The sequence below is a fragment of the Mesoplodon bidens genome, assembly GCF_964165515.1.
Source record: "Mesoplodon bidens genome assembly, chromosome: 15".
NCBI classification, from domain to species: Eukaryota; Metazoa; Chordata; class Mammalia; order Artiodactyla; family Ziphiidae; genus Mesoplodon; species Mesoplodon bidens.
The window spans coordinates 27,629,160-27,771,992 of record NC_138171.1 but is presented as its reverse complement, the minus strand read 5'-3'; the positions used below and the strand labels follow the sequence as shown (position 1 = coordinate 27,771,992).

Below are 142,833 nucleotides of genomic sequence, written 5' to 3'. Positions count from 1 at the left end.
GGTGGATACTTGATGTATGAGAAACAGTTGAAAGATAAATGACCAGTGGAATAACGGATGGATGGATGAGGGATAAGTAGATGCATAAAGAATGGGTGAATGAGGAACTAATGAATGCATGAAAGATGGTGGATGGCTATTAATGGCTGGTGAATGGTGGACAGATGAATGATGGGTGGATGATAGATAAATGGATAGATGGAATTATGATGGTTGGCTGGGTGGCTGGCTGAATGGATGTATGGGTGATAAACAGATTGATGAAGGGTGGATATAGAATGGATGATAGGTAAATGGATAGTGTGTTGGTGGTGAATGCATGATGATGGATAAGGAATAAATGGTGGGTGAAGGATGAATAGACGTTTGGCTAGATGGATGGTGGATGGGTGATAAATGAATCATTGGTGTTTGAATGGATGCATGAAAAATGGATAAATGATAGCTAGATAGACTGATGATGTGTGAACACTTCATGTATAGGCATGTATATTACCATGGATAATTTCTGAGGGCCTTTCTAACCCTGATATTTTGTGACTCCCTCTTTCCTGGGAGAGGAATGAAGCTGATGTTTGATAAGCTTCCATGAGCCAGGCCTCTTCATGGGCGCTTGACTTACATCATCTCTAGTAATCGTTGCAACAACACTGCAAGGCAGATATTGTTATGCTCACTTTACAAACGAGGAAAATAAGGTCCAGTGGGAGGAAGAGATCTTCTCAAGCCTGGCTCCACCTTGCTTCTGTGTCTCTTTTCTCCTTCTCCCTCTAGTAGTACCTCATCCCCTCTGCTAACAATTTTACACATCCCTGCACCATTCATGTTTTGCCTCCTCCAGGAGCCCCTCAACCCTGCCCCCAGGGAGCCTTCTATTCTACATTTGAGACCTCCTCGCCTGCCCTTTTCTACATTTCACTGGTTCCTACCACGATTCATAGTTTTCTTCAATACAACCATGTGTTGAGTGCCTACCATATGCTCGGCATTGAGCTTGGTGCTCTACATATGTTACCTCATTTTCTGTCCATGAGAGCCCTAAAGGTAGCCCTAAAGGTATTACCCTCAGTTTAAATGTGAGGAAGTCAAGACTCAGAGAAGTACAGTGACTGCCCAAGGTCACCAGCTAGTTAGTGATGAAGATGGGGGTGAAACTCTGGTCTGTTCAGTTCCAAAGCCTGCATCTTCAACCTTGATGCTATATTTCCTCTTGGCTACTGTGATGTTTGGTTATCCACATGTATTTGTTTAAGTGTGTATATACCTGTATGCCCACGTGTTTGTGTCCAATTCTTCCATGAATTGGAAGAGAGACACTTTCTCACACTTTTCCTGAACCCACTTCAGTATCAGATACAGAGTAGATCCACAGAACATTAATGAAGAAAGAGCCACCTTAGACATCCTGGAGTTCAATTTCTTTATGTTCCCAGTGAGAACACCCTGGTCAGAGAAATGATGCAACATGCTCAAGGCCACACAGCAGGCTGATGGCTGAGCTAGGACCTGAACCTGAGCCTTGGTGCTCAGCCAAAAATGTATTGGGAGGAGGAGAAGAAGAGGAAGAGGAAGAGGAAGAGGAAGAAGGAGAAGGAGAAGGAGAAGGAGGAGGAGGGGACTTCCCTGGTGGAACAATGGTTAAGAATCCGCCTGCCAGGCTTCCCTGGTGGCGCAGTGGTTGAGAGTCCGCCTGCCGATGCAGGGGACACGGGTTCGTGCCCCGGTCCGGGAGGATCCCACATGCTGCGGAGCGGCTGGGCCCGTGAGCCATGGCCGCTGAGCCTGCGCGTCTGGAGCCTGTGCTCCACAACTGGAGAGGCCACAGCAGTGAGAGGCCCGCGTAGAGCAAAAAAAAAAAAAAAAAAAAAAGAATCTGCCTGCCAATGCAGTGGGACACGGGTTCAATCCCTGGTCTGGGAAGATCCCACATGCCACAGAGCAACTAAGCCCGTGAGCCACAACTACTGAGCCCGTGCACCACAACTACTAAAACCCACGCACCTAGAGCCCGTGCTTTGCAACAAGAGAAGCCACCACAATGAGAAGCCCGCACACCACAAGGAAGAGTAGCCCCCGCTCACCGCAACTAGAGAAAGCCTGCGAGCAGCAGTGAAGACCCAACGCAGCCAAAAATAAATAAATTTTTTTTTTTTTAAAAAGAGGAGGAGCAGAAGAAAAAGAGGAAGAAGAAGGGAAAGGAGGAGGGAGGAGAAGTACAGCAGGTGTAACTCTCCGGCCACATCCAAAATAAATAGCCTCCATTCCACTGAGTGGTAGAAACTTAATCTTGGTCAATTCTGGGTGCCTTCTTTCACTTTCTCCTCTCAGGTCACCTACTCCCCCACCTCCCTGTGTGTGCAGAAAGGCTCCTGGTCCAGGGGCCTGCACACCTACTCAGACATCTAGGTTCATGGCTTCCTTAGGTTCAACCCAGGAGTGGGACCGTTAAGTCCTGTTCTCTGATCCCTTAAGATTACCCTGGATTTCTGTATTCTTTCTTCAGGGTCACACACCAGTATCTAATCACTCCCTAGCTTCCTATATCCGACCCTCTGTATTACTTGGGATGCTAGTTCAGTTAGTGTAACACAGCCCAAACTATGTCCTAAAAAAGACAGAAGTTGATTTCTCTCTCACTAACCAGTAGAGAGTAAGAAGTGCAGCTGATATGGAGTCCCATGGTGTCAGAGACTCTGGCTCCTTCCACTTTGTTGCCCTGACGTCCTTCACATGTGGCTTCCATCATGTGGTCTAAGACGGCCTCTCCAGATTCTACCACCATGTCAAACTCCAGCTGGCAGGAGAAGAAGAGGAGTGGTGAGAGAATGTCCCTTTTCTCTTTAAATACATGACCCAGAAGTTGCACACACCATTGGGTTCATACATCCCTTGTCAGAACCTGGTCATGCAGCCGCATCTAATCATGAAGGACACTGGGAAATGTCGTCTTCAGGTATGTGGCCATCTGCAGCTATAGAAGAAGGGGAAATCCGATAATTGCATGACGACTAAGTATCTCTGCTACACTACCTTTCTCCCCACCTCCCAGATAATCTTTATCTCATTTCCTAAAGAGGAAAACCAATTCTGACTCATCTATTCTTCTCTTGAGGGTATAAATTGCATACCCTCAAATTCCTCAGGGCTTTGACTAAATTCCTTCATTTTTCCAAACCAAAAGCTTAGGCTTTGAGACTCAGAAAAAAATATCTTCCATTTCTGCCTCATTATCCCCTCTCTAAGGTGATGGAGGCCACTAACAAACAGGGGAAAGGTAAGGTGTAAAATACAGGAGATGCCTTCAACATTACAAAATGTTTACAGCTACAGATACAACTCAGACATCTCCTTTTCCTGATAGGTCTTTCGGTGGCTTCTCCTGACCTTAGACTCTTAGTCTTGGCTTAAAGGATAACTCCTCAAAGAGGCGTTCTCTGCCCATCCTATTTCCTTCCTAACAGAGACCACGATATGTAAGTTATAAATATATACACTTTATTTGGTTTGTGAATGACACCATGCCTGTCTTTTCATCTGTGTATCTTCGGCGCCTGGCACAATGCCCAACTCACAGTAGATGCTCAGCAAATGTATTAGATTGAATGATTAATTTGCGTATCAGGGCCCTGTGAGGTGCAAAAAATGTTCAAATCGTTACCCAGGTGACTAAGAATGGAGTGGCTGTAACTGTATTTACACTTAGTGGCCCAGGAAGAACCATGTTTCTTTGACCCTGGAAGTCAAAGTATTAACATGGGTGGGGTTTTTCCCAGTGGCAGTGGGGGAGGCAGGCCGGAGGGCCGTGAGGGTGGCTACATCTTGAGAAATACCAGTCACAGACCTTCTCCTTGAACCCCAACCAATATCAAGATGTTCCCACCCATCCAGGACTTAAATCAACCCAGGAAAAAAGGGAGGAAGGGGAAATCTTGACTCACTCAATTTCATTCAAATCTGAAGTGACTATTTTTTTGTCTAGATTTGATTGAAGTTTGCATTTTTTGACATCAGGAAAAATAGGAGTTCAGGAGAAGCAAAATCCTTATAGAAAATGGAGTGTTAATGTTTTTTTCATGTCTGAGTACATGGCTGAGAGGTGTGTTTTGGCCACATTAGAATGATGCCATTCTGGAATCACTGATGGGTCAACTTATGAAAACTTGTAATCACAGAGTTAAAGTCACTCAATCTTAGAATCACATAAGGTTAGAATCATAACCTTATATTATGTATTCAGAAAGAAGGTTAGAGATTGTCTTAGTTTGGATTCCCCCGAAAGCAGAACCTGAGACAAGGATTTGGGTGCCAAGTAGCCCAGGAAGCAAGGGGTATCTGGGAGAGTGAAACAAGGAAGGGAGGAAAAGCAATAAAAAAAGGGAGTGGGACTTCCCTGTTGGTGCAGTGGATAAGACTCCACCTGCCAGTGCAGGGGACACGGGTTCGAGTCCTGGTCTGGGAAGATCCCACATGCCGCAGAGCAACTAAGCCCGTGCACCACAACTACTGAGCCCGCATGCCCCAACTACTGAAGCCCGTGCGCCTAGAGCCTGTGCTCCACAACAAAGAGAAGCCACTGCAGTGAGAAGCCCGCACACCGCAACGAAGAGTAGCCCCCGCTCGCCACAACTAGAGAAAGCCCACGCCCAGCAATGAAGACCCAATGCAGCCAAAAATAAATAAATAAATGTATTAAATTTTAAAAAAAAAAAAGGGGGAGTGACTGAGTCAGTTTCTAACATGGGTGACAGGTGCCCTATCTCACCGCTAACCTTCTGAGCAGCCAAGGGGAATCACCTCCAGTGGATAAGAGGCTGAGACAATTATCTACCAACTCCCATACCCCGCAGCCCTCACCCTGTGATGGAGGGTTGCCCCTGGGCGGGTCAATTCCTCCCAAGTCCTGGCCGAGAGTTCCCAAGGCTTCAGAGAAGCCAAATGACTGAGAGGTGCTTGAAATGGTATAACGTCAGTATGCTGGGAAGTGCTCACCACGGCTCCAGCTAAAATCAGTGGTGAGCTGAGGGGACGAGGTGTGGGACACAAAGAACAACTATACCCTTATTTCACCCCAACACAAGAATTCCCTTCTAAAGGTCTAGAGGGAGTCTGCAGGCTACACCAGCCTGGGGGATCCATTTTGTTTCTTTAGCACCTTGTTAAAATGAAATCAGAATCTAAAGCCCGTTAGGAGATGCCCGCAGTCTTAATTTTGCTATATGCCCCACCACTCCCCATTGCCCACGTGCCTTCAGATTTCTGTTAGCTGCCCAGCCCTCAGAGGCGTTTGACCCTGAGGCCCCTGCACAGGGCCTCTCATTAGCTACAGGGTCCTTAAGAAGATCTTTGTCTCGCATCTGTATCTCCAGTTCCATGACACACAGTCTGGCCCGTGATAGGGCCTAATAAATCTGCCAGGGAATGGAGCCTCCGCTTGCATTTTTCCCTGCCTGGAAGCTCACTCCTTTCAAGGCTGCCCGTTGTATTGTCTACTACCTGCCCCCACCCCCTCCTGCCCAGGCCCCAGGCATTCCCAGTGGGGACTGGGGGTGAAACTCCCTGCTTGGGGTGAGCAGCAGGTTAATTTCCTCCTGGAGCTTCCCTCGGCAAACAATGAGACAATGGCGAGCCGGAGGTGGCCTGCGTAAGACAGCCGTGGAGGGGAAGTTGTAATCTGTGCGTGAAGCCAGGAGCAGGCAAACGGCGAGAAAAGCAGCCTGGGCCAGACCGGGCCCTCCACCCAGCCGGCCCCTGGGACCAACCTGAAGGTCACCTGAGTCGCCCTTGAGGAAAACAGCCACGAACCACCATAGTGAGGAGAAAACACGGATGGGTGGGGCTCACCCCCACACCCCTTCCCTATCCAGATGGTCCTAGTTCCTCCCTGCATAACCCCATCTGCCCACGTTCTGAGCCCTGCTGGCCGGGAGACATCCCCAGACAGACACCATCTGATTCCGGCTTTGTTCTAGCGCTGTGACCTTGGGGTGTGTTACTTAACCTCTCTGTGCCGTTGGTTCCGTATCTGTAAAAAGGGAATAATACCACCTCCTTCCCCTGGTTGTCAAGAGGATTTCTCCATCACCCCACAGGCATTTATTGGGCATCTACTATGTGCAGGCACTGTGTTGGATGCTGGGGCTACAGTTCTGAATGAGACAGCGTCCCTGCCCTCATGGATTACAGCCTTAATATGGAGACAGTCAATAACCAAGTAACAATCCCACCATGAAATTACAACAGTGATGGGTGTTACCAGGAGAAGAGGCGGCACCGTTAGGACCATTGAACATGAGACCCAACCTAGTTTGCAGGTCAGGGTGGGCTTCCTCTAGGAAGAGGCAGTTAAACTCAGCTGAACAGGACGTGGAAGATTACTAGGCCAAGGGGGAAGGGTATAGGAATCAATGCAAAGGCCTGGATGCTGGAACAAAGTTGGCATCAATGAGGAAGAGCCAGGAGGCCTGGGCACCTGTGACAGGAGTTTGTTCTTCATCTGGAGAGCAAAAGGAGGTCACTGAAGATTTCAGTGGAGTGAAACGGTCCCACTGGCTTTCAGCTAATGCATGGCAGCACTTAGCACTGTGCCCAGGTAGGTGGGTTCCCTCCTCCTCGACAGGGGGTCCTGTCCAAGCACATCAGGCATGACAAACCACTGCTTTCCAACCCTCCCCATCACCACCAGGGCTGGGATTTGCTGTGCTCCCCTCACAGATGAGGAAACTGAGGCTGAGGACAGGGGAGAGAGGGAGGCTGACTGAGCACACCAGTGGGTCCAGCCCCCTCTAGGGAGGGGGAAGAGTTGGAAGAGCGTCCTGAGACTGCAGAGACACCCAGGAGGACCCCTAGCCTCCTCTGCCTACACATCTCAAGGCAGCTCCTTGACCCTCGCTCCCCTAAATCCAGCTCTGTACCCAGAAAGGGAGAGGGGCTGCAGACAACTCAGGGGTATCCTCATCCCAGGTCATGACCCCACACATCTCCAGAAGCTGAGCAGTCTCATTCAAAGCCACACCTACACTCATGTTCAAAGCCAGCCTTCAGCCCTGCCCAAGCCAGTGGCTTCAGACTCACAGAAAGAGCAGTTCCCACCATGGAAAGCTGTAGCTACGCCCTTCATGGTCCTTCTTAGCCATCTGAGTGCTATGAGCCCCCCTTTACTGAGGAGGAAACTGAGGCTGGAGGGGGACAGCTCCCTGCCCGTACTCGCAGAGCTGGGAAGAAGCCGTGCCTGGTCTCAAAGCCTCTCCTGCAGCCCCACCCCACGCCCCCCAACCCCTGTGGGTTAGTTTATAGACATGTCACTGCATGTGTCAGAGCCCTTGTTGGCTTCCCAGGGATGGAGCCAAAGCCCTTGCTGGGCTACAAGCCCCCAGCCTCTCTCTGTCCATCTCGTCACCCCGCACAGGCCTCCTCCTCCCTCCCTCACCTGCCCCCACCTCACAGCCTTCTGCACCCACTGCTCCCTCTGCAGCCCGGTCTCCTCCATTCATGCCTCGGCTCTCCTGTCCCCCAGCAGAGGCCCTCCCCCAACCCTTGCTCCCTGCTTTACTTTTCCCCACAGTACTCATCTCTTCCTGACTGTATGGGGGTTTTTATATGTCTGTTGATTGTCTGAGCCTCGGTCTCCTGTGTTCACTGCTGAGCCCCACATTGGTAAGTGCTCAGCAAGTATTTGTCACATGAATAAATGAAGGAGGACAGAGGGTCTCCAGTCCCACCCCTGCCCCAGTGTATCCCCCAAACCTGCATCCCTGACATCCCCCAAACACCTAGCTTGCTGGTGCTGGGCTTTTGGGTTTGGGAAGGGCTGGTGCACAGCCATCCCCTCACTGGACCATCCGCAGGCCTTGGCAGGTCCTGATCACAGGCCCCACACTAAGGAGTGAGGAGACCAAAGCTCAGCAGGAATGTGTGGCTTGTCCAAGGTCACAGAGCCCCAAAGGTCACAGAGCCAGGATTCCCGGGGGTGGGGGGCGGCGGGGGGGTGCATCTCACAGCAGCCCATCACTGCAGCAGGAGGCACCTCTTTTAGGAGGGCCCAATGAAATGGGAATCCTGAGGCTCCAGCTCACCCCCTTTCTCCAGAGAACCCAGTTATGTTTGGGGGCGGGTGTTGCTCTGCTGCCAGCAGCTTCCCTCCTCCCAGCCCTGGGACTCCAGCTCCGCATGTTCCAGGAAATCCAGGCCGCATTTCCCTCCAGGAGCCACCGCCCAAAGGGACCCTCTGGGGAGAGACAGAGCATTTTTGAGGAAAAGGGGGGTGAGGGTTGGGGGTGTGGGAGAAAGAGTCACCAAAAAAAAAAAAAAAAAAAAATAGTGGCTGGGCCAGGAATGTGCCTGGGTGAATTGGAGCCAAGCCTCCTCTCACATCCACAGCTGTGCCGGCCAGGGCGGGTGCAGGGCGCAGGCGGGGCCAGGTCACTCTCAGGACAGGACGCCAGCTGCCAACCTGCTCCTGGTGGATTCCCTGCCACCAGCCTGGTGGGAGAGGAGCTGGGCAAGCGCCTGGGCCCAGAGTCAGGACCCGGGGCTCTGCCACCCCAGTCCACTCACCAGCCTGGGCCTCGGTTTCCCCATCTGTGCAACAATGGGACTTGGAGAAATGCTGAGACGGTGACTTTTCAGTAAGACACTGGTTGAATAAAGTGAGGGCAGCCACAATTTTCAGCAGGGCTTCTGGACCTGGGGTTCAGAACTCAGGGGCTCTGTGAACTTGGATAGGAACAAAATAACAACTTTATATTCACTAACCTCTAACTGAAACGCAGCATTTCCTTCAAGTACAAATGTGGACCACGAGCCCTGGCAGGGTCAGCAGTGACCTTGTGACAGTAGAAGTTGGAGACACTTAAGTCTGACATCACAGCACTTGCAGACCCCTCCATGTATTGTTTAAGCTCACTGAGACCCCATACCTGCCCGCACACCTTTTATTTAATGTGTTAATAAAGAAGCTTGTCTATTACTGCAGCACAAACCCTTGTTGCTATTGCGGTAATGGCATCTCAGTATGATTGGCTTCCTTTGTATCCTATGCACTTTATGTTATGAGCTTAAAAAACCATGATTATGATAAGGGGTCCATCCTATCACCAGATGCCAAAGGGGTCCATGGTACAAAAAGTCCCTGCTTTATATGCAGCCATTTTTAGTTTTAAATGGGAAAGTACTCTGTATACTGACTTGGAACGATGTCAAAACACAGTGCTAAGTGCAATGCAAAAAGCAGGATACACCGGTGTCTGTGTAAGAACCAGGCTGAGTACCTACATTTGCTTGATGTGCAAGGAGCCCCGAACTGGGAACAGTGGTCATCTCCAGGGTCTCAGGGAGACCCATCACTCAACACCTTGAGTACTGATTTTTTTTTCCATATGCATAAATATCAGATTCTGGGAAGACGGCTGTGACTTTGGTGGAAACACAGTTTTTGAATCTTCCCAAATCCCCACATCAAAACAGGCAAAGCAACTAGTTGGCAAACCAAAACCCCATGGACAAGATTTACATCAAAACCAGGTGACAAGGCGTCCTCACGAATCCCCAAACACAAGTGGATGGAGACAAACCTGCACAGAATCAGGGTCTGCATAAGAGAACATTCACTCTGTATTTGTCTCGAGGGATACATGAATTAGTAATAAAGTCTCAGTCTCTGCCCTAAGGTCCAGGCTTAGTGGGAGACACAGATAATCACAGAAACACATATAAAATTGCAACTGTGACAAGAGTAATTCTAAGAGTTCCAGATCCTGAAAGTATATAACAGAACCCATGTCTGAAATATATCATGGTTGAAAAAAAAAGAACAAAGGAAGAAAGAAAGAAAGAAAGAGCCTGGTATACAGACAGACACACAGATAACCCTTCCTGTGCAGGCCCATCTCAGTGGCCACAGGACAGTGAAGGCAGCTGTCCACCCATGCGGGCTCCAGGGGAGCTGCCCAGCCCCCAGCTCAGGGCTCAACACCCACTGCCCAACATCTTCCTTTGCGATGAATCATGGTTTGTGGACTAAAAACAAGGTGATGCAGCCAGGAAGTCTGTAGAGTCATCAGCATGGAGGCAGCCCCTCAAAGCGGAAAAAACACTACCCTCAGAAGCTGGAGACATGGGTTCAAGTCCCAGCCCGGCCACAAGATTCAGTGTAAGCTCACACAGATCTCAGAGGTTCAGACAGAAGGCACCTGCCAGGTCTCACACGGCACACCTGCAGATGCCTCTAGACTCCCAGGAGGGCTCTTCAGCACCTCAGCTCCTCTGTTTGGGGGGAAATTGGAGGCCCTTGCCAGCCACTGAAAATGGAACAAGGTTAAAGGCATGTTATGCCCTCTCGCCTCAGGCTCTCCAGATACTCAGGTAGCACCAACCCCTGACCAGACAAGAACAGAGCCCTCGGGACCCAGCCACACTTCTGTTCACTCTCAAGAGCAACCCCAGCAGGTAGGGGTCCTTATCCCCATTTGACAGATGAGAAAACTGAGGCTCAGAGAGGGGAAGAAGGTGACCTGAGGTCACACAGCCCTACTGTGCTTTGACCCAGGTCACTTGATGGGGGCACATCACTCCCCCGGGGACAGCTCTGTCCTGGCAACCCCAACCTCACGTCCAGCCTGGAAGCCCGCTCAGGGGTGCGGCCGTCTCCCTGTGAACAAGACTATTTTTAGTGTCAGCAGCAGGGGCTAGGGGCCAAAGCCAGGAGTGACAATGGGGGGAAGGGGGTGGGGCTGCTGGCGGCCGCCCCCGCACCCAGCAGCCGCCCCATTTCCTCGAGGAACCAGGCTGCGCACAATACAAGGAAAGCCGAGTGGGGAGCGGCTGGGGGCTCCCGTGGGGGGGCTGACCTGGCCCATCAGGGCAGCTGGGGGCCTGGAGGAGGCCTCCAGACCAGGGGGAAATGGACCATTAGTCCAGCTGCCTGGCCTGGGCAGGGGTGACCTTTCATGCTCTACACACTCACACACACACAATTTATTCTCTCTCACACATACACACACTCACCTTAATCTCTCTCTCACAGTCAGATTCATTCCCTGTCTCCGCCTGTTTCTCTCACATGTACTCACCCATACACATACATACACACACACACACACACACACACACACACGGGTCTTTTGCTAACTCCTAAGCCAGGGCATGGTCTCACTTCCAGCCTCGGAGGCAGAGAACCGGGCCCTGGGGACTCAAAAGGTGAGATTCCCACAGTGGCCAACCAGGAGTTGATTGGGGGCCCAGGTGGGAAATGTCATCACGAGCATCCCAGAGACTCTGCCAGGTCATGGCTTCTTGGGGAGGCGTGTCCCTGCTGGGGAAGGCCCTAGCCTGGGGCTCCCAGTCAAGGGGGCACGGTGCAACAGGAGCAAGAAGGTGGCTCCCCACAGCCTGGCAGCGAGGGCTCCTTCCTTGGCCTCTACAAAGGGGGCTCCAGTGTTGCTGCATGGGGGCCCTGAACTGAATTTGATGTCTCAGGTTCTCACGGGTTCTCCCACGGCTTAGGGCAGGAGATTGTGTCTCCCATCCCCCACCCCTGCACTGCCATCCATCCCACCTCCACACCCTTGCTTATGCCATGCCCCCTGCCAGGGGTGCCCTCCTCTGTCTCCCCATTCTCCTACCACCAGTAAAGCTCTGAGAGCAAAGACAGTGACATTCTTATCTGCCATCACATCCCCAGAACCAAGCACAGTGCCTGGCACAAAGTAGGTGTGCAATAAATACCTGTGGAATAAAATCCTTGCCTCCTGCTGGAGGCCTCCCCTCCCCTCACCACGGACAAAGTTATCTCATTGGACCGTCTCCACTGCCCAGTGAGGCAGACACATTCATACCCACTTCAGGGAGGAGAAAACTGAGACCAGGAGGGGATGCAGCTTACTGAAGATCATACAACGGATAGTGACATAAGCAGGACTCACATCTAGACCTTGGAGTCCCCAGTTGTGTCCTCATAAGCCCACATCCGCCCCTGGCCATCAGCTCTCAGTGTGAAACTGATGTTGTCTACACAGCTGCATGGGGTTCCTGACATCAAAGTCCAGCTGACAGGGGCTTCCCTGGTGGTGCAGTGGTTGAGAGTCCGCTTGCCGATGCAGGGGACACGGGTTCGTGCCCCGGTCCAGGAAGATCCCACATGCCGCGCAGCGTCTAGGCCCGTGAGCCATGGTCGCTGAGTCTGTGCGTCCGGAGCCTGTACTCCGCAACGGGAGAGGCCACAACAGTGAGAGGCCCACGTACCGCAAAAAAAAAAAAAAAAAAAAAAGTCCAGCTGACAGATGAAAGTGACGGTGGGGTTGGGGAGATGGGATGGGATTCCAGAGGTATGTCAGAGGTGGGACCAACAGCACCAGTTGATGGACAAGAAGCAGGGGTGAGATGGGAGGAGGCAAGGAGGTCCCTCCTTGGTACTGGGCCTGAGCAGTGGCTTGAAGGGCGGCCCTTTACTGAGTCCAAGAGAATTGCAGGAGGAACAGGTGTGGGGCCATTGATGGGCAGCCAAGTATCAGTGTCTAGAGCTCAGGGGAGAGCCTGGATCTATATCTTAGATCTTTTTTTTTTTTTTTTTGGCCATGCTGTGCGGCTTGCAGGATCTTAGTCCCCTGACCAGGGACTGAACCTGTGTCCTCGGCAGTGAAAGCGTGTAGTCCTAACCACTGGACCGACAGGGAATTCCCTACATCTTAGATCTACATTTAAGAGTCATCGGGGCACGAGTGGACTAAAGTCACAGGGCAGGGTGACATCACCTGGGAGTGAGTCCACAGAGAAGATGGCAGAGGTTTACTAAGAGAGTAATCAACGATGGCAACAGTGAGGTTTGTTTGCCCCAAGACTGAGGGCTTCTCCAGCCCTCCCAGGACCTGCGCAGAGCTGGGCTCTCCTTCAGTGGGATGGAGTTTCACCCAAGGATCAGGAAGGGAAAGCAAAGGATTTCTGGACATGCACTGGGGGAAGACTCTGCACAGAATGAAAAATGACCCGCTGGAAATGTTTATGGAATATTTGGTGGAGTACTACTCAGCAATAAAAAGAAACAGACTGCTGATACATGCAACAACATGGAAGAATCTCAGAGACATAAAATGAGGAAAGAAGCCAGGCACAAAACAGTACATGCTGTCTGATTTCACTTCTGTGAAATTCTAGAAAAGGCAAAACCAAACAACAGTGACAAATCAGATTAGTGGCGGCCTGGGGCCAGGAGGTGGGAGTGACAGGTGAGGGGCACAGGGGAGTTTTAGGGTGATAGAGATGTTCTGCATCCTGATTCGGTGGTGGTTACACAGGGTGCACATTGTCAAAAGTCATGGAAAGATACATTTTAAATGGATAACACGGGTACCCTCGATTTTATATTAATTATATCCTGATACAGTTGATATAAAAAGTCTGCACCATTCTCTCAACCTTGAGAATTAATGATTGCTTACAAGATGGACTGCGTTCTTTCTGGTAATAGAGGGTGCCTCCTCCCAGATGGCTCACAAGGCCCAACACTGAGGTTCATTTAGGGATTTGCTCAACTTATTTCTAGGAATGCAGGGTGCTGAGATGGGAAGGTGGGCTGCTGTTTACTGAGCACATACTATGGGCAGCACTGAGCTCTAGTCCTTGGTAACTCACTTCCCCCAATACCCAATAAAGTAAGTGCTCTTATTGTCCCCACTTTACAGAAAAGGAAAAAAGTGGAGGGAGAGGGGTCTTGCTCAACATCACACAGCTGGTGGGCGGGGGAAGCAGGACTTGAACTCAGCCTGGCTCCAGAGCCGGCATTCCCTACCCTATGCCACGTGGGAGAGGGTGCTCAGGCCACTATTCAGTGGTTCCCTCTTTTCTGGCCTCAGATGTCCCCCGCCCCTTCCACAGAAGCCTAGGAGGGGCACAGGCGCACCCTCCTCAGAAGGCAGGTTGGTGCTGTCAACTAGGGGTGACTGAAGGGGACCGAAGGGGCTCGAGTCCATCCGAGGGAGCTTGTCGACGTGTCTCTCCCACACCTGCAGCCAGCTTGTTCCATTTCCTGGCTGGTGACCTGGGGCAAGTGCCTCTACCTGCCAGGCCTCTGTGTGTTCATGTGTAAAATGAGGATCAAAATATGATTTCTCCTTAATGGTCACAGAGTTTTCTTTTGGTGATGAAAATGCTTTGGAACCAGAGAGAGGTGGTTGTGCAACACTGTGAATGTACTAAATGCCACTGAATTGTACACTTTAAATGATTAATTTTATGTTATGTGAATTTCACCTCAATAAAAAAGAAAAAAGGGAAAAAAGAGATCATCTGTGCAGATATAAATGGACATACACAGTAAGAAAAAACCTACCTGTCAGGCTTCCCTGGTGGCGCAGTGGTTGAGAGTCCGCCTGCCGATGCAGGGGACCTGGGTTCGTGCCCCGGTCCGGGAAGATCCCACATGCCACGGAGTGGCTGGGCCCGTGAGCCATGGCCGCTGAGCCTGCGCGTCCGGAGCCTGTGCTCCGCAACGGGAGAGGCCACAGCAGTGAGAGGCCCGCATACCGCAAAAAAAACAAAACAAAACAAAACAAACCCTACCTGTCTAAAAGTTGTAGTGAGGATTAAAAGAGCAGTAAATACCAAGCACCTAGGATAATACCTGGCCCATATTACAGTGCGTCTTTAGTTCCACTGAAAGTTAGAGCCCCGATTGTTGCCAGGCTGCCATCCTTGCTGAACAGCCAGCTGCACCAGCCTCCTCCTGGGCTCCCTACTTCAGCCCTTGCTGCCCCACCTCCCCATCTTTTCTCCAGTGGCAGCCACAGGGATGGGGGAATCCTGTTAAAACGCAAGTCAGGTCATGCACTCCTCTGCTCAAAACTCTCCAAAATCTCCCCATGTCACATGAGAAATAGCTGAAGTACCTACAGGAGACTTCGAGGCCCTACATGACCTGCCCCTGATGCCACCCGTCTACCCTCATCTTCTGTCACCCCCTTATTCACCTGCCTCTAGCCACGCTGGCCTCCTTGTCTTTCACCATCCCCCGCCATGCCAGGCATGCTCCTGCCCCAGGGCTTTGCACTGGCTGCTCCCTCTGCCTGGACTGCTCTTCCCCCCGATTCACATAGCTGCAGCCTCACCTCCTTCAGGTCTTTGCTCCAATGCCACTTCCTCAGAGGCTCCCCCTGACGACCCTCATCAAACAGCTCTGCGCCCCTCACAGGCTCTACAGTCCGATGTGATTCTGTACCTGGATTTGTTTTCTGTGTTTAGTTCCATCTCCCCATGAGATTGGAGGTTCCTTGAAGAGAACCTCAGTGTCTCTTCAGAGGGACTTCGTTTCTTGCTAGGAGCCCAGCCTGGCACATGGTGAGCCCTCCATAGATATTTGTTGAATGAATGAATGAATGCCCTAGACAGTGCCCATCTGGTCACTCAGCTGAGCTCAGAGTGTGTGAGCCACCAAGGGCAGGGACCCTGAGTTCACCTCAGCAGCCCCAGCATAGCCTAGCACAAGAGTGAAGGGGCATCTGTTGAGAGAACGCCTCTGCCCAGTCCTGGGTCCTGCCGCTTGTGGGACTCCAGACTTGGAGTGACAGGGGTCCAGAACCCCGGGCCAAGGGCCTGGCCTATCCCCAGCCCACCCCCAGCTCTCTCCCCTGAGACTCCAGACTCTGCTTCCTCCCTTGCAGCTGTATCTTCCGCCTCCCAGCCTCTTCCTTTCCTCCTCATCTGGGCCCTAGCTACGTCTCCTCAGGCCTTCATCTTCCCCTCAGCTGCTCTGGAGGAACAGAGGCCCTCCCTCCATCCTTTCCTTCCCTGCCTCCCTGGCCTGGGCCCTAAAGCCTCCCCCTCAGGCTCAGCGCCCCACCCAGCCTCCCTCCTCACCTCCAGCCACCTCCAGGGGGGCATAGCAGGGAACAAGGCCAGGCAGGAGTGGCCAGAGGAGCCTCAGGTCCCTCCAAAGGCCTCTGAGCCTCCAACTTGTTGTGTGGTCTCTCCACTCAAAGGCCAGCTCAGGAACTAGGCTGTCTGTGCTCCAGTCCCCACTCTGTCACTTGTTAGCTGTGTAGTTTTAGGCAAGTCATTTAACCTCTCTGTGCCTCAGTTTCCTCAGCTGAAAAGTGGGGGTCAAGACACCACCTACTTCAAGTGTTTGGGAAGAGTAAAATAAAGCATGTCAAGCACTTGGAGTGCTCGACACAGAGAGTTTGTCTTAACACAAGGGTGCAACGCCACAGCGTGGAAGGGCTTTGTAAACTGCAAAGCCCTAAACGACCCTTGGCTGTGTATTTGTGCCATGTTTCTGACGAAACGGGCCCAAAATTCTGAGGAAGAACCTCCCAGTGGCCCCTAATCTATCTCAGATGTTCTCTACTGTCATTATCCTTATCAGTACATGATCAATAACCTCCTCAGGTTTCAGAAAGGCCACAGTCAAGGGTCTGTCTCCTTTATACAGGGTTAAGGTTCTAGGGAACATTCTAGAATACCACCCCTCCAGCTAAGCCCACTGTCCCCAGAGGCCTCACAATAATCCAAAACAGGGAAGAGTTATTATTATTCCATTTTACAGATCTGGAAGCTAGAGCCCAGAGAGCTTTGGGCTGCTTGACTCTAAAGCCCAGGCTCCAGTGCTGTCCCCAGCAGACTGACTGGAGTCCTGCCCAGTGGTCCACACCTGTGCCCACCTGAGCTCCTTGAGGACTCCTTTGAGCTCCCCCAACACTCCTGCTCAGCAACTCCTCCCTCCAGTTTTCCCCAGGCACTGGCCTGTCCTTCCAGGATCTTTCTGAGGCCAGTCAGCCTGGGAACGGCCAACACCAGATCAACTGCTCTTTCCCTCCTGATTCCAGAACAAGAGAAGTTGGTGTCACTGAGAGCCTGGGGGCCCTGGGCCTAGATTTGTTTGCAAACATTACCAACAGCCACCACATGGAAGGGGTTCTTCTTCCCATCTTGCACTGTGGCTCAGAGAAGTTAGGTGAGCAACTTGCCTGAGGTCACATGTCTAGAGAGGGCATGAGCCAGAGTTGAAACTCAGGTCTGTCTGACTCCAAAAGGCTTGATGTTGGCCTTCAAAGGGTTCAGTGACATTGGGTGACTTCTTTCCCAACCCTAGTCCTCAGTTTCCTCATCTCTTAAATGGAGATAGTAACATGTCATTTGCTGAGTTGTGAGAATTAAATTTGAAGAGTTTATAAAGTGCCCAGAACAGCACTGGGCACATGAGTGTGGCATCGCTGAAGGACCGGGCACTCTGAGGTCAGGCTGACCTAAGGTCAAGTCCCAGCTTCACCACTTTTGCTCGTGGAGACAAATACTCTACCTCTCTGAGCCTCACTAGACCCATCTGGAAAACAGGGATGATCAGTGTCTCTCATAAAGATGGTGCCGGTCCCAAAAGCTTAATTTTTTAAAAGTTAAAACATAGCTCTCATAGAAATAAAAAGTAAGCATGTGCCAAAATTATATGTAATTCATTAGCATTCAACTTAGCAGCAGGACAGAGAAGCTGGTTCAAAGAGGATAAGAGAGTCTGAAATGTTTATAATCAATGAAAGACAAAATGCTGAAATATGACTGCAGAGTGAAACTGGCAAAAGAACTGTAACCTTCCGGGTGATCTTTTCTACTGGACAAAAATCATTTGCAAGATAAATCTACAAGTGATTACATAACTTTCCTGCGTTTGGGCCCTAACAAGTAAGTAAATGACAAGTCAAATAAAGATCTATTTCCCTAGAGAGTTGGATAACCCTTGGGTGGGCCTGTTGGACAATGCTCCAGCATATTTCTGAAAGGACATGCAGTTCTCTTTTTGCATCATTGCCAAGTTTGGGATACTTTTTTTTAACCTGAGGGTGCAATGCAGTAATAGAGGTAGAAAGGATTTATAAATGTATTATTTGTTCAGTGTCTCTGCCCACCAAACCCAGAACTCTGAGGGAGTCCCTCCCAGCAGCCCCTATGCTAACCAAATGAGGTAGATAGTGAGCTAGGAACACTCACAAGGCTGTAAACTATTTACAAACATCGTCTTACTCATCTTTATTTCCTTCCAGAACACTCTGAATGTCAGGGTTGGGACTAGGGTGAGGCGATGCTGAACATCACACAATGCATAAGTATCCTTTACATGGAGTCCCCACTCCCCCACTGGCTCTCTGGTTGAGTCTGGAAAAGTCTTTGGTTTTATTTATTCAACAACTATTTCCTGGGGGCCTACTGTCCTGGGTACTTGGGATGAAGCAGAAAGCAAGACAGATCCAGCCCCTGCCTTCAAGGGACTAGAATCTAGACAGGAGAAAATTAACCAAGATAGAGGCTAAACCAGGGGTCCCCAACCCCCGGGCTGCAGACCATTACTGGTCTGCGGCCTGTTAGGAACGGGGCTGCACAGCAGGAGGTCAGCGAAGCTTCATCTGCTGCTCCCCATCACTCCCCATTGCTCGCATTACCGCCTGAACCATCCCTCCCCACCCCATCCATGGAAAAATTGCCTTCCACAAAACCGGTCCCTGGTGCCAAAAAGGTTGGGGACCACTGGGCTAAACAATTACAAACCACCACAAGCACTCAAAAGGAAAAGAACAGGGATGAACAGGAGCAGGGCCAACAGCTTCCTTGCCAGCAGAAGAAAAGCTCTCTGAATGGTGACATTCAAGCTGAGGCATGAGGAATGAAAGGATGCCAACCAAAGAACAGGCTGTGGGAAAGGCATCCCAGGTGGGAGGTACAGCACGTGCAAAGGCTCTGATGCAGGAACTAGCTTCAGGGAACTGAGCGAAACAGTGTGGTCACTGTTTAAGAAGCAGCAGGAGATGACAGACCAATGTTGTGCTTTGTATTTGCAGTGCTGACCTTTGAAACAGAATTTCTACTTTCTGTTACCACCTCGAAAGGGGACAGCTCTCCATTGCTCTCCTGGTTGTCTGAAAGCTCCTATTCTGTCTGTACCAAGTGATGGCTTCTTTCTCTTGTCCAAGTGCACGTTACTGTAATGTGGCCCTGAAAGCAGTTTTATAATAGGAAGAATAAACAGCTTGTGGAAAGAAAGAAAGAAAGGAAGGAAGGAAGGAAGAGAGGGAGGGAGGGAGGGAGGAAGAAAGAAAGAAAGAAAGAAAGAAAGGAAGGAAGGAAGGAAGGAAGGAAGGAAGAGAGGGAGGGAGGGAGGAAGGAAGAAAGAAAGAAAGAGAGGAAGGAAGGAAGGAAGGAAGGGAGAGAGAGAGAGGCAGGAGATGAGGTGAGGAAAGAAACCAGGACCTGAATCATGATGGGGGTGGAGAGGGACCTGGTCAGAGAACTAGATTTAATTCTAAATATGATGAGAAGGCAATGAAGTGTTTTGGTCAGACACCTCTGATACTCCACCTCTTTTTTTTTTTTTTTTTTTGGCCGTGCCCCATGGCTTGTAGGATCTAGTTCCCCAATCAGGGATTGAACCTGCGCCCTCGCGGTTAAAGCACGGAGTCCTAACAACTGGACCGCCAGGGAACTCCCACCCCATCTCAAATGAAGGAAGCAGTCCTAGTTACCACCTCAGGCCTCCAACCAGGGGCTTTGACAGTGAGGTCCCTGAACCAGCAGCATCAGCACCACTTGGAACTTGTTAGAAACACAGACTCTTGGGACCCACCCCAAACCTACAGATCAAACACTCTGAGAGTGGGACCCAGCAATCTGGGTTTCAACAAGCCCTTCAGGTGATTCTGATGATGTACAAGTTTGGGAAGCACCGCTCTGGAATCAATAACCTACCATTTAGAAACATGACCCAGAGTCGCCACCCGGTGTTATTTTATGGGAACTACAACCTGGCTGCCACTTCCAGCATCAGTGCACGGGAGGAGGGACACTTTCCACCAAAGGGACACAGACAGGGTCATGGACAGGAGGGTGGCTTTAGTGTGTTCCTGCCCACTTTTCTCATATGCAAGGACACACAACGTAGGAGGGCTTCCTCAGTGAATAACTTCAAGTTTTCTCCCTGCTACACTTGGGATAAAACCCAGATTCCTTGCAGTCTGCTCTCTCCCTATCTTCCTGTCCTCATTTCCTCTCCCCTCACTCATGCATCCCTGCCAGCTTGCTTTCTTGCTGCTTCTCCAACACACCAAGCATATTCTCACCTCAGGGCTTTGGTATTTGCTGTTCCCTCTGCCTGGAAAGCTCTCCCCTCAGACTTGCAAGGCTCACTCCTTCACTTCAGTCAGATCTGTTCAAATGCCACCTCCTTCAGGAAGCCTTCTGTGACTATACTCACCAAGGAGCTCTGGCCCTTCTCTCTTTCTGTCTATGACCCTGTCTGCTTTTTCTTCCTCCTGGACATTATCTTATACATTTATTTGCTTTTTGTCTATCCTCCTTATGAGACCATGAGTTCCAATAAGGAAGGGATGTTTGTTCTGTTCACTGTTATAGCCCCAATACAAACAGTAGGTGCTCTGTAGATATTTACTGAACAAATGAATATACTCTGTGAGGCAGGTGTTATCACCCTCTTTCCGACCAATGGGGAGACTGAGGCTCAGTAAAGTGATATGACTCATTCAAGCTCACACAATGAGTTAAGGGGTTGGGATCCACATTCGAAGTAGGAGTTCTGGAAGCTGAGGTGTGATCTGTGTTCATGGTGACACCTTGGCGTTCCTGAGGCTAGGGAGACTTTTCAATCTGGCCACCATGCCTCCATCACCCAAAGTCGGCAAGCAGGGGGTTGTGAGTTCTAAAGAATGTTCTTCAAGGTCAAGGGACAGAGGGCAAGGGTCCAGTGCCGAAATCCCAAGTAGGGCAGCACTTCCAGGAGCACTGGGCAGCCCCCAGTGATTGGGGGGTGCCCCAAGCATAGAGCAGGAGGGGAGCAGGAGTGCAGGCATCCTACAACAGATTCCAAGTTGTATGTGGTATTCAAACGTCCCTTTGTTAATTAGCATAGGTGAAAACCTTGTTTTTAATGATCTGAGCCTGGGACCAAATTCTATTTCACAGCAAACACAATGCGCAGGGGCTTGTGTGTGTGTATTGTTTTTTTGTTTTGGGGGGGTGTGGTTTTGGCTGCAATGCGCAGCTTGTGGGACCTTAGTTCCCCAACCAGGGACTGAACCTGGGCCCTCAGCAGAGAGAGCGTGCGGAGTCCTAACCACTGGACTGCCAGGGAATTTGGGGGGGCTTGTTTTGTTTTGTTAATTTTTAATGGGCTTTGTCTTAGTTTTAGGTTTACAGAAAATTTGTGCAGAAATTATACTAAGTACCTTTATACTTCCTCCCCGCAACACACCCAGTTTCTTCTATTAACACCTTGCATTAGTGTGATACATTTGTTACAACTGATGAGCTGATGCTGATACATCATTTTTAACCAAAGTCCATAGTTTACATTAAGATTCACTCTTTGTGTTGCAAGGTTCTGTGGATTTTGACAAATGCACAGTGTCTTGTATCCACCATGACAGTATCACACAGAAGGGTTTCATTGCCCTAAAAATACCCTGTGCGCCGTCTATTCATCCTCCTCCCCCAAATCCTTGGCAACCACTGATCTTTTTATTGTCTATAATTTTGCCTTTTCCAGCATAGTATTTGCTTGGTTTTGATATACAGTGAATCTGCCAGGAAAGCAACCACCACATTAGTTGGGAGCAGACCAGGCTGTGCTTGGTTCAAAACTTTACCTAGAACCACTCACATTCTGGACCACCATGGCCATGCATGTGGTGTTTGAGTTGTCAGAACTCCTGATTCAGCCCCCAGTTTCACAGTGATTCTACCCACATCCATGCCTTCCCGACTACCGTCGTCCCTTGGTATCCGAGGGGGATTGGTTCCAGGACTTCCTGCAGATACCAAAATCCGCGGATGCTCAAGTCCCTTATATAAAACAATGTAGTATTTGCATATAACATACACACATCCTCCCATATACTTTAAATCATCTCTAGATTACTTGTAATACCTAATACAATGTAAATGCCACGTAAGTAGTTGCCAGTATGTGGCAAATTCATGTTTTGCTTTTTAGGACTTTCTGAAAAAAAAAATATTTTTTTCTAATATTTTCAGTCCGAGGTTGGTTGAATCCTCGGATATGGAGGACTGACTGTACTTTGTGACAATACTGTGCCCAAATATTTATGTGTTGATTTATTCTAAATTACTTTCATTTTACTTTCTTTTATATTACAATTAAGGTATTATTTATGTTTAAAAATATGTGTCAATAGGTTATGTTATTTGTGAATTTCATTTTGGAAAAGAAGCGTTATAATTATGGTTAAAAGGAACACTGGGTCCCGATTTCAACCCACTGTTATACTGCATGACAATCATGGCAGCAGCAAGCACTGAGGAGTGCCCACCCCTCATAAGGTACTGTGCTAGGAAAGCGACTTGCACGTATGAATCATTACATCTGCAGTTCCCTTACCAGGTGCTACACAGTGTGTAGTTTTACCCCATTTTACAGAGGGAGAAACTGAGGTTCAAGCAGAATACGGTCCCTGAGTGGGACTGGAAATTGAATCCAAACCCATGCTTCTAACCCCCCAGCATCCAGCAGTGGATTCCCTTGGCCTCCTGGAAAGACCAAGTTGTGCGAGCTAATCATCCTCAGGCCTTAAGGCCCCAGGAGAGGGTGGAGGCACATGGGGCAGCAGAGAGGTCAAGAGAACAGGTTATGACCTGGGTTGTCACTTACTCATGTATGACCCTGGACAGTCGCTCCCCCTCTCTGAGGATTAGTGGTCTCACCTGTAAAATGGGGGTAATGTCACCAAAGTGTGGTAGGTACTGTCCCTTTCCACGTTACCAATGTTGAAACTATGGCTCATAGAGGGGAAGTGACCTACCCAGTGTGAAATGAGGGATGATGGGGTTGTCCTCTAAGGACACACTCCATTGCCCCATAAGGTCCCCATGGCTCCTTCAAAGCCCAATTCAAGACTCACAGGTCACCAGGCAAAGGTCAGGGTCACCTGCCCTAGGCACCCATTCCCCAACCCAACCACCCACATGTGATTCCCACAAGGTAGAAGTATCTGAAAGCCCCCAGTGGGCTGGGAGATCTGGGGGGCTGTCTGTGGAAGCACCGGACCTCAGTTTCCCTGTGCTGGACTCCAGCTCCAAAGCACAGCCCGAATCAATCCATTCCTCTCCATCTCCCCTACTGCTTCTACTCAAGTCTATGACACCATCACTTCTCACACAGCCCACCCCCTGCTCCCCTCCTCCTTGCTCCCCACCTAGGAGCCAAGGAAATCTTTTATGAGTGAAAAATCATATAAAGTCACCCCCTTGCTTAAACCTTCCATGGCTCCCTATTGCTCTTAAGCCAAATGCCTCTGCCCACCTCCCTCATCTCATTTCTCCCAATGTCCCCTCCACTCTCCCACCCGCCTCATGTATGTTCAGGTCCCACTGGTCTCCTCCACATGCCTTTAGGGCAACAGCATGCTCCTCTCTTAGGACCTGTGGCCAAGCTGTTCCTCCTCCTTGGTCAGCCCAGTCACGGCCCCCTCCTTGCCTTTACTGGGCAAACTCTTCCTCCCTCCCTACCCTAAGACAGCTTTTCCTGCTATGCATGCTCTTACACCACTCACTCATAGCCTAGCAATAAGCCCAGTTGGTGATGGTAGATTTATCTGGTTATCTTCTCCCCGCTTGACTTAGGTCCACCAGGCCAAGGACACTGACTTGTTTCCTTTGTGTACTGAGAACCTAGAAGTGTCTGCCCAGAGTTGGCACTCAGGAAAACCTGCTGAATGGTAGAGTGCAGGCATGAGTGGCCACCCAAAGGATAGGGTTGCCCATCTCCTCCGCCATGTGGACTAAGACACCCAGGACAACTTGAAGAAGAATGTGGGGGAGGAGAGAGAAGCTGGGGATGGAAGGCAGAGGAAATCCCAGGTGCAGCTCAGTCTGCTGTTCAGCATGAGCCTACATGTGCCAGATGCCATGCTGTGTGCTGGGGACAGTATGTACTCTGGGTTAGTGAGAGAACAAGCTCTGAGCCGCACTGCCTGGGCTCAGAGCCCAACTCACTGCTCACTAGCTGTGCAAGTTTGGGCAAGTCACTAAACCTCTCTGAACCTTGGTGTCCCCAACTACCAAAGAGGAGAAATTACTTGATTACAGAAAACCCATGCCTTAGGGCATTAGAACTTAATATGCCCTTGACACTCCAGTGGACCCAGCAGTCCTATTTGATTACTATTGCTGAATCACAACCACTCCAATCTTTAGTGGCTTAAAACAACCATTTTTTCCTCACTATCGTGTGAATCAGGAGTTTGAAAGGATCAGGGGACAGCTCTTGCTTGGTTGCCGTCAGATTTTGGCAGGGGCCATGCTTATCTGAAGGCTCAATGGCTGGCTGTTGGCTGGAAGCACCAACAGGTGGCTTTTCTACCATGGTGGCCCAGGGAAGGCAACGTGTCACATTCGTTACCTGCACCCCTTCCTTTATCTCAATTTCTAGCAGCCAGCTCAATGACAGTTGCCTCCTATCTTTCTAGCTCACTCTATCCAGTTCCCCAATGCCAACGACCCTTCAGCCCTACTGGGAGCTCTGATCCGTTGAGCCTATCACCTTTTCCCTTGTGTCCTCATTTGTCTTCTTGCTGAGTAAAGCCACAGGGCAGCATTATTCCCATGCACTGCACACCCGAGATGGCCCTGCCCCTCTCTGGCTAAACACCCACCAGTTGACACCCTCTGTCCCTTTGTGCTTGTTCTCCAGCAGTAGAATGTGGCTAGGGATCAACACACCACCACGTGGGCTGGTCTGACTTTACATGATGGCTAGTCTCAATGAGGTCTTTAGCTCTGCCTGACAATTACGCTAGAGTTCCCTTGTCCATTAGTTCTCCTCAGGCACTTCCTTCCTCTTTCCTCCTCAAACCTCTATCACCTTCTCCTCCGTTCTCACTCTTAGCTGAGGACCCTGCTTCCTATTCCACAGGGAAAATTGTAGCAATTAGAAAATACTTCCACAAACTTCCACTACACAGCTACCTGCCTACCCTCATTGGGACCCACTTATAAATACTCTGCCTTCTCTTCTGTGACCAGGGACCAACTACCTGTGCTCCAAGCCACGGTCAACCCTCCACCGTGTACAGATCCCACCATCTTTCTCCCTTCTAGCCACTCTCTTCTCCCTCTTGCATCATCATCGTTTCCAATCTACTGAATCATTCTCATCAACATAAAAACATGCTAGTATTTCTGCATTTGAGTAACTTCTCTTGACCCCAGTTTGCTCTCCACCTACCACCCCATCCTCAGTCCCACAGCAAAACTCCTCAAAAATTGTCCATACCACTGCCTCCATGTCTCTCCGTTACAGAAAAGGTACAAAAATAGTACAAAAAATAACCAAATACCAGTCACCCAGATTTTACCACCTTTGCTGTATCATTCTCTCTCTCTCTTCCTCCTTTTCCTGAACTCTTATACAGTAAGTTGCAGACATGATTCCCTTTACCCCTAAAAACAAGTGTGTATTTCCTAAAAGCAAGGACATTCTCTTACAATAATCAAGATCAGAAATTTTTAAATTGATACAATTATCTGATTTACAGACCTTATTCAAATTTCACCAGTTGTCCCACTAATATCTTCTACAGTAAGTGAAAATTTTTTCCTGGTCCAGGATCTCACATCACATTCTAGTTCCTGTGTCTCTTTAGTCTCCTTAACCTAGAACTGCTCCGTAGTCTGTCTTTCTTTCATGAGCTCAGCATTTCTGAAGAGTACAAGCCAGTCATTCCGCAGAAACATCCCTCAATTTGGGTTTGTCTAATGTTTCCTCATGAATCAGTTATGCATTTTTGGCAGAAATACCACTGAAAGGATGCTGTGATCCCCTCAGTGCATCACAGGAGGCGGGACATGAGGTCAATGTGCCCCATTACTGGTGATGCTCACTTCATCACTTGGTTGATGTGGTGTCTGCTGGGTTTCTCCACTGTAAAGTTACTATTTTACTCTTTGTAATTAATAAGTATCTTGTGAGGAGATACTCTAAGACTACGCAGATATCCTGTTTCTTGTGAAACTTTAATCCACTATTGCAGCATCCATTAATGATTCTCTCCTAAAACAATGATTACTAGGGTGGTTGCCAAATGGTAAATTTCTAATTCCTCTTTTTCTGTATTTATTAGTTGTCCTTTTACTGTTAAGAGCTTTCCTTTCCCCTTATGTGTGTATGTATGTATTTATATCTTGATCTTTATAGACTCTCTCTTAATCCCACTCCAACAGGCTTTTGCTCCCACCATTCTACCTAAACTCTTTCCTGTCAAAGTAACAATGCCCTCCACTTGGCTGAATCAGTTCTTGGTCCTCACCTTCCCTGACCTCTCAGCAGCACTTGACATAGATCAGCAATTCTCCCCCCTTGAAATGTTTTCCTTACTTGGTTCCCAGGACACTTCCTTGTCTCTTAAGGTTGGGGGCCCGGGGTCTCAGTCCTTTGTCCTGCCCTCTTCTTTGTCTATGCTCACTCTGTTGGAGATCTCACCCAGACTCATGGCTTTAGAAACCATTTCCACAATGATGACTCCTGTATTAATCTACTCTGCCATAACAAGATACCACAGACTGGGTGGCTTAAAAACAGAAATGTATTTTTTATTTCTCACAGTTCTGGAGGTTGAAAGTCCAAGATAAAGGTGCCAGCAGGGTTGGTTTCTGTTGCGAATTCTCTTCCTGGTTTGCCACCCTCTTCATGTGTCCTCACATGACCTTTCTTCTGTACAAACACACACACACACACATACACACAGGGAAAAAGAAAGAGATGGGGGGCACTCAGATGTCTCTTCCTCTTCTTATAAGGATTATCGGATTAAGGCCCCACCCTTGTGACCTTCATTTAATCTTAATTACCTCCTTATAGGCCCTATCTCCAAACACAGTCATATTGGGGGGTTAGAGTTTCAACATATAAATTTTGGGGAGACATAATTCAGTCCATAACAACTCCCAAAATTACAACTCCAGCTTGGGCTCAGATTCATACATGCAACTTCTAACTAGGCATCTCCACTTGGAAGTCTGATCGGTGCCTCAAATTTAACAAGTTCCAAATGGAACCGTTAATTCTCCCCTCCTTTCCCCTGAAACAAAGTTCTCCTCCTATAGCCTTCCTCATCTCAGTGAATGGCAACTTCCTTCTTTCATTCTTCTGGGCAACAACCTTGGAGTCATCCTCAATTCCTTTCTTTCTCAAACACTCCATACTCAATCTGTCCCTTTGGCTTTACTTTCAAAATAACCCCAAAGTCTAACCTTGGTTCAAACCATCACCGTCTTTTGTCTGGATTGTGGCGGTAGCCTCTTACCTGGTCTCCCTGCTTCAGCCCTCATTTATATTCCATTTATTCTACACCCAGCAGTTACAGAGATCCTGTAAAAATGCAAAGCAGGTCCTGTCCTCTTTCTGGTCAAAATCCTCCAATACGGCCCACCTCACTCATAGCAGAAGCCAAAGTCCTTACAATGACCCACAAACTGTACATGAACTAGTCCCAGGGGAATCTCCCTGATGTCATATTCAGCTCAGCTACCCTATCTACTGGCTGTTCCTTAAACCCACCAGGCATGAGTCCACTTTATGGTCTTTGCCCACCCTCTACTTGGAACAATCTTCTCCCATATACCCTCATGACTCCCTGCCTCACCTCTTCCAGGTGTTTCTTCAAGAATCACCTTCCCAGCAAGGCTTTCATTGACCACCTATTTGAATTTACACCACAGCACCCCTTCTCCCTTCCCTGTTTCATTTTCCTCCATAGCGCTCATCACCATCTGACAGAGTATATACATCTCTCCACATGTCAGATGTGACACCATCTGACACATCTCTCCACAAAACATGAGATCCGTGAGAACAGGGACTGTTTTGTTCACAGTTGCACCCCCAATAATAATCACTCACATTGATGGTACCCTTGCTATATGTCAGCATATTTTTAAGGGCTTTACCGTATCACTTATTTAATCCTAACAAGGACCCTATGAGATGGGTATATCATAATAATAATGTTACGTAACAAACCACCCCAAATGTCTGTGCCTTACAGCAGCAAATATTGATTTCTCCTTCTCCCTCTCCCATTTGGGGTTTGGCTGATCTTGCCTGGGTTCTGCTGGGTTTGGCTACTCTACGTGTCTTCTCATTCTTCTGGACCAGCCTGTTTGAGGTTGGGGATTTGGATGGAAGCTATTGTTTCCCTAAATTGACACAGAACACTCTCTTCCTACCTCTTTAGCTTCCTGACATTCAAAAGAGATAGAGTTCATGAAAAAAAATACAATTTAAAATTTAATACAGGGAATTCCCTGGCAGTCCAGTGGTTTGGACTCTGCGCTCTCACTGCCAGGGGCCCAGGTTCAATCCCTGGTTGGGGAACTAAGATCCTGCAAGCCATGCGGTGCAGCTGGCCAAAATAATAATAATAATAATAATACAAACTAAACACTAAACTACAAAACTATTTTTATCCCAGACTTTGCTATGGCAACTTTGATGTGAACTCTGTTTCAAAAGATGGAATGCACTAATGACAGCCCCACCCTTAAGGCAGAGGTGGAAATTCCAAGGGGGCAATTGAAAACATGAGAGATCTCTTAAGGCCTCGGCTGAACTTGCACATTGTCACTTTCATCCACATTCCACTGGCCAAAGCAAATCACATGGCCGTATCTAATACCAACGGACTAGGGAGTATAAATCAGTCCTGACTGCAGGAGAGACTGAGTCATTGAATAGTAATCTAATTTGCTGCAAGATAGGTCATGCTGCACCCCAATGTTCACAGTGGCACTATTTACAATAGCCAAGAAATGGAAGCAGCCTAACACTTAGGCTGCTTCCATTTCTTGGCTATTGTAAATAGTGTGTGAGTGTGTGTGTGTGTGTGTGTACACAAAATGGAATATTACTCCGCCATAAAAGAAGAATAAAATATTGCCATTTGAAGCAACATGAATGGACCTAGAGATTATCATACTAACTGAAGTAAGTTAGAGGAAGATAAATATTATATGATACCACCTATATGTGGAAACTAAAAAATAAAACAAATGAACTTATTTACAAAACAGAAACAGATCCACAGACATAGAAAATAAACTTATGGTTATCAAAGGAGAAGTGGAGAGGGATAAATTAGGAATATGGGATTAACAGATGCACACTACCATATATAAAATAGATAAACAACAGGGATTTACTGCATAGCACAGGGAACTATATTCAGTATCATATCCTCTCCCCTTTCTTTCTTCCTTCTCTTTCTTCTTCTCTCTCTCCCCCTGTTTTTCTTAGCAGGTAAGGAAACTAAGGCTCAGAGAGGTCAAATACAATAACTTCTCCAAGATTATACTGCTAGTAAATGACAGAGCTGGAATCCAACCAAGTTGGAGTCAACTTTACACATGCCATATACACAAGGCCAAGAGGTTTGGACTTTCTCTGAAGGTGACGTAATGCCACTGAAAACTCTTGAGCAAGAAAGATACATGGTGGTTAATAAACTTTCCTCCAGTAGCAGTGTGCAGAGCACATGGGAGGGGGAGAAAGGAGGGGGCCCCTACGGTAGTCACAAAACTTCAGGCCAGAATTGAAAAGGGGATGGGCTGGGGTAGTGTCAAAAAGAAAAAAACAACAACAACAAAAAAACGGTAAATGTAAAACCCAAATAGACAGAAGTGAGAGACAAGTTGAAGAACATTTTTAAAATGCTTTTTCCTTTGTTCAGTGTTGAAATAAAAATTCATGTGTGTTGCAAAAAGAAAAAATCAAACAAAAAATTCACACAGGGCAGGCACAAGTGTTTGAAGTTCTCTCCTCTTCCTGTTTCCTGAGATAAGCTCCATTAAGAGTTTGTGGGGCCTTCACTGGTGGTCCAGTAGCTAAGACTCCATACTCCCGGGTTCGATCCCTGGTCAGGGAACTAGATTCCCACATGCCACAACTAAGAGTTCACGTGTCACAACTAAAGATCCCACGCGCCACAACTAAGACTTGGTGCGGCCAAATAAATAAATATTAAAAAAAAAAAGTTTGTGGTAAATCCTTTCTGAACTTTGTCTAAAACTATATAATACATACACATATACCCTTTTTTTTTTTTTTTTTTTTTGCGGTACGCGGGCCTCTCACTGTTGTGGCCTCTCCCGCTGCGGAGCACAGGCTCCAGTCGCGCAGGCCCAGCGGCCATGGTTCATGGGCACAGCCGCTCCGCGGCACATGGGATCTTCCCGGACTGGGGTATGAACCCGTGTCCCCTGCATCGGCAGGCGGACTCTCAACCACTGCGCCACCAGGGAAGCCCCATATACCCATTTTTAAGTGTGTTTTTAAAATGTGTTCTCACCAAACTCTTGTTTTGTCTCTTGCTTTTCCTCACATAATAGTATGGCAAGGCCAGCTTTCCATGTCCAGAAATTAAATGATCCTCATCACTTTTAACAGCTTTGCCACTTACTAGCTGTGTGACCTTGCACACATGGTTTAACCTGAGCCTTGGTGTGCTTAATCTGTAGATGGGGATAAACATGTAACTGTCACATAGGGCTATTGTGAGGATTAAATGAGTTAACCCACGTAAAGCACCTTGTATAGTGTCTGACACATACTAAGTGCTCTCCCTGAGCACCATGTTTAGCTGTACCATAACTTACTTAACCAGTTCTGTACCCATCGTCACTTAGTGTGCTATGTTGTTTACAAAGATGGCCACAATGATCCCCCCACCCCCACACATGACTCTTTGCAATATGACTTTGATGTTTTTTCCATCAAGAGATGGAGTCTATTTCTAGTCTCCTTGAATCTGAGCTGGCCATGTGACAGGATTTGATCAATAAAATGCAGTAAAAGTGATGCTACAGCTCTTCCGAGCCTAGGCCTCAAGAGGCCTTGCTGCTTTCGTTCTTTTCCTTTCAGACGCCATCATGAAGAAGCCTGAGCTAGCTTGCTGAAGAAGCCACATGGAGAAGAACCTAGGCACTCAAGCCAGTAGGCCCAGCCACCTGCCAGACCTGTGAACAAGGCCATATAGGACCAGTGAGCTTGCCGACTTGCTAACTGACTGCAAATACAGAAGCAAGCCTGGCCAAGACCACGTACGGCAGAAAAGAGCTGTCTCAGCTGAGACGTGTCCAAGTTGCCAATCCATGCAAACATAACCAAAAATTTATTGTTTTAAACCACTCTGTTTTGGGGTGATTTGTTGAGCAACAATAGAAAGCTGATATGCTGAGGCTCTTCTTACGCAGTGCCTATGGCCCTGGTTGGAATGTAAGCTCCATCTCTTGTATGTGACCTTGGGCATGTCCTGTAATCTGACTGAACCTCAGTTTCCTGGTCTGTACAGTGGGATACTTTTAGTCCCTACCTCATCAGGCTGATGTGAGGATTAAGTGAGATGATGAACATTCAATGTGTGGCACAGGACAAGTACTGTGAACATCTTAACTCTGGTTGTGGCTGTTGTTATTGTTGTTTGAAGGAAGTCTAGCCTGAGACTTGTGCCATGGGGGTCAGGAAGTGAGTATTAAAGATAACTGAGCTGGTCTTTGGAGGCTCCATAACTAGTGAACACTGGAGACTGATAGCTTTTTGGAACTAGAGACCTATACCAGGCTAGCCTGAGATGGCAGGGGCTGGGTCTCCACTGTGTCCTACAAAGTGCAAAGGGTTGTATGTCTGTGCCTGGGTGAGCCCTCTGAATGATGTCAGGGATGGAGGATGGAATTGGGTAGAAGAATGAAGAACTGAGGCTGTAGGAGGGGCCGAGATCATAGGAAAGGTGTGAGGGCTAAGTCTTGGGACTTACCCCCACTCTTTTCAAATGAAATTCCAGACTCCTAATCATGGCCTGAATGCCTTGGCCACCTCTCCCACCATATTTCCTACCCTTCTTCCCTTCACTCACAGTGCTTCAGCCCCCCTGGGCTCCTTCCTCAAACTTATCAAGCTCTTTCCTGCCTCAGGACCTTTGTTCTTACTTTTTTTTCTCAGAGGGAACTTCTGAACCACTCAAGCTAAAGTTCTCCCCTCTTTCATTCTTTTTCACAGCTACTTATATTTTTCCTTCACAGTACTTATTCATTTTTTTATCTGTGCATTATTTGTTTATCACTTTAGAAGGTGAATTTCATGAGAAACTGGTATCTGTCTTGCTCATGCCACATCCCCAGCGTCTAGCACACTGTCTGGCTCATGGCAAGTGATCAACAGCTGTGAATTGAATAAGTGTGAATAAAGATAGGGGAAAAGGAGCCACAAGAGCTGAAAAGACATTATCCAAAAGCTAAGTGAAGGCCTCATTTCCTGGAAGACGGCCTCACAGAAACCTTGGAATCATCTTGTCTAACCTTCTCAGTCCACAAGTGGGGAAACCAAGACCCATAATGGAGAAAGAACCAGGCTGTCGGCACCCAGAGAGCCATTTCTGTGGACTCCCAGCCCATTGGGGTCAAATGCCACAGACCTGTCTGACAGATGAGGCTCAGAAAAGGTCATGGCCACCTCCCTGAGCCCATCACTATATGTCTGCAGCTGCCACCACCCCATCCCACAGGGGAGGAGATTGTCTCTTTGGGAGCAGAGGTGCCAGTCAGCTGATGAACTGTGCAAGGAGGGCTGGGGAGGGTGGGGAGGCCCATCCTGGGTAGCAGCTATTCTGAGGCAGCTCAGGGATAAAAGCAGGTACCAAAATAATCCAACCTTCTAACACTTGTTCCAGACCTCACACCTCTGCCCTACCAGAGGTGAGGCTAACACTTGAATTCCTCTCAGTAACACACACACAAGCTTTTAGCAGGGCCTGCAGGGAACAGGGTGATCATCAGACTCAGCCCTGTCCACCGGGGGCTCACAGTCTGATGGAACAGGCAGGCTAGGGACCAGTCAGGTTGCTGAGTGATGGTGCCTAGGTCTGAGGGAACTAAAGGTAGGGAAGATCCCGAGAGGAAAGGATTAACCCGATGGACATACAGAAGTTAGCCAGTCCAGGAGGTGACAGGAACAGAAGTAACTGCCAGTGCAAAGAGAGGGAGGCTGACAAGTTCCAAGAATAGTCTGCAGTTTTAGTGGGTGGGAGCATCATGAAATTGAAATGAGAGGGGCAGAAGAGGCGGCTTGGGGGCGAAGGGAGTGTCCGAATTATGCAGGAACTTGGATATCAAGAGAAGAGCTCGGGCTATCTTTGGTGCACAAAGGCAAGACTTGGGAGGTTTTAACCAAGAGGACGTCATGATCAGTTTTGCAAGATAGAAACTGCCCTATACCTGCCCTGGAGCCGTTGCCCAGGCAAGCGGGGTGGAGGGAGGCAGATCGAAGGGAGAAAACAGTTTATTCTGGATGGGCAGCTCTGCAAAGGGCCCCTGTAAGAGGCATGAATTGGGTCTCAGTCTCTAGAGGGCTAGTACCGTCACTTCTTCGACTGCTGCGCCACACCACTCCCGGGGTCCAACTTTCGTTCACTTGTTCCGGAACTCGAAGTTTGAGCAGAAAAAAACGTGCTGCTGCAACCCCAACCCTAGACGAGGGGCCTGAGCAGCAGACTTCAACTCCCAAAACGCTTCGCTCTCCAGCTCTGAACGTCGCGCATGCTTCTTTCCAAGAAAGGCGGGCCGGCTTGCCGACTGGTAGAACTCGCCAGCCGGGTGAAGTGCGGGAAACCTAGGGACCGCCATCTTACCTTGGGTCAAACCAATTATACACTTAGTGGGAGGTTCGTGTTCTCTCTCTCGTCAGTTCGTACAGGTACTGAAATAAAATGCGCTTAGTTACTGCAAGTCTCCTTATTATGCTTTACGTTGAGAACTTGTTCCATTTTGCGCCCCAGTCCGGAACTGAACTCCGAGGAATACAATGACACATCCCAGCATGGCACCGCACGCTGCGAGATTCCGCTGGGGGAGGAGTCGGAAGCGGTCCCGCCCCGCCTCCCGGTCGGAGGGGGGTTCCGCTTCCGGCAACGGCGGCTGCAGCCTCGCTCTGGTCCCTGCGGCTGGCGGCCGAGCCGTGTGTCTCCTGCTCCGCCGCCGCCATATTGTCTGTGTGAAGAGAGGGGAGAGCGGCCGCCGCCGCTGCAGCTTCCACCACAGGTACCGTGGGAGCCGCCAGGCGAGGTCGTTGGGGGGTGCGGGTGGGCCCAGGATGGGGCAGTGGGGCGCGGCCGCCTCTAACGCTTCCAGCAGACTCCCGAGCGGCCCTTCGCCTTCCCCTGCCCCCCCCAACACACACTAGCCGAGGCTCCTGCAGCCCATCGGGGAGGCCCTGGGCCACCCCCCAGGGCGAGGAGTGAGGCTTGGGGGAAGAGGCTGATAGGAGGGTGGGAACTGGCTCTCCAGAGTCCAGCTTGTTGCGGGGGAGAGGGCTGGGCTGGGGCGGGGACTAGGGGGCAAGTTGGAGGAGGGGGTCGCCAGAGGGGGAAGCGAGCTGGAGGGGTGGGGCCGCCCGGGGGGATGCTGGGGGAGGGTGCCTAGGGGAGTGGTGCCCGCAGTGTAGGCTGGGGTGGACCCTCCCGCGGAGCAGAGCAGCTGTAGTGGGGGCCTTCTAAGGTCCCTCTAGGCGAAATTGGGCTTCCCACCTGCACACTGGGGTGCAAGGTGAAGGGGACCCGGGGCGAGGTCGCTGAGGATAAAGGGGAAGGGACCATGAAGTGGGGCAGAACGGGTGGAGTTGGAGTTAAGGGTTAGTTGGGAGCCTGGATGGAAGAGGAGAGGTATGTAGAATGAAAGGTTGGCTAAGAGTGTGCATGTTAGTTTGTGACCTTTGAAGAGTAGGACTTTTGTTTTTGTTTTTCGGTTTTTGTTTATATTTTTGCAGCGTTGGAACATTTCTAGCCTTGGCAGGTGATGGGTGGAGCTTATGTAGTTTGTTTTTGGGAAGGAAGGGTCAGGAGAAGTTGCTTCTCGGCTGTTGCTATTGTGGGAAGGAAAGAGTTCTGGAAAGGAGGTAGCAAATTAATTGAGGAAGACCTGGTTACCTTTCAGCTGCTAAATTCTATTGAGAAGTGGGTGTGAGGAGAGGAAATGAAAAGAAAGCTAGAAAGGGAAGATTTTTCTAAGAGTTGGAAGACCCCATTCCATCTAAGGAGTGGCAGTAAATATCTGGATTATCAAATATAAGTGCCACTGTTATTTAGCTGTGTGACCTAACTTCTGTAAACCTCAGTTTTCCTATCTGTAAAATGGGGGTGATAATATTTCCTAGATGGTAAGTTTACGGTGAGGAGTAAATAAGATAATTTGTGTCAAGTGCTTACCACAGTGCCTGGTAGGTAGTAAGTGCTCCATAGACCTTACCTGTCACTTTTATTAAAGGGACTAGGTGGTATATATGGGGTTCCTTCAATCTAAGTAAAGTTTATGGTCAATAATCTGACAATAGGCAAGGCTTCAGAAAATTATATTTGTAGTTGTTGAGGTGTTTTTCTTTTGTTGTAAGTCAGTTGGCTTAACTGGCTTGGTGGACCTTGAGCTGAAAGACCAGGACCAATACTAGTTCTGCCTCGTGTCGTTTTTAAAAGTTCATCAGCAGCTTTACCTGGGCAGTTGTATCCTTCTGTGACTTTGAAATACTTGCCTTTCATTTGCTATTGGGGGAGGGTGTATGACTTGAAGAAAGAATGAAAATATTTGAAGTTTGCTTAGATTGGTTTATCAGCTGATTGCAAAATTAGGTCACCCTAATTTTGACCAAGTTTGGGTAACTTTTGTTTGAAGACCAAGTTTTGGGTAACTTTTGTTGAAATGCAAAAACCAAACATGCCTAGTTATATCCTGTTATATGGAATACAGTAGAGAGGAGGCGCACACATTTAAGGGGGAGCAATAGGTTAGTTTCTACCTAATGGGTTAATTGCCTAGCTGTTTGGGGATGAAACAAGTTGCTTCTTTTTTACAGTGTATTTTTGGTTCTTTTGCTTAGCCACAGTCTTCCAGGGTGAGAGTCCTTGATTTTACCATTGTCTCTGTCTCTGAACATATAGCTTTACTTCACATACTCTTTTGGAGAAAGGAGAAGTTTTCTTTGGTAACTAAGTTTAAAACTTTACATAGGATTTGGGTTTGTAGTAGGCACAGTGACCACCCCCCCCCCCAAGATGTCTAAACTCTAATTCCCAGAATCTGTAAATATGTTACTTGGTAAAAGGGACTTTGCAGATGTAGTTAAATATCTTAAAATAGGAAGATCATCCTGGATTTAGTGGGTAGGCCCAATCTAATCATGTGAGCCCTTAAAAGCAGAGAACTTTCTCCAGCTGGGAGTCGAGAGAGATGGGGCAGAAGGGGAAATCAGAATCGAATCATGAGAGGGACTCCATTTGCTGTTGCTAGAGGGGGCCACGTGGAAAGCATGAGAAGGAATGCGGGGAGCCTCTAGTAGCAAAGACCCGGCTGACAGCCAGCAAGGAAATGGAGACCTCAGTCCTACAACCACGAGGAACTGAATTTGGCCAACAACCTGAATGAGCTTGAAAGTGGATTCTTCCCCAGTTTCCAGCAAGGATAACACCTTGATTTTGGCCTTGTGAGACCCTAAGCAGAAGACCTAGCCAAGCCCACCCAACTCCTGACCTACAGAAACTGTGAGACAATAAATTTCTATTGTTTTAAAGCCACTATGTTTGTGGTTTTGTTACGGCAGCAGTAGAACACTAGTGTAGATTTTGGTACCAAGAGTGGGGTGCTATTACCTAAAAATGTGAAAGCGGCAGTAGAAGAGGCCAGCAAATTTTTGAGGAGCATAATAGAAAAGACCTAGAACAGATCATTAGTAGAAGTAGTGAGGGCTGAGGTGGAAGTGAGGTGTGCATTGGAAACCGGAGGAAAGAGGATCTTTGTTACATAGTGGCAAATAAGCTTAGAATTGTGTCCTGTGGTCAGGTGGAAAAGAAAACTTACAAGTGATGAACTTGTATATTTAGCTGAGATTTCCAAGCGAAGTATTGAAGGTACAGCCTGGTTTATTTGTGGGGTATGAGTCTCAGTGAGCTCATGTGAAGCCCACTAGGTTCTTGAGCGTTTTATACTAGCAAAAACAGTGCCAGCTTGGATTGGAAAACACGAAGTAGTAAATTAAAGAGAGCTCTCAACCCCCCCCCAACCCCCACCCCCAGTTTTACTGGTAGGAAGCAGGCTGGTAAAAAAAAACTACTTAAATGTGAATGTGCTCCTTTTCATTAAAAAAGAAGAATGACTCAGAGGGTGGAACCAAGAGCCCAAAGAGGTGGAGTCTGAAGGCCGCAGAAGAGTTTTCCCTGGCTTTGAAATGGAATGGAGTTTGCCCACATTTTGAAACTGCTTTGGACCGATGGATCTGCTTTTTCTTTTATTTTACGTACTTTCTTTTATATTTTCCCTGTTTGAACTAGAATGTCTATAAGTTGCCTTATGCTGGTCTCACCATTGTATGTTGGGAACAGATAACTTTTTTTTTTTTCCTAGGAATTGTGCTCCAGAGGTTGCACTTAATGTATTACAACCAGAGCTTCATCCACATTTGATTTAGATGGTGAGATTTGGGAGTTTTGAATTGATGAGCTTTAGATGAGATTTTTGGACTTTGAGTTGATGCTTTAACGGAATGAGACCTTAGGATAGAATGGATATATTTGCATTTGGGAGAGATATGAGTCTTTGGAGCCCATAGGGTGGACTGTGTTAGGTAGAATGACCCCCCAAAGATGTGCCCTAACCTCTGGAATCTGAATTTGTTACTGTTTTGTGGCAAAAGGGACTTTGCAGATGTAACTGTGGTTTAAGGATCCTAAGATAGGATCCTTATCTTATCCTTATCCTGGATTTTCTGGGTAGGTGCAGTCTATGCACATGAAAGCAGAGAACTTTATCCAGCTGGAGTTAGATTTGAAGCAGGAGAGGGACTCACCCTGCCATTACTGGAGGGGACCACGTGGAAAGCACAAGAAGGAATGCTGGCAGCCCCAGCTGACAGCCAGCAAGGAAATGGGGACCTCAGCCCTACATCCGCAAGGAACCACATTCAGCCAACAATCCGAATGAGCTTGAAAGCAGATTCCCCACCCCAGAACTTCCACCAAGGAACACAGCCCTATGGACACCTTGATTTTTGGCCTTGCAGGACCATAAGTAGAGGATCCAGCCAAGCCTACCTCACTTCTAGCCTTTAGAAACTGTAAGATAATAAATTGTGTTGTTTTATGTTTGCGGTAGTTTGTTACAGCAACAATAGAAAACCAATTAGAAAATTTAAAAATTCTAAGAAAAAGAAAACTAATTCGAGGGGTTTTGCTGATTTTATTTAAGAATCTTTGGGGGATTATTTTCTAGAGAACAAAGGCAGCAAAGATTATTCTGTAGTGATTTGGTTCTGGAAGACTTCACAGAATAATGGTGTTGAGAGGAACCTAGGCCTCTTCCCTAGATGTTTAAGCATCCTGTTACTGTCATTAGATGCAATTTGAAGGGGCTAAATGACCAGCTCAGTAAAACGTAGATTCTAGAGCTCTAGGCCATTCTGGTAGAATTTCTATAAATTGATAATTCTTCCATGCCTCTGATAAACGTCTTGGATAATTCCTTCATTCATCTTTATCGGCTGAATAAGGCATTGAGTTTATTTGACAACCCTTTGTAGACTTAATTCCTATTTTTTAGAAGAGATGGAAATGAGTGATTATTTTTTATGAATGGATAACCACTACTATATATAGTAGTCTGTCTGGTCTTTCATACCTCCCACCCCAACCCAAAGTTGTCGTAAGGTCTTTTCTCCCTGTCATTGTCATTTGAGGTTAGTAAGATTTGGGTGTATAACTAAATCACTTTGCTGTACACCTGAAACTATTACAATATTGTAAATCAACTATACTTCAATTTCTAAAAAAGCCAATACAGTTAAAAAAAAAGAATAAAGTTTGGTGATCATAATTGCAGAATAGAGTTCTAGCTTTTAAGAAAGGCTTTTTTGTTGTTTATCTGTATGCTATTGATTAGATTCATAAAACGTGGACTCTCAACTTTAGTGAAGGGAACTTCAGAGGATGGAGGAAATAAGGCAGTTTCTCTTTGAGTTAGTTACCTGAATAGAAGGATGATTACAGAATTAGAGCATTTCAGGGTACGAAGGACTTTTGTGATTATCTGTTTGACTTTTAGGTTTAGAGTAAAAGAAATTGGGCCACATGAAGGTTAAGTGACTAAACCAAGTATCTCAGCCCTACAGCTGGCCTAGAATCCTGGTCCAGGCAATGGGGATTCATGGCTTTTAAACTATATTCCCTGTGTACCCCTGCCTTGTCCTTTTTTTAGATTTTACCTTAGGTTATCTCTCTGTGCCTCAGTTTCCTCATGAGGGTCATTGTGAAGATTAGTTGAGATAATGCACGTAACACATTTAGCATAGTACCTAACACAGTTAAATGCCCAAAAGATGTTCACTGTTATAACATTTATGATAATTGTTTTGACAACTGTATGGCAGCTTTTACGTAAATATTACAGTACAATTTGTACAAGTTCAGAAACTGAGAATGATATGATTTGGCATTGGATTAGGTAAGGAATTAGCATTTTAAGGTAATGCTTGTGATACTTGGTTTAAAATGAGAAACCGGATTTGATCGTCGGTCTATCACAATTCATTGGGTGACTTGGGCCAAGTTTGTTTCACAAGGGTGTTAGTGTGTTCATACACGTAAATTTCTTTGAACTCTTAAGATGGATAGTTTCAAAGGTAGTACTATATCATTTAGTTGTTTCTTATGAGAGAGAAATCTAGGCCAGCTAGCTTTTCAAATGAAGAAATTCCTCTAGGATTATTAAGAAAAGGAACTGCTGTCATTTGTCACTGTAACAAATATTTACATAGGGTTATAGACAACTGGTAGTTTTTCTTAAATATTTGGTATGATCCAGGGTAGATTGCAGCTGACCAATTTGTTGAGCAAACTTTTTTTCCTTTACATTATAGAAATCAGACTGAGTTTTTTTAAAAGTTTAAGGTGAAAGAATTAACAGTATCATACTAGGAGTGAGATTTCACTGGTTTCTACAAATTCTGTGTCTTTCAGCCTTAGACATAAGTGTACTTAGCAATGGTTACTGTCGTGGGCAAGCTTTTTTTACATTAATGGTGATAGTGTTTTCTTGCATAGGGTTTTCTTGCGTAGGTTTCTTGGTTTTAGGGTTAAATACCAGGGTACACTTAGAATAATGTTTTATAATTTTATGTGTCACATCTTAAACGCCTTTATATTGGCCACTTTTTTCTTTTCATACTTTCTGGTCTTGTGGATTTTCTGACAGGTTTTTATTAGCTGAAACATTTTAATCTGCTTGGAAAAGTGAACACTTGAAATTTTTCTGAAGTTATGACTAATGCACTAATGGGCATTTCTCAATTTAGCTAGCTCATTAATATTATATAATTTTTAAGAAAGCAACCTTGTTAAAAATGAATGTGTAAATTATTTTCCTAAAAATTTAATCATGTCATATCAGAAAGTACAAACTAGCCATTTGGCTTTATTGAATTTATAACCAGTTTTAAACAATGTTACTCTTTCAACAAGCCCTGAGTTCTTGCTACATTTCAGGTAGGTGCTGTGCTGAAGCTAAATTATCCCTGACATCAAATTTAGCCCTGAGGCTAAATTATCCCTGACATTGTAAATTTGTCCAGTGACATTTTGTAATAATGCATCATTCCATAACTTAGTAGCTTTCTGGAGTGTTTTCTTATGAAAACTCCTTTGGCTTTGTATCTTAGGTGTAGTTTCTGAAACAGCTGCAGAAATTTGGTGGGCAGTGGATTGAGAATTCCTCATTCTGAATGGAATTCTTTAACAGATTACTGGGAGGACTGGGGGAAGGAGGCAGCAGGATAGTTGGAAAGAGCTCCAGCTTTGGAGTGAGACAGACCAAGTTTGGGTTAAGTAACCAAGGTTACTTAACTTACCCTTAAGCCTGGATTTTGTCATCTCTGCAGTTAGGATAACAACTACCTTGGGCACAACTTTTTTTTTTTTTTTTTTTGGTGAGGTACGCGGGTCTCTCACTGTTGTGGCCTCACCCGTAGGCTCCGGACGTGCAGGCTCAGTGGCCATGGCTCACGGGCCCAGCCGCTCCGTGGCATGTGGGATCTTCCCAGACCAGGGCACGAACCCGTGTCCCCTGCATCAGCAGGCGGACTGTCAACCACTGCGCCACCAGGGAAGCCCAGCACAACTTATTTATTAGCCTTCTGTTTCTTCATCTGTAAAATGGGGGTCAGTACTTACCTCAGAATATTCTTGTGAGGATTAATAGCTAAAGTGCCAGCTAATGTTATCTCAGGGTAACTCTGAGTATTAAAGGAGATAATTTATAAAATGCCAGGTGCCTTTCCTTTCCCTGTCAGTGAAGACAGTGTGTTCATTGCCAGTGCTGCTGTACTTCTGTTTCTGGTGTGGCCTGCTGGGTGGGTGAGGTACTGAATTGCTGCTGTTTAGGGGTGGGTCAGTATGTAACTCATGCCCAGTGTAGATTGCCTCAGTTACTCACCTTCAGTGTGCATTGCCAAAGTGGTTATCTGGTCTTGGTGAATCTAGGGTTCTCTTGCTTCTAGATAGAGAAGTGAATCTTCCCATCGCAGACTTGGGGAAAGTTCAAGCTTTGCTCACCTGTAGACTTGTGAACCTGGGATCAGAGGCCTTATTCCCAGTGGTTCTTTGATCACAGTTTGGGAATTAGCTTTTGTGTGTTTGGAGGAGAACTTTTTCCTGCATTAACATGTTCTCTGTGTCTTGCTCTCTCAGGTAATCCACTAACGTGCTTTCTTTGCTCTGTATTCTTAAATCATACATACACTCCTTAGGCAGAGCAGGAACCTGTCTTTATCAGTACTTTACAGTACTCTGTATTTATGACTCTATAGAATGAATACAAATAGCCATCTGCCTTGGGAGTTGTTCTTCCATCTTTTCAAACGTGATTTTGTATACCACTGTGACCTGGTGGCCAGCCCATTCAGATAGGAGAATAATGAAGACTCCAGATTGTTGAAACTCATATCCCTCACCCCTCACCTTGCCTCCAGATTTAAAGCAATCCATTTCATTGTCATATTACAAAGGTAAGCCGTTGTTGAATCAGTGTGCAGAATTGGGGAATTAGTGTTGAATTAGTGAAAATAACCTATTTAGGCTTTGAAACCTAACATTTGACTTGGGTTCAAATCTGGCCTCTGCCACTTAGTATCCTTGTGACTTTTGGCAGGTTATTTAACCTCTTAATCTATGTTTATTTCTAAAAAGAGAATCTACATCTCATACCACATCTAGTTTATAAGAGGCATTCAAATGATAGTTATTACATACATAGATGGACTCTACTTTAGATTACTCTAGGTCGCAAATGAATCTTTTTTTTTTCCAGAGGGTTGTGGCCAGTGGAATAAAGCTTCAGATTGTGACTTTATTTCGCTCGTGTTGCCTGGTAAAAAGATACACAGATGATAGCTTCTTTGCCCATCGTTTATTATATTTTGTATTATTGGAGGCTACTGTACTTCAAACTTATGTCAAGTGTTTGAGATATAACTGTTAATTCAAATCAAACCAAACTGCTTGGGTTTTTTTGTTTTTTGTTTTATTGAAGTGTAGTTGATTTACAGTGTTTCAGGTGTACAGTAAAGTGATTCAGAGATATATATATAATATATATTATTTATATATATATAATTTTTTTTCATATTCTTTACCATGCTTAGGTTTTCTTATAATTCTTCCCTTCACTGGAAGACCTCCCACTGTTGCTATGTTATTTATGTAACACTGACACTTTGATTCCTTTTCTGGCTTAAAGGTGGAGAAATGAAATTCACACAGAAGGCCCAAATGCTAATTTTTTTTGTGATTCCATACTTGCTGGTTTGTTTTATGGAAATGCCTGAGTGTATTGCCTTTAAAGCAAGAATCCTGTGAGTTTTGCAGATGGGAATAAAAATAAGGACCAGTGATATATTAAGATTATAATGTCTTGAAATCCTGCAGGGTTATGCAAGCAGTAACTTGATAACTTCATGAAGTTATCGGGTGTTATTGTGAATATTTATATTCTGAATTCAGACCCTTAACAGGGCCCGAAAAAACTGATACTCTTGGCTTTGAACAGGTAGTTTTCTTGCTTATTCAGTGTGCACTTGGAGTCTTGGGATTTGAGGGTTGGAGTGGGTATGGGGAACTGTCAAGGAGCTATTTGTTAACCTTTTTGGCCTGTTTATTTTTCCCCGATTAAAAAAAAAACATTATATGGCGTTAGTTTGATAAAGTAGAGAAAAAAAAGATAGCTTCATTTAATCTTACATTCATTTTCCCGACTAATCTATTTCCTTTTGATTTATTTCAAGCTATAGGGTTAGGAGGTTTAGGTTGTTTTTGTTTTCTTGTGCCAATGACCTCCAAATAGATGATCTCCCAGAAGGAATGGTAGTATATTAGTGAACTGTACTTGAAAACTGCAAAAGGTGATTGCTTATCTCTTGAAATAAAGGGGAGCTATGAAGTAAAGGGGAGCTATGAAATAATAGTAATAGTTTTCTCAGCCTACTTGCATGGATTTTGACTATTGAGCTTACGATCTCTTTAGGTTAATTAAATCAGAATTTTTCAGCCAATGGACTATATCAGGGAGAGTTACAGAAGTGCTGAGATTCTGGTCCCCTCAGCCTTCTGGCCATTTGTGCAGGGTACAGGGCCTCCAAGCCAGTGATCTTAGGTCCAAAGGTCTTGATCCTTTATCCAAGTCTGCCATATAAATATTTTCTCTTTGTGTTTTGACTTTTTAAAAGCTGTAAGCCCTAATTCAGAAAGTTCAGTAATTGAGTATCTTAACAGTTTTAAGACTCTAGGGGATTCCAGTCTTAAAGTAGTCTTGGCTTTAAGTTTAGAAAAAACCATTTTAAAATCTCTGACCCTGAAGCAATTCTCTTTCCATGTATATTTCAGGGGATATACTTTATTTATTTATTTATTAAGTTTATTTGTTTTATTTATTTATTTTTGGCCGTGTTGGGTCTTCACTGCTGTGCGCAGGCTTTCCCTAGTTGCGGTGCACGAGGGCTACTGTTCGTTGCGGTGCAGTCTTCTCACTGTGGTGGCTTCCCTTGTTGTGGAGCACAGGCTCTAGGCACACAGGCTTCAGTAGTTGCAGCATGTGGGCTTCAGTAGCTGTGGCTCGCAGGCTCTAGAACGCAGGCTCAGTAGTTGTGGCGCAAGGGCTTGGTTGCTCCGCGGCATGTGGGATCTTCCTGGACCAGGGCTCGAACCCTTGTCCCCTGCATTGGCAGGTGGACTCTTAACCACTGCGCCACCAGAGAAGCCTCAGGGGATATACTTCAAAGTGTAAGATTAAACAATTAAAGTTAGGACACTTGTAAAGAAATTCAATTTCTTATTTTTTTAAGCAGTAATGGAAGGCAAAACTGAAGTTCCCTTGTGTAAAACTGGTGTCCTCCCCTGACTCTGAATGCCACTGTATCTTTTCTGAAGCTGACATTTTGTTAATCATTCATCAAGCATGGGTCTCATGCTGGAACATAAATAAATTGAAGCCTAGAATACATTGTCTTCCCCTCTTCCTTCAGGAAAAAATGGGATATGCGTAACTTGAGAAATTTAATTGTTTAGTATTTATGTAAATTATCAAGTTAACCTTTTTTTTTTTTTTTTTTTTTTTTGCTGCTCGCCTTGAGTGATCTTAGTTCCCTGACCAGGGATCGAACCCGTGCCCCCTGCAGTGGAAGCACGGAGTCCTAACCACTGGACTGCCAGGGAATTCCCATCAAGTTAACCTTTTAAAATTGACATTTTGCAATGTGAAAAATGTACCTTTCCTTTTGTCTAATTCAGCGATTCTTAGTTTTCCTGGGGTTTACAGATTTCTCTGAGCCTGTAATGAAAGCTCCTGATCTTTTCTTCAAAAAAATGTACCTGTACAGTGCTACTTTGTATATGCTTTAGGGAGTTAATGGACCTCTGATCTCATTGATAAACTCCATTTTGAAATAATTTGTATGGTCCAAATAGCAGTTTCCCCTTTTTATTATTTTTAATACAGTAACACTTGCATGACTTATTTGTCACAGTATTCTTTTTTTTAATTGAAGTGTAGTTGATTTACAACGCTGTGCCAATCTTTGCTGTACAGCAAAGTGACTCAGTTATACACATACGTACATTCTTTTTTAAATATTCTTTTCCATTATGGTTTATCCCAGGAGATTGGATATAGTTGTCTGTGCTATACAGTAGGACCTTGTTGTTTATCCATTCTGAATGAATAGGTTGTGTCTACCAACCCCAAATTCCCAGTCCATTCCTCTCCCCCTCCCCCCCGGCAACCACAAATCTGATCTCTATGTCTGTGAGTCTGTTTCTGTTTTGTAGGTAGGTTCATTTGCACCATATTTTAGATGCCACATATAAGTGATATCATATGGTATTTGTCTTTCCTCTTTCTGACTTACTGCACTTACTATGATAACTGCACTCTAGTTGCATCCGTGTTGCTGCAAATGGCATTATTTTGTCATTTTTTATGGCTGAGTAGTATTTCATTGTATATATGTACTACATCTTCTTTATCCATTCATCTGTCAATGGACATTTAGGTTGTTTCCGTGTTTTGGCTATTGTGAATCGTGCTGCTGTGAACATAGGGGTGCATGTATCTTTTTGAATTATACTTTTGTCCCGGTATATGCCCAAGAGTGGGACTGCTAGATCATTCTATTTTTAGTTTTCTGAGGAACCTCCATACTGTTCTCCATAGTGGGTGTACCACCTTACATTCCTCCCAACAGTGTAGGAGGGTTCCCTTTTCTCCACACCCTCTCTAGCATTTATTTGTAGACTTTTTAACGATGGCCATTCTGATTGATGTGAGATGGTAACCTCATTGTAGTTTTGATTTGCATTTCTCTAATAATCAGTGATGTTGAGCATCTTTTCATGTGCCTCCTGGCCATCTGTATGTCGTCTTTGGAAAAATGTCTGTTAAGGTCTTCTGTCCATTTTTTGGTTGTTTTCTGTTATTGAGTTGTATGAGCTGTTTGTATATTGTAGAAATTAAGCCCTTGTCGGTTGCATCATTTGCACATATTTTCTCCTAGACTGTAAGGTGTCTTTTCATTGTTTTTTGTTTTTTTGTTTGTTTGTTTATGGTTTCCTTTGCTGTGTAAAAGCTTGTAAGTTTGATTAGATCCCATTTGTTTATTTTTGTTTTTATTTCTATTGCCTTAGGAGACTGACCTAAGAAAACATTGGTACGACTTATGTCAGAGGGTTTTGCCTATGCTCTCTTCTAGGAGTTTTATGGTGTCATGTCTTAGTCTTTATGCCATTTTGAGTTTATTTTTGTGTATGATGTGTTCTAACTTCAGTGGTTTACATTGCAGCTGTCCAACTTTCCCAGCACCACTTGCTGAAGAGACTGTCTTTTTTCCATTTTATATTCTTGCCTCCTTTGTCAAAGATTAATTGACTGTAGGTGTGTGGATTTATTTCTGGGCTCTCTGTTCTCTTCCACTGATCTGTGTGTCTGTTTTTATACCGATAGGACACTGTTTTGATTACTGTAGCTTTGTAGTATTGTCTGAGGTCTGGGAGAGTCATACCTCCTGCTTTGTTTTTGTTCCTCAGGTGTCACAGTATTCTTTCAACAAATATTTCTGAAAGGTATTCTATGTCAGCTTCTGTGGTAGATTCCTCAGGATACAAAGGCACTCTTCACTACTTTTGGAGCTTTGTTTAGCTAGGGCAACAGATGTGTAAACAGTACAGTGACACTGCTAGATGGAAAAGGTAAGCAAAGTGTGCTGTTGGAGTACAGAGGAGGGGTCTTGATCATTAGAAATTTTCTGTAAATCTGTGGTTAGGTCTGTATTTCTTAATTGGCAAAAAGCATACTGCAAAGTACTCCAAGGTGTTTTTTGTTAAGTTCTAACCGGACTAGTAATGGAAACTAAATCAAGGAGCAAATGGTGTTAAGTTGAGAGCTTAAACCGGCTTGCTGTTGCATCTGATAATGCTGAATGTCTTCTTTGCCCATATTTTTCCCCAGTTACCTTTTTAAAATATATCATTTTTAATTTACTTATATATTTATAAATTTATATATTTAGTATAGAGCAGGGATTGCTAACTGAAATACTTGCAGGAGTCGAGCCAGTAAGATAAATGTATAGAGTTGTCCAGGTTTACCTGTGGCATCTTCCAGTGGGTTGGTTTTAGAGCCCTTTGTTGGATAATCACCGTTAGCAGATCCAAGTGATTTTGTCAGTGCAGGAATGCAGAATCACTGTTACCAGAAAGACAGATCTTTTCTCCTTCCTTCTTAAGAGAAACTGAAGGTTGATTTGTTTTTTACTGTTGGCAACCAAGTCACACTTAGAAATATTTATTATGAAAATCTTTAACAAATAATTGAACTTAATATCTGATTCACTTTTTTTTTTTTTTTTTTTTTTGCGGTACGCAGGCCTCTCACTGTTGTGGCCTCTCCCGTTGCGGAGCACAGGCTCCGGACGCGCAGGCTCAGCGGCCATGGCTCACAGGCCTAGCCGCTCCGCGGCATGTGGGATCTTCCCGCACTGGGGCACGAACCCGTGTCCCCTGCATCGGCAGGCCAACTCTCAACCACTGCGCCACCAGGGAAGCCCCTGATTCACTTTTTAAAAACACTGTGGAAAACTTGCACAAGAATGTTCATAGCAGCATTACTCATAATGGCCATAAAGTGGAAACAAATGTCCATCAACTGATGAATGGATGAACAGAATGTGGTATGTCCTTACAGTGGATTCAGCCATAAAAAGGAATGAACTACTGTAAAGCTACGTCATGGATGAACCTTGAAAACATGCTAAATGAAAGAAGCCAGATACACAAGGATACATATTATGTGATTCTGTTTTTATGAAGTGTCCAGGATAGACAAATCTATAGAGACAGAAAGCAGATTAGTGATTCTTAAGAGGTGAGGGGGTATTAGGAGTGACTGCTATGGGAAATTCATTTTCTCTGGAGGTGAAGGTAATGTTCTGGAATCATATGGTAGTGATGGTTGCATGCTACAAACATACTAAAAACCACTGAATTGTACACTTTAAAATGATGGATGTGATGTTGTGTGGATTTTATCTGTTTTAAAAATTGGAAGAAAAAATACTGTGTGAGCCAAATAGGACATATATGTTTGCTATAAAGCAGAACGAATAGGCCGTGAATCTAGACAGAATATTTTAAAATCACCACCTCATTGTGACACTGTAAAAATTGCTCAGATTCACCTTCTGTAAAATGGGAAAGGTATTACCTAGGTCTTAGACTTGTTAGGTTTAAAAGTGATAAATATAAATCCCAAGGAGTAGTATAGGCATAGGCGTTCACATTTCTTTAGAATTGGAAGCTGGAAAATGTTTGCTGCCCTCTGTTCCAGCCTATTATCTGCTGTTGGCAAGTCTAGGACAACCCACCCTATTAATTATTGCTTATTGATCACCTGCAGGGAGTATCTCCTGGGTAACCTATCTCCATGATAGTGAAGGAGGGAGAGGGAGAGGATATTACGCCTTATATTCTGCAGTTTCCTCACTGTAATCAGATAGGTTAAATGACAGATCCAAGGTCATATTTGGTCCTGGTGGCTCCAGTGTTCCTGTTCTTTTAAATCCAAGGTTCGCATTTTTCAGTAATAGAGTACTGAACTGTTCCTGTAGCTCTATCCAGGATTGTACGGCACTGTGCTCATCACCTGGGTAAACTGCATGGCCTCATCAAACTTGTGGTTCCAAAGAAACATCTCTCACACGTACTGACTGGCTTCACATCTCATTGGGAAGTGATAGTATGGCTGCTGTGTGGTAACGTTTACATGCAGGACCAAAGAGCGTCTTTAAAATTGGCCGCGCATCAAATACCCATTATACTTGGACAGCCAAACTGCTTTTCTCAGTTCTGAACAGGAGCAGGTCCGTGTGCAAGGAAATTTGAGTTTTGCCAAAATACTGTCTATTACTGTCTTAATATCAGTTCATCAGACATTTATGGAACCTACCAACATGCTTAGGCACTGTGATAAACACAGGGTATATACCAAGAGAAATAAACCATGGTTCAGGTCCTTGAACTGATAGTTTAATGAGTGGGAAGTATGTAAACGAAGCACATGTGACAATGTCATAAGTACATAGGGGTGCTTTGGCACCACAGAGGAAGTATTTTGGTTCATTTTGGAGAGTTGTGGAAGGCTTCACTGTGGACGTAAAAGTTGCTGATTCTTGAAGGGTGAGTAGGATTTCCCCTAGCAAGCGGTATTGTGGAGGGCATGAAGTATAACGGCACAGAAAAGGCGGGGGGAGCATGTTCAGTACTCATTTGCTTAACATTTTGAAAAGTTTTAAACTTTTTACAAAGTGTTATGGAAATACTAAGCTGTGCAGTAGGAAGACATTAGGATAGAAAGGAGGTTGAAAACTGATAGCCAGTTACAATACTGATTGAAATGGAAATGGCTGGATATTCAGGATTTTCATTTCTTCTTGTATCAGTTTTCCTAAGTCTTTTTCCCCTAAGTATTTCAGATATGTTCTCCATGTTATCCTGTGTTTTAGGATACAGCATATGATAGGATTTCTCCCTTTTTTTAATTTAATTTAATTTTTTATTTAATTAATTAATTTTTTTTTTTTCTTTTTGCGGTATGCGGGCCTCTCACTGTTGTGGCCTCTCCCGGCCCAGCGGCCATGGCTCACGGGCCCAGCCGCTCCGCGGCATATGGGATCCTCCCAGACCGGGGCACGAACCCGTATCCCCTGCATCGGCAGGCGGACTCTCAACCACTGCGCCACCAGGGAGGCCCTAATTTTATTTTTCAAATCAGTATACAGTAAAATTGATTCCTTTTTGTGTGTACAGTTCTGTAAATTTTGACACACAGAGAGTCAAGTAACCACCATCACAACAAGGGGACAGGACAATTATATCACCTCCCTCATATTACCCAGCCTCCCACCCCTGTTCTCTGGCAACCACTGTTGTGCTCTCAGTTACTATAGTTTTATCTTTTCAGGAATGTTATATAAATGGAATCAAGCAATATATAATATTTTGAAACTGGATTCTTTCACTCAGTATTTCTTTTGAGATTCATCAAAGCTGTGTGTATCAGTAGTTAGTTCCTTTTTATTGTTGAGTAGAATTCCATTGTATGGATGGACCACAGTTTGCTTATCCATTTAAGATTCTTTGGTGATTATGAACAGAGCTGCTGTAAATCTACATGTATAGGCTTTTATGAACATAGTGAGTGGGGCTTCTGGGTTACGTGAAAATTTTTAACTTCCTAAGAAATTGCCAAACTGTTTCCAGAAGGGCTTTGTTATACTATTTTGCATTCCTACTAGCAATGTAAGATCTCTCTAGCACCTAGTATTGTCCACATTTAACTTTTAATTTGAAGTAATTTCAGATTTACAGAAGAGTTGCAAAGATAGAATCCTCATATACCCTTCAGCCAGCTTCCCCTAATGTTAACGTATCACATAACCATGACACTTTATTAAAACTAAGAAATTAACACTGATACAGTACTATTAACTAAACTGTGGACTTTATTTGGATTTTACCAGTTATGTCGTTTTTCTGTTCCAGGATCCAGTCCAAGATACCAAATTACATTTAGTTGTTTTGTCTCCTCTAGTCTGTGACAGTTTCTCAGTCTTTCCTTGATTTTCAAAGCTTTGACAGTTTTGGAGAAGACTGGTGAGATTTGTAGAATGTCCTTCAATTTAGGTTCTAATCTTTTTCTAATCTCTAATCATGATTAGATTATGGTTATGGCTTTTTGAGAATGCCACAGAGGTGATGTGCTCTTCTCATTACATATTTAGGGTATATGATATTAACATAACTGATCTTTAGTGATGTTTAGATAGTGTCTGCCAGGTTTCTGCACTGTAGAGTTGCTATTTCTCCCTTTCCATACTTATTCATTAGAAGGGCTTTCCTAAGTCCAACGCACCTTCAAGAGAAGGAACATTAAGCTACACCTCCTCGAGGGAGGCATATCAAATAATTTGTGGACATATGTTAAAACCATCATAGTAGTTAGTGAGTATCCTGGAGGAGATACTTAGAGGCTATGCAAATATCCTATTCTCTTAAAAATTTTACTAACCAATTTTAGCATCAGTCAGTGGATCTTGCCTGTGGCGATTACTGTGCTGATCTAATGGTAATTTTCTATTTCTTTTTTGCTTTCTACATGTGTAAGTTGAATTCTTGTATAAGGAAGATTTTTTAAATTTATTAAATCATTTATTTATATAGTGTGGACTCGAGGATGTTTATTTTATTCTTTGGGGTTACTATCTAATACTGTCATTATATTTTATTCAAATGGTTCAAGCTTTTGCACTTGGAACTCTTTCAGGTTGGCTCCCATGTCCCTTTGACTACAAGATTTGCCAGGCTATCCTATGTTTTCCCTGCCTCGATCCTAGAATCAGCCGTTTCTCTAAAGAGCCCGCCTTCCTTTTATTGGAGAAAGGTATTGAGAAACCAAGGTTTGGACACTATTCTTTTTTTTTTTTTTTTTTGCGGTATGTGGGCCTCTCACCACTGTGGCCCCTCCCATTGTGGAGCACAGGCTCCGGACGTGCAGGCTCAGCGGCCATGGCTCACGGGCCCAGCCACTCCGCGGCATGTGGGATCTTCCCGGACCGGGGCACGAACCTGCGTCCCCTGCATCAGCAGGCGGACTCTCAACCACTGTGCCACCAGGGAAGCCCTGGACACTATTCTTGTTGCTACTCATTGACACTACTTCTAGGTGCTCTTAGTGGACAGAACTAGGAATTTGCATCCAGAAATGTCCGCTGTTCGTGGTGCACAGTTCTATGGGTTCTAACAATACTTAGAGTAATAAATCCACCTCTGCAGTATTAAACAGAACAGTTGCATTTCCATGTGTCAGTCACTCATGTTCTGTCTTCATAGTTTTGCCTTTTTCAGTATGTCATATAAATGGAAACATACAATACCTAGCTTTTTGGTTCTGGCTCCTTAACAAAATATATTTAAGATTCATCCATGTTGTTGTACAAATCAATAGTTTGTTTCCCATTGTATGATTATACCACCATTTATTTATCCATTCACTTGTTGGACATCTTGGTTGTTTCCATTTTTTTGCAATTATGAATAAAGCTGCTGTCAACACTTGCATACAGGTTTTTGTGTGAACATAGATTTTCAGTTCACTTGAGTAAATACCTAGGAGTGGGAATGCTGAGTTATATGGTGTTTAACTTTATAATCAGTGGCCAAATTTTTCCAAGATTGCTATACCGTGTTGCGTTTTCATCAAGAATGAATTAGTTTTTGTTGCTCCTAATTAGTTTCTGTTACATCCTCAGCAGCTTTTGGTGTCGTCAAATTTTTATTTTTAAGGTATTTTAATAACTCTGTAGTGGATCTCATTTTAATTTGATCTTCTGTGAAGTGTCTGTTCACATCTTTTGCTTGTTTTTTTTTTTTTTGGGGGGGTTTTTGGGTTTTTTTGCGGTACGCGGGCCTTTCACTGTTGTGGCCTCTCCCGTTGCGGAGCACAGGCTCAGCAGCCATGGCTCATGGGCCCAGCCACTCTGCGGCATGTGAGATCTTCCCGGACCGGGGCACGAACCTGTGTCCCCTGCATCGGCAGGCGGACTCTCAACCACTGCACCACCAGGGAAGCCCCCTTTTGCTTGTTTTTTAATTGGAGTGTTTTCTTATTGTTGAGTTCTTTGTATTTCATACATGCAAGTCCTTTATCAGGTATGTGATTTGCAAATATATTCTATCTGTGGCATTTTTTTTTTTTTTTTTTAATTTTATTTATTTATTTATTTATGGCTGTGTTGGCTCTTCGTTTCTGTACGAGGGCTTTCTCTAGTTGTGGCAAGTGGGGGCCACTCCTCATCGCGGTGCGCAGGCCTCTCACTATCGCGGCCTCTCTTGTTGCAGAGCGCAGGCTCAGTAATTGTGGCTCACGGGGCTAGTTGCTCCGCGGCATGTGGGATCTTCCCAGACCAGGGCTCGAACCCATGTTCCCTGCATTAGCAGGCAGATTCTCAACCACTGCGCCACCAGGGAAGCCCTGTGGCATTTTTTTCATTCTGTTCACAGGGTCTTTTACAGAGCAGAAATGTTTTAGTGTTGATGAGGTCCAGTTTTTCAGGTTTTACTTTTATGGATTGTGCTTTTGGTGTCATGTAAAGAACTCTGCCTAATCTCAAATCACAAGATTTTCTTATAAAGGTTTGATCATTTTACATTTAGATCCACAATCCATTATGAGTTGTTTTTTTTTATAAGGTGTGAGGTTTAGATTGAAGGTTGTGATTTTGTATATGGGTCACCAAGTTTCCCAAGACTATTTACAGAAAAGATTATCCTTTCTTCATTGAACTGCTTTTCCACCTTTGTCAAAAATCATTTGGCCATATTTGTGTGGGTCTATTTCTATACCTCATTCTGTTCTATTGATTTATGTTTTATCCCTTTGCTAATGACACAGGTTTAAAAACTGTAAGCTTTGCAATAAATAACTTAAAATTAGATCGTATGATTCCTTTAGCTTTATTTTTCTTTTTCAAGACTGGTTTGGTTATTCTGGTTCACTTGGATTTCTTTTTTAATCCAGTCTGACAGTCTTTTGTCTTTTACCAGAATGATTTATTTCATTTATATTTAATATAATTAGTCATATTTGTGTAACTTTTTTCTCTGTTTCTTATGTTCTGGGGTTTTTTCTTCTTTTTTCTTACCTTTTTTTGGATTCTTCTTATTCAATTCCCCCCCCCACCGCCAATCTTTCTAGTTTGGAAATACATGGTATTTTTGTTCTATCAGTAAGATACCATCGTAAATATTGTAACTTGGAGCCATAACTTACCGAAGATTTTTTTTGAACTTTTCCATAAATTTTGCTCTTCATTTTCTCTTTCAATTCAAACCTTCCAAATGGGATTATTGTTCCTTATTTTCTTTCTTTAGAGATATTTACTGGATGTAGATTTTTTTTTTTCCCCAGTACGCGGGCCTCTCACTGTTGTGGCCTCTCCCATTGTGGAGCACAGGCTCCGGACGCGCAGGCTCAGCAGCCATGGCTCACGGGCCCAGCCGCTGCGTGGCATGTGGGATCTTCCCGGACCGGGGCACGAACCCGCATACCCTGCATCGGCAGGCGGACTCTCAACCACTGTGCCACCAAGGAAGCCCATGGATCTAGAATTTTAATGTGGCAGCGGGTTTTTTTCCCCTCAGCACACTATAGGTATTAAACTGTCTTGGCTTCATTGTTGCTTTTGGAGAAAACTGTTTTAATGTTGCTTCTTTGAATGCAGTCTGTCTTCTCTGCTTGCTTTTCAAATTTCTCTTTATCTTCGGTTTTTCTTCTGTTTTATTGCATGATTAGTTGTGATTTCTTTTTATTGATCTTGTATGGTATTTGTTGGCTACTGGAATGTGATTGTGTCTAATTGCTTCTGGGACTTTCTCAACTGTTAACCTCTTCAGCTATTGCCTCTGCCCTGTCCCATTTTCTCCTTTTCTTCTAGTTCCAATTAAAAGTATATCAAACTACTTCACAGTGTTATTCTTCTCTTATTTTTTCATAGTTTTGACCTTTCTGCTACACTGGGGATAATTTCTAGCCTGTTTTCTAGTTCCTTAGTTTTCTCTTCATCCTTTTGAATCTACCTTTTTTTTTTTTTTTTTTTTGGCCCCGCCACGCAGCTTGTGGGATCTTAGTTCCCTGACCAGGGATTGAACCAGCGCCCTCCATATCAAGAGTGTGGAGTCCTAACCACTGGACCACCAGAGAGTTCCCTGAATCTACTGTTAAATCAGCCCATTTCAGTCACTTCTTATTTCTGAAAGTTCTGTTTTGTTCTTCCATGTTTTGAAATCTGCTGTTACTTTTTAAGTATCCTGTTCCCTGCAGATATTCTGAAACTTATTGCTGTAAGCATAGTCCACATAGTTGTTAAGTCTCTGTGGGTTTTTTCTGTTGTCTGTTCTTTTCTGCCAGTCTAACTATTGGAGTCTTCAACACCTAGTTATCTTTGATTACAAGTTGGATATTGTATATGAAAAATTATTTGTAGGATTCATTTGAAGCCCACAGCAAGCTTGTTCATGTCAGGGGTATCTGTGGACATTACTGGTCCAGGGACCACCTTAAAACAAGCTTTAGATCAGACATTCCCTCCAAAGGGCTATAGTTCTTCCCTGGATCTTCTACTCGCTGTTCACTCCCACCCTAAGATTGTAACTCTCAAGTCTCAGCTTATTATGTTGAGGGCCTCGTCTTTATCCTCCCTCCCTCCCTTCTTTCCTACCTTCAGTTTATTTATTTATCTATTTATTTATTATGAGGAGGGACTCCTCACCTTGTGAGAGCCCTGGGCTTTGGTTTCTGTCAGAGCAAAATTCTAATTCTCAGGGATCAACAAAGACGCTTTGGGCTTCCTTGCTTGCTTACTGCTCTGGGTTCTCATTTTCTCTTCACTTTTGGCTATATGCTTGTCGGTGTTATTTAAGAGAGAGAGAGAGAGAGAGAGAGTGTGTGTGTGTGTGTGTCTGTGTGTGTGTGTGTGTGTGTGTCTGTGTGTGTGTGTTTTAATCCATTCTCTTTGGTTCTCAGTAGGAGAGTTGACCTGAATAACCTAGCCCGCCATTACTGAAGACAGGAAAGCTACCTGCAAAAATCTTCACTTTGAAAACTGAGAAGCGGTCACACTTTCAGGGATTGTCTACAAGCTCTAGCTACTTGTCCTTTCTAGGCATTTTGCTTTGTGACCTCTGCAATAGAACTGATTTGTTAGAGGAGTGGAGAAAGGAAGAGAATGAGATCTAAAGTGCAGTGGTTGTGAATTAATCATTGTTTCGGGGGAGAGGGCCACATATAGTAACAGTTGAGCAGAGTGCACTAGTGTTTTCCACCGTAGGTGTTAAAAGGTTGTTGATCTGATGTGCTTCTTATAGAGGATAACAGGGTGTGCCAGCTTTTGGTCATTTTGGGATACAAAGTTATAGGTCTTTAAAATTCCTAACTTAAAGAAAGAATTGTGCTTTACAATTTGTTGTATTGGTGTTTCTCATCTGAATAATTCCTGTGCATCCTTCAAAACTGAGCTTAGGGCTTCCCTGGTGGCGCAGTGGTTGAGAGTCCGCCTGCCGATGCAGGGGACACGGGTTCGTGCCCCGGTCTGGGAAGATCCCACATGCCGCAGAGCGGCTAGGCCCGTGAGCCATGGCTGCTGGGCCTGCGCATCCGGAGCCTGTGCTCTGCAAGGGGAGAGGCCACAACAGTGAGAGGCCCGCCTACCGCAAAAAAAAAAAAAAAAAAACTGAGCTTAGATGTTATTTCTTCCCTGACTGCCTTTCCCCAAACATTGAGGTACTCCATAAATATGTATTGAATGGATGATAATGGGTTGGTGGGTGACTTCAGTTCCCTTCAATTCCTGCAGAGCACCCTGACTTGATTCTTTCAAGCACTGATCAGAGATTTTAATGGTCTGTTTTCTTTGTTGGAGGGCAGAATTACTTTCTCTTTATTCTCCAGGGCCTAGAGAAAGGATCCCTTCCTGGCAATCAAGCATGTTTCCTGGTACATAATAAGTATTAGATAAATGCTTAATGAATGAACATTCTGCTCTTGATTTTGAAAGGAGGAGATAATTGGAAATTAAGGGCAACTATGGACATTTGAAACAAGTAATTCAGATAGTATTAACTACTTATGCTTTTTTTGTGTTCATTTGACCTTCTAAACAGTGCCACTTTGAAAGGGGAAAGGACAAGTTTGTATGACTAAATGTTTGTCTTTGCTTCTACAACAAGGCAAAAACATATACGTAGTTTGTTCCACAAATCCTCTTACCAGTTTTTGCTGCCTGATTGCTAAGAAGAATTCATTCTCTGCTGCAGTGCTTCAAAGGTGTTTTTTCCTCATACAACTGCTTTTCCTCTAAACAAGTGGTCCTAAATCACGCAGTCAGTGCAATATAAGCACATTCCGCATTCTTTACTATAGAACTCTTTGTCCTGCCTGGACGAGTATGAGCTCTTGTTCATTAACTATGGTTGATCTAGGGATGGGCAGGGGAACTTTTTTTTTTTTCTTAAGATGGAGACCCTAATAAATATTAGAGTTAAAAGACATAATAAAACTGTGTCACAGTTTGAAAAATTTTTAAATTTAGAGTTCCAGAATAACCTTTTCTAGTTCTAATACTAGAAAATTGATCTATAAAACTACATTAGTACAAATGACTGATTAGACTTGTGCATTTTCTGATATTGGTCCATTCACTAAGCCTCTGATTTTCTTTTTTAGTTGCCAGATTGAAAAACAGAAATCACATGGAGTAGAAGAGATTGGAGGGAGAGACTGACTGAAGAGGGCAAAAGGAGTTTTTATTGAAATTAATTAGTTCTGTTACATTTATGTCAATAAACTTACTAGTTTCACAGTACATATTTTAGCCTGATGATTTAGTGAAGTTTTCTTTTCCTTGCATTTTATTAAAATATAGGTCAAGCAGAGCCATGTATTAATAATTGGCTTTGGTTACAGGTGTGGTCTGACTTTAGTAGGGAAAATTGTGTTGACAAGATAATTTGTCATAGTTGATTAATTGGCTTTTATTAGGCTAAGCATTGAGCAAACAAAACTTAGCCATGTCTTCAGAGTCAGTCTGAGGGCTTTTAAAATAGAATTAGTGATCTGAAATTTGAAATTATTATCCATGAAAGTTACATCTCCTTTTATGCAATACATGAGGACAGTAAGAACTAAGTAAGGTCATTTAAAATGGAAATTAGGGCTTCCCTGGTGGCGCAGTGGTTGAGAGTCCACCTGCCGATGCACGGGTTCGTGACCCGGTCCGGGAAGATCCCACATGCCACGCAGCAGCTGGGCCCGTGAGCCATGGCCGCTGAGGCTGCACGTCCGGAGCCTGTACTCCGCAATGGGAGAGGCCACAACAGTGAGAGGCCCGCGTAATGCAAAAATAAATAAATAAATAAAAATAAAATGGAAATTAAAAGGAAAGGTAATACTTTTTCTGTAAGTTATATTTTTTTAAGGTATACTTCTATTGTGAATGGTAGGTAGGAGAATTGACCTTCAGGATACTCAGGACTCAAGCACTTTTCCCAACTTTCAGCTAAGCCATTGTAAAAATTGCTGAACTAGAGTTTCTTCAGTATTCTCTTAATTCTAATTGTTGTGGGAGAAAAGTACAAATCTTAACTGTGGCCCTGTTATTTAATAGAAGAAGCTATAATGGTAGGGCGGGGAGTGAAGAGAAAATTACTCAAGAACTCTTGAGTTAGTCTTTTAATTTTCCTAGCTATGTACCAGATGACCTGAAGTGTTTAGGGGTACTCTACCTTTTGGAGGCAACTTCATTTTTATTTCATTTTTTTGAAAATAAACCAACATTGATTTGATTGACGAATAATATTTACTGGACCTCATACAAAATGCAGAGACTTGAGCTGGGTACTGTAAAATCAAAAGATGAATTAGATAATGGATCTTGACTTCAAGGAGCTAAGGGTCTAATAAGGAAATTAAGGTATGATGTAGAAAGTGATAAGTTCAGTTCGATAGGAATGAAAAGACATGAACCTTGGGGGCCAGCCATTTTGGCTTTGAATCCCAGCTCCATCTCTACTGGATATTCTTGCCAAAGCTACTGAATTTACTTAGGCTGTTTTCTTATCTGTAGATTAGGAAAAGAAATGCCTGCCACATACAATTCTGGGGGAGAGGTGTGGGGGACAGGTATTTAAAGCTGAAAAACTCTTTTAGCTCCAGACTTATAATACCCGATTGCCTTTTCAGTACCCTTTTTAATATGTCGAAGAGCCATTTTAACCTCATGTTCAAAACCTGACTTGTGAGCTCTTCCAGAATGTTTTCTGTCTCCATGAATGGCATCAACAGTCTCTCTAGCCAGAAATCTAAAAGTCACTTCCACTCCTTACCCCATTATCCAGTCCACCCAGAGCTATTGATTTTACACCATAAATTTTGTTCGTCATATTAGTTCACTTATCTCCTTTGCTACCACCATAGGTCAGGCCTTCATCATCTGTCTTACACAGGCTACTGTTGATAGCTTTCTGTTTCCCTGAAACTATTCTCTCTTGCCTGTCTCACACCCAGCCAGAGTAAACTTGTTCAAAATGTACATATGGGTCACTTTTCTGCTTAAAATTCTTCAATGAATTTTCATTATCCTTAATCTGCAGATAAAATCTTAAAGGCACATTCGTCTCACTGTTCTGCCTTGCTCATTATTGTATTCCCAAAGCCTAGCATAATACTTTTTCATAGTAGATGCTCATATATTTAAGGGATGAACAAAGGAAGGAATGTCTGAAAGAACCAAATCTGTAGTTGAGAGATTTAGGCTGTCCCTGTATTTCCTTCCTTTTAGGCTGCATGTGGATATACATACACATTTACAGCAGTACAAGTGAAATAGTATTTCTGAATAGAATAATGTTTATCTTCTTTTTTCTGTCTTTTCACATCCCCTCTTTACCCCATTCCATCACCCTCCCTCATCCCTCCCTGCACCATTTTATTTATCTGAAGTTGCTAAGCTATAGTTTAAGAAAACACACCCCACCGTCCCCCACCCCTATTTTCTTCTCCCCGCATAATTAATGAAGGCCAACTATTTGGAATTCATGTGAATGACTCTCTTACTCTAAGCAGATTATTTGGTATGCATGACAGTAAAGTGAAGCACCTCTTTGGGTTACTGCAAAGTAGCTCGTTGTCCTCCCAGTGGAGAATCAAATTCACCAGTTCATAAATTAGGTCCCAGTTGATGAGGCACAAAGCTGCAAGGGCCAGTCAAACAAGTACTTGAGAATCTCAGGAGTTTCATTAGTGAATAGCCTTGCTCTGCGCTTCTCAGAGAATGCCAAGGCCTTATGAGAGCAGAAGACTGGGTGGTAAGAGTGTGATTGATACATGGGCTAATAAATGGGAGTTGGGGAATATTTTCCATGTGAGTCAGATGATTCCCGCGGAGAAATGAGGTCTCATTTTGTAATGGCATGTCCACCCATGAGTTGGCCCTCAGAGGCTGGGAGTTAACCACAGCTCCTATAATTTCTGTACTTTGCAGAAAACTAGGAGTGAAGACCACAGGCTTTTAAGGTTAGGCTTCTGCTTATTAGTTTTCACTAAGGAGCAATGGCATAGTAATCATTCAATAATAATTTACATGTGTTCAGTGTTTTTGAGCCCTTTCTGGAAGATCATCTCACTTGAGCTTCCCTTCAGTCTGCAAGTGCAGTTAGGCAGGTTTTATAAGTGATGAATCAAAGCTGGAAGAACCCCAGTAGAGGTCCTGTAGCCAAACAGGGATTTGAACCCAGGACTCCACTGCTTGCTTCACCACATTGCATATTGCATCTAATCCCATTTATTAAATTTGTGCTGATTTTACAAACTTCTTAAGTTCATTGGGGAAGAGCTTTGAGATCCAGGGTGTCTTACAGAATATCAACAGAAAGAATAAAATACCTATAAAGGAATATAGAGACTGAAGAGAAAGATACTGTTTCGGAGAAGAAGGTAAGAATTTAAGAGTTTAGTAGTGTTAAAATTCATAAATTCCTGGGACTATTTCTGCTGGTTTAATGCTGTTGTCTATACCGTTTTGGCTATTTGCGCACTTACACACACCTTTACCCATCTCCCTAGTGTCTTTTGCTGTTGTTAGTGCAGTGATAATCATCACCAAAAAAGCCAGCAGTCCTAAAGCACAAATGACCTTGTTTCTTTGGGAAGAAGAAAAATTACAATAAAAGTGTCTGCTTTCTGGTTTTTTGCTTGTTTGGGTGTGTGTGTGTGTTTATACTTAATCGATATTAGGTAAAGATACATTAGGTTATTATCACCCAGGTGGTTTTATAAAACCAAAGAAATAAATATTTGGAAATAATTTTAAAGACGGCTTTGGTCCACGTTTTAGTAAGTATCTGAATGATTTTATTGTGTTCTGGCCATTTAAGTTGTATACATATGGGACCCCAGAGTTGAACAGAGGCAAGTTATAGGGGCTTTTATGAATTGGAGAATTCGTAGGTAGACATATGGATCTTTTGATCTCATATATTGCTGGGGGGGCGGAGTATCATTGTTTGTCACACTTTTGGAGGATAGCATTAACCCCCATCCTAGTCTTTCTTGCTTTTCCTCTAAAAGCTTTAAGCCGCTGAAATTGTGGGCATAAGGAGACATCTCTTCCGGCTTACTTTTTGGTGTAGTAGCTAAGCTCCAGCTTAAATACAACATTGGAAAGAACACGTAGATTGTTGTGAGTCTCATAGAGGTCTCAAATAGGCACAGTTCTAAACACTTCATACTTATTAGCTCATTGAATCCTCACCACAAACCTGAGAGGTGAATACAGTTACCTCTGTTTTGTAGTCTGGTTAAGTGTCGTCAGCTCCTTCTAGCTGTGTGTCCTTTGGCAAGTTACTTAACCTTTCTTTGCTTCATTTTCCTCATCTTTAAAATGGGGGTAATGGTAACTGTCCTTACCAGTTCCTTGTGTGGTAAGGGTTATGAAATAATTCACATAAAGCACGTAGTGAATGCTTGTAGGTGTTAGCTGTTGTTATCTAACTAGTTTATGATTACATGGCAAAAAAGATTATCGTCACAAGAATCAGAAGTTTGGTTTCCAGTCCTTAACTCTCCTGTTAAGTAGCTATGTGATTATAGGTAAATTTTCCTCTTTCTGGGCCTCAGTTTTCTTATACCCATTTTTAAAAAACTTTTTACTTGGAAGTAACTTCAAGTTTATAAGAGACAGAAATAAAAATAGTACAGATATGACACCAAAAGCACAGACAACAAGACAAAATAGACAAATTAGAGTTCATCAAAATTTAAAAGTTTAGTGCATCAGCGGACACCACCAACAGAATAAAAAGGCAGCCCACAGAATGGGAGAAAGTATTTGCAAATAACATATCTGATAAGGGATTAGTATCCAGAATATATAAGGAACTTCTACAACTCAACAAGCAAAAGAAAAAAAAAATTAAAAATAAAGGACTTGAATAGTCATCTCTCCAAAGAAGATAAATAAATGGCCAGTAAACACCTGAAAAAGTGCTTAGCATCACTAATCATTAGAGAAGTACCAGTCAAAACCACAGTGAGATACCACTTTATATCCACTAAGATGGCTGCTATTAAAAAAAATTACATAAATGCTGGAGAGGATGTGGAGAAATTGGAACCTTTGTGTATTGCTGATGGGAATATAAAATGATGCAGCCACTGTGGAAAAGAGTGTGCTGGTTCCTCAAAAAATTAAAGATAGAATTACTATATGATCCACAGTTCCACCCAAAAGAATTGAAAGGAGGAACTCCAGAAGATATTTGTACAGCAGTGTTCATAGCAGCGTTACTCACAATAGCCTAAAGGTGGAAACAACCCAGGTGTCTCTTGATGAATGAATGGATAGACAAAATGTGGTATATACATGCAATGGAGATACTCAGCCTTAAAGAGGAAGGAAATTCTGGCATATACCACAACATGGATGAACCTTGAAGACATGCTAAATGAAATGAGCCAAGTGTAAAAGGGCAAATATTCTACAATTACACTTACATGAGGTACCTAGAGTAGTCAAACTCAGAGACGAAAAATAGAATGGTGGTTGTATAAGGAGCTGGGGGAGGAGGGAGTTGGTGTTTAATGGGTACAGAGTTTCAGTTTGGGATGGTGAAAATTTTCTGGAGATGGAGGATGTGGTGATGGTTGTACTAGAATGTGAATGTACTTAATGCCTCTGAACTGTATGCTTAAACATTGTTAATTTTGGTAAATTTTATGTTATGTATATTTTACCACAATTTTAAAACATACATGTTTCAACACAACTAAAATAGCACAAAGAAACATCTGTATCCCCATTTACCCAGATTTACTTACTGTTACATTTTACCCCACTGGCTTTATTTATCATGTGTGAGTGCATTCTTGTATCACCTAATCTAAATCCAGTTTTGTCACGTGATCTGACAGTGTTTGTAATAGCGCTGTTTCCCCTCCAGTACAGGATACAGTCTAGAGTAGGACACTGTATGTAGTTGTCATGTCCCTTTAGCCTTCCTTTATCTTTTATAATATTGACAGGTTTAAAGAGCACAGTGTATTACCCCCTACCCCTGAGTTTTTTAATAGAAGCTTCCTCATTTTCTGTTTGTCTTTGCCTTGTAATTAGATTGAGGTTACACAGTCTTGGCCAGAAAATGCATGGGTGATGTGTCTTCCTCAGGTTATAACATCTGGAGACTCAATATATTTTTGTTTAAATATGATTGGCTTTATTCTGTGATTTATGCATCATCGGACAGCGTCCCATCAAACAAACAGAAGAAAGGTGTTCCCTCAATACATTAGTAACTAAATGCAGAGTAAAGGGAGTCTACAAACGCTATAGGAATCTCAGAGAATGGAGATAACGAGATTGCAGTGGTCGGGGAAGACATGAAGGAGACTTAGTTTACTGATTTGGTAGAAAGCACATTTCTAAAATTTTACCAGCTTTTCCTTGGTATCAAATTCTGCTTTAGTTCAGCCAATATATATTACTGTCTTCCACCAGTTTTTTTATTTACTTATTTTCTAATTAATTAATTAATTAATTTTATTTATTTATTTTTGGCTGCATTGGGTCTTCATTGCTGCGCTCGGGCTTTCTGTAGTTGCGGCGAGCGGGGGCTACTCTTTGCGGTCCACAGGCTTCTCATTGCGGTGGCTTCTCTTGTTGCAGAGCACGGGCTCTAGGCGTGCGGGCTGCAGTAGTTGTGGCTCGCGGGCTCTAGAGCGCAGGCTCAGTAGTTGTGGCGCACGGGCTTAGTTGCTCCGAGGCATGTGGGATCTTCCCGGACCAGGGCTCGAACCCGTGTCCCCTGCATTGGAAGGCGGATTCTTAACAACTGTGCCACCAGGGAAGCCCTCCACCTGTTTTTATTAAGCTTGCTCCTATATTAAATAAATCAGGAGGAAATTACTGGTTTCTTTCTTTTTCTTTTTAATGAAATCAAGTGTATCTTTCAAATGGTGATCACTGGCCTACGTATTATTATGTAAAGTTACCCAAATAAAACGACGTTGAACTTTGATGTATGAGAACAAGTCTTTATTCTCTTCCTGGTTTCATCAAATATTAGAGTCAGGCTAAGGTTTGTACTCTTGACTTTGCCATCATTCTAGAGTGTTTTAGCACCCTTACTTGAGCTGTAGAAAGCTGTTGAAAGGAAAGTGCTGTTCTTGCTAATACTTTTTTTTTTTTTTTTTTTTTTTTTGGCTGCATTGGGTCTTCGTTACTGTACGCAGGCTTTTTCTACTTATGGCGAGCCAGGGCTACTCTTCATTGCGGTGCACGGGCTTCTTATTGCCGTGGCTTCTCTTGTTGTGGAACGTGAGCTCTAGGTGCGCGGGCTTCGAAAGTTGTGGCTCGCAGGCTCTAGAGTGCAGGCTCAGTAGTTGTGGTGCACGGGCTTAGTTGCTCCGAGGCATGTGGGATCTTCCCGGACCAGGCCTCAAACCCGTGTCCCCTGCATTGGCAGGCATATTCTTAACCACTGTGCCACTAGGGAATCCCTTGCTAATACTTTTTGTAGAATGTATAAATAGTAGTAGTGCTGATGGGCTTATCCACAATGCCATTCTTCCCTTTTAGGCTATCTTTTAAAGAGCATCCAAACTTTAGATGAAGAGGTAACAGGCTACTTTGTAGAATAGGATTAGGGCCAGTGTAGGTTTAAGTATGTTTCTTGGGATTTTGGTGTTTTGTTTTAATTTTTCCCCATGTTTCAGGAAACACTGTGATTGGCACAGTTAGGATATATTCATCGGTTAACATGTAGGAGAGCCAAAGGTGTGTTTGAGGCCATTACTCAGGATGATTTTTTTTCTTCCTATATGCTTTTTAAAAATGGTTCCTTGGCCTTTGTGTGTTTTGTTTCTGCAGTTTGAAGAAAACAGTTCTGAAACGAGGTCTTATCCCCAGCTGCCTCTCAACACAGTGATTGCCATCTCTCCAAACGTCAAGTCCAGCTTTGTCCGCCAACCTGTCTGACATGTCGGGACCCGTGCCAAGCAGGGCCAGAGTTTACACAGATGTTAATACGCACAGACCCCGAGAATACTGGGATTACGAGTCACATGTGGTGGAATGGGGGTAATAATTTCCGTTTACTTCACTGTACTCACCCAAAGGGCTGACTCTTGTTTATTTGTTGCGTAATTTACAACAGGAAGCTTCCCTGACTACAGTTACAAACCTCAAGATCGAACGCAATTTTTGTTTTCTTCTACAGTAAAGAAACAGGGTATTGGCTTTGGTCAGTTAACAGTTCTGATGGGTTTACCATTTAAAAAACATTTCGGTCTCTTATTCTTTTCTCCGATGTATATATTCTGTATGGTAACAAAGAGTTATCTATTAGCTTGCTCAGCTAAGGGCTTTGCAGTTTGGTGAGAATTAATACTTGAGAGACTTTGAAAACACCAGGCTCTTACATAAAGTATTTTTGAGGTCAGAGAATGTTGTCCCATGATGATACTGAAGGATAAAACAGTTCTCCAGAAAGGTGTCCTCTTTCTGATGAGAAGCAAAATTAAACCCTTAAAACATTTGCCCTTATCATGAGGCTAGCCATGTGTAACGTGGAATTCAGCCCAAATTCCATCCTGAACAGTTGCAGTCTGCCTGAACAGCTGTGTTTGCCCTCCTAATTTTCTGTGCAGTCTCATTTGGATGTTTGCATTTCTTGTCCCAACATAGTATGTATTTAATTGATCAGGTCGTACCTTTTGTGATAAAATTATTTTGATATTCAAATGCAAAAGATAGCAATTTGAAAGCTTGGTAAAGCTGCAGCTCCCATACACTACATTTTATATCTGTCCACTTGTGATTTTCATAGCATGTAAATGGTCTTCAAAATTTGTCATAGGGTGTGTTTTAATGCTGATTGGGCCATGATTCTTAACGGTAAGTACATTATCTCTGCACAAGGAGGTACAGTGTGCTTCAAAGATACCATCAAGAACCATGGTACAGTGCCAATAAGTGTTATCATTATTGATAATCTAACAATTTTCCTCTTACATCACATGTTTCGGACTCTAGGAATACCTGAATTTTACTGCAGACATTTCAACTCTCTTCAACTTAAGTGCTTTGAGCTTAGTTCTACTTAAATGGCACTAAACAACCCTTTTGAGTTTTTGGCGTGGTGCTGTTTGCTTGCTTGTATTTGTTTTCTGTGCCCTCCCACAGGAAAAGAACTCGATCAGAGCTAAGAGCTTCCTTCCCTAGACCTGCCGTGATTATTACATTGTCCATTGTCCTTAGTACCTTTTACCTTCTCTGTTCATTCACTTTTCTTTTTTTTTTTTTTTTTTTTTGCTTGAGAAAAATGAATGACTGATTTTTTACATTTTTTACACTGAATTTTCAGTGTCTCCAGCAGGAGTAAATAGCATTTAGGCCTTATTGAAAAGACTCTCATTCTTTAGAGCAAATTCCTCTAAGTTGTAAGCAGAGGCAGGGAGAAAAACGTTAGCATTTCCCTTATTCTTTTTCACCTCTGATGTTGCTTAGTAGTCTTGGAATATGGGTAAAAGTAGGAGAAGGGACACCTAACTGTGGTTCATGATCTGTGGCGTGGTTTGCAAACTTCATTACGTGGACTGCCCTCAGAGCTTTGGAGGGCAAGTTGGAGGTCAGACCTATATGTTTGAAAGCCACTTATCTGCAAAGAGACCCATTAAAAATCGGCTGCTCCCGAAGTGTGGCTGAAATGAAATATTCTTGTATTGACTTCCTGTAAGATGCCAACACTGAGCCAGGCACTGAGGGACAGGAATATATAAAAATTATTTTCCAAGGGAAAGCTGTCTGTTGTTGGAGACAAACATACATAACAAACCCCAATACAAGCTATCTACGTGTGGTATGTCAGTAGAGATGTGAACAACTTGGGATTTGAAAGAATAACTGAAAGTCTTAAATTTTTTAATTCTAGGATTTGGAACACACATTTTAAATTGGCCAAATTTTAAAAAAATACAAAGAAACCAATTTGGGAATTATTTGAAATACATTTTATTTCTTTTACTCTACTGGCTATAGTTTTGTAAGTTGAATTAGTGCTTGATAATTTGAACTTTTTAAATCATTGTGACTGACTCTTTTTGTTCCCAGAAATCAAGATGACTACCAGTTGGTTAGAAAGTTAGGCCGAGGTAAATACAGTGAAGTATTTGAAGCCATCAACATCACAAATAATGAAAAAGTTGTTGTTAAAATTCTCAAGGTAAGTACAAGAAGAGAGATTATAACTTCACAGGTTTTTGGAGTTTAGAAATTTTTTTTAAAGTAGCACTTGAAAGGGTTTTCGGAGTGCTTTAACACCTTGATTTTATTGCTCCTTTGAAGTCGATAGAAGAGATTCTCTTCATTTGACAGATCAGGAAACTGAAGCAAGAGAAATGTTTGACTCAAATCGTACAGCTAGATTGTGGCAGAGGGAGGGAGTAAAGATGCAGTCTTCTCTGTCCTAGATCTTGCCTAACACTGATTTCCTATTTCTTACATTTTTAGTTCTATTCCATGCTTCTGTTTTCAATGAGTTTTTAGCTCTACTGTGTAAAGATGAGGAGCCACAAATGCAGACTTTTAGAGGACAGGTGGATGACATTAATTAATGCAGCTAATCTGATTTAAGTGCCCATGATTAGAAGATGTGAGTGATGGGTACTATGGCATGTGCTCCAGCTCCAGCTGATGATTGCCCAGCAGCAATGCAAGTCTAATGTTGTTTGGTACTGTTTTGCAAAAAGAAGCTAGACATTTATATTTGTATACTAATTCCCCTGGTTTTTAAATGTTGGCTCGAGTTTTTTAAAACACCATGCAGGCCAGATTTGGCCAATGAGCTATCTGTATGCAAATTGTGATTTAGTTATAACTGTACTGTACACTGCCATATATCAGGAACTTAGCATACAGTTCCTTGCCACAGGAACTTTTCCATATTTGACACGAGAAGCAGAGGGACCCAGACTTTCTCAATTTATAGCACCCATATTGCCTCAGTGACTCTCACAGTACCCCTAAGCCAAAAGAAATACAGTTTTGTTTATTAAGTAGTTAAGTCCAAATAACTAAAAAAGGTATTTATGTTTCAACTGGTAGCCATTTAAAAAATTATACACATAAGTTGAAAGAGAAAAGTAATTTTATTTTATTCTTATATAACCATAATTAATTACTATTGGGATATGTATACCTGTTAGTCACTGCACAACTTCTCAAATGTTGGAATCAGATTGGACACCAGCAGCCTCATTTCCTGTTCCACATTGATTTTTGCACAATACTTGCTTTTTGTCACAGCAACTGCTGAAAACCCAGTTTCACAAAAATATGCCATTAAAAAGAGAATGTACTGCAATCTAATATTGAAACTGAACTACCTCAGGCTGGTGGTGTACTCAGTAACTGACAGACAGCAAGTATTAATTGGCGTTTTCCCTCAAAAATTAAAAATCCCACAGAACACATGTGAATTTGCTGGGGTTGTTTTGGCATACCTTTCGGGAACCAAAGTTTAAGTATTTATATGTTGTGTAGAAAGAGAACTAGGCTGGAAATCGGGACATTTGGATTCTAATCCAAACTCTAAAAGTAATTAGCCATGGTAGTCCTTTTAATTATTTAAGACATATTGGTTCATCTGTGAAAATGAGAGTTACCAGGATCAAATACAAAATTGTATATAGATATATACTTTGGAAACGGAAGTTCTGTGTAATTGTAAAATGATATTCCTATGGAAAGGTATATGATAGACTGAGGTGATATATTATTTAGAGTCATCTGAAGGCATAAATAGTGAGTCTTACAGTTCAGAAGAGAATAGTGATGGTTAGGCAAAGCTCCCTGGAACTGTTTTCAGGCCCTGAGTGGGAGAAGGATTTGGATTGGTGTGCATGGGAGCATGGAAGGGAAGCATAATCTAGAATGCACAACATTAAGAAAAGAGGAAGAAATAAGTGAGAGAAATGTTACATGTGGAAGCTGTCATGTGATCATACATGGAAAGTAAACTTGGAAAGAGAGATTAAATTAGTGATGGCCTGGGAAAAGATAACATCTCCATTTCCTTCCAGCCTTGAAAAATATGATTTTTATCTCATCTAGGTTGTTGGGAGCCATTGATGGTCTTGAATGATGGGTGGTTTGGAAAGATTTTTTTTTCTAGCTCAGTCTTTTCCTAACTGTACTGTATATGTTACTGTAACTGTGTAGCTACGTGGTATAATTATAGATTAAGTTCACTCATAACTATATTTAAATTTTTAAATTTTCCCCCATTTATTAGACAAAATGTGCATTGATCACATTAAATTAGGATTTAAGTGACCTGCCTGCTCTGTCTAGCTTTTGTAAGTTTATAGATTTTAAGGGTTCTGTAGAATAAAGGTTTTGTAAACCAGTAGCTTTCTGCCATCAACCAGCAGTTGGGATATAGTGATTTAGTAGAAAACAGGAGAGAGATTGATGGATTAGTTCCTGGAGAGTAGAAACATCTCCTAGATACTCCAGCAGATCAGAAAGAACTGGTAGTCGAAGCAAATAGAAAACTTGTGATCAGCTTGTTTCCTAGCCAGTGTAGTGAGTTCTGATAGAAGCAAGGCTGAGGCCATGGATTGAATTAAATGTGGAATTCGCTATTAGTAAAACAGCTTCCATTTATTTATTTACTTTTAATATGTTTTTTTATTTTTGGGGGGGCCACGCCTCATGGCTTGCGGGATCTTAATTCCCTGACCAGGGATCGAACCCGGGCCCTCGGCAGTGAAAGCTCGGAGTCCTAACCACTGGACCGCCAGGGAATTCCCAGTTTCCATTTATTGATTGTCTACTTTGCATTGGGCCCTTTTGTAGCTGTAGTATTTACATCACAATTCTGCAAGGCAAGTGTGAAGTTCAGAAACACTTAAGTGCTTTTCCCAAAGCTACACAGCTACAAAGCCAGGTTTTGAGCACAGTCTGTTTCCATAATGTGCTTGCTTCCTGCTGTACCATGTGCTTAGGACTCAAGAAAAGGTTAAAAGAGTCTATACAGTATTGTTTGATAGTTCCTAGATCTGGAATATCAACCCGAGGAGTGTCTAAAAATAGATCTCCAGCTCTGTTCTCAAGATTCTGATTCAGCAGATCTATACAGTTTGTATATTTAAAAACCCAGGTTGATAATCAAAGTTTAGTAACCAGTAGTCTTGTTAATGAAGAGATGATATATACTTAACAACAGTTTCTAAGAAGCGTATGCAGTGCGTCAGTAGTCTGAGGTGACCAACACCAATAGGAAAGATTGCCTGGTCCAGTGTGGCAGACACAGGTCACACGTGGTTATTGAGCATTTGAAATATGGCTGGTCCAAACTGAGATATTCTGTACGCATAAAATACAGCAGATTTCAAAGGCCTAGTACAAAAAAAAAGAATATGAAATTGCTCATTAGTAATTTTTTATATTGATTTACATGTTGAAATGATAACATTTTGGTTATATTTTTGTTAACTAAAATGTATTATTAAAATTAATTTTGTCTGTTTCTTTATATTTTTTAAATGAGGGTACTAGAACATTTAAAATACACCTGTGGGGAATTCCCTGGCAGTCCAATGGTTAGGACTCGGCACTTTCACTGCCACAGCCTAGGTTCAGTCCCTGGTGTGGGAACTAAGATCCCACGAGCCGTGAGGCGCGGCCAAAAAAATAAAACAATAAAAAATAAAACACACATGTGGCTTGCATTATATTTCTTTTGGACCAGCACTGTTTTAGACTGTTTAGAAAGAAGGTTTTGTAGAGGAGGTGCATTTAGACCAAAGCCCTTCTCAAAAAAAACAAGAAAGAGATTTCTGTACCAGAGCAGATGGGGAAATGATGGGTGAAGATAAAGGAATGTGGAGGATATATTGGTTATAAGGCTAGATAGATATTATGTGTTATGTCTCAGCCATATTCTGAGGTCTTTTCAGGTACCTCATTTGATTCTTGCAATAATATTATGAGATAAGTACTCTTGTTGATTGTTTTACCCATAATGAAAGGTTTAGAGAGGTTATGTAACTTGCCCATAGACACACAGCTAGCAGGCAGTGAAAGAAGGATTCACATTAAGCACACATTTAACCCAAAAGGTTATACTGCACAAAGATGGTGTGGCCATCTTTGCTGTTGGTCCTGATCTCCTTCATTTCTGTAGGGTGTTTATAAGACTTAGAAAAAGGAATGGAAAGAGCCCCATGTTTCATGCTAATTAATAAAAAGATTTTTCTAGATATATCTTAGTATTACCATTTACATTCCTAGTTTGTATAGTTTTTAAAAGTTAACACATTAGGACTGATGATCGGAATTAAATGGTAATTCTGCAGAATTTTGGTCTTTGGAGTGGAAATCTTTTTTTCTTTTAATTCAGTATTTGCTAAGTACCTGCAAAGTACCTGGTACAGGGCTAGGAGAAGGGGGATTCAGAGATAAATCTGACACATTTCCTTCCTTCAAGGAGCTCATAAGTAAGCCATTCATGTATTACATTACCTGTTGAAATATCCTGAAATAATTTTTTTTAATGATGTACTTTTACCCTTTCAGCCAGTAAAGAAGAAGAAAATCAAGCGTGAAATAAAGATTTTGGAGAATTTACGAGGTGGTCCCAACATCATCACACTGGCAGACATTGTAAAAGACCCTGTGGTGAGTATAATAGGTGCTAGTAAGGCCCACCAGGGCTGAGGTGGTGTTTGACCCTGAGCACAACTGGCCTCTGTTTGTTCCTCCCTCTACCATTAAGTCCTGCTTTAAAAGTGCTTAATCAGTTATACCACTTAACTAGCTTGGGTCTTTCTTTCAAAGAGATCTCCACCCACAGACTATTTCTTATTCTTCTAGGCTAAGAGACTGATAGCACTGGAAACTGAAATGTGTTAATCCATTTTGCAAACTCAGGTCCGATGCCGATGGGCGATGGGCGCATTGTTGGGCTGCCTAGAGCCTGGTGAGACTTCAGCTCCATGTGTTCTGTTTGAAATCCATCCCCAATATGACCTAAGTGTGGTGATGATCAGAGTGGGGAGGGCTTATAGCAATAGAGGGTTTCCTACTACTGAGGCAAGGACTGCCAAATTAACCACGTAGTGTCCGCAAACATTGTGCCCACTAAAGCTTCCAGGGCTGTTACTAATGTGTGTTTTCTTTTTCTTTCCCCTAGTCACGAACTCCCGCCTTGGTTTTTGAACATGTAAACAACACAGACTTCAAGGTATAATATATAACCAACCATTTCAAGCTGTTGGGTTTTTAGACCACATAGAAAGTCTTTCAGGGATGTTACTGTTAGAAGAGCTTCCTTCTAACTTACTTAAAAAGAGCTTTTCATCCTTACAGTGCTAATTTTTTTTCCTTTCCTTCCTCCCTTCCTCCCTCCCTCCCTTCCTCCCTTCCTTTCGGCTGCATCGGGTCTTAGTTGTGGCATGCGGGATCTTCGTTGAGGCACACGGGCTTCTCTAGTTGGTGGCGTGTGTGTTTTCTCTCTAGTTGTGGCGCACGGGTTCCAGGGCACGTGGGCTCTCTCGTTGAGGCACCCGAGCTCAGTAGTTGTGGCATGTGGGCTTAGTTGCCCTGAGGCATGTGGGATCTTAGTTCCCCGACCAGGAATCGACCCCACGTCCCCTGCATTGGAAGGCGATTCTTTACCACTGGACTGCCAGGGAAGTCCTCTTACAGTGCTAAATTTAAATATAGACATACTCTTGTATAAACAATGCTCACGTTCCATATCTTGGTATTTTGCCTTTTTATTTGTTTAGTGCTCTTTCTAATGACCAGTACTTTTGTTTCTCACCATTTGACAGTTTACCATTCGTTTGACAGTTTCCAGTGATGTCATACTTAATGAAAGCAACAGCTCATGTTTAGTCAGGATCTGGCCTTAGGACATTTCTCTTTAAAATGACAAAGTTCAAGAAGAAATGTATTGTGTATATATAAAAGCAAGGACTGCTTGCTTATACCTTAGGATTCCTCAGAAGCTTTGGATTCTAGATCTTAAAAAGAGATGGGTGGGGAAGGGTAGTGTAAATTCTGGTAAAGCGCAAACCTCTGCAACAGATATCTCTGACTTCTGGAAATTCTGGAGAATTTCAGCAATTCTCAACTCCAGCACAACAGAAGAATGTAGGCACTCTCTTGGGTTTTAACTTGTAAAGGTATTTGACTTGCCTTTGCACCAGGCCAGTATCATTAGGTATATGGGTCTTCCCTGGTGGTGCAGTGGTTAAGAATCCGCCTGCCAATGCAGGGGACACGGGTTTGAGCCCTGGTCCAGGAAGATCCCACATGCCACAGAGCAATTAAGCCCGTACGCCACAACTACCGAGCTTGTGCTCTAGAGCCGGCAAGCCACAACTACTGAGCCCGTGTGCCACAACTACTGAAGCCCGTGTGCTTAGAGCCTGTGCTCTGCAACGAGAGAAGCCACTGCGGTGAGAAGCCCGCGCACTGCAGCAAAGAGTAGCCCCCGCTTGCTGCAGCTAGAGGAAGCCCGCACACAGCAACGAAGACCCAATGCAGCCAAAAATAAATAAATACATAAATTTTTAAAAAAGAAATGTTAGGTATCAATAAATGAGTGAATTCTTTTGCTGAGTGGAGGAAAAAAGGAAGAAGAATTGTTTTAGAATCAGAATGATAACTTCAAGGAAAATGTTGTCAGAGGACACCACTGACCATTTAATGATATGTACATTTTTTTTTTTTAAGTCTGAAACTCTTTAGAAACTGGGAAAGATACATGACATGTTCAGAGTTTACTTTCATGACATATTCAGAGTTTACTTTCATGACATGTTCAGAGTTTACTTTCATGACATGTTCAGAGTTTACTTTCATGACATGTTCAGAGTTTACTTTCATGACATGTTCAGAGTTTACTTTCATGACATGTTCAGAGTTTACTTTCAAATTGGGACAGTTCTGTTAAATTGGCTCAGCAGATTTGACAGCAATCCATCTGCATACCAACTGGTGATCTGCAGTGCCTGTAACTAGGCCAAAGGTGAATTAATTCCCTACTGAGGAGGCTATGTGTTTGCCCACATGTGTTTTATGAGAAGATCTGGAGGTAAATGAAAAACATCAGTGCGTGTTGCATATGTAAGTTGGTATGTTCCCAAAAGTAGATTATAGCTTCAGCAATATGAACTTAAGTAATTCTTCACTTTTATATATAGAGTTAAAGACCCAAAGTATCTCTTTCGTGTTATGTTGGAGAAGTAGAGACTGGTGAACAGACAGATTTTAGAACAGTGGTAAATGAGCCCAGTCTTGATCTGAATGACTACAAATGAGGATGAGAAATTTCCTTCCTTTCAGTACTGTTTCATGGCTCAAATGTTGCATTTGTCTTTAACAGCAATTGTACCAGACGTTAACAGACTATGATATTCGATTTTACATGTATGAGATTCTGAAGGTAAGAGAACCTTGAATACTAAATATCTTTAGATCTCCCCTTTGTTAAATAATCCAAATGACTGTAGAAAAGCCAGTGGGTTAACTTTGTAAAATATGGGGTTTGGGGGTCTGTTTATATAAATTTTAAATAAATTAGTAGCATCAGAATTCTTATGCTGATATAAAGGTTATGGAATAAGGGTCTAGTAAGAATATAATTTACAATGCTTTGGAAGGGGTATTTAGAAGAGAGGTGGGACTCCTTAACAAATATTTGTAATCTCTATCTTGCTCTTATGAAAGTTACAGTTAAATTGTCAAAACTTGTAAAAAAAAAAAAAAAAACTCCTGGTGTACTTTATTTTACTTAAAATTGAACAAGTAAAACAGTAAACTTTAACTCAGCCCTCAAAGGGCCATTGTCCTAAAGATTATGTAAATCTGTGCTTAGAGATTGGTGATTTAGAATGAACTTTGATTCCTGAAGTGGGATCGCCAAATATATTGCTTCCAGTAGTCAGAAGATCAGCTTTATAGATAAGAAGATTGCTAAGAGTTGCCTAGTGTCTTACTAAATGAGGATTGACATAAAGCCTGCATTTGAACCTGAGAAGTATCCTGAAGAGACTAGGCCCGCAGAAATATTTGATCTTTCCATTGGCTCGTGCATTCTTGTGGCAAGCAGGACTTCCGAAAGTTAAGGATATGCTTGCCTAACCCTGGGAACCATAGGAACCCAAGTTGCCCTTCAGAAAGGACAAGAACTTGGCTAATGACATCAGCTGACTTGAAGGCCTGGATTAGCAAGCCCCAGAGGTTATGCCACTCACTAGTTTGAGATTGGACATGGTTTTCAAATTGGGTTTGATGTCATAAATCAGGAGTTGGCAAACTCCTTTACAAGGACAAATGGTAAAATTTTTGGCTTTGTGGGCCATAGGGTCTTTTCTCGCACTACTCACCTCTGATGTTGTAGCATGAAAGCAGCCACAGGCAACATGCAAACAAATAGATGTGGCTGTGTTCCAATTAAGCATTCACAAAAACAAGCAGCAGGCCATATTTGGCCCATGGGCCGTGGTTTGCCGACTTCTACTGCATAGTCTTAGCTGCTAAAGAATTACTGTTCTTTGAATACGAGGTTTGTAGTACAGATCAGTTTCCTTCTTTTGAGGGACTCGTGTTTGTAAAAATAATCCAGGCTTTGGGTAAGGGGGAGAAAATGGAAGTCATGTAATTGGTGTACACTTTGAGTCTTTTTAACAAAAAGGATGTTGAAACAACTGTGCAAGAACAGGATTTGAAGTTTAGAGGCCATGCATGGGTTTGCACAAGTCTCTAAAAAATACCTGCGGAAGTGATTGTCCTTACTTTGACTCTCGGGAGTGTTGTGAGGCTAGAAGGAAAACTGTGGAGGAAAACGTAAGGGACTTTAACTAAAAAATCACTCTTATACAAGCTAACGCTTTCCTTTCTTACCTGTTCCTCCCACAGGCCCTGGATTATTGTCACAGCATGGGGATTATGCACAGAGATGTAAAGCCGCATAATGTCATGATTGATCATGAGCACAGAAAGGTAAAGTGATAGATGGACAAGTCTTATTTATCAACATGATAGAGTTAACAGCCCATCTTTAACATTTTATTCCTAGCATCTGTCATAGTCCGTGGTACTGTTAGGCACTTAATAAATATCTGATGAATGAATGAATGAACAAATCAGTGTGGAATCTACAATATGACATTAATGAACTTATCTATGAAACAGACTCACAGACACAGTGAACAAACTGGATGCCAAGGGGGAGCGGGGGTGGGGGAAGAATGGACTGGGAGTTTCTAGAAGAGATAAATAACAGGGTCCTACTGTATAGCACAGGGAACTATATTCAATATCCTGTGATAAACCCTAATGGAAAAGAATGTATATATGTGTATGACTGAATCACTTTTCTTTACAGCAGAAATTAACATGACATTGTCAATCAACTAGAATAAAATAAATTTTTTTTAAAAATCACGATTAAAACATCATTCATTCATATTCCTATCAAAAAGAAAACAGATTAGTGTAGTGGGTAAAACATTAGTTTTGGCAGGGAACCTGGTTTCTAGTCTTATTTATTGAAAAACTACTCTCTTGGGTAATGCCTTTCTCCTCATCTGCCTCTTTTTTTTTTTTTTTTTTAACCTATACAGTGGGTATACAAGTAATATTTGTCTTGCATGCCACTAGGTTATTGTGAGAATTAAGTGTGTACAGTTGTGAAATGGATGAAATATTCAGAAAATGCTGCTGCTTATTAGCAAGTATCATGAGGCCCCTGAGCTCTACAAGTACTTTTAATGAAAGCTGCAGTGTTACATTTCTGTTTTTTAAGGTGACCCAAGCCCACCTTTTATGCAGTGATGGCTCTCTGTTGTAGGCTTTGGGGATATAGATGATTTGTTCATTCAGTTAGTATTCTTTTAAGCACATACTGTGTAATAGGTATTGTTCTGGAGGCTGGGGATATATGTGTGAGACAAAAATAGATAAAAAATTCTTGTCCATAGGAGTTCACATCTGGGGGAGACTGGTAGGATAGAAAGTTAAAAGTGATGTGGAAGGGGCTTCCCTGGTGGCGCAGTGGTTGAGAGTCCGCCTGCCGATGCAGGGGACACGGGTTCGTGCCCCGGTCTGGGAAGATCCCACATGCCGCGGAGTGGCTGGGCCTGTGAGCCATGGCCGCTGAGCCTGCGCGTCCAGAGCCTGTGCTCCGCAACGGGAGAGGCCACAACAGTGAGTGGCCCGCATACCGCAAAAAAAAACAAAAGTGATATGGAAGAAAAAATAAAACAGGAATAGGCAGTGGCAGAGGGTGTTGCAGTTTTAAACAAGGTGGTAAGGAGAAGGTTTCATTAGGAAGGTGACGTTTTGGAGAACACTTGAAGGGAATCAACCATGCAGTCTTGGGAAGAGGATATAGCAGATGCAAACCCCTGAGACAAGAATATGCTTGGCGTGTTGGAACAGCACAAGGATAGAGCTGGGATAGAATGAACACGGGGAAGAGGGGAAGGAAAGGAGATCAGAGAGATAAATAGAACCAGATCATACAAAACCTGGAAGATCACTGTCAGGCCTTTTCTCCGAAGACACGGGTTTTGCAGGATTTGAGCAGAGGGTTGGTAAGTTCTCACTTGCGTATTTAAAAGTTCACTACGCATCTATTAGAACAGCTAAAGTAAAAAATAGTGAGAGTTCCAAATACAGACAAGAATGCAGGGTAACTCAATCTCTCATACATTGCTGATGGGAATGTCAAGTGGCATACTCATTTTGGAAAATGTCAAACTATTGTTTTGTAGTTTGTCAGTTTCTTTAAAAGCTATAAACAATCCAGCAGTGATATTTATCCCAGAGAAACAAAGACTTAGGTCCACACAAAAACCTTCAGTGCATAAATGATTCATCAAACTCTGGTGTATCTATACCATGTAGTATTGTTACTGATTAGTAAGAACTATTGATAATGCAACAGCTTGGATGGGTCTCATGCTGAGTGAAAAAAAGCAGTCTCAAAAAGTTAAACTGATGGTTCCATTTCTATAATACTCTCAAAATGATAGAGTTAGAAAACAGGTTACCAGGGGTTAGAAAGTGAGAGGAAGGTATAGCACAAAGGACATCTGTGGTGATGTCCTTTATCTTGTGGTGTAAACTATATGAAGCTGCACATGTGATAAAATTGTGTAGTACTATACACACACTTATGCATGTAAAACTGCTGAAAAAGAAAGGTCTCTGAATTGTCAGTTTCCTGGTTTTGATACTGTACTGTAGTTACGTAAGATATTACCATCAAGGGAACTGGTGAAGGGTACACAGAACATCTCCAAATTCCTATGAATTTATAATAATTTTTAAATAAAAATACTTTTTAAAAGGATCATTCTGGTTCCTGTGTGGAGAATTGAGGGTAAAAGTGAAAGGTAGACCAGTTAAGAAAAGCAGCTATTGCAGTAAATCAGAGATTGGTGATGGCATGGACCGGAGCAAGGGCAGTGGATGTGATGATATGGTCAGAATATGGTAGAGCCAACAGGATTTGTTGACAGATTAGACTTGGGGTGGAAGGGAGACAAGAGTCCAGGGTGAAAAGTTTTTGACCTGGGGCTTCTGTGGTGGCGCAGTGGTTGAGAGTCCGCCTGCTGATGCAGGGGACATGGGTTCGTGCCCCGGTCCGGGAGGATCCCACATGCTGCGGAGTGGCTGGGCCCGTGAGCCACGGCCGCTGAGCCTGCATGTCCGGAGCCTGTGCTCCGCAATGGGAGAGGCCACAACAGTGAGAGGCCCGTGTACCGCAAAAAAAAAAAAAAAAAAAAGTTTTTGACCTGAATGACAGGATAAATGGAAGGTAACAGAGGAGGAGGAATCTGTGGGAGAAACAGGTTTTGCAGGGAATTATCAGAGGTTTAGTTTTGAGATGTCTGTTAGGTGATCACAGAGAGATGGCTGGTGATATGTGTGGGCTAGAGAGTATAAGTGGGAGAAGCAGAGATACTGTGTGTGAAGCCACAGACCAGAAATAGTCATCTGGGAATACTTATTGATAAGACAGGAAGCTCAGGGACAGCTCTAGAGCACTGATATTAAGAGGTTGAAGAGAAAGATGATAAAGTGATATTTTCTTTCATACCTTTTGTTATATTTCCCTTTGTTTACTAAAAGAAGACAATGAACCTCATTAACAGTGAACTTTTGGAGACAGTGCTGGAGCGGTCAGGCATTACTCAGACCCTACTGCTCACACTTCAAATCCTGGTCATGGTTTGCACACAAAGGGCAAATAGGTTGCCTTTTTTTTTTTTTTTTTTTTTAATTGGCGTATAGTTGCTAAGGTTGCCTCTTGTCCTTGCTACTACTGTTTCCACTTTCAGGATACATTTTGGTAAGAGCTGTTTTGTGTGGCTTTTCTCTTACTGCATTCACTCAGTAAATATTTTTAGGTTTTCTCCTGTGTACTGGGCATTACATTGAATTCTAAAAATTAGCAAAGGTGAATAAAACAGTCCCTACCCTCAAGGATCTTACTGTCCATATTTTTTTAAACGTTTTCTTCTTTACTCAGTTTTTTTTTAATAAATTAATTTTATTTATTTATTTTTGTCTGCGTTGGGTCTTTGTCGTTACGCGCAGGCTTCCTCTAGTTGTGGCAAGCAGGGGTTACTCTTCATTGTGGTGTGCAGGCTTCACATTGCGGTGACCTCTCTTGTTGCAGAGCACGGGCTCTAGGCACACGGGCTTCAGTAGTTGTGGCATGCAGGCTCAGTAGTTGTGGCTTGAGGGCTCTAGAGTGCAGGCTCAGTAGTTGTGGCACACGGGCTTAGTTGCTCCGCGGCATGTGGGATCTTCCCAGACCAGGGATCGAACCCATGTCCCCTGCATTGGCGGCAGATTCTTAACCACTGCGCCACCAGGGAAGTCCCCAGTCCATCTTTTTTTAAAAGGTAGCAAACAAATATTCAGTAAAGAGCTGTAGGTTCTATTAAAGAAATTTATCTGAGGTTGGTTGGGTGGGGGGGCATATCAAAGACAATAGTTGCTTCTATTTGCATAATTAGAAGAGACTTCATTAAAGGAGCTAACTTAAATAACTCAAAAGATGAGGTGTTCAGCACAGTAGGAGTCTATATTGAATAGTGGAGACATTCTAGTTAGATGAGCAGTTTAAGAAATTTGCAAGCAACCGCATAGCACAGGGAGATCAGCTCAGTGCTTTGTGACCACCTAGAGGGGTGGGATAGGGAGGGTGGGAGGGAGGGAGACTCAAGAGGGAAGAGATATGGGGACATATGTATATGTATAACTGATTCACTTTGTTATAAAGCAGAAACTAACACACCATTGTAAAGCAATTATACTCCAATAAAGATGTTTAAAAAAAAATCACTAAAAAAAATTTGCAGAAGCACAGAATGAGATTGTATTTTTCAGGAACTGTAAGTCTCACTAGAGCAAAGGAATTAGATCCTGGAGAGAACCCTGTATGTCAAGCTAAGAAGTTTTATTTTCATCCTAAATGCAATAGGTGGTCACTGAAGGGGTTTCAATAGAGAGTGACATGGCTGTTATTTTTAAAAAGATTAGTCTAGGGAATTCCCTGGGGGTCCAGTGGTTAGGACTCTGTGCTCTTGCTGCCGAGGGCCCGGGTTTAATCCCTGGTCAGGGAACTAAAATCCCACAAGCTGCACAGTGCAGCCAAAAAAAAAAAAGAGTACTCTAATGGCAGTGTGAGGGGTAACTTAAAAGATAAAGTCACTCATTATTTATTATCTTTTTCTTTCAGCTACGGCTAATAGACTGGGGTTTGGCTGAGTTTTACCATCCTGGCCAAGAATATAACGTCCGAGTTGCTTCCCGATATTTCAAAGGTCCTGAGCTACTTGTAGACTATCAGGTGAGAAGAGGAGGGCAGATAAAATTTTGGTCCTTGTGTTTATTTTGCACATAATTTGCAAAAAATGTCATTTTGCACTTTTGAGTAGGCCATTTATGCACATCCATGGCTATCCCTTTTATATGAATGTAAAATATGAATCACTTCAGTTCATCTGCCACAACTTACGTTTGTATTGTCATAATGTCAGTAGAATGTGAATAGATCTGCATTTGATCCTAACTGAAGAGAAAGACACACAGCTAGTTTGAGAATTGTAAGCTAGATTTAACCAGCCTTAAAAGTAAACTGAGGGCCTCCCTGGTGGCGCAGTGGTTGAGAGTCCGCCTGCCGATGCAGGGGATACGGGTTCGTGCCCCGGTCCGGGAGGATCCCATATGCCGCGGAGCGGCTGGGCCCGTGAGCCATGGCCGCTGAGCCTGCGCATCCGGAGCCTGTGCTCCGCAACGGGAGAGGCCACAACAGTGAGAGGCCCGCATACCGCAAAAAAAAAAAAAAAAAAAAAAAGTAAACTGAAAAAAGTGTTCTCTTCTTAAATTATACCTAGATATAAAGACCTTCCCTCTACCAAAAAAGAAAAGAAAGCACTCTTCTCACGGAAACAAAATCCTTGGGAATACCTTTCCTGTCCCAGTCCTCCCAGGTGTTATTATCAGATACCTTAAAAAGTTCAGACTCTGTCCTAGAAATTCCTTTTCTGGGGTCTTGAGGATATAACCCTGAGTTCAAAAAACATTTTATACATAAAAATATTCTTTACAACGTTATTTATAATGGTGAAAAACAGGACACTATCCTGTTGTAGGGGAAGTTAAAGATTAAATTCTGAAGCATTCATGCAATAAAAAAAAGATACACGTTAGAAGGTTTCCATAGGCTGACAATTGGGTTGTTCTTACATAAGTTAAGAAAGTCATTCAAAATAGTATGTACAGATTTAAAATGAGAGGGTGGGGGAGCATGGGTGGGAATGCACAGAAGAAAAACATGTTTTTGGTATTTGGACTTTAAGTCAGTGGAGTGGTTTGTTTTTAATAAAAAGCTTTTCTAAAAAAATTTGAAGTGACAGGATTCATTCTTGTCATTTCATGTGTGATGACGACATTTTCTTTAATGCAGATGTATGATTATAGTTTGGATATGTGGAGCTTGGGTTGTATGCTGGCAAGTATGATCTTCCGGAAGGAGCCATTTTTCCATGGACATGACAATTATGATCAGGTGATATATGTTGTTCCTATTAGGACATTTACTGGTCTTACCTAGTGACGGCCAGATCTGCTTACCCGCTAGAAACTGCAGTGGATCTTGCTAAAATACAGATGCCTGGTCCCCCCCACACACCTGAGAGCTATTAAATTAATAAGTTAGAATCTGAGAGTGGGACCCTAGAATAATTTTCAATTAATGGCTTGTCAGCCAACCTGACATTGATCCTCAGATTGGTGTCTTGGGAACTATTGGTTTAGCTTATTGAAATTAGAGTTTTTCCTTTGCATTGCTTGTTTAATTGTGAGATATACTTGTATATACATGTTTTAGGAAATATTTTACAATTCAAAGAATAATAGTTTAAAATATAGGATATTACCTTAGAATCTCCTAATGTGAGCTTTCATTAGGGTTAGGAATGTTTTCTCCAGCATGTTGGTTTATATGTGGTATTTCTGTGATCCTTTTGTCTCGTCATACGGATTGAGTTGATGTATGTCAGTAGAAATATAGATGGTATTTTTTATACTAGCTGCACTTCCCCTTGTAGATCAAGGGGCCATTTCATTCAAGGGAACCTGGAATGATTCTAGGGCCTTGTGGAAGGTACTGTTGCCTTGTTTGAGCACAATGACTTTTTTAATTAAACTTTATTTTGAGGTAATGTAAATTCGTGTGAAGTTGTAAGAATTAATACAGAGAAATATGGTGTGCCTTTTATCCAGTTTCCCCCTAATATAACTTTTTGCAAAACTATGTACAGTATCACAACCAGGATGTTGATATCAATATAACCAAGGTACAGAACATCTCTGTCACCTCAAGGATCCTTCATTTGCCCTTTTGTAGTCGCACCAACTTCCCCTCCCCCTCTTTCATGCTTCTCTGTTGTAATCTCCATTTCTACAATTTTATCATTTCGAGAATGTTATATACATATGATGACCATTTTTCACATGAGTCGAAGAATACCATGTGAATTCAGTTAAAATCAGCAACTCTTTATCAGGTGCCATGTAGAATTGAGGAATATAGACAAAAAGAAAAAATAACCCCTCATCTCAAAAGTTCTTCATAGTCTATCTAGCAAGGGAACCAAACATATAAGAAAGTAAGTTACAGTAGTAAATGTCAGAGTAGAAGTGTAGACAAGATACAAAAGACAGCTGTAATGGGAATGAGTGGTCTGAGTATATGGGGTTGGGGGGGAGCTTCCCAAAGGAAGTGACATCTTCAGCTGGGTTTGTAAGGGGGAAAAAATAAGACTTCACCAGAAGGAAGGAAGCAGGTTATAAAGTGGTTTGCTTTTTCTGTTTGATACATTCACATCAGTAATAATTTAGGGAACGTTACGTGGAAATCCATTCATGTTGTGCAAAAAAATTTGAAGTAAATTGGGTGTAACATTCATACCTGTAGCCATGATGATCCCGTTCTGTTAATTCAGTCATGGTTAATTGTTGATTTAATCATGTAATATGCTTTTGGTGTGGGTTTTGTCTTCTTCAATCCTAGTTGGTGAGGATAGCCAAGGTTCTGGGGACAGAAGATTTATATGACTATATTGACAAATACAACATTGAATTAGATCCACGTTTTAACGATATCTTGGGCAGGTAAGTCACAAAATAAAATCTTTGCATCTGTGCCTTAAGCAGTTTGGGTGTAAACTGGTACTTTGGATCCCCAGAATAGTTATGTTCTCTTTGCCAACACTGCTGAGGTATCTCTGGTCCACTGCTACAGAATGCTGCATAGGCAGGCCTGTGATAAAGCATTGGATTGAATGGCCATTTCCCCAGATTCACTTACAGGATTCTGAGTGTGGAGGTTGTAGTCAGAAGATTCCTGACTATGTAGAGTCTAGTAGAAGGGTTACAGTTGAGTCAGAAATCAAAACCTCCTGATTCAGCTTGCTTCTCTAAATGACGGAATTGTCTGTAAGAGAAAGAAATAGTCATAGAATAAGTACATGCTTCAAGACTGATGTGCAGACAACAGACTCTAAAAATAGTGACTAGACACAATACTAGCTCATTCACCACTTAACAGGAAGAGGTGAACTTTCTTGATACAAAGGCTTTTGCTGGCCAAGTGGCAGAGATGCCAGGAAAGGGGGTGTGGGGGATGGGGAGGGAGGCCTGGTTAGCCCAGCCACCTGGCCCTCCTTGCTGTGCAGGAGCATTCAGTCCTGTAAAGTAACCTGAATTATGTTTCATAAAATTGTGGGGACCCAGATTTCTCTTTTCTGCAACACTGCTATTTCCAGTCTCTCCAATTAGTTTTGTTGTCTCTGCAGTGGCAGAGCGGTATAAGACTAGTCTCTGGAGTTTTTATTTCTCTTGTGATTGGCTGGAATCCTAGCCACTAAGGAAAATGTAGGAGTGAAATGTTGGGCGCTTCTCTGCCCCTTGGTCCATTTCTCATTCCCCCTTTTGGCTTTGCAGACATTCCCGTAAGCGATGGGAACGCTTTGTCCACAGTGAAAACCAGCACCTTGTCAGCCCTGAGGCCTTGGATTTCCTGGACAAGCTGCTGCGGTACGACCACCAGTCACGGCTCACCGCAAGAGAGGCCATGGAGCACCCCTATTTCTGTGAGTCCAGCTGTTCAGTCCACAGAGCCTGTGCAGGCCTGCCCAGTAGATTGTACCAGGCAGGGGAGAATATATGCTGTGAAGGAAGCTCTGGGCCCAGAGCCCTACAGAACAGAATTGGAATTCCAGCCTCCTGTACTTAGCTTGCTGCAAAGTTACTTCACCCACAATGAGCCTTGGTTTCTTCAGTGGGGACCATGATTGTTGAGAGGATTCTTATCTAACAGAGTACCTGACTCATGATCACTGCTAAATAAATTGCTTTTCTTACTGTGTGGGTGACACTTCTCAGTGGCTAGTCTGGAGTGGTTGGATTAGAACATACAGCCCTATATCTGTCCTGTCTCTTGTTAATCATTTGTTGGAGAGAGCCAGAAAGGCTTGAAAACCTTATTGTATGAACACCTTGACCTAGGTTGTGAGTATAGCTAACTACTGTCATGAGTGAAAATGCCACTTAGCTGCACCCATCCTCACTGTGTTGGGTTGTTCCTTGGGGAGTGGTGGGATGGTATTTTAGTGAATCAATTACACTCTTGCTCAGTCTCCTGTACCTGAAGCAGACTGAAAGGCTGATGGAGATGTAGAGTGAAGTCTGTGGTCATAGCACTAATTTGCACAAGCCTGTAGTTTTGGCCTATTTGGCACCAAGCTGTGAACTGCAGTAAAACCAATTCACTCTGATAATATATTTCTGTCTGGGTAACGGTAGATTGTATTATGTCATTAAACTCTAACAGGATTGGTTTTGTTTTAAATTAGCTCTACTATGGATAATTACCTCCTTTTCCTACTATTTAGTTTAGTAGTTAGTTGGCCTTTACCACAGTTTGACAGGAAAGATAGTTCTATTTTGTATTACTTGTTCAATTCATAGTGGGCAGTTGACGCCTTAATTCTATTACTAAGGGAATAATATGGAATACAAATAAAATGTAAAGAATGAGGATGACTGCTTTAAGGCCCCAGCCCATTAGTTTAATCCTTCAAGCATAACAGAATCTAACCTTTTTGTCTCTTTTCTAGACACTGTTGTGAAGGACCAGGCTCGAATGGGCTCATCTAGCATGCCAGGGGGCAGTACGCCTGTCAGCAGCGCCAATATGATGTCAGGTCAGTTCATTGGTAAATTTATTTTTTAAAAAAAAGATAGAAGTCAGTTACCATTCTTAATTTTGCTCCCTCTTTGTGACCTGATTTCAGTGGCCCTCCCTCTTCTCTATAATGATTACCTTATTGACATACTGACCTGTATGGCTCTCCCCACCAGGTTTCAGGATGCTTTTGAAACCTGGTATACCTTAATGGCCCTGCCTTGAGTAAGAGTATCAACAGTCTCTTCTAGGCCAGAATCACAAAAATTATTTGGGACTTGAAAGTCTCAACAAGCCATGAAGAGTAAAGAGATCCTTTCATCTCACAGGTTAGACTGACAGTAGGTGATGCTGTCCTCAGAAACAAGATGAAGAAAATGAGGGAGAGTAGAGATGGGGTTTGTACATGGGTATATATGCATATAAGAATGGTTCTCGGGCTTCCCTGGTGGCGCAGTGGCTAAGAATCTGCTTGCCAATGCAGAGGACACGGGTTCAAGCCCTGGTCCAGGAAGATCCCACATGCTGCAGAGCAACTAAGCCCGTGTGCCACAACTACTGAGCCTGCACTCTAGAGCCCGCAAGCCACAACTGCTGAAGCCTGTGCGCCTAGAGCCCGTGCTCCGCAACAAGAGAAGCCATTGCAATGAGAAGCCTGCGCACCGCAACGAACAGTAGCCTCTGCTTGCTGCAACTAGAGAAAAGCCCGCGCGCAGCAACAAAGACCCAACACAGCCAAAAATAAAATAAATAAAATAAATTAATTTTAAAAAGAATGGTTCTCTGAGTTTTTCCAGAGCAACTACAGTGTGCCTAGTAAATTATAATGGTTTATATGAAATTATCTTTAATGTTGTTGAGTCATTATGATTTAGAGCGAGTTTTTACCCAGAAGAAACCACAGTTACCCAAAAGAAACCATAGGCCTGTCCCCTAAGAATTATATATGTGGGCAGCATCCACATGGATATACTCGTGATTGTGAGGGCACTTAACTCAGACACCCTCAAAGAATTGCTGTTGTCTGAATTCTTTTTTTAAAGAACTAGCTGCCATCTAGAGTTTATCTTCTGGGTGCAAAATTATATATGTCCAAGGTTACTCATTCTAGCCTTATCTGTAATCAAAGAACATTAAAAACAGCTCCGTGGGGCTTCCCTGGTGGCGCAGTGGTTGAGAGTCCGCCTGCCGATGCAGGGGACACGGGTTCGTGCCCCTATCCCGGAAGATCCCACATGCCGCGCAGCGGCTGGGCCCGCGAGCCATGGCCGCGGAGCCTGTGTGTCCGGAGCCTGTGCTCCGCAACGGGAGAGGCCACAGCAGTGAGAGGCCCGCGTACAGCAAAAAAAATAAAATAAAATAAAGTTTATAAAAAAAAAAAAAAAAAAAAAAACAGCTCCGTGTAGAGTAGGGAATTGATAAAATGAATTACAGGGCATCCATTCAGTGGAATGCTATATGGCTAGAGAAAAGAATGAGTGTTTCGTGTTCTTGTCTAGTTTCAACTCCAAAGTAGTAATGTGAAATGAAGAAAGCAAGATGCAGGACCATGTCCAAGACCAGGAATGGGCAAGAATATATAATCACATTCTTATATGTGATTCTTATATGCATATTTTTATAAAATTATATTTAAGTATATACATAAAATATTTCTGGAAGGATACACCCCAAAAGTGGTGCCATAAGTTGGCCAAGTGACAGGACAAGGGAGAATTCTCACTGTATACTCTTCTCAGCTATTTTTGAGTCATATAACTATATTAGCTATTCAGAAAATATATAACATTTTGAAAATGTAAAGAACCAGCTGATTGAGGGCAGTCTAACAGGTAATCTGATCATGAGTGGCAGAAACTAAATGGAAGTAAATCCTAAAACACTATTTTAGTTTACAGATGAAAAATGATCCTTTCTGCACTGAAAATGCTGGCTAACAAGGGAAGGTGGTCATGAGCATGAGCTTTGACTCCAGCCTTCTACTGTTCAGTTCATAGTGACTAGCCACATGTGGCTATTTATATTAACTGAAATCAAATAAAATTTTCAAATCAGTTGCTTAGCTACACTAGCCACATTGCAAGTGCTCAGTAGTCACATATGGCTAGTGGCCATCACGTTAGTACAGATTACAGAGCATAAAGTTTGGTTGGACATGCTGCCCTAGACAGGCTTGGGTTGGAATCCAAGCATAGATGCCACTTACTAGCCATGCACCTTGGACAAACTGCTTAAACTCTCCAAACTTAGATTTATTTACCTGTCTACTAAATTTATTGGAGCTTGTCATTTTAATTTGTGAAGATTTAATTTGAAATTAGATTTACTTTGTAAAAATCTAAGGAGAGGCCTTTAATAAAATGAGAATTTGTGTCACTTTTGCGATAGGTGCTCTGAAAAACTGGTGACTAAGATTTCCATGGTTAGTGTCTCTAGCTCACTGTCAGCTGTTGTCTTTCAGGGATTTCTTCAGTGCCAACCCCTTCACCCCTTGGACCTCTGGCAGGCTCACCAGTGATTGCTGCTGCCAACCCCCTCGGGATGCCTGTTCCAGCTGCCGCTGGCGCTCAGCAGTAATGGCCCCTTCTGTCTCCTGATGCCTGAGCAGAGGTTGGGGAGTCCACTTACTCCCTTGATGCAGCTTACGCCTGGCGGGGAGGGGTGAAATAACTTCAGAAGCACCGTGTCTGAACCGTTGCTTGTGGATTTATAGTAGTTCAGTCATAAAAAAAAAAAAAAAATTACAATAGGCTGATACTCTTTTTTTTCTTTTTTTTTCTTTCTTTTTTTTTTAACTCGAACTTTTCATAACTCAGGGGATTCCCTGAAAAATTATCTGCAGGTGGAATATTTCACGGACAAATTTTTTTCTCCCCTTCCAAATTCAGTTCCTCATCACTAAAGAACAAAGAAAAACCAGCCTCAATTCTGGCTGCTGCGTTTGGGTGGAGATTTCTTCCCGTGCCCACCATTGCTCCCCTACCATCCCATACTTTGAGGGGTTTGTATTTCACGCTCTCCTCCGGAGATTACAAAAATGTAGTCTCTTGAAGGGAGGTGGGAAGGAAGGAGGAAGGAAGGACCCAACCTATAAGAGCAGTGTACTGCTAGTCACTTATATCACTTTACTCCAAAAGTGCTTCAGTGGGGTTATACTGGTGAATCTAGTGGAAATGTGTCTTAGTTACACTGAGATGCTGAAAATCTACCCAAAGTGCAGACAGGTCCTGAAAACGTCTGTTCAGTATGAATCATGTCTTGACCTAACCTAAATCCAACTCACTTATAATTTAGTTTCAGTTCAGTTTCACACTTCAATACCGTCCCTCCCAGGCTCCTTCCCTTGGTCCTCTTCCCCTTTCATCTCCCAACATGCTGGTAGGAGGGGGAAGGCAACATCTTTTTCAGGTTTCTTTGACTTGGCCCTTTTGAATTCAGTTAGTTACTGGGTATAATTATTTTTTACAAAAGAAAAAAACATTGTCTATGTTGGTTTCATGCTAGTAACTCTTGAAGAGCTAATGAGAGATGTGGCCACTGCATTTTATTTTAAGCTTTCTACCTTCTTTTCCTCCTACCTTCCCCTTCCCTCACATGCCATCCATTGAGCAGACCTGCCCCTCAGTCTTGTAAATGGACCTGAGAGGTAGGAGCAGGGCCACTATCTCCAGTGAAACTGAAATGGTAGACCTGGAATTGTGGGAAAACTAAACTCTCTTGTTACAGCCCTGCCACCCCTTGCTGTGTGTATATATATAATACTTTGTCCTTCATATGTGAAAGATCCAGTGTTGGAATTCTTTGGTGTAAATAAACGTTTGGTTTTATTTATCAAGGTTAGATTTAAGTTCCCTGTGTAAAGGTCTCGCTGGGTGGGTGGCTCACGTTCACATCTGAGGGGCCTGCAGCCCTGTACCGTGGAGGCTTCCCAAGGCCCCCATTTTTATACAACCCTCGTTCAACCCATGGTACCGGGCAGGCAGAGAGGCCTTAAAAAAGCTCCACAAGCCAAAGCGTCTCTGGGGATTAAGGATCCTTTGCCATAAATTCATTTTGTGTCTCAGCAGTGCAGGGATTGGGGATGGGAAAAGTCGCCAGTTTTTGTGTGTTTGTGTGTGTAAAGTGGATTTTCCACTGTAATCCAGCCACCTAAGTTTATCAGGTGCTTCACTGAGGAAGCCTAGTTTTTTAAGCACAATAGCAAAACCATCAGCTCTGTATTTTCTCCTGTTGCTTCATTACCATAGCTGCTTGTGGGGACTAGGAAAAATTCTTCCAACATACTGTAAGGCCTGAAGTCTTAGTTCCCCATTCTCCTACCTTTATAGATTCACAAGTCTTTCTCACCTGGGCGTCATAGATAAACATAATTGTTTGAGGAGTTGAATTTAATGAACTTATCTAACTTTGTAACCCATCTTAGCTCTAGTAACTTTATCAAAGGTGGTGGCTTTAGTGAATATAATGGTAAACTTTAGAGGAAGCTAAAGCCTCCTTTTATAATGCTTCTCAACCATAGGGAAAACATTCTGACTATGTGGCAGGGTGATCTCCTTCGTGGCCACTTACAGTGGATATTTATTGTTCTCGACCCTTTTATGCCCTAGAATGCTGTGGGGGTTACCATGTTGAATTTGTGCAGAACCTCAAAGCACCAGATGTGCCAGAGATGCAGTTTGAGATTATGTTTGCACTGGATTGTGATTTGAACAGGACACTTATGACTGATGAATTATTTCTTTTGAGGTGGGGAGGAGGGCTGTAAATCAAGACTTCACATCCCACCCTTGTAGCTCAGAGAACCTAGGTGTAGCTGAGGCTGATGTGGGGAGCTGCAAACAGCTGGACCTCCTGACATGCATCAGACCTTGCAAGAAACGTAAGGTGAATGCAGAGGACTCTGAGATGCCACCCAAGAGCCTTTTAAAAGAAATAGAAGTATTTAAAATGCTACTTAAGGAGTCACTGCAGAAGCATGAAAAAAAAAAAAAAGACCCAATTGGGTGGGTGGGTGGGGGGCAAGGGTTTACAGAGTAACAACTTCTGTGTTGTTGTAAATTACCTCATCTGTATACCTTGTATTGGGACACTTCATTTCTCAGCACTACCTGTGTCTGCACTGATTAGATGGCAGGAAATGGAAAGCCAATCTAAGACAGTTGTGTTGGCAATTACTCTGAAAGGTTCTTTAAGTATTTTTTTAACTTTGTTTGAAGTGCTCCCTCCCCCCTTTTAAGTTTGAAGTCATAAGTTCCCCCTCCCCACCTTGATGATTTATTGGTTGTAATTGTATTGCATTTGGTATAACTAAAACATAACTGTGCTGGGAAGAAGTTGTGCCATGAAGGTCTTTAATTTTTTTTAAATAAAAACATTTAAACAAATGAAAAGTCCCTGCAGCCTGAGCAATATGCTTCTCCAACCGACACCGTGTGTATGATAGATGGCTTAGTTCTCAAGTGCTTTGAATTTAATACTGGGCTGATGGAGTTGTGAAGTGGGATGAATTAAGGTTGGTTGAGGACCACTGAAGTGTAGGACATTGAGATACAGTGAAGAGAGCATGATGTTGTTGCTAAACAGGACTTGGTTTCATCCTGCCCTCGTCACATACTTGGCTACTTGGCAAGTTACTTCTGAATCTGTTTCATCATCTATAAAATGGAGCCACTGCTTCTTTGGGATTAAATGAGAGTAAATGTCAAGTGTCTGGCACCTGTTATGCCCTTGTTCAACCTAATACCCCTGGCCCCTGGTATGGGGGATTAGTCCTTGGCCCTGACTTTGCAAGTAATTCACAGTATGATCTCTCCTCTGGCTCTCTTGGGACCAGTGTGTGTTCAGTCAGGGGAGTCTGGATGAGATGTCTTCTGAGTTCCTTTTCAGCTCCGACACTGATTTTAGAAAGTTTGAGTTGGTGCGTAAATACAGAGGTCCATGGAGACAGTTGGTTTGTTAGCAGAAAAGACCAGTGCTCAGTGAATGGCAGTAAGCCCTGTGGAAGGTCAGCCTTGGAGAGACCTCCAGGGCAGGAGGCAACGTGCAGTCTTGGTGCCTGGAATGAAAGTATGCTGGTGAGCAAATGGGAACATATTTGGCAGCTTTAATAGAAACTACCAAAAGGACTGGTAGACAGAGTTTACTTGTTTATTAATGTCAAATGAGTAAATTCTACAACAGTATATACTTGAATTTTCATTTATTCTTTCTCATTTAACAACAGTTGAAAAGTTGAAAGCAGGAAATGCTGTTATCCCGAATTCTTAGTTTCCTTTAAATGTTCAGTGCATCCACATGTTAATAATATTGGGAGTTGAGAAGTGTGGTTTAGATAAAAGGAACCATTGTGTAATATCTTATACCTGAAATGCCTAACTTACATGAACATTAATTTCTCACATTTACTCTTATTTTATTCATGAGACAGATAGGAAGATTAACTTGTTAGAGTGGGCCTATTAGAGACAGAGGAATATATTTTGTAAAATTAGATCTTCAGGGTATGGCTAATTACTGTAGTCCTAAAGCAGTAGAGAAAATTGTGGGTTGGTTGACAGATTTTGAATTTTTTATTTCCTCTCAATCTTTAAATTTCATCTTGTTTCACCTGTTGTCAAGTGTGGTTACAATTAGAACTGACCTTTGAGTATCTCTTGAAAAAATCTAGTTCTGTCACCACTCCCACCAGCAGATTTCTCCTGAGATTAGAATTGGGTTTGAGTAGTTGTTTAATCTTAACAGTCCTTGCCCGTACTTCCCTGCTGGTAATTTCCTCCTCCCTTGTGCTGATTGATGCTCCATCCTATGTAAAAGTCACCTCTCTCTGCTTCCCCCACTGCCGTCACTACCCCTGCGCCCTTTTTCCTTATAACACCTGACCTTATGTTACTTTTGTCTCTCTCCCCACCTGCATGTAAAGTCCCTGATGACCTTGTATGTCTTACTAATCTGTGCATCCTCATAAAAACCTTTTTTTTTTTAAGTGTGTTAATATCCTTTAGAATTGAAGAGGGTCAAATGGAGTAGCACAAGGAAAATGCTTAGCACCATACCAGGCTCATAACAGATGCTCAATAAATAGTAATTCCATCCTCCACTCCCAGTTCCACCTTCCCCCTCCTCCACACACAATAAGTTAATGGGAGTATTGTTGAATAAAGAACATCTCAAGATGAGAAGAGCCTTGTTCATAGATGTGCAGCTATAATTATAAGCCACAGGCCAGACTGGATTAACATGACAAAATGTTTATTAATGTTTACTTATTTATTTAAATTATTTAATAATTTAATGAGCCCTTGGTGAAATCTTGAGTGGCTGAAGGCTGAGCAATGGTCCTGACCAATTCAGTAGAATTAGGTGCTACAGTATCCCTGCTTTCCACCATTGGTATATAACAATGTGAAATTCAGGCTGTTCTCCAAGTAGAACAGATACATAGAGGGTGTCACAAGTCAGTCTGGTTCTGGAGTCAATGTGGACAAGTGCTTTCTAGATTTCATAACTCTACTATGGTTCTGTGCTAAATTTAACCACTTCAGAGAAGCAACCTAGTAGAACTATAAATGCCCTGGTTCTGAAAAGAGTTATGTCTGGCTGTGTAGTTTTGGCTCAGTAATTTAACCTCTCTGAATCTTCACAACTGACTTAAATTATTATTGTAAAACATTTTAGATGTACCAAGTTGTAAAGAGGCTGTAACACAGCCATGAACCCACTGCCCAAGTTAAGTCTATATTACCAGTACAGATGAAGCCCCTTTTGCCCCTCTTCTCTTCCTCCCTGCCCCAGAGGTTCTAATATCTTCTTCATATGTAAAATTGGGGTGTTAGTATACTATTTTACAAGGTGGTTATAAGATTAGATGATAAATGTTTGGAAAGTGCCTGGCACACAGTAGAGTTGGGCTAAATATTCACTTCCACTCTGAATTGTATAGTTGTGCAGGTTACGTGCAGAAAAAGGTGCCATGTCTATAGGAATGCCATAGACTTGTGCATTTATTTCTACAGTTTTACAGTAGATGGCAGTAAAATATCTGGTTCTAGAAGAAAAAATCCATGCATTAGATATGACAGGTTTTCAACAGATGCAAGTTGTTTCTAATTTCCATGAAGGCCAGCATTGCCCTGTTCTCACCCCCTCTCACTCTTCTCCTCTAAGATTCTATCACTCTTATCTCCTCTGAATTTTTAATTTCTCTACTGAAAGCCAAGTATTTTTGCACTATAGCAAATTACAGTCTGGATTTGCCTCCCTGTGGTCATAATGACCAGAGATTCTTAGTGGTCTCAGTGTAAGAAGCTCTTCCCCAGGCACCTCCAGATGGGAGTTTATAGGATGGACAATCCCTTTCTTAGAGAAGTTCCCGAGGGGATTGGGTATTTCTGAGTCAGCTTTACTCTTGCATCATCTGCTTTGACAGAATTTTCTTGGCTCCTCTAATAGTGAAAAGCAGCAGCAGCTGGCAGTTGGTTTCCTGATTTCACCCTGTGAGTGAGAGTCTCGGCTATAGCTAAACATTTGTAGACTTATCTAGAAAGGGAGGACTTTGCTTCTCTGTGTTGAACAGTTCTGGGAACTCCACGGTGAACTTCCTATGAAGAAGCCTGAATACCCACAGCTCTCCACACCTCATTCTGTTCCCTGCTCACCCACTCAGCTCTGTTCCCTCAGCCCAGAATCAGAGTTTCTTATGGACTCATCTTCTTGACTGGTCTTTCCAGAATTCATTTGTTTATACAATATGCCCCTCAACAGTGTTGATGTCTGTGAGCCTGGTCCTATGCTAAACACTGGAGATTGGGAGAGATGAGATGCAAGACCATGGGGAAATGTGTTATTGTCAAGCAGAAAGGCAGGAAACAAATTGTTCCCCGGGAAAAATCATATTGCTAGTCAGCATGGTGGATTGAGCTAACTCAGATAAATACCCACCTCCTGCTCCAAATACGTGAGGATGTTGACTGACATAATTTACTTTCAAATAAATAGCCAATTTCAAAGAAAAAAGTGGAAATTCCCAGGTGGCAGAAAGGAAGACAGCATTCATCCTGAAGGTAAGTGGGTATTGAAGTCACAGTGGGCCCCCGACACCAGGCTTGGATACAGATGGGCCTCAGAGCATAGGGGCTAAGGTTTGAATGCCCCCAGGGAGATAGGAGACAGCCTCAGTGCCTTTGAAGGTAAAAACAAAGAATCCCCTGGCACTTGAAAGAAAAGGCTGCTTCCAGGTAAAAAGGTTAGAGGAAAACAAAATATTAGCTGTAGTTGCTTCTGGGAAGGGAGTTTGTGATGTTGTACAGAAACTCCTTAGGAAGAAGTCCTGAACTCTTGGGGGAGGAAGAATGGTCAGGAAAGCCTTCCCAGAGGAGGGACTGCTGGAGCTGGCTTGAGAGAGGTCCAGCCTTAGCAGGTTTGAGCTGCCAGAGCCCACACTTGCCATCAGAACCCATGTCTCTTGCTTAGTTCTGCTTCCTGGACTGCCTTTTCATAGCTGTGCTTCCAGGAATCCCTGTCCAGGTTTCTAATCAATCATTATAGATAAACTTTCTTTCTCTTGCTTTTTGGTCTCTGGTCCTTTCAACAAAAAACATTTATCCTCACACAGATCTCTAGGTCAGCTACAGTTCAACTGATCTAAACTGGTTCAACCAAGCAGCTCTGCTTCAGGTTGAGGATTGACTGGGCTGGACTAGGCTCCCGTGTTGATTGGTTTCAGGTTTGCTCCACGTAGTTCCTTCTGGGTCCCATGCCGAAGTTGCGGCAGCTACCCGGGGCATGTTCTGGTGGATTGCTGGGGCACAAGAGGCCAAAGGACAGACACCAAGCCAGAGAGAGATCCAAGAAGCTCTAAGAACACCAAGCAAATTTATACACAACTAGGCATATCATATTCAAAATGCTAAAACAGAAGACAAAAATCTTAAAGGCAGCTCAGAGAAAAAAATGACACATTGCATACAGAGGAAGCTAAGAATTATCGGAGACCATGCAAGCTAGAAGACAATGGAGTGACTTTAGCACTGAAGGAAAAATAAAACAGTCAATTTATAATCCTATACCCACTGAAAATATCTTTCAAAATGAAGAAGAAATAAAGCTTTTTCTCAAAAACTGAGGAAATATGATTTAATTGCCTTAAAAAATAATTGAAGTCTAAAGTAGGAGGTCTTCAAACTTTCTGTAAAGGAGCAGATAAATAGTTTAGGTTTTGCAGGTTATATGATCTCTTGAAAGCAATCTACTGTTGTGGCATGAAAGTCTTAGACAATAGGTAAATGAGCATGGTTGTGTTTCAGTAAAACTTTATTTATGGACTCAGATTTGGATTTCATATAATTTTTAGGTGCCGCAAATTATTCTACTTTGATTTTTTTGCCAATAATTTAAAATTGTAAAAGCCATTCTTATTAGCTCATGGGCCATACAAAAGCAGTCAGTGAGCTGGTCTTAGCATGCATATGGGTCATCCTTTGCTGGCCCCAGGTCTAAAGCAAAAATACTAGCAATGAATTGTGTATTTATAGCATATGTTAAATTTTTAAAATATGAATAAATGAATTGATATATCCATATGATGAAATACTAAACAATAAAAAGTAATAAACTTGATACGTGCAACAACATGGGTCAATCTTAAAATAATTATGCTGAGTGAATGCCAGACAAAAAAGACTACATACATTCCAACCATATAATATTCTAGAAAATGCAAACTAGTGACAGAATGTAGTTAAGCGGTTGTCTGCAAGTGTGAGGTGAGGCAGGGTTCCGGGTAGAAGGGGAAGAGAAGGAAGGATTTCAGAAGCAAAGCAAAGCACGTGACAACAGCATGGAGAACAGAAGGGAGGAAATGGGAATCTACAGTTGTAAGGTCTTTATACTCTCCATGAAAGCAGGATATTTGAAGGAAAATTGGTTCATTTAAAATGTGTATTGTAAACCCTAGGGCAATCACAAACTAATCTCCACCTCTTGCCCACTCTCAGTCCCAGGTTTGGGGACTTCTATTGGAAATTCTGAGACAAGGACGATTCAGCTATATTTCACAGGGTCAGATGCAGAAAGTATGTGAGAGCTGGGGCTGCCAGAGTCATATTATGAACCCAGGGCCTGTGGGAGAATGCAGTCAACATGAAGAAATGGGCAGCTGAGAGATAGAGGGGACGCAGAAGGGCAAGAGCTTTTCAGTTACGTGAGCCAGTAAATCTTTTTGCCTGTGCTTTTTTTGGGGGGTCGGGGGGTAAAATTTTCCGTCGCTTGCTGTTTAACAAAATACCACAAATTGATTAAAGGCCTACAGGAGAATATCTGCTGCTTTGAATTTCTCCAGGTAAGGCCTGCACCTTCTTTTAAAGCAGTGGTCCCCAACCTTTTGGGCACCAGGGACCGGTTTCATGGAAGACAATTTTTCCACGGACCAGTGGGGAGGGATGGTTTTGGGATGATTCTAGCACATTAAATTTATTGTGCACTTTATATATTACAGTGTAATAATAGAAATAATGAAATAATTATACAACTCACCATAATGCAGACAGGAGGCGGAGCTTAGGCGGAAATGTGAGCGATGGGGAGCAGCTGTAAATACAGATGAAGCTTTGCTCGCTCACCCACCGCTCACCTCCTGCTGTGCGGCCCGCTTCCTAACAGGCCATGGACCAGTACCAGTCCATGGCCCAAGGGTTGGGGACCCCTGTTTCAAAGGACTTGATCGATTAGGTCCACCGAGGCCAATCTTTCTTTTGACTACAGGGTCAACTGATTTGAGACCTTCATTACCTCTGCAGAATCCTTTCATCTTTGCCGTGTAACATCACTGGAATCATGAGACTGAGATCCCGTGATAGTCACAAGACCTGCCCACACTCAAGGAGAGGGAATTAATTAGGCATGTATACCATGGGGTGGGAGTCTTAGGGACCGACTTAGAATCCTGCCTGCCAGAGTGACCTAAGATGCCCCTGTGCCCTGCACTCAATCATGAATCTTGGTTTTTGGGATTTTCCATGTTCTCCCAGATTTCTAGGTTGCCCTCTGACCTCTTTTCACTTGGCTTTGCAATTGCCTAGTTAACTTGTCTTCCCCTTTAGAAGTTGAGCAACTCAACATTTGTCACTACGGCCCACCTCATAGCCTAGCACTGGTTTGGGCCATAAACATTTGTATGGATCAGCGGAGGTGATTCTTATTGGAGATAAGGATTAATCTAGATGACATCAAAGACCACATTCAATGCTAAAAAATTCGTTAATTCACCCTGCTGACTCCATCCAGTCCAAACTCTTTGAATATAGTTTAAGAGGTTCTGTCTAACTTGTCCCTGCACACTTCTCTGCCCTCACTAGTGTCAAAGTTCACTTTGTCTTTCATGCTGTGCTATAAGAACACTAAACCACTTGTAGTTTCTAGACTATGATTTGCTTTCTGTTAGCTTCAAGATGGTGCCTGTGCTATTTTCTCAGACTAGAATGCTCTTCCCTACATCAACTGACCTACATCAAATGACTACAAATGTTCAAAGGAACTTAATTGACTAAGTTTATTAATGGTACTGTTACCAACCCAAACTTGGGTCTGGTTGCCCGTGCACAGTAAAGCCAATCTACTGACACCAAGTTGTGGTGAAAGAAAGTGCAGCATTTATTGCAGGGCGCCAAGCAAGGAATCCAGGCAGCTGGTGCTTAAAAGACAAATTCCCTGATGGGTTTCAGGGAAAGGATTTTAAAGACAGGGTGAGGGAGGGGGGGTGTGCAGTGCTTGATCAGCTCGTGGACATTCTGATTGGTTGGTGAGATGATCGGGAGTCAACATCATCAACCTTTTAGTTCCAACTGGTCTATGGACAGCATACAGTGAACTTCTTCCACCTGATGGGGGTTTCAGTATCTGCAAAACAACTCAAAGGATATGGCTCAGAATATTATCTACAGCCCTTGAGGAGGAACTAAAGGGCCTTGACTTTGTTCAATGGTAAACTATTATTATTTTGTCTCATTTGACTGTTTTCCTTTCTGTATTTTTCTCACTTCTCAGATTAAATTTATTTTTTGGAACTTGAGGAAGGCCTAGGAGGCTAAAGTTTTTCTACAGACAAGGGGCAGGCAGAGGACATGGTTGGCAGGTTGGGGATGGCGGGGGAGTCTGTCCTGGGAAGACCCCATAGGGTCCTGCTCAGTTACGGTAGCAAAGTGATTGTTAAAATTTACTAGATTTATGAATGGAATTGTAAAATTTGTCAGTTGAAGGAAAAACAAGGTTTGGGGATTTCTAAATTTAATACATTGAGTATTAGTTTTAAAAATCAAATGAACTTCAGAGTCATTTCTGCTCATGAATGCTACCCAGAGGACATAAAAGAGGACTTAAAATGTGATGGTGGACCATGGAACCTGAATGAAACCAAGCCGGGCCAGTAGTAATGGGTTCCATGTGCTAGACGCCTCAGAATAAAGAATTGTCCTGGTAGGGGTCATCCAGCAACCAGAATCATGGGAGTTTCAGTGAGGGGGGCCTATCATTGGAGATTTAAGAGGTGGGGCAGTTTCTGGCCACAACGATAGGGATGTGACCAAGGGAATGAGTGGCCTATTGAAGAGAAAGGACTGTCATTGGAGACGAGGCGGTCAACGACCTGATAAGACAGATTCTCATTTTGGATGAATGGCCAGTTTTGTACAACTCAAAGGGAATACTGCTCACATAACCGTCTATGTGAACAGCGCCTTTGGCATTGTGCAGTGCACAATCTGCATAACCGTATGCGATGGTTCTGCTAAACCCTGAAGTCACCAAGTACGATGACAGGAGTACCTGTGGGGAGGCGAGACAGCAGGTAAACTTCTTGGTAAGCAAAAACAGAGTGAACAGTTGTGGAGTAGTTACTATATGCTTGGCAGTGTTCTGAGCACTTTCCCAAGAACTCTTGTGAGTTCAGTACTTTTATTATCATCAGTATCATTTTACAGATAAGAGAAACAAAAGAAATGATAAAATCTGCTCCTGAACACATTTCTTCAAGAGTGCCACGCTCTGCAAATTCAGTTGCACCTAACTCTCCGGGGCGCGCTCCCCGCGCTCTTCCTCTCACCGCTTAGGGCGCCTGCGCGCGGGCGCGGGTGACCACCGGCTGCCCCCGCCGCCGCGGCCCGCCCGGCGTAGCGGGGTCACGTGCTGGCACGGGGCGGGGCTCGCGCGGGGACGCCTGCGCGCCGCGGGCTGACCAAGCCGAGCTTACCCTGCGGAGTCGGCGCTGGATCCCGCGGCCGCTGCCTCGTCTTCTGTTGGCTCCGCCGCCAGCCGGGGCTCGGGCCCGGGCCCGGGCCCCCGGGACATGGCCGTCCGGAGTGCGCAGGGTGACGGCCCCACCTCCAGCCGGTGGGACGGCGGCGCGGGGAAGGCAGGTACGGAAGCCGGCCGGGGCGCCGAGGAGCGGCCTGGGAGGACGGCCTGAGGGACAGGGGCGGCCCGAGGGTCAGGGGACAGCTGCCGGAGGAGGGGGCCGGGGGACCCGGGGCGACCGCGCGGGGTGCGAGAGAGGAAAAGGCTGAAGACCCCGGTCACGTCTGAAGTGGAAGAGATCCTGGAATTGGGGGTCAGCGGATGCTGAGGGGACCGGAGGAACCGTGGCTGCAGACCCGCGCCCCCAGTGGGAAGGACGGGGCGGGCGGGGGCCCCGCGTCCCACCTCGTCGCATCTGGAGAGGAGAATTGGGTTTCCCTGAGAACCGAGGCCAAGCCTCGCCCCCGACCGAGACTGTCCGGCCACGTCCGCAGGCTCCGGGGGCCGCCTCCCTAGTAGTGGTCAGGCCGGTTTCCCAAACTTCATTCATCGGTCGCAATCTGGAGTGACGCGGTGTCCGTGGACCACATATTTCTTTTAATTACCACGAAATTCACCCTTTAAAGTGTACAGTTCAGTGGTTCTTAGTACATTTTTACAAGGTGGGGCAACCATCGCACTGTCTTAATTCCAGAGCATTTCTAATGCCAAAAAGAAAGGCCATCATTCCCCAGGCCCCATTCTCCACAGCTCCTGGCAACCACCAATTTACTCCGTCTCATCCTGTGCCACCTATTTTAATGTTTAATTGTGTAAAAAGCGAGTCTCTCTATTTTTTTATACTGTCTTGTACTAATTTCCATGAAATCATGGTTTCGTTGTGCGCTTTGTTTTCAAATATGTTTTACATAGAGTTAATAAATGGAGAAGACTAAGGTAACTTTCCCACTTTTCCATCTTCTGGTGGGTGGTGCCCGTAATAGAACCAACCACGTATTCAACCCACGTTTTGATGAAGCACCCGGTTATTCACATTTTGTTTCTCTGGGTTCATTTTGTTATTGCCCTTTTCTCCTAATGCTGCATGGAAATGGAGCTCATTCCTCATATTACTCCTTAGGCCCTTTGGCCTTGTAACCCTTTGCTGATGTTTGTATAACATCTGTCCTCATGGCATAATAGTCATTGCCTCAAGTGCTATGGGTCTTGTGACATGATGTAGTGCAGCTGTGCCTAGGTTGCGAGACTTATGCTTGTTTCCTTGATTTTGCTTCTTTGGATAAGTGGGAGGAATTTAGAGATGAGAGGGGTTTGTTTGTTTTTCTGTTTTTCTTGTTTGTTTTTGTTTTGTTTTTAATCATATAGGAGAATTGACAAAGTTACTAATACTATTAACTCTCTTTTGTAGAGGTTATGATTAGATTGGTTTACTGTCTAGAATATTTTTCTCCATTTTGGGGGTAATCTTTCTTCATATGTGCTTGTCTTTATTTTTCAGGTAGTTAATGAATCTCTGCTAATTTGGGTACTGTTTGTTGAAACTAATTAGTACCTCCAAAAACAGAGTTTCTTTTATTTTGTTTTTAATAGGAAACTTACTCAGAATAAGGTAAGGTTTTCCTCTCCCACTGTATTTCTCTGGTACAGATATGAAGTTCAGGCGTAAATTTTTTTTTCAAGCATAAATTTTTAAGTTAATTTCCAATGTCAACATCAGGAGTTCAAGGGGTGGAGCAGGGGGTGTCTGTCTGGGAGGATCTTTCTGACTTGCTCTTTCATTGTTTTGATTAAGGCTAGCACTGCCTATTTAAGTTTAACTTCTGTTTAAAGTCTGTAAAACTTTCTTGACATGCAAACTTAAACCAAATAATCATTATGGAATTTTATTCTTGCACATAAGATTCATTTATTAAGCGTGTAGATCATTTACCTGATCTAAGTCACTGATGTGTGTTTTGCTGATATGGAAAAACTTTTAGAGGAAGCATAGCTAGTGCTCATTTTTAGCCATTGTCCTTTCCTGTGTATTAAGTTCCCCAAGCCAGATGCTTTTGAAGATACCTGTTGCTCTAAGGAAGCAGAAATCTCTACCTGAGTTCCGTAGCCAGAGTAGGGAGAGGTTTGAGACAATAACAGACTCAGCCATCTTTATCTGAGTTGTTAAGAACTACTGTTTCAGTGCTCCTTATTTAAATGATCGGTTTAATGGAGAGCAGGCCAAGTATTACCAATGTCATTCCTTTTTCCTTTGTTGAATGAATTACTTTTCAGGCAGCAGGGATTTATTTATAGCAGTGTCTTATATTTTGCAGCCAGCTCTAGAATAGTCATTTCATTCTGTCGTGGTTATGAAAGCCAAGACCTTTACTATAAAGAAATTTGGAAGATATCAGCTTTGGAATATATAATACATCTCCCTTATAAGTGGAGCAATTAAAAAATTGGAGAAGAAAGGATTCAAGGGGATTTGAAAATGTGGGCTTTTATCCCACGCCCAAATATCGCATTCTCAAGTCCAGCAATGTGTCCTACCCCAAAATCCATATGTAAAATTTATCTTAAAATAGTTAGACATTAATTTTAACCTTTTTCCAAGCATCCCAAGAATAGCTCTGACTTTCCTCTTTCTGAGGTGAAGAGGATATGACATGTAAATTAGTTGTTCATTTGAGACTCTGCAGAACCTCTTCTCCCTCATTGTGTAGTCTAGCAATTGAACTCATCACTGTGTAATTTATACATCTCTAGCTCACTTGAGTTTGCTGTTTTCTCCTCCCTTTTTATGTCACAGTCAAAGCCTGTATGTACGTTAGGTGCAATGAAATATTTGTCTGTGGGTGTGCCTCTAACATTTAATTGCTAGAATATGGGATTGAGAAAGGCGATATTGGGGTCTGAACAGCCAGCCACTAAAATCCACAATTGAGCAGCATTCTACTCTGGGAATCACCAATAGCTTTAGAAAAAGGTCTAAGTGCCTGCAAATCTATGTAGAGTTTTCTGGTGTGGATATTCTTAACAGTAATATGGGGAAAATAATGCCATTTACTATAGGCCAAGTTTTCCAGAGGAACAATAGCTAAGCTAAGTTATTTGTTCTATTCCGCTCGTGTGTGTTGAGTTCCCACAGAGCATCAGAAACAAGATGATAGCAGTAAATTTTGAAATGCAGGATTTAAGTAGAATCCAAACAGAGTTTTTAGAGAAATAAGTATCGGAGCTGTGGTTTGGGTTCAGAATTAGTTAAAATTTTGGCATATTATTTACCAAAACCTACTGGAAATCCAGCTGATTGCAAACAGTTTTATTTCCTCCAAGATATAAACAGTGGTTTTCCTTTTCCCCCAGATTGCTGAATAGCTTAAGTGGAAAGAGGGGTAGGGTGGATATACGTCTTTAAAAATTGAGGAAAATTTTCCATACTCTTAGAAAATAGGTTAACAAGGTTTCTAAATGTCAGCTGCCTCAGTAAATATTTAGTATTACCATTTAAGTGTTCTTAATTTATGATGTGTAGAAAGTACAAGAACACTGTAAGTTAAAAAAATTTTTTAATATCTGATTTTTTTCTTTGTTGGAAATTAATTCAATTCCTGCTCATATTTTGTCTCAGCCTATGTTGTTATATAAAGTCCTTTCTGTTTTCTGTGTCTCAGTGATCCCTCTTTGGAAATATACAGCCTTCTCTTCCAAAGGATGGCCCTTTGACCCAAAGTAAAATCCCTCCCTGTCTTCCCCTTCAGTGGAGGATAAATCCAGTCCAGACTCTTCTATTAGCTGCATTTACTGCCGTCCTTCCAGCCTCTCTTCCTTTACCTAACACTTTAGCCTCTTGGAATTTTTGTTTTCAGGGCATGATGTTTCTTTCATGTGACAAGGTCTTCGCACATACTCTCTGGAATGCTCTCCCTTCAGCGCACTCTTCCATGTGCAAACTCTTCTTTAAGGAGGTACCACCATATATTCCTGGTGAAGCCTTTCCTGATCGCCTCAGAAGTAGTTATTCTTTCCTCTGGGTTTTCATGATTCTTCATGGTTCTGTTATATCATGTATGATAATTACGTCGCTCCCTACTGTGAGCCTCTCCAGGGCTGGGAGAGAGTCATATTCATGTTTTTATCCCAGTATGGTGCTTACTACAAGTAGTTGCTCATTAAATGATCGACTGATAAATGAATGGATAGATCAATGGACAGATGGATGGATGGTAAGACACGCCCAAGCCAAGAACTTGAAGCACTTTGTAAATAAACATTTGACTAGTTAGGTGCTGTGCTGACAGGAAATTGGGACTTGATTTTTCATGATTTCTAGGTAGAGTAACCATTTAATTTAGCATCCAACCTGGGACATTTTTGAGAGTGCGGATGGGAGGAGGGGTTTGCTATGAACAGTTATGCCAGGACTATAGTTGTAAACCAGAAATCTCTCACACAAACTGGAACAGGTGGTCCCCTACTAGGTCACCAAGGAAAATAACAGTCTAGCGAGCAGAACAGGTTTACCGGGGTGAAAAAGCACCTGGTCCTGTCTGCACCTCCAATTGCATGTTAAATCCAAACCAGTTGGTGCCTCTGTTTATATGGTTTATGTCACAGTTCTCATACATAGGTAACCAGGGCCATTAGTACCAACTTTCATTTGCGTTAATAATGTGCAGCTTTATCATGGAAACAATTTGTAGACTGTTGCCTCAGAATAGAACAGTACTGAGGAAAGCTGCTTAGTGTCTGTTCTAAAACAGACATCTACCTTCTGATGTTAGTCCCTTCTAAAGCCTAACCTACTTCCACTGTTATTCCTCTCTAAAGCCTAACCTACCTTCCAGTGTTATCTTCCACTTTACATTAACTCCAGTGTCCTGCACCTAGTATATGCTACATAAATATTTTTTTAAATTATTTATTTATTTATTTTGGCTGCTCCGGGTCTTAGTTGCAGCACACGGGATCTTCATTGCAGCATGCAGGATCTTTAGTTGAGGCATGCGAGCTCTTTTAGTTGTAGCATGCGGGCTTCTTAGTTGTGGCATGAGGACTCTTAGTTGCAACATGCATGCAGGATCTAGTTCCCCGACCAGGGATTGAACCCCACCCCCCTGCATTGGGAGCATGGAGCCTTACCCACTGGACCACCAGGGAAGTCCCCATAAATATTTTTTAATGAGTTCATTTACTGTTAAATGAAAGGGCCTGTGTTTCTGTCTCCACGCCTTTCTTCTGCTCTCCTCCCAGCCTCTCAGAATCCTCCCCTTTCTTTTTAAATTGCACTCTTTAGTAGTGCATTCTCAGATTAGCCTGACCCACAGCTGTCTGAACTCTTGGTGTCTGCACATACCTTTTTTGGGCAATTATAGTGCACTGCTTTGTGACATCTCTTTGGTGTTGTCTAGTTTAACTTTTCTTGTGTTTGCTGTTCCTAAAATCAGCCATTCTGCATGAAAACTCTGACAGCCTATTATTACCCCATTATTTTAAATAGAAAAATTATAATATGATGCACATTAACCACAAACTCTCAACCAGTCTCCTAAAAAAGTAATTTAAACACAGCAAAATGCCTGTGTATAAATAAGAGACTACCACATAAGGATATAAGATGCTTAAAACAGTACTTCCTGATCATCAGTAATTAATATGGTTCTTGAGAAACCATTGCTTTGTATGCAGTATCATGCCTCTCTTACCACTAACCACACTGGAGACCCAAGTATACCCTTTGACATTCTACTTTTGAAAATATCTCCATGTGATGCTGATGTTTTACCAGTTGTATTAGTGTATAACTGGAGACTTTTTCCACGTGTGGTTTTGTTTAAAAAAGTAACATTGAGGACTTCCCTGGTGGCGCAGTGGTTAAGAATCCGCCTGCCAATGCAGGGGACACGGGTTCAAGCCCTGGTCTGGGAAGATCCCACATGCTGTGGAGCAACTAAGCCCGTGTGCCACAACTACTGAGCCCATGTGCCACAACTACTGAAGCCCATGCACCAGAGCCCATTCTCTGCCACAAGAGACGCCACTGCAGTGAGAAGCCCACACACCGCAACGAAGAGTAGCCCGCGTTCTCCACAACTAGAGAAAGCCTGTGGGCAGCAACGAAGATCCAACGCAGCCAAAAATAAATAAATAAATTTATTTGAAAAAGAGAGAGAGATATGTATGCTCTGTAAAGTTTAGCATTAAGAAAACACAATCATTCTATTAGGAAAAACTGTTAGATTTATCTGAATGTACTGAGCATTTATTATAATTGTAAGTCCTTTTTTGTTACTTATATGGCATATCTCCTTAGTGTTTTGCACACTATGTGCTAGTGAAATATCGGTAGATTGACTTCAGATATACCTACCTTACCTCAAACCAAGTAAGGAGATTGAGCCCTGAAGAGAAAATGTACAAATGCTGAATATGTGCCTAATGCCCTTTTCCCTTCTGTTTTGCAGACTTTAATGCCAAAAGGAAAAAGAAAGTGGCAGAGATCTACCAGGCTCTGAACAGTGATCCCACTGATGTGGCTGCCCTTAGACGTATGGCTATCAGTGAAGGAGGGCTCCTGACTGATGAGATCAGGCGGAAAGTGTGGCCCAAGCTCCTCAATGTCAACACCAATGATCCACCTCCTGTATCAGGTAGTTAGGGGTGAGGTGCTGTGAAGGGGAGCTTGTCTAGGAGGTGGGGAAAAAGAATGCCAGGGTCTTTGATTTTTATGCTCATTTCAAACCAAGAGTAGATGAGTAAACACCTAAAGCATTTTAGGATATGCTTGAGCCTAGTCTGAAAATAAGACCAAACTGGTAAGTAGAATCTTAATAAAACATGGAATGAGTTTTTATTAGGTAGGTAGCTAGCTCTAACTGGCTAGTTAGGGGAGTTTATTAAAAATGTATATTCTGGGGCTTCCCTTGTGGCGCCGTGGTTGAGAGTCCGCCTGCCGATGCACGGGACACAGGTTCGTGCCCCAGTCTGGGAAGATGCCACATGCTGCGGAGCGGCTGGGCCCATGAGCCATGGCCACTGAGCCTGCGCATCAAGAGCCTGTGCTCCACAACGGGAGAGGCCACAACAGTGAGAGGCCTGCGTACAGAAAAAAAAAAAAAAAAAAAGTATATTCTGGGAATTCCCTGGTGGTCCAGTGGTTAGGACTCCATGCTTTCACTGCTAAGGGCCCGGGTTCGATCCCTGGTCAGATTACTAAGATCCCACAAGCTGCACAGCATGGCCAAGAAACAAACAAACAAAAATGTATATTCCAGTTTACATTCACTTAGAAGTGGGTTGTAGGAATATGTATTTTAACAAGAATCCCACCTAATTCTGATGCACATGGACTGCATTTTGAGAAACGTGGGACTATAGGAAGAGATAATACCTCTACGGTCCTTATAAAAACAAAAAAACCTTTTATGAGGAAATGCTAAGACCATTTTGAATTCTAAAATTCTGTAATTCTATGAAAAACTGTTACAGTTGGCCCCTCCAAGTCCAAGGATTCAACCAACCATGGATCAAATATATTCTGGAAAAAAAAAAACCTCCAGAAATTTCCAAAAGCAAAACTTGAATTTGCTGTGCTCTCCAACTATTTACATAGCATTTACATTGTATTAGGTTTTTTTTTTAATTTATTTATATTTTATTTATTTATTTTTGGCCACGTTGGGTCTTCATTGCTACACACGGACTTTCTCTAGTTGCTGCTAGCAGGGACTACTCTTTGCTGCGGTGTGCGTGCTTCTCATTGCAGTGGCTTCTCTTGTTGCGGAGAATGGGCTCTAGGCACGTGGGCTTCAGTAGTTGTGGTGCATGGGCTCAGTAGTTGTGGCTCGCGGGCTCTAGAGCGCAGGCTCAGTAGCTGTGGCACACGGGCTTTGTTGCTCCATGGCATACGGGATCTTCCTGGACCAGGGATCAAACCCATGTCCCCTGCATTGGCAGGAGGATTCTTAACCACTGTGCCACCAGGGAAGTCCTGTGTTAGGTTTTATAAGTAATCTAGAGGTGATTTAAAATATACGGGAGTTGTAATTACAACAACTATACCCCCCCCAATAAAATAAATAAATAAATAAGTATATGGGAGGATGTGCATGGGTTATATGCAAATGTTACACCACTTAATACATGGGACTTGAGCATCTGTGGATTTTGGTATCCTTGGGGATCCTGGAACCAATCCGCCTCAAATACCGAGGGGCAACTGTACTTATTTGCAAGGCCCGTGTAGTGAAAAAAAAAAGTTCCTTAGAATACAGTGCAAAATACAAAAGAAAGTACAGCTGGGTTTCCCTGGTGGCGCAGTGGTTGAGAGTCCGCCTGCCGGTGCAGGGGACACGGGTTCGTGCCCCGGTCCGGGAGGATCCCACATGCCGCGGAGCGACTGGGCCTGTGAGCCATGGCCGCTGGGCCTGTGCGTCCGGAGCCCGTGCTCCGCAATGGGAGAGGCCACACCAGTGAGAGGCCTGCGTACCGCAAAAAAAAAAAAAAAAAAAAAAAGAAAGTACAGCAAAACAGTGAATCCACTTTGTCATTTATTCACTCCACAAAAATGTATTGCTTTCCTGCTATGTTTGGCAAAAGTCCAGGTGCTGGGGATTCTTTCATTCATTTGGCAAGTACTAATTGTGCTCCTAATGTGTGCCAGGTACTAGAGATGATTAAAACAGCCTCTACTGATAAAAAGTTCACAGTGTTGTACAGCCGAGTAGATGGTTTTTTGTTTGTTTTATTTTTTAGTATACCTATTTAATTTATGTTTTTTTTTAATTAATTTATTTATTTATGGCTCTGTCGGGTCTTAGTTTCGGCACGCAGGATCTTTTGTTGCAGCGCTGGTTTCTTCTTCATTGCATCACACAGGCTCTGTTTCAGCATGCAGCCTTCTCTCTAGTTGTGGCGTGCAGGTTTTCTCATTCTAGTTGTGGCACGTGGGCTCCAGAGGGTGAGGGCTCTGTAGTTTGCGGCACTCAGGCTCCCTAGTTCTAGTTGAGGTGCGCGGGCTCAGTAGTTGTGGTGCGTGGGCTTAGTTGCCCCACAGCATGTGGGATCTTTGTTCCCCGACCAGGGAACAAACCTACATCCCCTGCACTGGAAGGCGGATTCTTTAACACTGGACCACCAGGGAAGTCCCTGAGTAGATGTTTTAAGTTGCCCCTTGTTATTATCATTGGAACCGGGCTGCCTCAGAGCAGTGATCTTTTTGTTGGAAGGAAAAGGCATTGCTCTATTCACACTCTAAATCCTGAGATGGTGTTCCGTCAGATTCCAAATTTCCCATATCTTTATAAGATGAAGTCTGTGTATGCGGAAGTATTGTACAGGCTCCTCTAGTAAGTTTTGATTTCGGTTATGAAGGAAATGTACACTTTTATATATATAACAGCTAGAGACTGCCTCCTTACTTTCAGTTGGGCTTAACAACTGAACACAAGTACTGTCTCCTGTTTGCAGTGTCTTAGTTTTAGAATTGCAGGGTCAAGAGAGGTTAGCTTCTTTTTTATGTGAGTTTATCTTAATACTCCTTTCTGAACAGCTCAGTGTTCCCTAGACTTTAGAGATGTTAAGAGTTTTTCCAGTGGTCTGTGGTTTCCACATTCATGATCTTATTTGATCCTTACAGTAATCTGAGAGGTACACATGGAAGGGAGTAATCCCCATTGTATAGATGTGGACTTGGAAATTCAGAGCAATTCCCGGTGGCACACGGTAGCAGCCTGCATGCAGCTCCTGGCCTCCTGACTTCTCCTCTGCTGCTCTTTGCACTCTGTAGCCTCCTGGATAATCTGTGTTCCCTCCTCTTACGGTCATCATGACTTGCGTGAATCAGCGTGTTTGGAACTAAACCAGGAGTTCCTCTCCAAATGTTGTATCTTGAGTCATGTCCCCTTCAAGAAAAGCCCGAGTATGTCTTTCAGGCCTTTTATGTCATGCCAGGATGTTTTGCTCCTGATGTGGCTTCCCAGACATTCTTGCAATAACATTTTCTTTTTCCTTCAATAGGGAACGACCTACGAGAGATGAGCAAGGACTACCAACAAGTGCTCCTGGATGTCAGGCGGTCTTTACGGAGGTTCCCTCCTGGTGAGACGCGCTCTCGGTCTTCCTGGGTGGGGGGTGGCGGGATGGCTTCTGTCCCAGTTGCTTGTCCCAGGAAGCTTCCATCCCAGCACAGAGCGTGACCACATGCAGGACCCTGCCTCCTCAGGGACCCATTCTGCTCCCCATCTGCCACGTCATTCTTTCACTGTCTCAGTCACTTCAGAACCCCACTGTGAAGGCCTGAGCCTAAGATAATGTCTTTTGGCCTAGAGGTGGTAAATGAGAGAAGAGGGTTTTTCCCCCTTCAGAGCCTTAGAGGAGACTTTATAGGGATTGCTAGAGCCATCAGTCTGGCTTTAAAGAGCAGATTGGTTTGGAAGTGGTCACTATAACAAGAACTATTAATATCTTCATTTATACATAGCGGTATCTTGCATATACATATATTGGGGCCCTTGGACTGGAAGGAAGGCCAATCACTACATGTTTAAAGAGTCTGTTCCTAAAATTGCCTCCCCATTCCCAGGAATAATGAGAAGAATGACCATTGTCTCCACTTTCACAATGAAGGAAACTGGCGAGCAAACCTCATCTATTTCTCTTCCTTTGGCAACTCCACCTTAGGTCCATGAAGAGAGGAGAATTGCTAGAGGGAACAAGAGCCTCTAAACCCATTTTCTCACTCTTCTGAACCCATGCTCTGCCATTGGATTTTGTCTGTTAAAGGGCCTCTTTCCTGCTTGCACCCTTGGTTCCTGGAAAGGCTCTTGTGATTCCTTTGTAGCCAGTAGCCTGCCGTCTTGGTTTTGATAAACACATATGCCTGTGGTCCATTCCCCTTTTCGTATCCTGCTGCTCTTGAGGAGACCACATAGGACAGATGCATTCCATATTTTCCCCTAGGTAACCTGTCTTTCCTCTGGGCCCTTTATTCCTCTTCCACTTATGTGACATCAGTCTATGATACTATTCTTGTAGGCTGAACTTTCCATGTGGTTTCATATTTTTTTACATTCACGTTCTTCTGAGCTTAGCTGACCTCTTTTATACTGAAAATTCAAATAAGGTTTACTTTTTTTCTCTCACTACTTTCATTACTTTACCTATCCATAGTAGTTGGTTTACTCCATGTTCTTTTTTATCTTTTAGATTATGCCTTTTTGAGAAGGGGTGGGTAAAAACGGGCAAGAGATGAGCTTCACTCTCACCTAAAAACCTTTGTTCAGTTTAGTCTGGGCTCTTGTATTAGCTGTTTTCTCTCATAAGATCTGTCTTTGACTGGAAAACCTAATGGTGTAGGAAAGCTGTGCTGTGTGCCGTTCTTCTAAAACAGGTCATGAGGCCAAGGGTTGGCATTTTTATACTAAAAGCCAGATGAGCCGAGGAGCCACACTGACCGCTGCCAGAGCTAGGTGTGCGCGCCGAAAGGTCTCCCGAGACAGTCTCTTCTGTTTCCAGCTGCGTCTTTGGATCAAGGAGATCAGTACTTCCTGTGATATTTAGTTTGTTTCTGAGGGGAACATGCATCTCTTACATTTTTTGTTTTTATATAATTTCATACCTACAGAAAAGTTGCAAAAATAGGGCAAGGAATTCCCCAGGTGGCTTTTACACAGATTTTCTTATATGTCAACCTTTTACTATATTTACCTTAGTATTGCTTTCTCTCTCTCTGTGGTACACACACGCAAATTTTTTTCTGAACTATTAAGAATAAATTACACACATGGTGCCCCTTTATCCCTAAATATTTCAGGGTATATTTTTTTAAAACATGGCTCTTATTACATAATCACACTTAAAATCAGTAACACATTGACAGTATTTACTGCTAATACAGATTTTATTCAGATTTCACCATTTATTCCAATAATGTTCTTTATAGGAAAAGGAGACACAAATTCATGCATTTTCCATTCAGTCTTCATATCTCTTTAGCTTCCTTTATTCTGGAATAGTTCCTTTGTATTTTATGACAGGCCAGTTATTTTATAAAATCTCCCTCAGTTTCGGTTTATCTGGTGTTTCCTCCTTTTAAGATTCAGGTGATGAACTCTCGATAGGAATTCCACCAAAGTGGTGCTGAGTTTTCCCTGCAGCACGTCAGGAGGCACGTGCTGTCCACTAGTCACACTACTGGCAGCATGACCTGTGGTGGCTTGGGTTTTAAGATGGTGTTGGTTGGGTTCCCCCACTGTAAGGTAGCCAGTCTGTGGCTCTTTCCTACATGTCAGGCAGTATCAACGGTGTGTGGGTCTTGAATGTGTTGCCAAATAGTTGTAATTAATTTTCTTTTATTAAACACTTTCTCTGCTAATCCACTGCTGACGACCTTCCTAACCTCTGTGTTACTAGGCTGCTTGCCATGTTCAAGTGCATCTCCCCTGCCCTCCCCTCCCCAGGCATGCCAGAAGAACAGAGAGAAGGGCTCCAGGAAGAACTGATCGACATCATCCTCCTCATCTTGGAGCGCAACCCTCAGCTGCACTACTACCAGGGCTACCACGACATCGTGGTCACATTTTTGCTGGTGGTAGGCGAGAAGCTGGCAACATCCCTGGTAGAAAAATTGTCTACCCATCACCTCAGGTACCAGCACAAAACAGCATAAGAGGATGGGTATCACTCCTCAAGTCCCCCTGGGGATAACTCCTCAGCCCATTTCCTAGTCAGTGTTTTCAGTGGTTTGAACCCCACTCCACCCTACTGCCCCCAAACCCTGATCCCAGTATTTGGTCTGACCAAGCTCATTGAATTGTCTCCTTCTAGGGATTTCATGGATCCAACAATGGACAACACCAAGCATATATTAAACTATCTGATGCCCATCATTGACCAGGTGAATCCAGAACTCCATGACTTCATGCAGAGGTATATATGTGTCTACATTTATGTGTGTACATACACACACACCCCTCTTCAACTTTCTCCTAGCCTTTGTTTATTCTTCACAAGTGTAGCTCAGTTGCATCATCATCTTATGTTGATTAGTGTTAAATTCTTCCGAGTTGTCCTTTCCAGTTATCAGCAATCTGGATAATTCAGTTCCGTACAGTCTTGGAACACTTTTTGGGTACTGTGCTTTTGGGGGGATAGAAGAGATGTCACAGCCCATGCCCTTGAGGAGTTTACATCTAGTGGAGGGAGGTGGACAAGGTAAGTACGCCAAGGTAGACTTCGAGGTTACTGCTGCAACAGAAGTACAGAGTTCTATAGGATCCAGAGGCGAGAAAGACAAGGCCATCTGTGGGTTGTTGTAGTCACCACATACCAAGGAGAAGAAATACTTCTTTGCAGTTCTCGTATGATTTTTCTCTTCTGTTTAGTTGAGAATGTGTCCTTGGCCAATGCCTGCCTCTCTTTAAAAATGAAAAAAAAAAGGCTGTGTCTTAAGGTGTTTCAGTCACCTCACGTTAACTGTAAAATTAATACAGTTGTGTTTTCAAGCCTGAGAATATGTGCTGTGCCCCCCGCAAAGGATGGACTTTCTCAGAAGGAAAATGGTGGTGTAGTTCTCTGAAAACAGCTAATTCTTTTTTTTTTTTTTTGCTGTACGCGGGCCTCTCACTATTGTGGCCTCTCCTGTTGCGGAGCACAGGCTCCGGATGCGCAGGCTCAGCGGCCATGGCTCAGGGGCCCAGCTGCTCTGCGGCATGTGGGATCTTCCCGGACCGGGGCACGAACCCACGTCCCCTGCATCGGCAGGCGGACTCTCAACCACTGCGCCACCGGGGAAGCCCAACAGCTAATTCTTGTTGCTGTAGTTGACGTTTCTTGGCCATTAGAAGAGCACCCAGGGAGATAAGGCCACCAGGACCCTATTGTGGTATTAGTGTCATGATGTTGGGTATATTGTAAAGACTTTCTGTGTTGTGAGGAGAAGATGCTGAATTTGTAGGTGGCTGAATTTTCGAGAAAGCACGTTTCTCAAATGCTTTCTTCACACAGCACCAAGGACAAAGAAGACCCAGGGAGGGGGAAGGGCTGACTCAGCAGGGAACCTAACATCTGGGCTTCTTGCTCCTAGTGCCGAGGTGGGGACCATCTTTGCGCTCAGCTGGCTCATCACCTGGTTTGGGCACGTCCTGTCTGACTTCAGGCACGTCGTGCGGTTATACGACTTCTTCCTGGCCTGCCACCCGCTGATGCCCATTTACTTTGCAGCTGTGGTAGGTACAGACCATGAGCCAGCAGCTTGGTGTGCATCCTCAAATCCAGCTCGATCATGTTCCCTAAAGGGAAACCTGGTGATTTTGGAAAGATGCAAAAGACAGCACTTCCCCAGGCTGGCGTCTCTGGACACTGTTCTGTGGAATGTTAATGGGAGAGTCATGGGAGAAAAAAATGTTCTGTTTAACAGTAAGTTTGGGAACTGCTAGTTAAACCGAATTGTTAGATTTGTTTACTGCTTGATTCTTCTGCACCTTTAAAATGCTCATGTGCATTGTGAATTATCAGGGTTTCTGTCGACAACTCCTGGAGCTCGTACAACCCCAACTCCGGGTTTAAGAAAAGAAGAAGTGTGGCATTATGATAGAAAGTTGAGATGGCTTTCAGTCGGGGTTGAGGGGCCCCAGTTATTAGAGGGGCCTGAACCATCAGGCGTGAGGGTGGAGGTGGGCACTCACAGCGCTCTTCATTGTCCTTTAAAGGGAGCAAGACCATTCTTTCTGCTGTTTTGAACCATTTCTTCTGTGCTGGAGCTAGGAATCTCCAGTAATCCTTCTTCTTTCCTTCCTCCTAAAAGAACCTCCTTCATTTAATTGGTCAGCCTTTCACGTCATGGGGTGGAAGTTTGCCTCAGCAGGAAGGGTTTGCCCAGCGGGAAAAGTGCTCAGATATGTACATCATTACTTCTTAGATGAATACAAGAATTTGCTGAGCTTCTGGGGTGAGCCCTGTTTGGTACCAATTTAAATTCACCTCTAAGGAGAATGAAATGAAGTGGCCAAGGTCCTGTATGTTCTGGTCTCTGATGCAAAGCCTTGCTCTCCACAGATCGTGTTGTATCGAGAGCAGGAAGTCCTGGATTGTGACTGCGACATGGCCTCAGTCCACCACCTGTTGTCCCAGATCCCTCAGGACCTGCCCTATGAGACACTGATCAGTAGAGCAGGAGACCTCTTTGTTCAGTTTCCTCCGTCCGAGCTTGCTCGGGAGGCAGCTGCCCAACAGCAAGCTGAGAAGTGAGTGGGGCCACGGCACCAGTTGAACGGGTGTTCGTTAGTGAGCAGAAATGATGGAAGACTGTCTGGTGGGGACGGGGCTGGGAGTGGTGTTTCCAGAGACCTGTGCTTATGCTACTGGAATCCCCACTTGAGACTTCATGGGTCTTTATAAGAAGAGTTTTCTGAGCAATGGATGTCTCTGCCCTCAGCCTGTTTAATCTAGTTTTTTCCCTTCTTCTCTCATCCCATTCCCTTCTGTCTCCTTCTCCTCTGCAGAACGGCAGCCTCTACCTTCAAAGACTTTGAGCTGGCATCAGCCCAGCAGAGGCCTGACATGGTACTGCGGCAGCGGTTTCGGGGACTTCTGCGGCCTGAGGAGCGAACAAAAGATGTCCTGACCAAACCAAGGACCAACCGCTTTGTGAAGCTGGCAGTGATGGGACTGACGGTGGCACTTGGAGCAGCCGCTCTGGCTGTGGTGAAAAGTGCCCTGGAGTGGGCCCCAAAGTTTCAGCTGCAGCTGTTTCCCTAAATGCCTGAGAAGACACGTCCTCTTACATGACATCAAGGTCTCACCCTTCCATGGACAGATTGGGAGGGGGTGGAATTTCCTTTATTAAAAGGGTTTCTGTCAAGGGTTTTCTATTCCTGCACCCTTCCCCCCGTCCGTGGATGCCTTTGCTTCAGAGGCCAGTAGCAGGGCCTGCGTGACGCTGGGCACTCGGGTCCTGAGCACAGAACTCTTTCTGCCTCACAGTGGGCTTCTGAGTTGTCTGTCTGCTGCCTTCTCTTGTGTTGAGGGAAGTGGGTTTCTGCAGCTCCCGGCTGCCTTTGGAACCCGCTGGGCCTGGTCACTGGGGAGCATCTCGGCTGCTCATAGTAAGCTGGACCACTGAATGCCCTCCTGGCAGCCCCTCCCATTCTGACTGCTTCAGCCAGACAAAGAAGGACGGAGCTGCCGCTAAAGAAGTCAGACCTTGGAATGAAGGCGAAGGGGCAGAGAAGGCCAGCCTGGGAGCAAGATTGGCCCCCTTTTAAGAACAGCTCCATTAGCTGGTCAGAAATCTAAGAGACACGTGTGAACTAGGTTACTAGGTAAATCCTACCTATTTTCAGCCTAGAAATCACTTGGGCATTTCCAGTCAAACAGGAAGGAATGTTAACGTTTTAGGGCGCAGACACAGGCTGGTTTTTGCCTGCCTTTTTTTTTTTCTCCTTATTCTCTTCCACAAGCCACATGACGATGCATATAAAAGACACTTTTACTACTATTTTTAGAATTACATACACCCAACATATAAAGTACCCGCACTTTTAAAGTAATAGTTCCTTCATGGAAAAAAAAAATAATTGTTCTCATCAGAAGGATGAGCTTCTAAAACCCTGAAGTTTCCTTTCTACTCAATTATTTAACATTTCACTTTAGTCAGAGTTGCTGTTTGTAAACAGCCCCACACTTCCATAGCGCCCACTTCTCCAGCTTCCCTTCCTCCCCTCCTGTTTTCCTCCAGTCACCCTTCTACTCCCAAATAGGCATCCACTCACAACCTTGGCTTGGTTTTTTGGGTTTAACTTACCTCAACTGCTGGTTTCTCCTTCCTGGTAGGAAATGTCACTGGGAACTCGTCAGCACCCAGAAGGGGACAAACTGCATCCTGAAGCGTGTGGTGGGAGCCTGGGACAGCCAGCTCGAGGCTTCCTAAGGACTCTCCAGGTCTTAGAGAACAAGATGGATATTCACTTCCTCTGGTACAGCTTTTCCTATAAGCGAAGCTAGGTTTGTTTTAGATTAACTGTGGCTTGAAAAAAAAGTGCCTTTTCCTGCTCTGAAGAACTGGGGTGTATAGTATGAAGCAGCCGTGTACTTTTATTTTCCTGGTCTGTTGCAGGCGCTGTTCTCTCTTGGCAGGTGTTTTCTTAAAGTAAACATGCCAGAAGCACTCCACCACACCACACCCAGACCTCCACATCCTCCCCATATGCCCATGGTGTGCAGAGTGGTTAGGAGAGGCATCTGTCTACACTGAGTTACACTAAGCACTTTACAACCAAAAAAAGCTCCAAGTGGCAGGTCATTCTCCATAGCAGGGGTCCCACCTGGGGTTAGCATGATGTGGATGGATTAGTCTAGAAAGTGGTAGATTTATCAAGACGAAGGAAATTCTTCCAGGATCCAGATGGTCTGACAGAAGTTCCCAGTCTTCTCCCGCAACAAGTTTGTCCTCTTGTCATCTTTCCAAATGGGCAGCATCGGCCCCTCCTGCCACAGGCCCTTGGGCCTGTCTGTAAATACTGAAGGAATTGATGGGGAAGAGGAAGGGAGGTGCATGTGATCAGGGTCCCAAGACCATGGCTTTTTGGATCCCAGGAAGCAGGTGGCATTGACTTTTGTTGTGGCCTAGGAAGGAGAAAGTTCATTTGCTTTATAGCTTTTCTGACATCAGGATTATCCCCTGCCAATGAGAAGAAAGCGTTATCTTTTTACCTTCAAGTGGTTTACTATTCTGTAAGGAATATGTGTAAATATTTTGTACAGAGCCCTGTATGAAATAAACAGCCATATGTGGTTACTAATCTCTTCTGTCATTCTTTCCTTGTTGGAGTGGCTTTAGCTTTAGACATCTGGCCTTGATGCTCCCTCCCTTCCACCCCTGACCTGGAGATATGCTGTATCTGTGGACTCCTGGTTGGCCTTGACTTGCCCGGAGAGTTTGGACAGTACCTGCAGTCCTGTTTCTGTTTTTCCTGAGGCAAGAACCCACGTTGCCTGGGTTCACTGTTTCCTTGGCCCAAAGGGGAGACGTAAGGGGGCTGAAGGCTGAGCAGGCATCACTCGGCTCCCCGACCGTGTCCCACCACCATAGGCCAGCTGCCCATGCTGTCCTTTGATTTGACTTGTGGAGGACACAGGGCTGGCCAGGACACCGCCCTGCCTCTGGGAACTCACCAGAGAACTGCATTGAAGGAGCAATTTGTTTTCAGTGGCAGTTTCATAGTTGATTGAATGTAAAGAGAATTTTGATAAATGGAAAACTGAAGGAAGGGTATGTGTGGTGAAATAAATATTTGGGTTTTGTCCCCACTTCCCCTGAAACCCTTGGAATTTTCTGAGTGATCGGAGTGTCTTTTGGTGTTCATAATGATTTCCTTTGGATCCCACCTGAGTTTATGCTAATGAAGTGAGTTAAGGTGGGACCCCTGGATAGCCTCAGGATGGCACAGGTCACCGGAAGGACCAAGTGATTAGAGAGTGAGAACTTTGAGCCCCACCACTGACCTCCTGGGAGGGGAGGGGAGGCTGGACATTGAGCACTGCAAAAACTCTTGATTCAGAGATTGGGAGAGCTGCTGTGTTGATGCACACATCAAAGTGCTGGGAGGGTGGCATGGCCCGAGAGGGCTTGGGAACACTGCACCCTCTTCCCCCTGTTCCTTGCCCTATTCATCTCTTTCATCTGGCTGCTCCTGAGTTGTGTCCTTCATAATAAATCAGTACATGTAAGTAAAGTGTTTTCTTGAGTTCTGTGGTACTTCTAGCAAATTATTGAAACTGAGAGGGTTTTGTAGAAACCACTGAACTTGTAGTTGGCCAGGCAGAAGCGTGAGTAGTCTGGGCACCCCATTTGCAGCTGGATCTGAAGTGGGACAGTCCTGTGGGACTGAGCCCTTTAACTTGTGGCATCAGATGCTAATTCCAGGTAGTTAGTGTCAGAACTGAATTGAATTGTTGGACACTCAGTTGGTGTTGGAAATCAGAGAAGTGGTGTCAGAAAATACTGCACAACACGCAAGGCTGAGGGGAAATTAGTGTAAAAATAATAGCTGAGTAACAAGTATGGGTGTTTTGTAGAAAGATGGAATGGGCAATGGCAATGGAAGGGTACTTGGGGCTCAGGCCAGGGAGAGCTTTGAGCTCTGTGGAAGGGAGTTGGGACTCTCTGTAGGCAATTTGGGGGATGAGAATGGGCCATGACCAAAACTGGGTTTGGAGAGAGTTCCTGGTGACGTGATGGCAAGTGTGTTCCTTCCTGGCTATGTGAGCTTCTTCAAGTCACTACATCTCTAGAACTCACTGTCAATGACAGTAAAATAGGGATAGTCCCATCCCACATGGACGGTTTAATGAACTGATGTTTGTGAAAATGCTTTAACAAACTGAAGTTGTGCAAGTGTTGTGATTCCATTTCAGTGAACATTAATGGATCAATAAATGCCTTAAGCCAGCCTTGCACTTGGGCCCGGGGAGCTCACCCCTGGATTAAGTGGTGACTGAAAGGAAGAATAGGCCAGAGGCCTTTGCCAAATACAACTAAAAGATGATGGGGCCTGAGGCTCAGCCTGGCTTGCTTTCTTCCTTTTGCTGCTGGTGACTCCCTGCTGCCTTTTCTCCTGTCCTCACAAAGGCCCTTTACTTGCTAGTTGTCTTTTCTGCAGACTTACATTTGGTTGGAATTTGCCAAGCAGCTTTTGTGAGCTGGCAAGGCTGTGGGCTTGCCTCCAGCTTCCTGCTTTTTAAGTGAGTGGCTTTCACGGCAGCCCCAGACACTAGAAGACACATGTTACTCTGGCACGGGCTGTGGGGCCCATCCACCACTTCCTGCCCACATTAACAGCTGCTCTTTATCTGAGCAATGTGCTTCCCCTTGCCTTCCCCATCCCTGGAGAGAAAGATCGTGTCACACAAGAACATTTGGGACCTCCAGCTGCTTCCTCAGGTAGATGGTCTGAGTCCAGAGCCTGTGGGGTTTGGTTTCAAGTCTGCCCTGGAGAGTTGGTGCTGGGGCCCAGTTTGGGGTGACCCCTTGGGAGGGGGGAGGCACCTCCACTTGACCCTGCAGTAGGGAGCACCTGTGAGCCTGCCCGTCTTAGATCCTTCACCCACTGGCATGTGAAGTATGGCGCTGAAGGTTAGAACCCCGGGACAGCCCTGCGCCCCTCCATTTGCCCTCCTGACCCCCCATTTGGCTGCAGCAGACATAAACTCGATGCCTGCCTTGGTGTAGATGGAGTGGGCCAAGTGAAAGACACACGCAGCCCATGTGGTCCCCCCCTCTGCCAGCCTGTTGATACAGCCACGGGTAAAGAAATGTTTCATTAACACTTCCTAGTACTCACTGGAGAAAGAATGGTGCAAGGGCACAGGAAGGGCCGTGTGAGGAGAGCTGGGGGTGATGAGAACTGTGGTGAACTGGATCAGGAACATCACGTGACTCTGGCCTGCCATGTGGAAATGAGAAGCCAGGATTACCAAGCTTCGACTTTTGCAAGAGAACTTGGGCATCTAGATTTTAATGTAGCATCTCCAATTAAAAAATACCGGCAACCAATTCAAATTTCTAAAACAATACTGGGTAGACTGTTTACCGCCTGTGGCTTGCTGGTTTGTACCTGTGCACCAAAAGAATGGTCTGCTTTCCTCCCCTACAGGCCCCTAAGGTTCGCCAAGACAGGCCCTGGCAGGAGAGGGAGGAGGGAGGAGCCGGTGAGAGCAAGCGTTTAGCCCTGACCTGGGCCCCGCGCTCTCCTGCAGCGCAGCTCTGGCAGCTCTGCTCAGCTTGCCGTTTCCTCCAGTCAATGGCTCTGCCTGACTTTCTTGCTCCCGGGGCGGGAGTGCCCCTCATCAGCCAATGCAGAGCAGGAAGGCACTCACGTTCTCTCACCTCTCTGCTCACAGAGCCTGGGGTCAACTCTTGAGCCTTGGCACCCAACGACAGGGTGGCAGTGCCTTTCCAGGGTCTAGAATAAGCCCTTCCGCCCCGCCCCAATGACATGCCCCAACTCCTGGAACCTGGAGTCCACATCTTGAGTCACAGAGACGCCCTCCGCCTGTTGTAATGATGATCCACATCCCGGCTCAGACAGTGTGCTGGCCTTCAAAGTGGGGGGTGGGAGGGGTGTTGCAGGGGTCAGAGAATGAGGTAAAAACAGAATGGATGCCCAGAACCGTGTTTTATTAATCTCTGACCAGCACAGAGTGGGCATAGTAAACAGCACTGGACCAATACTGTGACATCTTGTCTGAGATGTTAAAAAGTAGGATCACAATTTCACCCGCAACTGCAGCAGGTTCACCTCTTCCTGAAATATCTCTGTTCTCCAACACTGGATGCCCACTGAGAGGTCAGAAGTTTGCAGCAAGAATTTCCTGCCAGCCTGTAGCTGCTGCCTCGGCCCCTCCCTCCCTCCCCCTGAAGCCCACGCTGACCTGCAGACCCCACCTTGTGGACTCTCAACACACTGCAAGCTGCCTGTCCAGGCCAACGTTGACCCACAGCATCCTGCCCCTCGAGTGGGCGCAGAGGTGCTCAGTCCAGTGCAAGTATCCCAGTGCTCAGCCGCACCTTTGTTCTACACTGACAGGGGCCAATCCATCAACTTTTGGCTGCAATTCCCAGAGAGCTTGGGATCCTGCCTGTCTCCGTGTAGAGTCGCGGCCCATGACCCTTTTGCTCCCTCTCACGACATCACACTCATTCCTTCCTGGAAAACCATTTTAATTAGTTTACACATGCAGCAAAGAGGGAGATACAGAAGCTGGGCTGGCTGGGCTGTCTTTACAAACTGCCAGGTCTCCCTCTTGGCTCTGAGCAGAATTAGCAGCAATTCTAAGAGGCCCCAGGCCTCCAACAGCAAAGCCAGAGAAAAGTCACCCCCAGAAAGCCGACGGAGGAGGTGGTAGGCTGTGAGTGCTCAGCGTCCTGCAGACAAGGGAGGTGGATGAGGGAAGAGTGGACTCACATGGGGCTCTCAGAGGCTCCATTCAGCAAGGCCTCCGGCCAGGGCTGTGTTTAAGGCTGCGTTAGGCAGAGATGGGAGCCACAGAGAGGAGATGAAAGGTCTGGCTGGCAAGCCCCAGGGGAAGGGCAAAGGCACTGGGGCAGATGCAGCCACGGACAATGGCCAGCTCAGGCAGGGCCTCTGCAATGCCCACAGCAAACAAGTCCATCCACACAGCTCAGGGGCCTTGGCCTCTTCAGGGCCCCTGTCTCAGCCAAGCACAAAGGCATCTCCCAGGCCAGAAATCAGAGCCAAAGCACCAGCCCTGCCCCACAGCAGCTTGCAGATGTGGGGCTGGGTCAGCATGGGGACCAGGCCATCCTCAGCTCAGTGGCAGTTCTGACAGCTGGGGTGGCAAGGAGCCCCATTCACCCGGCAGCGGCAGCCCCCGCTGGTGTCTCCCGGGCCCTAGAGGATGAGCGGGGAGAGGAGAAAAGGTCAGGACAGTGAAGACAGCGGGCTCCTTCCCCTCTGCCGTGCACTCCATCACACCCCCAAAGCACAGACTCCCACCCTGGGCCTTGGCTCGGGCACATCCTCCTGCTAAGATGACCCTCTCAGCCCCAGCTACCAGATGGAGGCAGCCGTTAAGGCCTTTCGGGGCTCCCATAGCAGCCTCAATTATGTGGTCTGGCTACCCACCCCTAGACCTGGAGCCAGAGAGGACTTGATGGATTTTTGCATATTCGGGGTGGGTCAGCACACTGGCGGCATGCGAGTGTGTTCCTTCCGCCTCCACCTGTCTCACTGTCTGCCTGTATGGATAACGCCGAGCCCCAATTCCAGGAACACTCCTCCCAACGACAGCCACCATGAACCACCATGCGCGTGCTCACCATGTGACAGATGCACCGCGCTAAGCACTGCTCTTTCATTTTTTCATTTGATTCTGACAACAAACCTGAGGCCCAGCTATCATCTCCACTTCACAGATGAAGAAACTGTGACTCAGAGAAGGGAGTAACAGCCTAACCACATGGTCAATGTGTGCCAGAGCCAGGGACCCACCCCTCTACCTTTGACTCCCACCCGCACCCTTGGCCGCTGTCCTATAGGGCAGGGCTGGGCAAACATTTCTGTAAAGGGCCAGTTCCCTGAGTCTTTGCCGGCCAGCTGGTCTCTGTCTTTGTAGCGCAAAAGCAGCCACAGACAGTATGCAAACGAATGAGCAGGGCTCCCATAAAACTTTACTTATGGACACTAGAATTCGGCTTTCATATAATTTTTACATGTCATGAGATATTCTTTTGATATGTTCAACCATTTTAAAAGATGTAAAAAACGTTCTTAGTTCACCAGCTACACAAATGCAGGCAGTGGGGTTAGAACTGGCCCATGGGCTGACCTGTCCAATCTCTACTCTCAGGCACCCTCCCACAGCACCCCTGAACCCTCTGCTCCCTGGGGACTCACCCCGGGGCCCCAGCGAGGACCCTTGGTGACCCAGCAGATCTCGGTGTGGCAGACAGTGCAACGGATCCAGTCGCAGCCATCCTTCTTCTGCACCACGATCTGGCACTGTGGGCAATGCATGGCCTCGCCCTGCTGCAGCATGGTCTGCAGCAGAGCAGGTGCTGACCTTAGGCCCAGCCCCACTCCCTGGCCCCCGCCCCACTGCAGAGAGAAACCGGCCACCCCGCTGAGTCGCAGAATCACTCTCCCATGCTGCTCCACCCAGGCCCGGCTGCATGCAGCCTCCTCTCCCATGCGTCTGCAGTCTCCTCTCTCCACCCGGACACTCCTGCTGCTCGCCACTTGTCCTGAGTCCCATCTCTGGATGGGAGTGATGCCAGCAGGTGCTCAAGCCTCCAGGGCTGGATGAACCACAGCCCTTTCAGAGAAGTCCCCATCCCTCCCCAAAACTCAAATCCCGAGCCCTCAGCCTTGACCCAGCCTCACCCTCAGCATCTCCGTCGTCTGCCGGGCAGCCACGTCGTTCTGAGCCCGCAGGGCCAGGTCGTCTTGGTACTCCTTGCAGTTCATCTGCTCGTGGATGGCCTGCAGCAGGATGAAGGGCTCGAGGTGAGAAAGTTCCCCAGGGAGTTAGAGAGCTGAGGACCAGAGCAGGCATCCACATAAGCACCTAATGCTTCTACATGGTGTGACAGAGCCTTCCTTTGTAAACCACGTACACCCTGAGGCCAGGGAGGTGAAGCCAGGGTCATCACATATGGTAATAATCATATATACCTATTTATTTTAATTCCTGACAGGCACAGAAATCCCTAAACCGCAGCCCCTCGTCGCCAGCTGTGTTCTGCCCTGGTTGTAGGCCTAATGCTCTAAGAGTGAGCTTGCAGGGCTGCGAGCAGGCTCAGCCCTGCCTACTCGCCCAAGACCAGTCTCTGTTGTGGTCACCTGTTGAGAGGATGAGGGCAGGGATGGCCTGAGGTGAGGGTCAGGCAGGGCTCAGTTCAGGACAGGAGTTGACACTCCGTCTGGGGCTAGGGCTGGGGTTGGTCTGTGACGGATCGGGGTTCACCAGAGGCCAGGATCGGGGCTCAGTCTGGGGCCAGGATTATTCAGAGGCTCAGTCCGGGCTCAGGGCTCAGTCTAAGGCTTAGGCTCAGATCAGGGCCCAAGCCAAGCCTGGCCACTGACACACAGCTCTAAGTCATGGCAACCAGGTCAGTATCCCAGCTCCCTTCCCAGGAGAACAAAGTTGGAATGGCAGCGGGCTCCTGGCAGGACCAGAGTGACTGGGCAGTGTGGCTCCCTGTCCCCACCTTGCAAAGCAGGCAGTTGACGTGGAAACACACAGGGCAGGTGAACTCGTTGACATCATCCTCAAAGAAGCACCATCCTTTGCAGTCCAGGGTCTTGCAGTGGTAGCTGAAGGCACTGCGGTTTTCTGCAATGGAGATGCCCAGGTCCAGAAATCGCTGGTAATCCTCGGGGCTCAGGAGCTGCCGGCAGACCTCAACCTTGGTGCTCTGCGTTCAGAGCACCTGACACTGTGCCCCCCTGGCCACCAAATATCCCTCAGGAAGCCCCCGACCCATAAAGTCCAACATAGCAGTGTTAAAAACTCCGTTCAAAAAGTGGGTTAAGGGAATTCCCTGGCAGTCCAGTGGTTAGGGCTCTGTGCTTCCACTGCAGGGGGCATGGGTTCGATCCTACAAGCTGAATGGCTCAGCCAAAAAAAAAAAAAAAGGAAAAAAAAAGTAGGTTAAAAGTTCTGGAGCTGGATGATTGCACAGCAATGTGGCTACACCTAATGCCACAGAACTGTATACTTAAAAAATGGTTAAATGGTAAATGTTATATATATTTTACCACAATCTTTTAAAAAGGAGAAGTGGACAATAACAAGCAATGCCAGGAAGATGTGGTTAAACTAGCATCCTGGTACATAGCACTCTGAGAAAGCCATGTGGCAATAATGTTTCAACCATCCCAAACTTTTCTGACCCTTTGAGACTTATTCTACTTCTACAAGTTTATCCTAAGAAAATAATATACAAGAAGGAAGAGACACCATGCAAAATGTTCCCTGAAGCATTCCTTACAAACTGGAAGGAAGTATTAATAATTATTAATATTAATCATTATTGATATTAATTATTAATAATAATTCCAGAAACTGGAATTATTCAGAGAGGAGAACTAAACAGGATGTATGCCATAGAGATTTACAATAATCTTTAGAAAGGTTTTGTAGCAAAATAGCAAAAGCTGTTGTCCCTACATTGGTTACAATGAGGTAAAAATCATGCCTATGTTCTATATCTTGACTGAGTGGTAGTCTTAAGAGTTACATTTGTCAAAACTCATCTAACTGCATGCTTACAACGGACAAATTTTATTGTTTGCAAGGTATACCTTAATAGTTAATTTAAAAAGAAAAAAAAAAAAACATGTCTACCCAGAGACACCAAAGGAAAGAAGAGAAAATGCAATCAGAGATTTTCTGGGATGGCAGAGTTGGTGGGTGATTTTTCTCTTTGATTTCGGTTCTGGTTCTTGTGGTTTAGGCATGTTTTTTGTAAAACAACCTCCACTGCATTACTATGCTGATCCCTGCCCCGTCCTCTTTCTCTGCCACACTTGACTATTCTCTGAGGCTTCGGTCAACCTCCAGGGGCTCCAGGGAAGCATGAGCCCTGCAGCTCCTTGGCAGGAACTCTGGCCCCATCACAATGCCCCTTGGCAGAGGTGGATTTTACAGGGAAAGCCTCTGGGCAGCGACTGTGGGTGCCAGGACATATGGAATGATCTATGTCTTGGGGCCTCTGCAGGCAAGAGCAAGGAAGCCAGAGCTGCCCTGCTCAGGTGCCCCACAAACAACAGTTAAAAATGGGGCTTCTCTTAGTGTAACGGCTGGGAGTTCCCAAAGGCCCACCCCTTCTGTCTGCCCTTTTTCCCCTGAGGCAGAACCCCTTAGGCGCCAGGAAATACTTGGTAAAGTTTAGGGGGTTCTGAGAAGCAGCATCGTAGGAAATAGGCAGAAGTGATGTGGAGACGGGGTCTTGTATATGCGGTGGTGGGGGTCTCTCATTTGGACCTCAGCCACCTTTGGCCCTGCCTCCATGTTGGCCTGGGAATTCCAAGATGCCCAATTCTGGGAAGGCCATTCCCCAGCAGTTTAAAAAGCAATGATCAAGTCCAACAGTCCACTTTACAGATGGGTAAATGGAGGCGCAGAGAAAGGAGAGCACTTGCTCAAGATGACCAGCAGTCAGGGGCATAACTCGATAATAATAACATTAATAATAATAGAAAACACACACATGCAGACACATACAGCCCTGTGAAATGTTGCTGGAGGAGTGGCCCCTATTGGTTCATGTCTCCCCAACTCCACACCCTGGGGTGGTTCCCTCCCACACAAACTCTGGGCTTAAGCATGTGACCTGCTTTGGCCAAAGGGACAGGAGCAAGTGAGTAGCCTTGGAAAGCGCTCCTGCACTGGCTGCTCTTGGATCCTTGAGACACCAGCACGTGGCCAGCCGGGGGTGGATGAGACCAAAGTGGAGAGAGGCCCTGTCATCCCAGCCATCACAGGTAAGACCATCACACCAGTCCATGACAGGGGACCTGCCAGCTACGCCCAGCTGAGCTCTGCCAGGCCCAACCTGGACCAGATGAATCATCCAGCTAAGCCCAACCCAAATTGCTAACTTGCAGATTCATAAGCTAAATAAATGGTGGTTGTTTTGAGTCTGGAGTAATCTGTTACACAGCAGAAGCTAACTGATACAAGGGCTAACTGATACCATGTATCAAGCACTACTCCAAATTCTTTACACATGTCTTCCACTATAATCTTCACAACCCTTGAAGTAGAAACTCTCTGACCCCAACCAAGATGAGAAAACCGAGGCACAGAGAGGCTGCGTATCTGACCTGAGGTCATCAGGCCATCTGGCCACAGAATTCCCCCCTACTAACTGCTCTGCTGTCTTTTCTTCAGAAGGGTGTTTTCTTTACTAGGTATTTCCCCTAGTTCCTGTCCTGCCCACCCCCTGGGCCTCCAGCATCCCACACAGAAAAGGCTCTTGATAAATGACCGGTGCCTGAGACTGGGACTCTCAAACTGGTTCCCACCTGCCAGCTCAGGGCCCAGTTCCCTGGGACAGGGGGTGCGCCCCTTCCTCCCACAGGCCTTACCGCCCGGATCTCCCTCTCCAGCAGTTTGCCCGAGCAGGAGTAGGTGTTGTCAATGAAGGGGCAGGCAACCTCGGCCTCCTGGCTGTTGAGGATGGTGCCCTGTAGACACTCCCTGGGGGAGGTATGAAGGGGCAGGGAGGTTAGGGGTCATCTGAACCCCATCCCCCAGGACTCCATCCCCCAGGACTACAGCCCTCACATGGTGAGGCCTGACCCCAGGCGGGCTTCTCCTCAATACCTCCCTTCCTCCCGATCCCTCCCACCAACCCATCACTTCTGTCCCTCCCACTGCCACCCTTATCACTCCGGCCCAGGTCCCATCACCTCACCTGCAGGACTGCAGGAGCCTCCTCCCTGGGCTCCCTGGGTCTACCATGTCCCTCCCTGAAGCCTCCCATCCCATCCCGCCCAGAGCAAACCTGAGAGCCCCGGTAACTCACCCTCCCTAATACCTCTCTGTCCCCATCCCCTAACTCCCTCCATCCCTCTGCTCCAGCTACACTGACCCCTTGCTGCCACAGGCAGGCCAGGCACATACCCACTTTGGACCCCCTGGTCTGCTCAAGTGCAGCCTCCCTAGGGGCTTCTCAGACCTCTTGTAGGGCAGGGCCTCTGTTACTTTTATCATAATCCACTGGTACTTAGCATTTGGTACAATTTACAATTATATCAGTGATTATTTGATTAACACCGGCCTGTGCACAGGAATGTAAGCTTCAGGAGGCGGAAAATGAGCTCTTTGTTCACTCCTGGATCCCCAGGCCTAGCCCAGTCCCTGGCACCCAGGGCAGCTCATCAAATGTGTGCTGTGAAGGACGACACGTTCTCCACAGCCCAGGGCCAGGTGTGGAGTCTCAGACGGCAGACTGTCCACCAGCGAGGGTCAGGGTGGGGCTGGCACGGGCTGCCAGGCCAGAACCCAGGCCTTACATGGGCCTGGCGGTTGTGTGGAAGGTCGCATGCTCTGGCGACAGAATGCCTGAGCTGTGCGGCCTCGAGCAAGTTGCTGGCCTCTCTGTACCTCACATTCCTCCTCTGCAAAAAGGGGAGAGAGTGCCTACCTCGCAGGTTTCTGTGGGCGTCCAAGGAGATGTAAGAGCACTGCGCCCCACCCCCTTTCAGCCATGGGTACTGCGCAGCCGTGAGGAACTACATCGCTGGGGGTGGGGTCAGGGCCGCACCTGCAGAAGGTGTGCAGACACTCACGCAGCACCACGGCCTCGCCGGGCGCCAGCACCGAGTAGCATACGGGGCACTCGGTAGGCTCGCTGTTCAGCACCAGGCTCCGCTGATCCAGTTGCACGAGCTGTAGGTAGTTCCCCTCCTGCTGCTGCTGCTTCCGCTGGGCACACGGGGGTGGGGCCGCGGGGCGGGTCAGGGTCTCAGGGGCGGCAGAAAGGCGCAGGACCAGGGGATGGGTCAAAACTGCCGGCTGGGGAGGGTTGGGGGGGAGCAGGATCCTGCGGTGGGGGTACGACTGGGCAGGCTGAGGTTAGGTGCAGGAGATGCTGGGAAGGGAGGGGCCGGGAGCGGGGCGGGGCGGGAGGCGAGGAAACAGGCAGGTGGGGTGGGGGTGGAACAGGAGGCAGGCCAGGCACTGGCAGGTTAAGGCTGCAACCTAGTGTCAAGCCAGGGAGCGATGGCGTTTGGAAAGGAAGGGGCCAGGGTCTGAGCGGGGAACCAGGAGTAGCAGGGCTCCCATCTCTGCCAAGAAGCAGGGCAGGGCTAGGGCCAGGGGGGGTGAAGGCAGAGCCGGGTCAAGGTCACAGAATAGGTCAGGGGTATGGGAGGTGGTGATAACGCGAGGGAGCAGAGCAAGGCGGGAGAGAGGACAGGGTCCGGGCCAAGGCTGTAGATGGGGCCAGCAGTGAGGTCATGGCCGGGGTGGGACGAGGGCAGACTGGGTCCAAGTGGGGGATGGGAGCATCCGATCAGAATGGGGGAACGCTCAGGGTTAGGTATCTGTGTACTCAATGCGTGTGTAACATGATGGGGGTGGGACTGTGGGAGGAGCAGGACAGAGGGCTGGGTCAACCTCCCAGGGAGCGGTGAAGGGCTCGGTCCAAGATCCTACGAAGTCTGGGTGGGCCACAGCCAGGGAGGAAGGGGAGGTCAGGAAGAGTAGGATTCAGGATGAGGTCAGGGCTGAGTGGAGCAAGAGCGAGGTCACAGGCGGACAAAGGGGCGGCGGACGGGGCAGTGGTCAGGGTCTCAGCTAGGATGTTGGGGTCAGAGCCCAGTACTCTCGTGTGCACAGTGAGAGTGTAAGTCAAAGCCAGGGGCAGCGCCACAGCCCACTGGTGGGGGGAGCGGGGCAGATAAGCCTGGATGTGCATCACAGCCGGGGAGCAGGGTCCTAGCGACAGGATGAGCACAGGGAGAGGCCGGTCACAGTCAAGTGCAGGGTCACCACCAGTGGTGTGATCAGGAGGGGGCAGCAACAGGGGGAGGAGCGGCAATGTGGAGGTGCCTCCCTTCCTGGCCTACGCCTCCCCCGTCCAGTCTGCAGGTGTCTGTCCAGGGTCCACGCCCACCTGCTGGTACTGGCGCAGCGCCTCCTCCTCGCCGGCCAGACGCGCTCGCTCCTCCTCGTCCGGCTGGTACGAGGCGGGGACCTGGTAGGCCTCGGGCCGTGCCCGGCAACACATCTCGCAGCCGGGCCGCGTGGGCTTGTTGATGAAGGTGCAGCCAGGGCACTGCCAGCCCACCTGGGGGCAGAGGGGCGGTGAGCGCGGGAAGACGAGACGGGCGGGTCGGGGCGCCAGGGCGCGCGCTGGGCAGCTTACCGGCGGGGGCTCTGGCGCCGCGTCGTTCCGCCCCCGCCCCGGCTCCTGGGGGCCCCCGGGCTTCGGGGCGACTGGCTCCAGGGGGCCCCGTGGCTGCAGCGTGAGGTCCTTGAAGCCCAGATCTGGGGAGGAGGGTTCAGGGGTGCGGATCCCTGCAGCCCATTTCGTCCACACCCTGGGCCAGCCAGGAACCCCGGGCCCTGCACTGACCGCCCCCCCACCCCACCCCCTTCTATCTCCCTCCTTCCGGAAGAGCCTCCAGCTCGGTGGTCCTAACGGGTGGGCCCAGACCTGGCCGAGTGCCCTGGCTCCCAGGGGTCAGAGTCCCTCCTCCACCCACGACTGCTCCTGGGGCCTCCCAGCTTAAAAACCCTGCTTGAAAACTGATCTCCTGTGCTCCTAAGTGTAGCACCTAGAGGGACGGACAACACTTCTGAGGTAGTCCTGCCAAAATACTGAATCTGAATCCATTCATGAGGGCACATGGGACAGAAAAACAAAAAACAAAACTGGCCTGGACTCTTCAAACAACAGGAGAGCCAAGGGAAGACAGGAGACCAAGACTGAAAAAGACTGAGAGACACCGAGGCCAAGGGCCAGGTCTTTTACTATAAAGGACATTAGTGAGATAACTGGTAAAATTTGAGCAAGATCTGTCCATTAGGTCAATGGACGGTATCAATGTTAATTTCCTAAATTTGATAGGTATATGTAGTACGAAAATGACCCTTTTTTTTTTAAAGGAAATACACACAAGTATTTAGGGGAAAGGGACAACGTGTCTGCAACTTACTCTCATAACAGTTCCAAAAAATTACTTATGCATAAATAAATACTGCGAGAATGATAAAGCAAAACAAATGTAGTCAAATGTTAATATTTGGGGAATCCACATGAAAAGCACATGGGAATTCGTTATACAATTCTTTATACAATTTTGCAACTTTTCTGTAGGTCTGAAATATCTCAGAATAAGAAGTAAAAAATTTAGAATAAAAACTAGCTATTATCATGTCCAATTTACAGATTTAGAAAACTGAAGAGCTGAGATGAGAAGAGACTTGCCTGAGGTCACACAGCTGATAAATGCCAGGGCGGGGACTGAACTCAGCCCCTCTCCCCTAGACCAGCTGTTCTCTAAATGGTTCCCCAAGTGGCTCCTTCCTGGGGTGTCCTTTGTCCTCTCTTCCCCACTACGGATAAGGTCCTCCAGGCACGTTCCTGACGAAAGCCCCTGGGCTCTGCTGCCTGCTCCCTCTCCCCTACAACCTCAGGAGCGCACGCCGCTCCGGCGCAGAGCCTCACCCTCCAGCATCCGCAGCTGCCGCTCCCGCTGCAGCTCCTGAGGGTTGAGTGAGGTGTTGCAGGCTGACAGCAGATAGAGGTAGGCGCAGGCCCCGTTCCGCCGCACCCCGTGGGAGTGCAGGGTCTCCTGGTCCCGGGCCAAGCGCTGCCCAATCACCCACTGCTGCAGGGTTGGCGGAAAGCCATAGTCCAGGAACACCTGGCAGGGACGAGGCAGAGGGAGTGTGGGGAGGAAGGAGCGGAGTAGAGAGAGGCAGGGCGAAAGGGGGACCTGCGCCCTGACGCGTCTTCCTTTTGCCCCTCACTCACCATGTCCTTGAGGGAGGCCACCGTCATGTCAGGCCGCACCGTGAGCCAGATAGTGACCGTGTGCATCTGCGCATCCTCCACGCTCACCCACAGCCTGCGGGGAGGGCAAGGGGCCGCAGGTCCAAACTCAGCCACCAGCCAGCTCCTGGATTCCCACTCCCCTGTGCTTCCTCCTGGATCAGAACTCGCTGCTTAGGCCCCTGCAATGGCTCCACATGGCTCTCAGAATAAAATCCAAACTCACTGTGGCATGGCAAAGGCCTCCGTGCTCTGGCCCCTCCCAAGCTCTCCAACCTCTTCTATTATTGGCTATTATTGGCTCCTTAGCCAAACCACAAGTTATTAACTGTATGCCAAGACTCTTCAAAGCACTTAACGTGTATTAACTCATGTAATCCTCTCAGGTACTGTTGTCACCCCTATTTTAGAGATAAAAACAGGAGGCACAGATAGGTTACAATGGCTCTGCCAAGTACACAATTAATAATTGTTAGAGGCAGGATTTCAACCCAAACAGTATTATTCCACAGAAAGCGGTTTTAAACACCAACCTTCTCAAAGATGCTCAAACGTTTTTGGAAGACCAAAAGCATGAAAAGGGAGGGCTAAGACAAAAAAACAGAACTGATCCCAGGACACAGAAAAATTAGGGTGTAGAACAATAACAGGAAAGCCCACTTAGAACCTCCAGAGTGATTTGGGAAAATGCCGCATCCTTAAAGCAAGAACAGCAAGAAACAATCAGAAAATGAGGAAGAATTCCTGTGAAGGTAACAGTGACTCCTTACTAACCTAACCTTCAGGTCAAACTACAAGTTCACAAGGAAAATGAGAGATATTAAATTACACCATGAGGAGGCAATTCATAAACTCAGAATGTGGGAGAATTCTGGAGGTCAAAGACCAGGTTTCTTAAAAAAAATTAATGGCACTAAAAATAGGGAAAGTGAATAAAAGAGACTCAGACAACATTAAGAAATGCTATTTGATCTCCTTTGGCTCCTGACTGGAACAAACCAACTATAACAAACACTAACGAGGGAGTTACAAGTGGTCAGGACTCTGGGGACCCAGGTTTAATCCCTGGTTGGGGAACTAAGATCCTGCAAGCCATGTGGTGTGGCCAAAAGAGAAAAAAAAAAAAACACTAACGAGATAATCAAGGAAAGTTGAATATAAATACCGTATTAGGGAATTTTAAGTAATTATTGTTAATTTTTTAGGTGTAATAATGGTATTGAGGTTATTTTTTAAGTCATTTTTTAAAGACATATCAAATTACTTATGAATGAACTAAAATCTGAGACTTGCTTTAAAAATACTCCAGAAAATACCTCAAAATTCCTCAGGATAATGATTTTCAACACCTAGCCAACTATAAGGGAAATAAGAAATTTTTAGACGTGTATAGATGCCAAAAGTTTACCATCCACCTCTCCACATGAAAAGTTTTTGAAATACAAGAAAAAAAAAAAAAAGAATAGCTGAGTCTGATGCAGGAGAATGGAAGAAAAGTAAAGGAAATTTAAAGAAGGACGAGATCTTAACCTTCAAGACATTCTTCTTCAAGCAACAGGGGTTTTGAAACATGAAAGTGCATAAAGTTTCAACTGCACTACTTATTCTACACTGAGTAATATTTCCATAATCAAAATACTATAAATGCTATTTTAGTGGGTTTACATTTTTAGAATCAACCTAGAGGCAAAGCATAGAAGTCTGAATTTTACTTAGGAAACAAAATCTAAAAGCTATAACCTTAACACAAATAACAGAAATATACAGTTGGAACCCTTATATCTAATGTCATCAGGATCAGTCATGATCAGTTAGTCAGAAAAATCGTTAAAGCAGAGAACTGCAAAAACAGCTGCAGACTTTAACACTTAATTTTACCTTACAGGATACAAATGCACATTCAATGGCCAATCTCTAGGTAAAAGGCCAATGGCTTTTTTTGAGTACAAATCTGCTACTGGAGTTCCCCATGATTTTTTCTTTTTGTATGAACCACACGCATTATACATGGTCTATGACTTCCAGTATCAGCTTCTTTAAAGTGGAGCAAAAACTTTCACTCTCAAAGCATCTGAGTACAGAGCCCTTCTGGATTTTTACCATATTTTTTACAACTGTCCCACCCTAAAATGATAACAGGCATTTTTGGTGCCTCATCTCTATCTTGTCTTTCTAAAGCAATCAACTCAGTTTTCATAGACACAATTCTCTTTTAGCACTCATGTTTTATTGATTGATGTAACAGCTAATTAAATTATGCTGTGGCAGTAACAAGTACAACTGATATAAACAAGCTGTGTGTAGTGGTATGTTTTATAGCAGAAACTACAGTGCCATTTAATATTCAAGTATTTTATTTAAATCAAATGGCCAATTGATCGACAGATGCAGTGCAATCCCTGTCAAAATCCCAGCTGACATTTTTTGCAGAAATTGACATGCTGATCCTAAAATTCATATGGAGATTCAAAGGACCCAGAATAGCCAAAAAAATCTTGAAAGAGAAAAACAAAGTTGGAGGACTCATGCTTCTATTTTAAAAATTTACTACAAAGCTATAATAATCAAAACTGTGTGTTAGTGGCATAAGGACAGACATATAGAGCAATGGAATAGAAATTAGATTCCAGAAATAAACCTCAGATTTATGGTCAATTAATTTTCAACAAAGGTGCCAAGATATTAAACAGGGACAAAATAGTTTTTTTAACAAATAATGCAGGTACTTCCCTGGTGGCACAGTGGTTAAGAATCCGCCTGCTAATGCAGGGGACACGGGTTCAATCCCTGGTCCGGAAAGATCCCACATGCTGCTGAGCAGCTAAGCCCATGCGCCACAGCTACTAAGCCTGCGCTCTAGAGCCCACAAGCCACAACTACTGAGCCCTCCCGCCGCAACTACTGAAGCCCAAGTGCCTAGAGCCCGTGCTCCACCAACAAGAGAAGCCACTGCAATGAGAAGCCTGCGTACCACAAAGAGAAGCCCGTGCACCACAATTAAGCCCATGCACCGCAACGAAGAGCAGCCCCCACTCACCGCAACTAGAGAAAGCCTGTGTGCAGCAACAAAGACCCAATGCAACCAAAAATAAATAAATAAATAAATTAATTAAAAAAAATAATGTTGTGATAACTAGATATTCACAAGCAAAAGAATGAAGTTGGACCTCACACCATATACTAAAATTAACTCAAAAGGGATCAAAGACTTAAATGTAACAGCTATAACTATAACCTCTTAAAAAAATAAAGAGGGATACACCTTTATGACCATGTATGAGGCAGTGGTTTCTTAGATGACGTCAAAAGCGCAAACAACAAAAGAAAACAGATAAACAGTCCTTCGTCAAAATTAAAAACTTGTGCTTCAAAGGACACTATCAATACAGTGAAAAGACAACCCACAGAATGGGAAATGAAAATATGTGTCCATTGTATACATATACACCACATTTTCTTTATTCATTCATGGTCACTTAGGTTATTTCCATGTACAGTATATATACACAATGGAATATTATTCAGCCATAAAAAGAAGGAAATCCTTCCCTTTGCAACAACATGGGCATTGAGGTCATTATGCTAAGTGAAATAAGTCAGACAGAGAAAGACAAATACTGTATGATCTCACTTATATGTGGAATTAAAAAAAACCGATGTCAGAGGAAAAGGATAGACTGGTTGGCAGGGTGGGGGGTGAAGGTGGTCAAAAGGTACAACTTCCTGTTTTAAGATAAATAAGTTCTGGGGAAGTGATGTAAAGCATGTTAACATAGTTAACATATATTTTATCATATATCTGAAAATTGCTAAGAGAGTAAATCTTAAAAGTTGTCGTCATGGGCTTCCCTGGTGGCGCAGTGGTTGAGAGTCCGCCTGCCGATGCGGGGGACGCGGGTTCGTGCCCCGGTCTGGGAGGATCCCACATGCCGCAGAGCGGCTGGGCCCGTGAGCCATGGCCGCTGAGCCTGCGCGTCCGGAGCCTGTGCTCCGCAAGGGCAGAGACCACAACAGTGAGAGGCCCGCGTACCACAAAAAAAAAAAAAAAAAAAAAAAAAAGTTGTCGTCACAAGAAAAAATTATTTATCACTATGTGAGGCAATGGATGTTAACTAAACTTACTGTGGTAATCATTCCACAATACATACATATATTAAATCATTATGTCATACACCTAAAATGATTCTGAGGCTCAATTTCCAACCTGTGGAAGGGGGAGGAGGGGGAAGGCTTCCCACACACCACCAAGAAATTTTCAGACACCAACAGGGCTCGATTCTGGCACTCTCTACCCAGAGACAACGTCAGCTCCCACAGGTTGAGGGCTCAGTCCTACAAGACTGCCCCACCACTTCACACACCAGTTGAAAGCCCAAGTTGTCACCTGTTCTCTGACTGACTGGCTACAGGTTAGGGATTCCAACGACCTCCTCCTTGGGTTTGATTATTTTGCTAGAGCAGCTCACAGAACTCAGAGAAATATTTACTTTCTATATTACTGGTTTATTATAAAAGGCTATAACAGCCAGATAGAAGAGATGCATAGGCAAGGTATGTGAGAAGGGGTGCAATTCTCTCCAAATCTCCAACCTGGAAGCTCTCCAAACCCTGTCTTTTTGAGTGTTTATGGAGGCTTCATTACATGGGCATGATTGATTAATCCACTGGCCACTGATGATCGATTCAACCTCCAGCCCTTTTCCTCTCCCCGGAGATCAGGGTGATGGGACTGAAGTTTCCAATCCTCTAATCACAGGATTGGTTCCTCTGATGACCAGCCCCCATCCGTAGGTGATCTAGGGGCAGTCCAAGAGTCACCTCACTAACATAACAAAAGGCACCTTTATCATTCTCATCACTTAAGAAATTCCAAGTGTTTTAGGAGTTCTGTGCCAAGAACAGGAAGAAGACAAATATATATTTCTTATTATAAGTCACAATACCTTAAACTAACTATATATGTCAATTATATCTCAATAAAACTGGGGAGGGCTTCCCTGGTGACGCAGTGGTTAAGAATCCGCCTGCCAATGCAAGGGACACAGGTTCGAGCCCTGGTCCGGGAAGATCCCACATGCCACGGAGCAACTAAGCCCGTGCGCCACAACTACTGAGCCTGAGCTCTAGAGCCTTCAAGCCACAACTACTGAAGTCCGTGCACCTAGAGCCCATGCTCCGCAACACAAGAAGCCACCGCAATGAGAAGCCCACGTACAGCAATGAAGACCCAACACAGCCATAAAAAACTGGGGAAAAAAATATGTCCATATAAAAACCTGGACACAAATGTTCATAGCAGCATTGTACATGTTAGCCGAAAAAGTAGAAACAACCCAGATGTCCATCAACTGATTAATAAAGAAAATATGGTATATCCATACAATGGATTATTATTCAGTCATAAAGAGGAATGAAGTTTTGATACGTGCTACAACATGGATGAATCTAGAAAACATGATGCTAAGTGAAAGAAGCCAGACACAAAAGGTTATATAGTGTATGACTCCACTTATATGAAATTTCCAGAATAGGCAAATTGCTAGAGATAGAAAGTAAATTAGTGGTTGCCTAAGGTTGGGGGGATTGGGGAAAAAAGGTAGGGAGATAAGGAGTGACTATTAGCAGGTATGGGGTTTTGGGACTTCCCTGGTGGTCCAGTGGTTAAGACTCCAAGCTTCCACTGCAAGGGGCATGGGTTCAAGGGGCACAGAGCAGCAAAAAAAAATTAAAAAAAAAAAAAAAAGGTATGGATACAGGGTTTCTTAAAAAATGTTCTAGAATTGGGTACAGTGATGGTTGCACAACTGTGAATATACTAAAAGCCTTGAACTATAAACTTTAAATTGGTGAATTGTTTAAATTGTTGAATATGGTCTGTCAATTATAGCTCAATAAAACAAAATCAAATGGGATCCACCATTGAAAATTAATAACTGTAAAACTATTGTCTTACTCGACAGCAGGAAAAAAGCAGGCAAAAACAACATTTATTGAGTGATTAACATGTGCCAGGCACTGTGCTAAGCATTTCAGCATCAAGTTTAAGCCTCCTGGCGCAGACTAACAGTATCCATTAACCCTTGCCTTGAATTCTAGTGGAATACCTGGCTGTATTTCACAGCCTCCCTTCAAGCTGAGTGTGGCTGTGAGAATAGGTTCTGGCCTTGGGAGTTAAGTGGAAGAAGTGCGTGCAACTTTCTGAGCTCTGTTCTTAAGATGAGAGTGGGAGGGGGTGCCCTTATTCCCTTCTTCCTTCCTGCTGACAAGAATGCTGGTGCAATGGCTAGAACTGGAACAGCCATTTTGGACCATAAGGTGAACCTCAGAATGGAGGCCATGAATGGCATAATAACAAGACAAAAGCATGAGTCTCTGAGGACTGCAGGGAGCAGAGCCTCCACATCTGGACTCTGTACCATCAAACCTGTTGATACCACTGTTAATATATTTCTTTCTGTTGTATGAGACCTAACACCCTAATACACCTCCTAACAATTCTAAGAACAGCTACTAATATTGCCTCATTTTTTTTTTTTTTTTTTTTGTTGTATGTGGGCCTCTCACTGTTGTGGCCTCTCCCGTTGCAGAGCACAGGCTCCAGACACGCAGGCTCAGAGGCCATGGCTCACGGGCCCAGCCGCTCCGTGGCATGTGGGATCTTCCCGGACCGGGGCACGAACCCGTGTCCCCTGCATCGGCAGGCGGACTCTCAACCACTGCGCCACCAGGGAAGCCCAGCCTCATTTTTTAAATGAAAGAAACAAACTCTGAGAGGTGAAGTGACCTGCCCTAGATCTCAGAGTTGATTTGTAACAGAGCTGGGGTTTGAAGCTAGGTCTCCTGACACCAGAACCTGCCATTAAGAATAACTTAACTGTTCTATAGGCAAGACTATATCGCGGCCCACTGGGGTTCAGGAAGCCCTAAGTCCCTGGTCAGCTACATACTCCTCACCTGATATCCTGTGTCGGGGAGACCTCAGGCTTCAGTTGCACCTTCAGGGGCACCCGTTGCTCTGCCAGCCATATGGCACACTGCATAGCCACCTGTTCATCCCCGCCAGCCACTGCTCGGGTGAGGCTCTGGGCCACCTCCTCAGCTGAAATCCACAGTGGAAGCAGGTTAGCACAGGGTTTATTTTTCAGGAGCTGGGGTTAAGGGGGTGAGGAAGGAGGTGATCCTTTGTACATGCTGCTTCCTCTCTGTCTTCCTGGTGAACTCCTACGTATCCTTCAGCACCCAGCTTAAAAGTCCCTTTTCTCTGGGAGGCCTTCTCTCTCACTCCCCACTCCCCCTCCCTGCTCATTTGGTTCTGTTTTCCCTTCATACTCCCAGGTCCCCCCATACTTCCACTCATTTATACAACAAACATTTACTGAATTCTTACTGTGTGCCAATCACTGTCTCAGAAACAGTGAATAAGATAAACAGGGTCCCTCTTCTCATGGACCTCCCAGCCCAGTAAGAAGACAATTAACAAAGTTAACAAAAGAAAAAGATTCAGACTGTGATCCATGCTGGCAAGGAAATGAACAGGGTAAGGAAATCAGGGAAAGCCTCTAGGAGGAGGTGACATTGAAGCTGAGACCTGAAGGAGGAGAAGTTGGGTATGTCAAGACCCGGTTGGGCAAAAGTGTTCCAGGTACAGAGAAAGGGAAAGGCTTTGGGCAAGAAATGGCTGGATTAGAACAGAAACCGGTGGGGCTCCAAGCATTATGACCAAGGGGCCCAATGGGGGAAGGCAGAGGTCAGCGAAGCCAGCAGGCCTGTGGGCCACCCAACTGCTCTGGGCTTTGTTCTAAGAACAAGGAGCACAGGAGGGTATGTGAGCAGGTTGGTGACATGACCTAACTTAAGTTCTCCCACGCTGGGTGGAAGGGGCCAGGGGGAAGGCAACGGCCCCTGAGGTCTGCTCCCTCACCAGCCTGGGCGGTCTCCTGTGTCCTCTGGGAGCTCCCTACACCCTTCCTAACAGAGCTGGCCCACTGAGGCCTCAGGGGCATCAAATAAATGAATGACAAGAGGCCCCTGCAAGGAACCAGGCCCCAAGGGAGGAAACTGAGGGGCAGGTGGGTAGAGGGACGACAGGGTTAATGCCCCTCCCCCTCCCCCCCCCCGAAGTTTCTCAGTCGCCTCCAGGCTGTGCCCACCTTTCTTGATCTTCTCGTCCATCTGGCGTGGTTGTGCCCATCCCCCCAGGCGGGGGCTGCAGCTCCAGGGAAATGCCACCTCCCGGTCACTTGCTAGAGGACGGGCGACCACGAGCAACTCAGTCCAGGCCGGTGACCTCTGGCGCGGCCCAAGCCTTCTTTGTGCCTCGGTGTCCCCGGTGGCAGTCGGGTAGCATCACACTACCCGAGGACCGGGGATGGGGCCTGGGATAGGGAACGGGCCGGGACCCCGCGTGGGAGGTGAAAGGGGCTACCAAGCCAAGTCCGCAAAGGGCAACAGAGGAAACGGGACAGGCCTGGCTGCGGGGAGGGACGACGCACAGCCGGGGCGCTGCGAGTCCCCGAGGAGGGCCTCCCCTTTTCCCTGCTGGGGAAAAGCGCCCTCCGGGGCGCTGGATTTCAGCCCAACTCTCTCCCCCGCGGAGCGGCCCCTGTCAGTCAGGAGAGGGAGGGGAGCAGCCTCCACGGAAAAGAAAGTGAAAGTGGCGGCCCCGGAAGTGGGGCGGAAGAGTCTCGCGGGATCCGGGTGTCCCCGCCGTTCCGGCGGCGGCCTCTGCTCCGGATCTCGGCGGTCCGGGGCGCTCTGTCCGGCAGCCCGAGGCGTTCCCACCCCGCCCCGGGCCGGACCCGGACTCTTAGACCCTCACTCACCGGAGCAGCCTAGCCGGCAGCGCCGCGGGAGGGGTGGGGGAGTGGGCGGGGCCGGGAGGGGCGGGGAGCGACGAGGAGACCGCCCCTGCTCAGTCCAGCTGCCAGCACTGCGGCGGGCAGGCCGGTCCTTGCTCCTTTTGCAGAAGAAATAGAGGCTCTGTTTGTTTCTGATCTGCCTGAGGCCACGCAGCCGGTTTTAAATCCAGGCCGGACGGCCTCAGGAACCCACCCTTAGCCAGCCGGACGCTGCCTCTCGGCGGTCACTCTCCACCTTTTGATTGGGCCACTAATGAAGTTTGTTTTCACTGGGCACAAGCTGGAAGCTCTTTGCATCCTCCAGTCTTCCCACCCCTGAACTTTTCTCCCACCCCTCATCCCATAGATCAACAGATCCTATGGGCTTGGCCTGCACGATAGTTCCAGAATCTGTCACCTCTCACCTCCTCCACCCCCCATCCCAATCCACCTCCATCCTTTCTCCTCCGGTGTACTGCACCAGCCTCCTCATTGGGCTCCTTGCTTCCTCTTTTGGTCACTACAATCCATTTTCCACCCAGCTGCCAGAGGGCCCTGTTAGAATCAAGCCGTGCCACTCCTCAAAACACTCCCAATAGCTCCCATCTCACTCAAAGTAAAAGCCGAGGTCCCCCCAAGGCCTGCCGCCGCTCCTTCTCTGACTACTATCCTCTTGGCTCACTCCACTCAAGACCCATTGGCCTCCAGATCCTGGAACAAGGCAGACACACTCCCACCTCAGGGCCTTTGCACTTGCCATAGCCCAAATATCTTCATGCATTGCTCTTGCCCTTTATTTTGGGCTTTCCCAAAAGTCTTCCCTGTCCACTCTATCTGAAATTTCACACACACACACACACACACACCCCCCTAAATCTAGCATTTTATATTCTCCTTCCTGGCTTCATTTTTTCCCAAAGCATGTATTACTATCTAACAACATATTTTACTTCTTTATCTTCATTATCTTTTGACTGTTTCCCTCTTCTAGAGGTGAGGACTTTTGTGTGTTTTGCTCATTGCTGTGTTCCTGGTGTCTAGAACAGTTTCCAACACATAATAGTTGCACATGGATTACGTTAAATGAATGAAGGAATCTCAGACTTTCATCTGGGATCAATTTCTTTTTGCCTGAAATATATCCCATAAGACAGAGGTTCTCAGCCTGAGCTGTATGTTTGAATCACCTGGGGAACTTTTAAAAATCCTATGCCCAGGTCACATCTCAGATCAATTGATTCAGAATATCTGGGGGTGGGTCCAGGCATCAGGAGTTTTTAAGCTCTTTGATGAGTGTAATGAGAAGCCAAGTTTGCGAACTGTTGTTTTAGAAGTCCCTGTAGGGTGAGTCTTCTCGTGACAAACTTTCTTGGTTTTTGTTTGAAAAATCTTTATTTAGACGTCACTCTTGAGAGACGTTTTTGCTGGGTATAGAATTCTAGCTGGCATTTCAGCACCTTGAAGACAACATTCCATTGTCTTCCAGCTTCCATTGTTGCCGTTAAAACATCTTCACCTGTCAATCTAACTGCTGTTCTTTCTTTAAATAGCTTTATTGAGAAATAATTTATATACTATAAGATCTACCCATTTAAAGTGTACAATTTAATAGTTTTTAGTACAGAGTTGTGCAACTATCACCATGATCTACTTTTAGAACATTTTAAAAAAATATTTATTTTTATTTATTTGGCTG

At 44.8% G+C, this 142,833-nt stretch overlaps 3 protein-coding genes across 14 annotated transcripts; 2 read left to right on the top strand and 1 right to left on the bottom strand.

Annotated features, from left to right (window-relative positions):
• The first annotated feature begins 33,931 nt into the window (after window positions 1-33,931).
• Window positions 33,932-91,396, top strand: CSNK2A1 (casein kinase 2 alpha 1). Of its 7 annotated transcripts, none has more exons than XM_081256560.1 (14): window positions 33,932-34,083; window positions 36,322-36,572; window positions 65,090-65,299; window positions 67,331-67,442; window positions 71,801-71,902; window positions 72,417-72,467; window positions 74,619-74,678; window positions 76,154-76,237; window positions 80,994-81,104; window positions 82,224-82,325; window positions 83,832-83,932; window positions 84,764-84,912; window positions 85,939-86,025; window positions 88,468-91,396. In XM_081256560.1, exons 3-14 carry the CDS (start codon window positions 65,199-65,201, stop codon window positions 88,581-88,583), a joined length of 1,176 nt encoding a protein of 391 aa, XP_081112686.1. In that variant the 5' UTR covers window positions 33,932-34,083; window positions 36,322-36,572; window positions 65,090-65,198; the 3' UTR covers window positions 88,584-91,396. The 7 variants fall into 7 exon arrangements, with proteins under 7 accessions (XP_081112686.1, XP_081112687.1, XP_081112682.1 ...); XM_081256556.1 differs by lacking the exon at window positions 36,322-36,572 and adding an exon at window positions 51,439-51,555 and having other exon boundaries at window positions 33,943-34,083; XM_081256557.1 differs by lacking the exon at window positions 36,322-36,572 and adding an exon at window positions 51,439-51,571 and having other exon boundaries at window positions 33,943-34,083.
• Window positions 91,397-100,218: 8,822 nt separating this feature from the next.
• TBC1D20 (TBC1 domain family member 20) lies at window positions 100,219-117,367 on the top strand. 2 transcript variants are annotated; one of them, XM_081257792.1, is made up of 9 exons: window positions 100,219-100,411; window positions 106,736-106,921; window positions 110,289-110,369; window positions 112,730-112,916; window positions 113,097-113,198; window positions 114,355-114,496; window positions 115,326-115,513; window positions 115,772-116,064; window positions 117,102-117,367. In XM_081257792.1, the coding sequence occupies exons 1-8, from the start codon at window positions 100,342-100,344 to the stop codon at window positions 116,025-116,027; spliced, it is 1,212 nt and encodes a 403-aa protein (XP_081113918.1). In that variant the 5' UTR covers window positions 100,219-100,341; the 3' UTR covers window positions 116,028-116,064; window positions 117,102-117,367. The 2 variants fall into 2 exon arrangements, with proteins under 2 accessions (XP_081113918.1, XP_081113917.1); XM_081257791.1 differs by having other exon boundaries at window positions 115,772-117,367.
• A 4,605-nt stretch (window positions 117,368-121,972) lies between these two features.
• RBCK1 (RANBP2-type and C3HC4-type zinc finger containing 1) lies at window positions 121,973-141,259 on the bottom strand. 5 transcript variants are annotated; one of them, XM_081257787.1, is made up of 12 exons: window positions 140,451-141,259; window positions 139,255-139,399; window positions 132,283-132,376; window positions 131,974-132,172; window positions 130,669-130,790; window positions 130,417-130,590; window positions 128,944-129,224; window positions 127,883-127,994; window positions 124,999-125,178; window positions 124,172-124,270; window positions 123,686-123,790; window positions 121,973-122,680 (listed from the first exon to the last, which is right to left on the bottom strand). In XM_081257787.1, the coding sequence occupies exons 1-12, from the start codon at window positions 140,470-140,472 to the stop codon at window positions 122,600-122,602; spliced, it is 1,614 nt and encodes a 537-aa protein (XP_081113913.1). In that variant the 5' UTR covers window positions 140,473-141,259; the 3' UTR covers window positions 121,973-122,599. The 5 variants fall into 5 exon arrangements, with proteins under 5 accessions (XP_081113913.1, XP_081113912.1, XP_081113911.1 ...); XM_081257786.1 differs by having other exon boundaries at window positions 123,686-123,829; window positions 128,944-129,188; XM_081257785.1 differs by having other exon boundaries at window positions 123,686-123,829; window positions 140,451-141,254.
• Window positions 141,260-142,833: the final 1,574 nt, after the last annotated feature.

Coding starts and splice junctions, on each gene's coding strand:
- CSNK2A1 (XM_081256560.1), top strand. CDS start 65,199: ATGTCGGGACCCGTGCCAAGCAGGGCCAGAGTTTACACAGATGTTAAT. Junction 71,903..72,416: donor ACATTGTAAAAGACCCTGTG/GTGAGTATAATA, acceptor TCTTTCCCCTAG/TCACGAACTCCCGCCTTGGT. Junction 81,105..82,223: donor AGCTACTTGTAGACTATCAG/GTGAGAAGAGGA, acceptor TCTTTAATGCAG/ATGTATGATTATAGTTTGGA.
- TBC1D20 (XM_081257792.1), top strand. CDS start 100,342: ATGGCCGTCCGGAGTGCGCAGGGTGACGGCCCCACCTCCAGCCGGTGG. Junction 100,412..106,735: donor CGGCGGCGCGGGGAAGGCAG/GTACGGAAGCCG, acceptor TCTGTTTTGCAG/ACTTTAATGCCAAAAGGAAA. Junction 110,370..112,729: donor TTTACGGAGGTTCCCTCCTG/GTGAGACGCGCT, acceptor TCCCCTCCCCAG/GCATGCCAGAAGAACAGAGA.
- RBCK1 (XM_081257785.1), bottom strand. CDS start 140,472: ATGGACGAGAAGATCAAGAAAG. Junction 132,377..139,254: donor TCCCCGACACAGGATATCAG/GTGAGGAGTATG, acceptor CCCTCCCCGCAG/GCTGTGGGTGAGCGTGGAGG. Junction 129,225..130,416: donor CGCTGCGCCAGTACCAGCAG/GTGGGCGTGGAC, acceptor CCGTGTGCCCAG/CGGAAGCAGCAGCAGCAGGA.